The sequence below is a fragment of the Lissotriton vulgaris genome, chromosome 1_1 (genome assembly GCF_964263255.1).
Source record: "Lissotriton vulgaris chromosome 1_1, aLisVul1.2, whole genome shotgun sequence".
Classification (NCBI taxonomy): domain Eukaryota; kingdom Metazoa; phylum Chordata; class Amphibia; order Caudata; family Salamandridae; genus Lissotriton; species Lissotriton vulgaris.
In genome coordinates, this window is record NC_141685.1 from 157,879,076 (window position 1) to 158,023,254 (window position 144,179).

Here is a 144,179-nt window from a genome sequence, read left to right on the forward strand (position 1 = left end):
TTCACAGTTAAAACGTAATCATAATTTTCATGGCTGAAGAATTTTGTGTCCTCAGTTGTTCTATATTAGAGCTTCAGAGGTAAATGTCATGCACTGCAAGAGTTAACCCAGAGAGCTGCAGGTCATATTCTCCTGCTTTCACTTCTGCTTTTCTGCACAGTTCTCTGGCCAATGTCACAGAACAATTAATGATACATAAAATGACAAAAACCACAGCCAGCTCTGAAGAATCTTCATTTTGAGCTTGTTAAATTGTTTTGCGTGAGTTGGGTTTATACGTTTTAGTACTAATCTCTAAAATTAGCTGCAAATACCCTTGCATTGTTCATGGTGTTTATTTTACAGGTAGCATGGTCAGGTGTGCTTAGATTTCTTTAGTTAAAACTTTCTCACAGAATAAAAACCAACAATGTTTCTTTACTTTTAGTCCACTTTGTGCTAGTCTCCCAATGGGTTTCCTGATATTTCATGTTTTTCATAGCTGTAGGGAAATAAACAATAGCAGAGAATAGACACCTTCATTGATGGTGATGGTGGAGTGCTCGCTGATGTTTTTTTAGGTTTGAAGATTGACAAAAGTTTTTTCACGTTCACTGCCATGATTTGGTTTTTCTCCTGTGTGTCTTCGCTGATGAATCCTTAATGTTGATGAGTCACTAAAACTACTTCTACATTCAATGCACTTGAATGGTTTTTCCCCAGTGTGTGCTCCCTGATGCCGTTTTAGGTTTGATAATTGACAAAAGCTCTTCCCACATGCATTGCACTTGAATGGTTTTTCCCCAGTGTGTGTTTTCTGGTGCCGTTTTAGGTTTGATAATAGACTAAAGCTCTTCAGACATTCACTGCACTTGAATGTTTTTTCTCCAGTGTGTGTTTTCTGATGCCGTTTTAGGTTTGATAATAAACTAAAGCTCTTCACACATTCATTGCACTCGAATGTTTTTTCTCCAGTGTGTGTTCGCTGATGCTGTTTTAGGTTTGATAAACATATAAAGCTTTTCACACATTCACTGCACTGGAATGGTTTTTCTCCAGTGTGTGTTCGCTGATGAAGCCTTAATGTTGAATATTGACTAAAACTACTTCCACATTCACTGCAATGGTATGGTTTTTCGCCAGTGTGTGTTCGCTCATGAATCTTTAATGTTGAAGACTCACTAAAACTACTTCCACATTCACTGCACTTGAATGATTTTTCCCCTGTGTGTGTTTTCTGATGCCGTTTTAGGTGTGATAATCGATTAAAGTGCTTCAGACATTCACTGCAAACATATGGTTTTTCTCCATTGTGTGTTCTCTGATGCCATTTTAGGTCTGATAAATATATAAAGGTCTTCCCATAGTCATTGCACTTGAATGGTTTTTCTTCAAGGTGTGTTCGCTGATGTCTATGTAGCTCTGATAAGAAACAAAATCTCTTTACACAATCAATGCACTTGAATGGTTTTTCCCCAGTGTGTGCTCCCTGATGCCGTTTTAGGTTTGATAATTGACAAAAGCTCTTCCCACATTCATTGCACATGAAAGGTTTTTTCCCAGTGTGTGTTCTCTGGTGCCGTTTTAGGTCTGATAAACATATAAAGCTCTTCCCACATTCATTGCACTTGAATGGTTTTTCCCCAGTGTGCGTTTTCTGATGCCGTTTTAGGTTTGATAATAGACTAAAGCTCTTCACACATTCACTGCACTTGAATGTTTTTTCTCCAGTGTGTGTTCGCTGATGCTGTTTTAGGTTTGATATACTTATAAAGCTTTTCACACATTCACTGCACTGGAATGGTTTTTCTCCAGTGTGTGTTCGCTGATGAAGCCTTAATGTTGAATATTGACTAAAACTACTTCCACATTTACTGCAATGGTATGGTTTTTCTCCAGTGTGTGTTCGCTCATGAACCCTTAATGTTGAAGATTCACTAAAACTACTTCCACATTCACTGCACTCGAATGATTTTTCCCCTGTGTGTGTTTTCTGATGCCGTTTTAGGTGTGATAATCGATTAAAGTGCTTCAGACATTCACTGCAAACATATGGTTTTTCTCTATTGTGTGTTCTCTGATGCTGTTTTAGGTTTGATAAACATATAAAGCTCTTTCCACATTCATTGCACTTGAATGATTTTTCCCCTGTGTGTGTTCGCTTATGCCGTTTTAGGCTTGGTAAATATTTAAAGCTCTTCCCACATTCACTGCACTTGAATGGCTTTTGCCCTGTGTGTGTTCGCTGATGATTCATGAGTTTAGATGATTCGGGAAAAACTACTTCCACATTCACTGCAAGTGTATGCTTTTTCTTTCTTGGTTAGTGTCTTTGAGTCGGGTATGTATCTTTCTACATCTCTTGATTGTGCTTTCGGAAGGGCCAACATGACTTGCTTTCCGATTAAACACTAAAGTGAAAAGGTCACCAAATACTCGCCACACTCATAACGTGTGTAAGGCTGCTTTGTGGGTGATTGTGTCTTTAGACTGGATAATGGTTCGGCAAGCTTGCGGGTAAAGATCCATCTTCCTTCTGGTCGGTGCACACTGGGACAGTACTCTGTGTTTCAAATAGCAGAAACCCATTTCTTTTAACTTTCAGTTAACTGTGCTTTTCGCTGGTTGCTGTGGAATGGCCTGAAAGAGTTTACAATACACGCCCAGCACTGAATAGTGGTCTGATATCACTTTAGGAAGCAAAGTACTGCTGTAACCACCTCATGATCAGAGCTGGTATTGGACATGCTTACAGAAGAAGTGGTTGATCAGTGTTGCTTTAATTTTCTAGAGGTCATTTTTTCATCTTGAGGCACGGAGGTGCACAACTGAGACTCGTAGAACCACCGAATTGCCGGTGACGGTACTTCCCAATATCTGTCCGTTTATGTTCAGGTTCGACTGCCTCTGTCAGCACTTATGTTTTCCTGAATACTGGAACTCAATGTTTCGGACTTTGCTTTTGCAGAGTTACAGTACTATCTTCATTATTCTTAAACATTTTGTGCAATCAAGGATTGTTTTCTGTAGGATGTAAAGAGATTTAAATTACTTAAATGGAAAATACCGGAATGTGCATATACAATTTTTAATTGATTGTAAACGTTTCTCATTTATTACTATTGTTGAAACTTATGAAGACATATTTAAGACTCATTCAACCATACAGAGATATTTGCATAAAAGTTCCTTTAACCCTTTGCAGGCATCGGACGACCTCCGGCCATCTGACGTCACGATGGTCGTGTGCGGAGGACGGCCGGGGGCCGTCCTGACCATGCCCAGTTATAAATCACCCGCACCGCGGCAGAATTCCCGCTGCGGTCAACGGGTTAAACATGCCACATCTTATTTATTTCAGCAAAGGTGTTCATAGAGTAACTTAGCAAAAAAGGGCGCTCGCATAGCACACATATACTAGTTACAGCTTTAGGTAGATGCATATGGTCAATGTTTTGTTAAAACAAGAACAGCTCTTAAAGTAAGAGATGACTCAGAAAGACTCAAGACAGCAAAATGGATATCAGGATGTTGTGCCCTACATCAAATCTTATTGTTCATGGAGGTGCCTGGTTTCATTCACTAGTAACTCAATTTTTTGGGAGGATTGCCCTCGCTGGTATCTCAAGGCCTGATTACAGGAGCCTGTTGTGCACTGATTGTGTTTGGGGCCCTTGTGGTCTATCTTGGCCTTGTAGGTCCTGCATCATGTATCGACCTTCTCCCCATGTAAGGACCCTGCCCAATCTAAAATGGTGGTGCCTCTAAGACTCTAGGAATCTAGATATTGACATAGGACTTAGCATGTCCTTCTTATGGACATGAAAGAAGGACTATCATGTTCTATAGCTTCTAAGTATTTCCACGGTGGCGGCCATCTTAGAATGTTGTAGTTTACTAATTCTGCTTAGATTTCCAGACTGGAAGAGGAGGCAAGATGGCGGTCTGTCACTGACCGCAATGCATACACAGCTTCAGAGCTCTCGACATGTCATGCTGTAAGACTACCGACTACCCCCGATGACTAGGCAAACTACGGCTTTGAGTGATCAGTGAGAGCAGTGATAGCAGAATGCTCGAGAGCCGCATGAAACTACCCAGCCTGGCTTTTAATCAAATAACCACTCTCTATACAGTTATCGGCTGGGCCGTCCTAAGACTTGTTCTAAGACCACTCTCGGAAACCCAGACCCAACCTAAGTGCGAAAGCTGCGCCTACCTTGCGAAGACCATCGAGACCAGCAACTGTGGCAACAACACCGTGATGGCCCCAATGATAGCTGCGGCTCCACTGTCAGCCACGGCATGAGCAAGATCGGCAAGGCTGCCCAGCGGGACATGGCTGAGCGGGCAGACCGGCGCGGTGTCAGCAATCCCGAAGGAGCGGCGGAGATAGCGAGAAAGGTGGAGAAGGCTGCCTTAGCGTCTGCTGCTGTAGAATCGCCGAGGCAAGGAGCTGCGACCCGGAAGAATGATGCAAGGAAAGACGCGACCGCCCCAACTGTTGTGGATCTGTTGCGCATAGGCCCTGCATTGCTTCCGGATCTCGAGAGGAAGTGCCAGGCAAAGTCTACCAGTGAGGCAGAGACGCCAGAGGTGATCACTGCAGTAGATGGTCTCACGTTGACGGATGGACCCGGGGGTAAGAATTGGAGGATCGCTGAGAACGATACCCTGGAGGCTTCAGGAGACCACCACGAAGCCACAGCAACCCTAGCAACCCTCGAAGTAAGCAATCCTAGCCCTGAAAATATTATTGTTAGAAACTTTGACACAGCAGTAACTATTGAGGGGGGAGAAACAGGATTAATAGATGCTGGATGTGGGGTGAGCAAGACTATTCTTCAAACAACTCAGGCTGGGGCGGCAAATTTCTCTGTAATGTCGGATACTATCAACCCTCCTGACAAACAAAAGATTGAAAATGTTGAAATACATGTAGAAACAGAGAAAGAAGCTAGCGATTTATTTTCTTTCTCCGATGATGCAGAATTAGAAGCCGGGTGGTCTGACAGCTCTACGTCATACCTAACTGACGAAACTGGCAGTATTTGTGAAGATAAAGTAGAAACCTTTACCATTAAGCCTAAGTCCAAGACAGCTAATAAACAAGGAAAGAAACCACATGTGGGAGCAGAGCTGGCTTGGGACTATACCCCTACTGATCAATTTACCCGCCCCTCCTCTCTAGCAGGTCACGCACCACAGTCAGACCAACCAATACTTACTGGTCCACCACCTACAACTCTCGACACGGTGCTGCAAGCAATAGCAGCCCACCGCGAAGAAACTTCACAGGATGGGTGATGGGCACAAGCAGCCCTACGTAAAGTACAAGGGGTGGTTCGAAAATTAACAAGAACTTGTAGCTCTTTTGGGGACCGACTGACAGAGATGGAATCTAGGATGCTATCGAACGAATCAGAGCTTACTGCAAACCAAGAGCGGGGTGAGTCTCATGTTAATGTTAATAAAATTTGTACAGTGCACGAATGCCCTCAAGCGTCTTGGTGCTAGAATCAGTCTCCTGAATCGGAGCTGGCGGACGTTAGGTGGAAACTTGAGGATTTTGAAAACCGCCATCGCAGGAACAATTAACACATTTTGGGGGTACCAGAAACCGCAGAAGGGGAGGACACCCGCTCTTTCGTGATCAAACTTCTCTGTGACTCTCTGCCTGAACTATCTAGTTGAAATTGGGATTTAGAAATCCAGCAGGCCCACCGTATGCCATTTACTTTGAAAATGCCGGCGAAACCTGGGGCTTACCCCAGAGCTATCCTTGGTTTTTTTTGGCAATTTTTTGCTCCGGCAGGCAATCTTTGAAAAGGCCAGACCTGAAGCCAAGCGCACCTCCAACGGGATCTCCTACTTTGTACGCCGCAACTTCTGCCACTCAACCGTGGAAAGAAGATGGAGCCTGCACCAGTTATTTAAGCCGTTCCAGTATAAGAAGGCACTGGCTTATCTAAACAATCCTGCATGGCTTAAAGTTGTCTATGGGGGCCAGACAAAATTCTTCCTTTCCGAGATCAAAGCAAAGGAATACCTGGATGGATTAAAATAAACTTACTATCCTCAGACACAGCCACTTAGATGTGCATCCTAAAGGGGTGCTGGATTACGTGATTGTAAGGAGGACAATGATACAGTATTGTTATAGGTTTAATTTTTTCACAATTCGGATAGGTAGGGGGATAGATCCTATATATCTTTCAATTTCTATGATTCAATTGTCTAGATCAGTGTCTTTATTTGTACAAGGGAATTAGTTGATAGGTCGGGCTCTGATAACATGTTGCATGTCCATCAATACCAGAATCTTATGGAGTCTGTTTGTCTTATTTCGGGTGTGAATTGGGTGGGGGGTGGGGGCGGAGGAAGGGTGGAGGAAGGGCAGGGGGCTAAAACTTCTTAAAAAAACTAACTCAAGATTTGAAAATGGAAATGGAAACTACTAGTGATACAAACAACAGCTACAACAAAAGAGAACGTAACATGTAAAAAAATAAAAATCGCTAGAATAATGCGAGCACCCATGGAACCTAAACACAAATTTTTATGGGGAGGCTAACTATATGCAGTTGGAATGTGGCTGGACTTCATGATAAGAATAAGCGGGGCGGGTGAGTGAAATGATTAACCAAAACTCTTTTGACATAATATGTCTCCAAGAAACCCAGCTGCCCTGGGGCAAAATAGATTTATTAAAAGTCAGGGGGACAATCTGCTAGCAAGTACTATTCAAACGTCAAACACCTGTGGGGTAGCTATATTAGCTAAAAACTCTATGGGTCAGTCCACACGAAAGGCAGCAGACTCCCAAGGCAGATGGGTTATCATTGAACTGGCTCTGGGCTTAACTCTCTGCTCAGTTTACGGGTCAAACCAGGATGATCCCTCTATTTTTGAGAACCTGGAACTCAAAGTTGCCTCTTGGTCAGGATCACTTATATTTTGCGGCGATTTTAACATCTCGCTCGGGCCCACATTTAATAAACAAAAGAAGCAGAAATATGTAGGTCAAAAACCCAAAGAATGTAATGCTATTAGCTTACTTAGTGACAACTACGACCTGGTTGATATTTGGACCGTTAAAAATCAACTAGACCCAGGTTATACATATTTTTCATATCCCCATAATAAATATGTCAGAATTGACTATATACTTGCAACACGGATTTTATCAAACAGTTTCTAAACATCCCAAGTTAGTCTCAGATCATAATGCTCTTGCTCTCACAATTGACCTAGCCAACTTTGCTAGACAACGTTCCAATTGGACATTTGAAAGGAAACGTTTGGTTAATAGGGACTATATTGAGTACATCAAGAATTGGGCTCCGAGATTTTTTATATCAACCGTTATAGTGCAACTATATGTGTGGTATGGGACTGTTTTAAAGCTGCCGTTAGGGGGGAAACGGTTAGCTATGTAGCCAGAATAAACAAACAACGAGACGTTGAGAACAGCCAAAGGATGGGCGAGCTCGCTAGAATAGCAGAGGGACACATAGCTCAAGGGGTTGATGGGAAAGACTCAATGTGCCAAATTTTACTATTAAAAACGGACTTAAATAATGGGTTGACCCAGAAATCAGCAGAGATATGTAGAGCTCACCAAAAGAAATGTTTATGAAAATGGTGAAAGGGTAGGTAAACAACTGGCCTTGCTTACAAGACAGAAAATCTCTTTTAATGCGATCTCATCCATTAAAGTAGATAATCACGTATATACACAAACAGAAGATATAGTTGAGGTATTTAAACATTACTATAAAAAACTTTACCAGAATGATAGTTCAGTCAACGGAGAGGAAACGAAAAAAAATTATTAAATGAGTTTGTTACAAATACGGGCAGGGGTTTGGAAACAATTACTAAAGAAGAACTAGAGAAAGAAATTACTCTTACAGAGCTACAATTGGCCCTATCCGAACTAGCCTCTTTTAAAGCCGCAGGGCCAGACAAAATTCCCCTAGAATTATACAAAATCCTGGGGGAGTTTATATTGCCTCTCCTACTTTACCTATTTCTTGGTATTCAATGGAATGGCACTTCGCCCGAGTCATGGACAGATACAAACATAATTATTGTCCCTAAAAAAGACAAACCTACCGAGGTACCATCATCATATTGCCCAATCTCACTAATCAATTCCGACTCAAAACTATACGCTAAAATCATGGCTAATTGGCTCGGGAGGGTTGTTGAACATCTGGTCTCACCGTGGCAGCATGGTTTTATCCCCTGAAAAGGCACCACGGACCACACTTGCAGAGCTATCTGACTATTTGACGTCATGTCCGGGACGGGGGGCCAGATGTCAATGATCCTCCTAGATGCCGAATTCAAATTTCAAGAGGTAGTAGACAAGGGTGCCCCTGCTCCCCGATCTTGTTCGCTCTTTACATTAATCCCCTGATTTTGAGATTTTTAGAAAATCAAATAATTAAACCAGTGGTGGTTGGAGTATATGAAATATTAGCCTACGCTGATGACGTCGCAGTCTTAACACCTGATCCGGCTGAATCAATTATAGAAATTGAGGCTATTGCACAAGTATTCGGCTATTACTCTGGATACTCCCTCAATAAGGATAAAACGATCATATTGTGTACTGATAACATCGATTTTACAGTGTTGGACTTGGCCCTTCGGGCAGGTTCACCCCTAAACTTTTTGCTGGAGGGAGGCCTGCTGCTGCTGGGCTCCAGGAGGACCGCCACTGGGGACTGCCTCCCTGCCTGGAGGGCCCTGTAAGCTGGCCCTTGGGCCCAGCCTTTACCCCCCCCCCCTTTTTGCCTGCATCCATGGACTTTGTCCTGAACTTTGCCCTGGACTTTGGGGATTCCTGTCTTCCATCCCTGGGGAGTGCTGGCCTCCCCCTTCTAAAACCAGTGCATTGGCGCCGCTGGAGCCGTGATCCCTGCCTCGAGGGATTCCCCGGCGTGGGGATTCACCCCCCCCCCTTGTCTGCCGATCCGCGGCGCGGGTGTCAACCCGCTCATTTACAGTTTATTTTTTTATATATCCCTGGCGGGTGCCCACCCTGCCAGGGACCTGTTCTTAACTGGGGAGAATACCCCGTGTGTCCGCCGGGACCGCCGCAAATTGGATTACGAGGGGCTGCCGCTCTGCCTGCGGCGACCCTGAAGAGCCTCCGCGAAGACCAAAAGCAGTGTGTGAGGCCGCGGGGTCCCGTGCCAGGGGAGAGCCCCGCCTGTGGCAGAGTCCGGCCGCTGCTTTGAGGAGCCGGGAGGAAGCAAAGGGGGAGAGGGCTTCCCCTACTGCCGCAGAGAAGAGTTGCCGCCTCCCAACCAGCCGGTGAGTGCGGGCGTCCCCGCGGGTCGCTCCTCAGTTACGTGTAGCGCTTCCTCTGTTTCAGAGTCCACGAGGGGCTCCGAGGGGCATTTTTGCTATCTCGAGTCCCCCGAGCGAGACTCCAACGAATCTGGGCATTTCTTTTGTTTCCGAGTCCCCAGAGGGGGGACTCCAACGACTGGGGCATTTTTGTTTCAGAGCCCGAGGCTCCAACGTGGGGCATTGGTGTTCGAGCCCGAGAGGCTCCACCAGTTTGGGGGCATTTCGGGAGGCAGAGCGGCCCAGGCTGGCAGCGGGCCGCTCCCCCTAGTTGGCAGCACTTAATCAGAGCCCACGAGGCTCTAGCATGATTTAGGACCATGTGCATCTCGAGCCCACAAGGCTCCCTTGTTGTTTTGGGCCCCATTGTTTATTTGAGAGCCCCAGAAGAAGAGCCAGGGGGCACTCTGGTGCCAGGCTCAGTTTCCCCAGCTGCCCAGCACTTAGTGGGCAGCTGCTTCGTTTAGTCCTTGCACAATCTTCTTTTGCTGCCTGCGCAGCCGGGCCTGACTTTGCTGGGCACAGGGCGTTTCAGCCCCTGAGAGGTCAAGTTGGCCTGGGGACAGTTTATGTGTTGTGCCCTTGCGTGGGGTACATGTTTTGCCTCAAGTGATTTTTGCACAAATGTGATATTTGCCTACTGTGATTTCTGCGCAAATGTGATACTTACCTAACATGATTTCTGCATCATGTGTAATGCTTTTTGGCCTATACCTCTAAATGTATTTTTATGCCTAGGAGGTTGTTTTACCTAGTATAGTTATACTAGTGAGTTCATGGTGCCCTGCGTGATATATGCCTAAGGTGGTTAGGGTTGCGTAGTGTGCACTTACCTTCTTCCAGTGGTTACTGGTTGTGTGCTACAGTTGCTATTTTGTGCTACAATTATTCTATGTTCTAAGTGTTATTCTTGCGAAGTGCTATTTCTACCAAGTGCTACTGCTACCAAGTGCTTATTCCTAACAGTGGTCCATGAGGCCCTGTCCTGTGTATATAATCCCCTGTAAATTCAGCCCTTGCCAGGTGGCACAGTGTAAATTGTGTGTTTAGTATCTAATGTGTTTGGTATAAAACAAAGGCTATTTTTATATATAACCTTGCGTGGAGTTTCCTTTGTGGTGGGCCTTGGGTGTTGTTGCTGGGTGTGCGCGCAAACGCTTTACACCTTACTCCGGGATAAGCCTGACTGCTCGTGCCAAGCTACCAAGGGGGTGAGCAGGGGTTATCTTGGTGGTGACTTCCTTGCCCTGACTAGAGTGGTGGTCTCTGCCTGACTTTGGCGCAAGCTTCAGCCAACCAGAGATCGCCATTTCTAACACACAGATTCTAGAAAAGCTGAAAAAGCAACATATTTAGGGGTATGCATAAGTCCTGATGTTCAAAGTATCTCCAAAGTTAATTATGAACCTCTAATCAATACCATTAGAAAAGACGTAACCCGAGTTAATAGCTTACACCTGTCAATTGTGGGCAGGGGTAATTTCTTAAAAATGAATGTACTTCCTAGGGTACTCTATCTATTTTGGGCCATCCCCTTGATAATTGAGGATAATCTTATTAAGGCTCTCGAATCCCAGATCTCCAAATTTGTTTGGCAGTACGGCAAAGTTAGGAGATCCTTGAAATATCTTTCCCGCCCACAACATAGAGGTGGCCTAGCGATCCCTAATATGCTGTTGTACTTTTGGGCGGCCTTTCTTCAACAACTGACACCACTTATTAATACCACTCCATCCACCGTGAATGCAGGGGGCTTAGAAATACCCTCTATCTTCGAGCTAGCATTAGGTAAAAAGGCCAATGGTTTCCTGCATCCAATTAGAGCCAAGCTATTTTAAAAATGTAAAATTTAAAGTTATAGTTAGCGCTTGGAAAGTCTGGTCTAAAGTCTCTAAATATATGTTAATCCCTAAGTTTAATCGATACACTCCTCTGTGGCGCTCCTCATTGCTCCCAATGCAGGCAAACGATGACATTGCAAAAAAATGGGAAGGCCTGGGGATTGCCACAGCCTGGGACTTTTTAGGTGATTACATGCATGCAACATTTTCGGACCTTCAAAGAAAATTCAATATATCTAATGCTGATTATTTTAAATGTATTCAAGTTAATACTATAGTAAGCTTAAAATTACCTAGGATTAAATGGGAAAGGGTGCCACTTATAGAAAATATATGTAAAACTACTACCAGAATTGGTATAATATATGCAATGCTTCTTGAAAAATTAGAGGATGACCTAGAGCGCACCGAAGTACTATGGGCTGGTAAATTGGCTAATCCAAAAGTTGATATTGACATGACTTTGGTATTAGCTTCACGCTTATATGTTTTCTTTGTTTTCTCTGTTTCTCTTTCTTTTTTTTAAAATTATTATTATATATGTTCTAATTATATTCTTACTTACGGATTTGTCGTGTATTTTCATGTACTATCTGGAGTTGTTTAATAAAAAATAATAATAATAATTTCCTGACTGGCTCGGTGTACCAAATTTTTAAGTGCATCCTAGGCCACTGTTCATCCTATACCCACTATCCCTCTAATCTGGATTATATCTTCCTAATTGCAAACTCTGGTTTGACCTAATGTATTTCAATTTCCCTTTGTTATATTCTCAGCTGGGCCCTCTCTTCAGGATTTGCTAATTGCCACATAGTAATCACATGCATGTAACGCTGGGAAGCCCAAAACAGAGAGAGTATCTTCTTCTCTCTGGACGTCTTCTGTCATGATACTGCTGTTTAATGGGCTGTCTTTGTAGAACATAGTCATGGAACTTTCCTCCAGCTCCAGCCACCCCATGATTTGCTCAATCCCTTCCTTCCTTCATCTGACCATACCCCCTTCTCCTCCACTCCCCTCAGCTTCCCCGCACGTGAGCATGTAGTACTCCGGTCCCTCCCCTCTTTCCACTCTGGAAATTTGGAGCCCTTAGCCATGGATTCCCTTTCTCGAAGATCACTAGACTCCAAACTACACTATCATATTCACCCATAAACTATCTAAAAGCGTATTCAAGAACTGAAAACCCAGGCTTCTCAAATTTCTCCCAGAAACCCCTATTTCCACCCCCTTTGTCTGCACGAATAAAGGAGCTACCATAAATGACCTTATCTTCTACACTAAAAGACCAGCACAATGAAGGAAAGCCCTTTGCTCTCTGCTCCAGATCACTGAATCCACGAAAACTCCCAAGGTCTCAGACTCTCGGTAACTCCCTCTATTGCTTGCCGAGCAGAGGCCACCATCTCCCTTTATAATAATGGGATTATCCTCATCCAAGCATCTGAACGATGCCTAGAATTACTTGATTACATTTTCCTTACTCATCAACCTTTCTGTGATGAATATGTTTCCTCCCTGACCCAAGCTCATCCTAGCCCTTTAGTCATCCCACGGGTACCTCGTTCTGTATCCTCTCCTCTCCCCACTACTTATATTGCTCCACCCCCTTCCCCTCCACCCTATCCACCTTCATCAGATTACCCAACATCATTCATTTACCATTACCCTGCAGCTTGTTTCAACCAACATTTTTCATCATAATAGCCTGAGCCCTCATCACACCCCTAGAGCAGCGACCACTGAAATACCCTGACTCGATACTAACACCTTCACCTCATCTCTGCCCCTTACCTCTGAACATTTATTTTATTCATTTATTTTTTTATAAAGTATTATAAAGCACGAACATGACCCACGAGGGTATCAGAGCGCTTTACAATATACAGTTATTAAACAGTAGATGGTTGAGGTAGTAAACATACATTCGGTAATCCCCATTCAGTACAAAAGAGGTAGATAGTAGTGTATGGATAGCATAGGTGACTAGTATTCAACAAAGAATGATCCACGAGGGATTCAGAACGTTTCACAAAACACATTTATTAAACATTAGGTGGTTGAAGTGGTAAACACACATTTGGTTTTCGCCTTGAATATAAAACCTGTAGGCAATAATATATGGATCACATAGGTGACTAGAGGTCAAGATAGAATTAAAGTCTTAGGATGTAAATTTGTTCATTAGAAGCATTTTTACGTCTTTTTTGAAGGAGGTAAAGGAAGAGATTCCACGTACCACTGGAGGTAGTGAGTTTAAAACCTTCGGTGCAATCCCTGAGAATGCTCTGCAACCAGTTTTCTTTTTATGGAAGGATTGTGGTTTCAGTAGGGAACTCGCACTTGGCAGTTGTCTGCATCCTCCTGATCGCTCTAGCTTTAGAGCTAAGTAACTGAGGGTATTGCTATGCAGGGCTTTATGGGTCATGCAAGCTATCTTTAGGTGTATTCTTGCCTCGTAGGGCAGCCAGTTCAGAACTTTCAAGGTCGGAGAGATGTAGTTATTTCTTTTAGTTCCTGATACCAGTTTGGCCGCAGTGTTAAGTGATGCCCTCAGCGGGGCCGGCCAGTATTTGGGGAGACCGCATAGAGTGGTGCTTCCATAGTCTAATCTTGGTAGCACTAGGGCTTTTACTGCTATTTTTAAGTCGGTCTGTGGGAGGAAGGGTTTACGTTTCCTTAGTATACTCATCTGGTGATTAGCTCCCTTGGTGGCATTAGTGATTTGCGTCTGCATGTTCAGGTGTTTGTCTGTGGTGACTCCCAGGGATTTCGTGGAGTCAATGATGTGCGGAGCACAGTCATAGGAAGTTTGATGTTTCAACCATAATTCTATCTTGGGTGTGTGATTGGGTGAGGAGATGAGGAGGAATTCCGATTTTTTTTTGGTTAAGCAGGAGGTGGTTGCCAGTGAGCCAACTTTGAGTATTCTTTGGAATAGCGTTGAGGGAGATGAAGTCTTCTGGTGAGGTGATTTTCATATACAGTTAGATATCGTCTGCATACAGGTGATATAGAATGTTCGCCGAGTTTAATGCGTTTGCCAGGGGCTCCATGAGTAGATTATAAAGAATGGGCGAAAGTGCTGAGACCCCGCTGTCAGCACTGATGAATTTGTGACACCCTTTCTGGAAAAACCCTGACACTTGCTATCTCGGAACCCCCTAACATGACAAATGTCCTCATCGATCTGTTTTTTAGGCCCCCGACACCCACTCCCCAATCATGACTCCATCTCTATTCTTGTCATGAGGTAGAAAACCCTGCAGGAAAATCCCCCCCATTCCCGTGCACCCAGCACGCAGCAGATTGTCAGTGTGATTGTGTACTGTAAAATCGTGACTTTCCATTCGCATTGTAACTAAGGATTATGTCTTTCATTTACGATTTTCCTTTTGTTTCAGTTGTTATGTTTTATTGCTCGCTTTTTCTTACATCTCAGTATTAATGAAAAGATCCTAGTTCAAGATAGTAGAAGTGAGCCTTTGCCTATGTACAGCTCGGAGTGCAGGATTCCAGCCTCTGTGCAGGAAAGGGCCTTGTGTTCGAAATCCCAGCGTTGCACGCACGCACGTTGTCTGTGCGCGAAAGGGTGCGGCTGGGTGTGGTTCCCTATTTAAACCGCACCCAACCTTCCAGAAGACGCTTTGCCTTCCGCCCAGCTCCGAGAAGGATCGCGCTTGGAGTCCCGCCTGAGCTCTTCAAAGAAGACGATTAGAAAAGCGGCAAACTACTTTCACAGAGGCATTTTCATTCACAGCAAAGAAAGCTAAGTACAACCTTTGATTCTTTCATCAAGGCGCCCTTCGCAAGAAAGGTCAAGAGTGTTTTCAGGACAAAAGACTTTCTCTGAGAAAAAGACGAAAGATTATTTGGAACTTTTATTTGCAATATAGTGATTAAGAGCAAAACAGTGTTACAAGAAATAGTGTGATATTTAGGTTTCGTGCTGTATGCTAAATCTTGATGTGTTATAGATTGCTTGGAAGAATCATTGTTTTAGTGTTCTGTTTATTTGGAGAATAGTGCAAAACCTCATTTTTGGTTATTATTTTGAAAAGTCAGTGATGTAAAAGAAAGTTAACTTTGGGAATGTTTAGCAATTTGCATCAGTTCCTTTCAGCCTACAAAGAACCCCTAATTGGAAGAAGACTCACAAGAACATATTCTGTAAGTGAATGTCTAGGAGTTTGGCGTTCTTGAATAAGGAATTAGCGGAGTATTATCTAATACAGGAAGCTTATTTCCACAATTCCCTAAAGGTTGTATTTTCCAAGGAAAGGACAGCCCAAGACAAGACTACCAGAGGTACCTGACGCCTTATCCATCACGACAAGACAAGACAAAGAAATATTGGACGAAGACCACAAAACACTGATCGCAGGTAGGCGTTTGACAAACAAGACACTTGCACTAACATCCGTGGGAGGGGTTAAGCTGGGAAGACTAATGTTTTAGACCTAGGGGTAGTTAAGAACAGATCTTAGGAAGACTCTTATGTAATATCTGGGAACTTGTTGATTCGCAGGTCGACAGCAAGAACAAAACAACAACCCAACGTCCACGTCCAGTACCGGCCCTCTTCCCTAACTTCTAGTTTTAGTCTTGCAGTGAATAGTATTTCAGTAGGGTTCCAGTTAGTAGTCAGGGAAGTTGGTCCCTTGCGTCTCTGCAAAATCTTCTACGTCTTCCACGAGGCTTCAACTTCAAGACAAGGTAAGGGACGACATAGCCAGTCTTGACAGAAGGCAAAGCCCACGATAATCATTTTGCCCAGACGCAATGGATCAAGTTACCTTACAAGGTCTAGTAACCATCCTGGAAGATATTAGACAGGAAAATGTAGCCTTACGTAGGGACATGTCTACCCTCCAGGAAGCAATTCAGTCTTCAGCAACCTATCAGAACACCTCTTCGGATTCTGGATACCAGACTCAGATTCAAGTAGTAACGCCTGTTCCAACTCCTTTAGCGCAGCCTGAAAGGTTTTATGGGGACAGTAGCAAGTTCTCTGTATTTTTACAGCAGTGTCATTTACATTTCATAGCTAAAACATCAGCGTTTCCTGATGATTCTTCCAAAGTAGCATTTATGTGGCGACGCAGCTCTTTGGTCAGTCCCTCTAGTTGAAAACGATGACCGTATACTATATAATTCTAAGGATTTTGAACGTGCATTAAAAAAGATGTTCGCTAAACATGTATTTGTTCAATCCACGGATAACGAACTTCTTAGTTTAAAACAAGGATCCTCCGATCTGCTTCATTACATCTCTTTGTTTAATCGGTTGGTATTAGAAGCTGATTGGCTGTATTACAAGAGTTTCAATTTTTTACAGGGGGTTAAAAGACGAGCTGAAGGACATGATTACTCAAATCTTAGAACCTCCTGAAGACATCAGTGAGTTCATAGATCTAGTAGTTAAATTAAACCACCGTTTGTCAGAAAGAAGAGGAGAAAAGGGAAAGTCCGAACACAAATTAGTTTTCTTGAAAGAAAAGTCTTCTAGAGAGGCCGGTCCCAGAGTTGATCCAGCAGAACCGATGCAAATAGGTACCGTTCGAGGTCCTATTTCAAAAGAGGAAAAAGAAAAGAGACGGAGATTGAGTCAATGTCTTTACTGTGGTAAGAAGGGACATTTTGTCAAGGAATGTCCGGCTAGGCCAAATAAGATTAAGACTAAGACCTCTGATATAGCCATCACCCAAGAAGCTTCGGGAAACGAGAGTGCTCGGTAAAGATAGAGGCCAGTTTATCGAGTAAAGATCCCAGTTTGCCCTCAACTCTTCCACCTGTAGGGTGTAAGCATTTCAGTATTTTAGTAGAATTAAGAAGTCCAACTCCAACCTCTAACTCTAGAACAGTTGAAGCATTATTAGATTCGGGAGCTACAGGTAATTTTATTGATACACACTTTTTTCAGAAACTAGGATTTAATTCAATCCTTAAGGAACATCCAGAAATCGTTAGAGCCGTGGATGGCAAAGAGCTGTCATCTGGTCCAATCTGTAGACAAACAGAACAATTAGAAATGGACTGTTCAAAGATTCACAGGGAGAAAATTTATTTCGACATCATAGATGCTCCCCAATTTAAACTAATCCTTGGAATTCCTTGGTTGATCCAACACAACCCCCTTATAGACTGGGTTTCTAAAACTGTGACTTTTAAATCCTCTCATTGTTCACAACATTGTTTTCTGCTAGAAAGAAGGGAAGACGTCATCCAGGGGTTTGACTTTAGAACTGAAGCAGCTCCAAAAGTTTTAGCTTTAGATGGAGTACCTACAGAATACTCAGATCTTCTAAACGTTTTTGACAAAACAAAGGCAAACACATTACCACCACACAGGGACTTTGACTGCAGAATAGATCTAGTACCTGGTGCCACCTTGCCCTGTAGTAGGAAATATGCCCTAACCGAAAAAGAAAATGTACACCTTAGAGAGTATCTTGATGAATACCTTGCAAATGGCTTTATACGACATTCCAAATCGCCTGTGTCATCTTCTCTTTTTTTCATTCCGAAAAAGGGGGGAGAATTGCGCACGTGCATAGATTATAGAGCCCTGAATAACGTAACCATTAAGAACAGGTATCCTCTGCCTCTTATTCCAACACTTTTGGACCAGGTAAAAAAGGCAACCATTTATACGAAATTGGATCTGCGTGGAGCATACCATCTTGTACGAGTACGAAAGGGCGACGAGTGGAAGACGGCCTTTCGCACCAAGTTTGGTCTCTTTGAGTACCAAGTAATGCCTTTCGGACTCTGCAACGCTCCAGCAGCCTTTCAATTTTTTATAAATGAGGTTTTGCACGAGTTCATTGATGTATGCTGTGTAGTTTACATAGATGATATTCTCATATACTCCGACTCAGAAGAAGAACATGTGCAGCAAGTTCGTGCCATTCTCCAAAAACTGCTTTCAAATTCTCTTTACGTAAAACTTGAAAAGAGCCTGTTTCACGTGTCTAAAGTAGATTTTCTTGGCTATGTCATCAGTCCCATGGGAATTGAGATGGATCCTAACAAAGTAAATGCAGTCAGTTCTTGGCCAAGTCCCACTACTGTGAAACAAATTCAAAGCTTTTTAGGATTTGCAAATTTTTATCGCCGATTTATACAAGATTTTTCACAAATAATAACTCCCATTACTAAGTTGTTAAGAAAAGGCGTAAAATTCCTTTGGTCAGCCCCTGCCGAAGAAGCTTTTCAAGAGCTAAAAAAGAGATTCACGTCAGCTCCAGTTTTGTCCCATCCTGATCCTAGTCAACCTTTCATAGTGGAAGCTGACGCTTCACAGTTTGCTTTGGGTGGCAGTTTGTCTCAAAGAGATCTTGATACAGGTCAAATGCATCCAATAGCCTATTATTCCAGGAAATTGTCCGAGGCCGAACAAAATTATGCAATTGCAGATAAAGAGCTATTGGCATTAAAGGCAGTATTTGGAGAATGGCGTCACTATTTGCTTGGAGCTCGTCATCCTGTAACCATTTACACTGATCACAGAAATCTTCAGGCTTTAAAATCTGTGAAAGCTCTTTCCGCAAGACAGTTACGATGGTCATTGATTTTCAATGATTATAATTTTGTAATCACCTATCGACCTGGGAAAGAGAATCTAAAAGCTGATGCCTTATCCCGAATAGGGGATAAAGGACCTGATCAACCAGAAAAAATACTTCCTGTAATCCCAACTTCTTGTTTTCAGGCTAGTTTATCCAATTGTGATATAATTACCGAAATAAAAAAAGCCTTGGAAGAAAAGAATTTCGACCTCTGGAAAAAAGAACATCCTTTTCTTCAAGAAAAAGACAAGTTGTTGTTGGTTCATGATCTTATTTTTGTACCTACCGAAACACTTAGAAAATACATAATTCATCTTCATCACGATACTCCTTTAACTGCTCATCCCAGTATTATGAAAACCTATGAGCTCATCAAGAGAGATTTCTGGTGGCCTTCGATGTTCCAAGACATTCAACAATTTGTGAAGACATGTAGTATCTGTATTCAAAACAAAGTTTCTCATCAAGCCCCTAGTGGTTTTTTGATGCCACTTCCTATTCCTCCTTTGCCGTGGCATACAATATCTTTAGACTTCATTGTTGAACTGCCTGAAACCAAGAAGGGATTTACAACAATTCTAACTGTAGTAGACCAATTCTCTTGAATGGCTCATTTTGTTCCCCTAAAAGGACTTCCCTCTGCTATGGAACTTGCCCATCTAATTATGACACATATCATTCGTTTACATGGCATTCCATCTGTAGTAATTTCGGATAGAGGATCTCAATTTGTATCCCGAGTTTGGCGCAATTTAAGTTCTTTACTTCACATGGAGGTCAAACTATCTTCCAGTTACCACCCTCAGACTGATGGTTTAACAGAGCGAACCAACCAGACCATTGAACAATTCCTTCGTTGCATGCTGCCTGGGGTATCAGAAGAGTGGTCTGATCTGTTAAGTTCTTTAGAATTCGCCTATAACAATTTAGAACATTCCTCAATCAAGATGTCTCCATTCTTTTGTAACTACGGTTTTCACCCCAAAAGTATTCCTAAGCTTATAGACAAGGTTGAGTCAGTACCAGCAGTTTCTGAATATGTTTCTAAACTGTTTGAGATCCAAGAAGAAGCTAGATATAATTTAGCTAAAGCAAAAGAAACTCAAAAAGGTGCAACCGATAAACATAGAACCAAACAACCTGAATACAAGATCGGAGATAAGGTATGGTTGAGTACTAAGAATTTAAAACTTAAGGGAAATAGGAAATTTAACCCTAGATTTATTGGTCCTTTTCCAATAAAGAAGGTACTCAACCCTGTTTGTGTGAAATTAGATCTTCCCCGAAAATATTTGATACATCCAGTATTCCATGTTTCTTTGGTCAAACCTTTCCTTTCCAAGACCCGCCTGATCCAGTCTCCTCCCTCAGTTGAAATTGAGGGTCATCCAGAATTCGAGGTTAAATCAATCCTAGATTCTAAAAGAGTCAGAGGAAACCTTTTCTACCTTATAGATTGGAAAGGATTTGGCCCAGAGGAAAGATCGTGGGAACCTTTGGAGCACCTGAAAAATGCTCCGAAGTTAATTAGAGCTTTTCATCTTCGGCACCCTGACAAACCAAAACCTATAGATAGCTACAGTTCTTGGGGGGATCTAGAGGAGGGAGTACTGTCATGAGGTAGAAACCCCTGCAGGAAAACCCACCCCTTTCCCGTGCACCCAGCACGCAGCAGATTGACAGTGTGATTGTGTACTGTAAAATCGTGACTTTCCATTCGCATTGTAACTAAGGATTATGTCTTTCATTTACGATTTTCCTTTTGTTTCAGTTGTTATGTTTTATTGCTCGCTTTTTCTTACATCTCAGTATTAATGAAAAGATCCTAGTTCAAGATAGTAGAAGTGAGCCTTTGCCTATGTACAGCCCGGAGTGCAGGATTTCAGCCTCTGTGCAGGTAAGGGCCTTGTGTTCGAAATCCCAGCGTTGCACGCACGCACAATGTCTGTGCGCGAAAGGGTGCGGCTGGGTGCGGTTCCCTATTTAAACCGCACCCAACCTTCCAGAAGACGCTTTACCTTCCGCCCAGCTCCGAGGAAGGATCGCGCTTGGAGTCCCGCCTGAGCTCTTCAAAGAAGACGATTAGAAAAGCGGCAAACTACTTTCACAGAGGCATTTTCGTTCACAGCAAAGAAAGCTAAGTACAACCTTTGATTCTTTCATCAAGGCGCCCTTCGCAAGAAAGGTCAAGAGTGTTTTCAGGACAAAAGACTTTCTCTGAGAAAAAGACGAAAGATTATTTGGAACTTTTATTTGCAATATAGTGATTAAGAGCAAAACAGTGTTACAAGAAATAGTGTGATATTTAGGTTTCGTGCTGTATGCTAAATCTTGATGTGTTATAGATTGCTTGGAAGAATCATTGTTTTAGTGTTCTGTTTATTTGGAGAATAGTGCAAAACCTCATTTTTGGTTAATATTTTGAAAAGTCAGTGATGTAAAAGAAAGTTACCTTTGGGAATGTTTAGCAATTTGCATCAGTTCCTTTCAGCCTACAAAGAACCCCTAATTGGAAGAAGACTCACAAGAACATATTCTGTAAGTGAATGTCTAGGAGTTTGGCGTTCTTGAATAAGGAATTAGCGGAGTATTATCTAATACAGGAATCTTATTTGCACAATTCCCTAAAGGTTGTATTTTCCAAAGAAAGGACAGCCCAAGACAAGACTACCAGAGGTACCTGACGCAATATCCATCACGACAAGACAAGACAAAGAAATATTGGACGAAGACCACAAAACACTGATCGCTGGTAGGCGTTTGACAAACAAGACACTTGCACTAACATCAGTGGGAGGGGTTAGGCTGGGAAGACTAATGTTTTAGACCTAGGGGTAGTCAAGAACAGATCTTAGGAAGACTCTTAAGTAATATCTGGGTACTTGTTGATTCGCAGGTCGACAGCAAGAACAAAACAACAACCCAACGTCCACGTCCAGTACCGGCCCTCTTCCCTAACTTCTAGTTTTAGTCTTGCTGTGAATAGTATTTCAGTAAGGTTTCAGTTAGTAGTCAGGGAAGTTGGTCCCTTGCGTCTCTGCAAAATCTTCTACATCTTCCACGAGGCTTCAACTTCAAGACAAGGTAAGGAACGACGTAGCCAGTCTTGACTATTCCCCCCTCCCCTGGTTCTCCCAACTCAGTTTCTCCCTAACACCATAAACCGGAGCAGTCTCACCTGGCCTCCTGGCCCACATCACAACCTCCTGTTCCCACATTACTATTGACTCAAACTCACTGAGATATCTCAGGAGATTCATCAACTTACGGCTGAGGTTTAAAGCCTAATATCCCTCACCTCTGAGCTCGCCAATTGTTGATGTCCCACCAGGCCGATGGGTAAGAATAGACACTCCCTTTAGCAATCCAATAACAATCACGTTAGATGGATGTCACCCTGCACATCCAATGGGATCTCAGCAATCGCGACGTCTCCTCATTTGACCTGGAAGACAATTCCCTACTCCCACGCTTCCACCCGACCCATCAGGATGAAAGATTCTCAATCGGACAATAATATTTACTCCCTCCTCTTTTAGTCAAATCCTCATTGACCAATCCCAGAGCAGTTAACAATTCCATCTTCAAGCAAATTCCCATCACTCAGGCTGCCTCCGCTGTCGCCATACCCCACCTGAAATGTACGCTACTGAATTGCGGATCGGCATCTAAACAGGCAGTCCTGACTGAATCTTGGCTAAATTACTCCTTCACACCAACGCTCGACATTCTAGTACCGCCCAGCTAAGACATCATCAGATTAGATAGACGAAACAGACCTGGTGGAGGTAACCCCTGAACTCACTGCAATAATCTCTCTATGAAGCAAGCACAAAATGTTACTCTAATCTTGTGTGATTATCTAGTCATCGATATCCTGAGTACAGATAGACCTCGATACAAACTGCATGCGTTTTCCCACCCTCCAGGACAAAACCTCCCATACATTGAACAACTTATGGAAATCATCACAACCAACTCCGGTGTATACTGCACCCAAATATTCCTTAGTGACTTCAACCTCTACTGGAATGACCCGATGACCAATCAGTGATTAGCCTAAAAACCTTCCTAGCTGATCTAAACTTGATCCAAATATGCAAAAGTCCTACCCACGACCTGGAAGCGACATTGGATCTAATTATCTCTAAATCTAATTCCATTCAACTTGAATCTATCATTCCATGTGATTAGACAGACCATCACTGCATCACTTTGCTCATCACTGAATCACTGTCCTCAAAAAAGATTCATATAAAAAAACAGACACTGGAAAAGGAACTCTCGAAACATAAACCTGAATGAACTAACATCTATAAGCAATTACATCCTTCCCCCTCCCGAGGACATGTCAGATGTCCAGGACCTTACTGATCATTATACTAATTCAATGACAAACATTCTAGACTCTATGGCACCCCCCCAACTAAAAAGAGTATCCACCAAAGACTCTGAGCCTTGGTACAATGGTAGACTAAACACTGAAAGATGCAATCTAAGATTGAGTGAAGGGTCATGGAGATTCTCCTCCTCGCTCGAACACCTCCAGCACCTGAGATCTCTAAGAATCATTTACAACAAACACATACATAGCTCAAAAGCAAACAGCTTTAGAAAATAGCTAAACAATGCCAGGAATAGGCCTAAAAAACTGTTTGAACTCGTTAAATTGCAATCTAACAGGCAGCCCCAACCTGCTTTCTGGGTTAAATCTGCAGCCTAACTGCGAAGAACTTGCCGCCTTCTTCCTGGGAAAGACGAAAAAAACTGAAAGTGACTGAAAGACTACATTGGATCTCCTCCCGACACCTTCACACGTCAGCGCCCACCCACCCATGTGGCCTGAGCATCCTGCACCCCCCCCAAAAATATTGCACGTGGTGTTCATTCAAATCCTTTGATGAAATAACCATACTACAAATTCTGTCAACTTAGCCCAGGGGCATCAAGGCGCTGCGGATCGGGATCATGATTAGGGGTGTCCATAGATAGAGGGCTCACAGATTCGTATTGGTAAAGCGCCAGGTCTTGAAGGCCTTACGGAATGAGGAATGAGTTTCCAGAATCGAAATTGAAAGAGGAAGGGGCTTCAACAAATTGGCCGCAGCCAGCAAAAAGGACCTCCCCCCCTATCTAGATTTTCTGAATCTACGCACAGTCACCAAATTCTTGCTGGAAGATCTTAACTGCTTACCAGGGACATATCTCTGAAACTGTTTTTAATGCCTTCTGACCCCATATTATAAAAGGTGCACCAAACACAGGGCTTTAAACTCAATTCTCTGACCTAAACGAAGCCAAGGAAGGCTCTTGATGGTAGCTGCAACAGAGTAGAATTTAGGAAGGCCCATTACCAGCCTGGCAGCAGCATTCTGCACAAGTTGGAGTCGGTGTAGGAGACCCTTATTGATCCCTACATAAAGGGCATTGCAGTAATGCAATCTGGACAACACAAGGGCCACCACTGCCTGTTTCCGTGTGGAGGGGGAGAGAAATTGAAATATCTTTCTGAGAGTTCTTATCATTCCAAAGCAGGTGGAGACTTCTATTTATTTGGGGGCCCAAGGAGAGGGAGGTATCAACCATGATGCCTAGATTTTTGGCACTGAAGCCAGGGCGAGGGCAAGATCCAAGCGTATCTGGCCTCCAGGCCCTGGACCAAATCTCCTGATTCTCTCCGAAAAGCAAAATCTGAGTTTTATCCCCATTGAGTCTAAGATAGTTCTCTGCAATCCATGCAGCTACCGCCTGCATGCAGCTTTTAAAAGTTGCTGCTGACACCTACTAAATGTACATAATATTGTACGGCAACGGACCTAAAAGGCTGAAATGCAAAAATGTATAGATCGTAAACTTTTGATAACGATGATTCCAAAGAACATTCTCTTATTTTGTTTTTTAATGACTAAAAATGGTCAAGCTTTTGTTTCCTGTGGCTCACGAGCATCTCTGTGCTGTTTCCCTTTGCCAGACCGGAGCACTGCCTGCAAACACTACCGTCACTGCCCTTGACCCCATCCTACCATCGTTGCAGTCCTCCCGCTGCCGCTATTCCCATCAGTGGCCACCGAGTGGAGGACTGCACTACCCAGGGGGCCGAGCGGCAGGAGCCGCCGAACGTCATCAGCAGGCACTCGCGGCGCTATTAATACAGCGCATTCTCAGCTCCGCGGGATGCGAGCGGGACGCCGGGCGAAGCCCGGGCCAAGGGCGTACCCGTCCTATCCCGTCACAGACGGGGCTGGGGCCGCCCTCTAACAACTTGCACAAAGGTAATCCTCTTATTCCTTTCTAAAGTCACCATACATCGTTACTATTTAAACAAAGGAAATACACATCTTCGGCGTTGGCCAGTCTCTATTTTTGAAAATTGCCCGACCACTAACCCCTCCAATTATTTAACATAAAATGTCACCGAGGGGCTCCAGAAGCAAAGCGCTCAAAAATATGGCCAAATCCGCCGGCCCAATAGACCAATTTATTACTAAAGTTAACCAAACCATTGATCAAACTGTAATGCTGTTAGATCGACGAGTATCTTACGAACCAGAACAAGCAAGACGCTCGTCATTGGGACTATTGGCATTAGCACAAACACCAATTGTTCAACCAGAAAAATTACCCGCCCTGGATACATGTGCGGACATTCACGCCATTCCTAACTCTGTTGATCTGTCAATGTCATCATCACAGCTGGACTCACAATTGACCCAGGGCCTCGAACAAACGCCCAATATCTTTGCGAGTCCACCTTTACAGGAGAATGACCCTACGCAGAGTGAATTAAGGGGGCTAAGGGAGGGAGCAATCCCAAAACATAAGGAAACAAATCAAGACACTGAAGACTCCATAACTCCCGATAAACCACATCATAAGTCACACCCCAAGAAACGTCGAGAGACTAATAAAACTAATGAGCAAAGTCAGGTCAATGATAAATCTAACGAAACAACAGCAGCAACTGGTAGCATTAACCCTCATGTCGTTGTGCTGGACGACAGCACAAATGTAGGCAATCCTAACAACGCCCATAAGGGAAACTCAGTCTCGAACTCAGACAAAAGAAACAAAAAAATTGACCCAAACCATCGTCTGATAAAAGAAATAGCTGATATAATCAAACACCAGCTACAACCCATTCAAAAAAGCCTGGAAGTTATCGAGAACAAGTAGCAGTATTAGTCGCTATTTCAAAAAACCCCGCAAACCCAAGAAATCAAGGGTTGTCAAATTTGGGAGGATCGAAACCTATAATTAGTATTCCAAAGCCTACAAACAGCAATACTAAGCCAGGACAATTATCTAATAATATCACGACCGTAACAAATAGCCCCACCATTAGGAGAGGAGAATCTGTGAACAATTCAATCAACCCACCAGTTACTTCAAAAACTAAAACCCCCAAAAATCTCTTAAGAAAGTTCCAGACCCACAAAATCCTCCCCCAACAAACGCTCCCCCTAGACCACCCTTAACAAATAGTCCTCGCCACGAACAACCGCAGAGGCACAACACTCAGGCAGAACGGATAAAGAAGAGATGGATCAAACCAGTAAACCTCCCACCTGAGGCAGCCCCATTTGTAGCCATATTAACAGGGGTCCCCGAACTAAGCAACGACACAGACGAACCAACTTGGTCTTTATTAAACAAAACACGTCATTGGCTAAATATTAATAGACCAAATCAGCACAATCACGTTACCAGAATCACCACAGTAAGAAGAGCTTCATGGATAGGATACCAACCAAAATCTATCCCGGGTAACTGCGTAATAGTTAATTTTGAAAATCCCCGGGCAGTGGAATACATCTGTTCCTGGGATACAGCAGGCAAGAGCGGAGGCATAAACATCAAACGACTATCCTTTTTCTATCCCCGACATCGCCACTATTCTGAAGGCCCTAACTGGTCCTCAAATTGGTCTTGGAACCAGCCAGAGCACGGACAAAGAGGCTGGAACCAGGGAGAATGGGGATATGGATTTAACCAAAGGGGCAGGACCCAGGGAGATTGGGGGCATGAAAACATAGATCGGGGCGACTGGAACATCAATGGTAGGAGGGCACAACAAAAACCATACAAGGAACCTTGGGGTGGAATACCAACCTTCAGCAGCTATAGCTGTTTAGAGATGGTCGATTGACCACCATCACAAAGGAAGCACACTATGATCAGTCCCTCAAACAACAGAGATCCACTCAAAAAAACACTCAAATATCCCATAAATATCAGTTTTAATAAAGACCCCCCCCACAACAGTCAAACGGCTAAATGGACCAAAGATGATGATGAAACATCAAACCATGGCAGACCCAGAACAAGAGCCGGTCTCTCCCCTCGAGGTCTCCATTGGTTTCCTCTCACCCCCACAAAGTGGCATAGAGATAGGGGAAAGTGTTCCAAAGCTGGCTTCCGTCTCACAGCCAAGTCACTTGGAAGAAATCAGTGCTCAGAGTATGACATCCATCGCAGCAAGCTCCAATTCTGAAATAAGGTTATTATTTTGGAACGTGGCGAGTTTAGCCACTAAACACTCTGAAAAAAGCTTCCTTTGCCTGGCAGACTCAAGCAATGTAATTTGCCTCCAGGAGACTTGGCTTAACGACCCAATCCAACTTTTGGGTTACAAAACATACTTCTCACAAGCTATAAGATCCAACGCAGGTAGGAGTAAAGGAGGCCTAACAATATATATCTCAAACCTCTGGTCTTGTCGCAAAATAACCCCTGTAATTCTAGACCAGAATTTCCAGATTATTAATATACGTGGAACCAGACAAGAGGTCTATACCATTATTAATTTCTACAATAACATGTAAATGTAAATGTAAATGTATAGGCATTTATACAGCGCACTACTTACCCGGAGGGTCCCAAGGCGCTTTGACCGCTGCGAAACCCTTCCTGGCTTCCCTGAGAGATGGTCCCTTAATGGGTATCTCCAGGGTGAGACCAGGCATCCCCGGCGGTTAGTGAAGATGAGGCAAGCTAATGCCCAGAGTTGCCGAGTGTGATCACTGATCAGAGTGGGCACCGAGGCGAGAATTATCGAGTCCGCTGACCCTGGTCCAGAAACCTGCCGCGCCGGGAATCGAACCCTGGTCCCGGGCCGTCCTCTGCTCTCGGGTCTGCCGCCTCTAACCAGTGAGCCACACTACTTCACTATGACTCCATTAGAATTAACCAAGGCCTTAAATGAAATTTCTCACCTAACACACAATCACAAAATGAATCATGCAAAGGATTTCCACACAGTAATCTGGGGAGGAGATTTTAATCTCCATTTATGCAATAAAAGCGACACTCCCAACTGCGGGATTACAGATGAAGATGGGAACTGTCTAACTCACTTTACCCATACCCCAGAGGGTAATAATGTACAGACCACAATGACTGGATTAGACATAGTGTTCGCCAACAAGATAAAAACACCTGAAACTGAATTTGCTCCAACCTTCCATGGCAGAGGCTTCAAAACTTTAATAGACTATATTTTAGTATCCACTAATAAAGCAGCAAACATTAAGACTTTTAAAGTACATAACAACGCACTCAGCGATCACTTCCCTATCAGTATGACATTTCAGGAACCCAAATCACAGAATGGGGAGATAGGGTACACCCAAGCTTGCTATATCAGCATTCATTAACACTGGACAGGCTAAACGGCTTCACATTAAAATGGGGCAAGATAGATCAGGAAGCCGCAATTACGAGAATAGTAAAAACATGTAGAAATGAGATAGGTAGGTGTCTAGATCCCTCTACAACCCCAATCGAGATCCTGACTAATTACACTCACATTGTGGATAATATAAGGAAAGAATTAACCAAGTCCCATACACAAAATAGGACTACCAGAAAGGGATGGTTCAGTATGGAATTTACAAAAGCCTATTCCAACTTAAAGAAGGCGCTCGCCAAAAAAGGAAGAGATAGAGACGAGGTGATAAAATTAAGGAAAGCCTATGCCCTTGCAATCCGAAAAAGAAAAAAGGAGCTACAAGCAAATCTATGGGCTGAATTACAGAAAAGCAGCATTCTAAAAGACAGTACTGCTTTCTGCCAGATAGTGAAATCTCCTTTCCTAACAGAAAAAATTGAGGTGCCCTCACTAGATGTGGCGATAAGTGCAGGGGACTGGGTGCAAAATTTTTCTGTGGTTTTTAGTGCGGACAAACTCCCAGATTCAGAACATCCGGATTTGCTCAGGTCGGTGAAGTATCCACTAGCCCTCCATTTCACACTAGATGAAACGAAGAAGGCCATAAAAACTGCGAAACCAGGAAAAGCACCAGGCCTGGATTCAGTTCCTATGGACCTTTATAAATACATCCCAGACCTCTAGTCCCCATTACTCACCAACGTACTAAAAGCGGAAAAGGAGATCGGTCTGCCTGATTCCTGGTCGACCTCGATACTGGTCCCCATTTTCAAGAAGGGAAATAGGGACAGCCCCTCTTGTTATCGTCCCATCTCCCTCCTGGATTCGATTGGAAAAATGGCAGGGCGCATTCTCCTAGATCGTCTCCAGGAGTGGTCGCTTGATTATGGGGCAATTTCGGATCTACAATATGGGTTTAGGACGGGACTGAGCACGGTGGACCAGGTTCTAAATCTGACCTTATTGGCCGGAAAGTACGTTGACGCAAAAAGTTCCTCCTTACACATGGTATATGTGGACCTCACAGCAGCGTTCGACTGCGTTGAACACTTAAGATTATGGACAATAATGCTCCAAATGGGTATTGATCCACCAATAGTTGATTTCCTTCGCGAATTATACACCGGAGCAACGGGAAGGGTGAGATTTGGGACTGGTGGGCAGCTAACCGATAGTTTTTTAATTGAGAAGGGGGTCAGACAAGGGTGTGTGCTGGCCCCTTTCTTATTTACGCTGTACACCAACGGGTTAGAGGCCACAATGTTAGAGGGTGCAAAAGATCTTCCAGTAGCCGGTTGTCGGCAGATACCAGCCCTATCATACGCCGACGACGCGGTAATTCTAGCCCGAACCCCAGTTCAGCTCCAACGGGTTTTGAATAACTATTGCACATTCATGGCCAGCCCGAGTCTCAGAGTCAACATAAAAAAGACATATGTGATGCACGCCGGCATAAAGAGGAAAAAACCCAAGAACATCTACGTGGATAATTCACCTCTCGAAAGAACTAATACATACCCTTATTTAGGAATCATTATCGATGAGGCATTTAAATGGAAGGAAGCTATTAACTCTCGTAGACTGGCCTTTATAAGAACCATTGGCGCGCTAAAGGCTTTTGCTGTTCAGCTTGGTAAAAGACCCCCGACCGAGATGATAAAAATATACAATGCCAAATGTCTCAGCACTGCAACCTTTGGAGCAGGTGTCTGGGGAGGGGCAAACGTTGATCAGCTTTAAAAAGTTGAAAATTCCTTCCTAAGGTTCCTGCTGGCAGTCCCAAACAGTACCACAACATATGGCTGCCACCTTGAACTTGGTTTGGACTAGGACTCTGATATTATCAAAATCCAACCGATTATGTTGTGGCGAATAATCTGGGCAACGGAGCTATGCCATCTCACAAGAACAATAGTCCTAGATTGCATGAAACCTGAGAACATGAGAAAGATTAGATGGCTGGTCTACGTGAAAACATTTGTCACGGACATTGGACATGCAGGATTTTTTGATGATCCCCTCTCAGTAACAAACCTCTCTAAAAAAGAACTAAAAACACTTTGTTTGTCTCACCTGTCTCAAATACGTCTGATGAGTGAAATAGGAAAACCATCTGTCCAGCAATGCTTATTAATACAATTTGTCCCCACTATCCAACCATATTTACAGTATAACCTAAGTCATTACGGAACATTTTTGTTGACCCGTTTTAGGTTTAATATATTTCACCGCATGATTTCATTTCCTAACCAAAATGACTGGTCTCCTAATCTCCCCGTTTGCCCTTGTGATTCAATGTCTGTGCAATCCACCATTCATGTTCTCTTTTTTTGTAAATTTTATGTGTCATTACGTAGGCGGTGGATAGTACCACTTCTAAAGGCTCTAAAGATCCATCAATGCCGTCCGGCCTATTTGGCTTTACAGTTTTTGGAAAATGAACTGATGGCAAAATCGATTGTACACTATCTCAAACTTTGTGTCAGGCACCGAATGAACCTCTGAAGAGTCGACTGAATTGTCTTTGTGTAAAAAGAAGAACTGGTAAAAAATAGTTTTAAAATTTTTTCTGAAACTAGAATTTAATGTGAATTTTAAATACTTTTTAACACGTTTTTATGAACTTTTATGGTCTTTCAAAAAATGATGGAAAACCGAATAAAGATGATTTGATTTGATTTGACTAAAAATGGAGTATTCACAATGTTCTCCTTTTCTAGTACATGCATTTTATTAATTAATTTTATTTATTACGAGAAGGTGTCTTTATAAAGTGCTCCCAACTCCCCACAATTAAGTCTTGACAGAGCATACCCTGAGGGGATGGCCCCCACCAGGTCAAGTGACTCTCAGTGATGGTAATCATGATTTGAGTGTCATCAGCATAGGATAACACTTCTAGGCCAAAAGATCCTACAACCCTGGCAAGCGGGGCTACATAAAGGTTAAAAGGGTGGGACTCAATGAGGATCCCTGGGGAACTCCGCAGAAAAGCTGTTTAGGAGCAGAAAGGAATTGACCCATCGTAACTCTTTGAGCCTGTTCCGTAAGGAAATATGTAAGCAAATTAAGGGCGGAGCACTCAATCCCTGTTTCCCGGAGCCTCCCAGCCAATCTAAGGTGAGAGATGGAATCGAAGGCTGCCGTTAGGTCCAGAAGGGTCAGTAAGGCGGTGTGACCTGTGTCGACCTGTTGTCGAAAGTTGTTCAAAACAACGGTTAACGCCGTCTCGGTACGGTGCTCGCTTCTGAACCCATGTTGCGAGCCATCGAGCAACTGATGATCCTCCAGATAGGTGCTGAGATGGAAGTTCAGGTTTTTCTCCAAGATTTTAGCTGGGACGGGCAACAGGAAATTGAACTGTAGTTCTTTAGTTCCGCCGGATCCAGAGAGGGCTTCTTTAAGACAGGTTTAAAAACAGCCGTTTTCCAGGCAGTGGGATACTGGCCAGAAGTAATAACGGCATTAAGAACTACGGTCAAAGGAGGAACAATAGCCTCCATTCCTAGTTTTAGGATCTTCAGGGGACAGGGCTCCCTGGGGGAGTCAGATCTAACTCCACTTAACATCCGCTCCGTGTCTTCTTGAAGTATAGGGGGAAAGACGCTCAAGCGGCAATCCTTTGGAGGAGCTACCAGAGAGTCCGAATGACGATCGGCCTTTGACCCTACGACATTGGATATCTCCAGGGAGGAATATATGTCCTTGATTTTGTCATAAAAAAGCATGCCTTTTTATCAAATAGCTCCTGGGAGACCTCGGTGTTGGCAGAGGCCGAGGGGGCTAGGAGGGAATTAATCACAGTGAAGAGTTCCCTGTGGGATTTGATGGATTCTGTCATCTTGGAACAGTAGGTAACCTTTTCCTCATTAATAGCTAGCCTATATTCCTTCTATCGGAGTTTATGCAGGTTCCTCTCGGCTGGGATACGCTCACTGCGCCATATTCTTTCCTGCTGTCGGCATACCTGTCTAAGGTTTCTCAACCTTTCGGTGAATCAGGGCGCCAAAGGGTGTTTTCTGGCCACATAATGCTCCTTAAGAGGGGCAAGAGAGTCCAGAGCCGCCAAGAGCCAGCTGGAAAAATCATCATAGATAGAGTTAACATCCAGGTGGGGGAGACAGCAAATAATTGCTAAGCTTAATTCGAAGATCCTCCTTATTTTTGCGGCTACGGTTTCTCTTCATCTCCACACTGTTCTTAATGTTGGGATCAGGATGAGATTCTGCAATTTGCATAAACAATGGAATGGCGTAATGATGAGACCAAGAGAGTGGGATGGGATCATTCACCTCTATCCTCGGATCGTTAGAGAAGATCCCGTCCAGAATGTGTCCCGCCGTATGAGAGGGGCTCCTAGCCACCTGAAAAAGGCCGAAGGAGTCCATAGCTTCCAGGAAAACCTGTGTTTCAGAGCACAGTTTTCTCCAAATGGAAGATAAAATCACCCAAAAGAGTAACAGTGGATCTAGCCAAATAAGGCTCAATCCGATTGCTGAAGTCCTGATGAAACATTCCTCTGGGTCCGGGAGGCCGGTAGCTGACCACTCCCACAAAACTATCAGTGGGTAGGATCTTCAAGGAGGAATATAGGTCCTGATAGGGATCTGAGGGAGTGGTGAAGGCCTCAGTGAAGCACAAGAAGGTGTCTTTATAAAGTGCTCCCAACCCCCCCAATCAAGTCTGGACAGAGCATACCCTAAGGGGATGGCCTCCACCAGGTCAAGTCTGGACAGAGCATACCCTGAGGGGATGGCCTCCACCAGGTCAAGTCTGGACAGAGCATACCCTGAGGGGATAGCCTCCATCAGGTCAAGTCTGGACAGTGCATACCCTGAGGGGATGGCCTCCATCAGGTCAAGTCTGGACAGTGCATACCCTGAGGGGATGGCCTCCATCAGCTCAAGTCTGGACAGCGCATGCCCTGAGTGGATGGCCTCCACCATGTCAAGTCTGGACAGAGCATACCCTGAGGGGATGGCCTCCATCAGGTCAAGTCTGGACAGAGCATACCCTGAGGGGATGGGCTCTATCAGGTCAAGTCTGGACAGCGCATACCCTGAGGGGATGGTCTCCGTCAGGTCAAGTCTGGACAGTGCATACCCTGAGGGGATGGTCTCCATCAGGTCAAGTCTGGACAGCGCATACCCTGAGGGGATGGCCTCCACCAGGTCAAGTCTGGACAGCGCATACCCTGAGTGGATGGTCTCCACCATGTCAAGTCTGGACAGAGCATACCCTGAGGGGATGGCCTCCATCAGGTCAAGTCTGGACAGAGCATACCCTGAGGGGATGGCCTCCATCAGGTCAAGTCTGGACAGCGCATACCCTGAGGGGATGGCCTCCGCCAGGTCTAGTCTGGACAGAGCATACCCTGAGGGGATGGCCTCCACCAGGTCAAGTCTGGACAGCGCATACCCTGAGTGGATGGTCTCCACCAGGTCAAGTCTGGACAGAGCATACCCTGAGTGGATGGCCTCCACCATGTCAAGTCTGGACAGAGCATACCCTGAGGGGATGTCCTCCATCAGGTCAAGTCTGGACAGAGCATACCCTAAGGGGATGGCCTCCACCAGGTCAAGTCTGGACAGCGCATACCCTGAGTGGATGGCCTCCACCATGTCAAGTCTGGACAGAGCGTACCCTGAGGGGATGGCCTCCGCCAGGTCAAGTCTGGACTGCGCATACCCTGAGTGGATGGCCTCGACCATGTCAAGTCTGGACAGAGCATACCCGGAGGGGATGACCTCCGCCAGGTCAAGTCTGGACAGAGCATACCCTGAGGGGATGGCCTCCATCAGGTCAAGTCTGGACAGAGCATACCCTGAGGGGATGGCCTCCGCCAGGTCAAGTTTGGACAGAGCATACCCTGAGGGGATGGCCTCCACCAGGTCAAGCCTGGACAGCGCATACCCTGAGTGGATGGCCTCCACCAGGTCAAGTCTGGAGAGAGCATACCCTGAGGGGATGGCCTACATCAGGTCAAGTCTGGACAGAGCATACCCTGAGGGGATGACCTCCGCCAGGTCAACGCTGGACAGAGCATACCCTGAGGGGATGACCTCCGCCAGGTCAAGTCTGGACAGAGCATACTCTGAGTGGATGGCCTCCACCATGTCAAGTCTGGACAGAGCATACCCTGAGGGGATAGCCTCCACCATGTCAAGTCTGGATAGAGCATACCCTGAGGGGATGGCCTCCGCCAGGTCATGTCTGGACAGTGCATACCCTGAGTGGATGGCCTCCACCATGTCAAGTCTGGACAGAGCATACCCTGAGTGGATGGCCTCCACCAGGTCAAGTCTGGACAGCGCATACCCTGAGTGGATGGCCTCCGCCAGGTCAAGTCTGGACAGCGCATACCATGAGGGGATGGCCTCCACCAGGTCAAGTCTGGACAGCGCATACCCTGAGGGGATGGCCTCCACCATGTCAAGTCTGGACAGAGCATACCCTGAGGGGATGGCCTCCACCAGGTCACGTCTGGACAGTGCATACCCTGAGGGGATGGCCTCCACCAGGTCAAGTCAGGACAGCGCATACCCTGAGTGGATGGCCTCCACCATGTCAAGCCTGGACAGAGCATACCCTGAGGGGATGGCCTCCACCAGGTCATGTCTGGACAGTGCATACCCTGAGGGGATGGCCTCCATCAGGTCAAGTCTGGGCAGAGCATACCCTGAGGGGATGGCCTCCATCAGGACAAGTCTGGACAGAGCATACCTGAGGGGATGGCCTCTGCCAGGTCAAGTCTGGACAGAGCATACCCTGAGGGGGTGGTCTCCGCCAGGTCAAGTCTGGACAGAGCATACCCTGAGGGGATGGCCTCCACCAGGTCAGTCTGGACAGAGCATACCTTGAGGGGATGGCCTCCACCAGGTCAAGTCTGGACAGTGCATACCCTGAGGGGATGGCCTCCACCAGGTCAAGTCTGGACAGAGCATACCCTGAGGGGATGGCCTCCATCAGGTCAAGTCTGGACAGAGCATACCCGGAGGGGATGGCCTCCACCAGGTCAAGTCTGGACAGAGCATACCCTGAGGGGATGGCCTCCATCAGGTCAAGTCTGGACAGAGCATACCCTGAGGGGATGGGCTCTATCAGGTCAAGTCTGGACAGCGCATACCCTGAGGGGATGGTCTCCGCCAGGTCAAGTCTGGACAGTGCATACCCTGAGGGGATGGTCTCCGCCTGGTCAAGTCTGGACAGCGCATACCATGAGTGGATGGCCTCCACCATGTCACGTCTGGACAGTGCATACCCTGAGGGGATGGCCTCCACCAGGTCAAGTCAGGACAGCGCATACCCTGAGTGGATGGCCTCCACCATGTCAAGCCTGGACAGAGCATACCCTGAGGGGATGGCCTCCACCAGGTCATGTCTGGACAGTGCATACCCTGAGGGGATGGCCTCCATCAGGTCAAGTCTGGACAGAGCATACCCTGAGGGGATGGCCTCCATCAGGACAAGTCTGGACAGAGCATACCTGAGGGGATGGCCTCTGCCAGGTCAAGTCTGGACAGAGCATACCCTGAGGGGGTGGTCTCCGCCAGGTCAAGTCTGGACAGAGCATACCCTGAGGGGATGGCCTCCACCAGGTCAGTCTGGACAGAGCATACCTTGAGGGGATGGCCTCCACCAGGTCAAGTCTGGACAGTGCATACCCTGAGGGGATGGCCTCCACCAGGTCAAGTCTGGACAGAGCATACCCTGAGGGGATGGCCTCCATCAGGTCAAGTCTGGACAGAGCATACCCGGAGGGGATGGCCTCCACCAGGTCAAGTCTGGACAGAGCATACCCTGAGGGGATGCCCTCCATCAGGTCAAGTCTGGACAGAGCATACCCTGAGGGGATGGGCTCTATCAGGTCAAGTCTGGACAGCGCATACCCTGAGGGGATGGTCTCCGCCAGGTCAAGTCTGGACAGTGCATACCCTGAGGGGATGGTCTCCGCCTGGTCAAGTCTGGACAGCGCATACCATGAGTGGATGGCCTCCACCATGTCAAGTCTGGACAGAGCATACCCTGAGGGGATGGCCTCCATCAGGTCAAGTCTTGACAGCGCATACCCTGAGGGGATGGCCTCCACCAGGTCAAGTCTGGACAGCGCATACCCTGAGTGGATGGCCTCCACCATGTCAAGTCTGGACAGAGCATACCCTGAGGGGATGGCCTCCATCAGGTCAAGTCTGGACAGCGCATACCCTGAGGGGATGGCCTCCGCCAGGTCTAGTCTGGACAGAGCATACCCTGAGGGGATGGCCTCCACCAGGTCAAGTCTGGACAGCGCATACCCTGAGTGGATGGCCTCCACCAGGTCAAGCCTGGACAGAGCATACCCTGAGTGGATGGCCTCCACCAGGTCAAGTCTGGACAGAGCATACCCTGAGGGGATGGCCTCCATCAGGTCAAGTCTGGACAGAGCATACCCTGAGGGGATGGCCTCCACCAGGTCAAGTCTGGACAGCGCATACCCTGAGTGGATGGCCTCCACCATGTCAAGTCTGGACAGAGCGTACCCTGAGGGGATGGCCTCCGCCAGGTCAAGTATTTGTATTTGTATTTGTATTTATTTATTTATAAAGCGCTAACATTCATCCTGAAAGGACATCACGGCGCTGAAGAAAGTTGCAAGTGAATTTACATCAGCTCTGATTGAAGATTATTGATCTAGCCTGGGAAAAAGGAATGTTTTCAGTTGTTTCTTAAATGAGACAAAGCAGTCATTTGTTCTAATTTTAGGGGGTAGCTCGTTCCACTTTGTTGCCGCAATGTGAGAGAAGGCCCGCTCTCCCATCCTGACAGTACGAGCTCGGGTGATAACTGCTCTTCCTAACGTCATAGATCATAGGTGTCTAGAAGGTTTATGAAATCTGATCCTGTCGTGTAGGATGGTGGGGCCTGAGCAGTGGAGTACCTTATGAGAAATACACAACAGCTTAAAAATGGCTCGTTGCCGCATTGGGAGCCAATGAAGCTCACGCATGCAACTTTTAGCTGAATCATATTTTGTTTTATTGCAGATGGCTTTGGCAGCGGCATTCTGAACCAACTGTAATTTAGAAAAGAGATAATCTGCCATTCCTACAAACAGAGAGTTACCGTAGTCCAGCCTACTCATCAGTAGTGACTGGACTAAGGTTTTCCTGCAATCCGTTGGCACCCAGGGGAAGACTCGTCTAAGCAACTTCAAAAGTCCAAAGCTCCTTCCACAAGTTATAGAAACATGGGATTTCATGGATAAGTCCCTATCCAGTGTTATTCCTAAGTTTTTTGCTTTAGCAGTGGGATTGGGAGGCAGACCCAAGTCACTTGGCCACCAGCTGTTGTCCCAGGCCTGTGTACCTCTGCCGAACAGTAGGATTTCGGATTTGTCGGCGTTTAGTCTAAGACAGTGGTCCTGCATCCAAGTTGCCAATTCAGTCAAACAGTTCGTCAATCTAGTTTTGGAGTCATCATTTCCATCAATGGTGACCATCAGCTGAGTGTCATCAGCATAGGAGCACATTTCGACACCCCACTTTTTGCCAATGGTTGCCAGGGAGGAGACGAATACATTAAACAAAGTTGGGCTCAATGACGCCCCCTGGGGAACTCCGTATTTTATGAGTCGTGGAGGGGATGTGTAGTCACCCAAGCGTACTGATTGGGTTCGATCCGCTAGGAACGATTGTAGCCATCCTAATGCTTTGCCCAGTATTCCTTTCTCTGCCAGGATGTTCAATAGTTGATTGTGGGGTACGGTATCAAAAGCCGCTGATAGATCAAGGAGTATCAGTGCGACTGTTCTACCCTGATCAACCTTGGTTCTGATACTGTCTGTCACCGCTAAGAGTGTAGTTTCGGTGCTGTTGTTTGTCCGGAACCCTGTCTGTGAGTCATCCAGCAGACCATTTGCTTCCAAAAATGTGGAAAGACTTCTGTTGACTAACTTCTCCAGAACCTTTGATAAGTAAGGTAACTGGGATATTGGTCTGTAATTGGCCGGATTGTTTACGTCTGCTCCAGCCTTCTTTACTAAAGGGGTGACTAGGGCCTGTTTCCATGAATTTGGAAATTCAGCAGAACTAAGGGAGAGATTGAGTACTCTAGTAACTACTGGACATATTACAGGGGTTAACTGGGAGAAAATGTGATGTGGGCAAGGGTCAAGAGGAGAACCCGACTTGACCTCAAGCATGACCTTTTCTACCTCCTCTTCTGAAAAAGGGCCAAAACCGTGGCAGCTGGTATGTGCAACGGTTGGTACATCATGTTCATTGATTTCGGTCAGGTGATTTGGAAAGGAGGCATAGATGGTATCAATTTTTTCACAGAAAAAGTCATTGAGCTTATTACAGTTTTCCTGTGAGGGGGTAAGATGTAGGGAGAGATTGGTTGGGTTGCATAGTTCTTTGACGATTTTGAAAAGTTCTTTTGAGGAATTTTTATTCTCAGATATTCTACGTGTGAAGTATTCCTTTTTCGCCTTTCTGATTGCCCTGTGATAGAGTGTTTGAGCTTTCCTGAAGTTATCTTTGGTCTCATCTGTTTTGGATATTCTCCATTTATGCTCAAAAGAAGTGCAATTTCTTTTTAGAAGTTTAAGCTCAGGTCCGTACCATCTCTCTGATTTTTTTGTTGCCTGGTGTATGACGAGATTGGGTGGTCGAACAATGTTCAAGAGCATTTTTAATATTTTTGTGAAGGAGATCTATCTCCTCATGGATATTGGTGCTTGTGCAAGAGGGGTGTGAGAAATGATTTCTAAATTTATCAATTGTGAAAGATTTCCAATTTCTCGTGCTTACTGTAAATACACTATGTTTTTTGGTCTGGGGGATAGGAAGATTGATACGAAAGGTGATCAAGTAATGATCAGTCCATAACAGTGGTATTAAAGGGTCGATGTCTATAGATTCAATATTAGAGAATATCAAATCTAATGTGTGTCCTGCAATATGAGTTGGTTGATGGACTCTCTGAGATAATTGCAGGATAGCCATGTCTTCCACTAGTAGATTCGTCAGGGAGCTACTACTGTTGTCCAGATGTATATTAAAATCTCCAAGAAGGAGGATATTCTTATTCTTCAAACAGACAGGCATGATTTGTGTAAGTAGTTGTGTACTAAAGTTTAAAGTGCAACCTGGGGGATTATAGATTAAAAAGCCTCCGAATAGTACATTGGTGTTCATGGACACAGTAAATGCCAGGACTTCATATTTTTCAGCCGGCACGATACTCTCTTGCCTGCATGAGAGGTGGTCTCTGAACAATAGAGCTACACCACCACCCTTTTTATCGACTCTATTAACATTCAATATCTTATAATCTGGGGGGAGGGCTGTGACTATATCAGGGATATTGTGGTCATCTAGCCAAGTTTCCGATAAGCATAATAGATCGGGTTGATGTTCATTAAGAAGATCCCAAATATAGGTGGAGTGTTTGGGTAATGATCTTGCGTTCGTGTAGATGCATTTAAGGGGAACTGTAGGTAAATTTAGTTTCACGGGAGTCAGCGTGGGGGTGCTTTCCCATCTACAATTGTAACAGCTAAATGGGCCGTAAGTGTCCATCGGACCCATGTGAGCGCAGTCAGATGTATTTATGGCCGTCGTACCAACCAGATCCAGCAAATCGCGGCGTGTATAAGTAAGGTTCCCGCTAGAGTCCGGCATCCTACTCATAATTTGGGCAGGGGTCATGGCCCCTGTCCCCGGTCGGCCGCGGACGGGCGCAGACGGGCTTGGCTTAGGCGCGGCTTCGGCGCGCATCCGGCGCGCCCGCTGCGCCAGCCCGCTGCGCCGTTTGGCCACATGACACATGATATAGAGGGAAGGGAGAGAAGAGGGCGGGAGGACGGCGCGACTAGAGCGCTGTCCCCGCCTCACTCAATATGGCGCCCACCGCCGCCGAGTATCGGCTGAGAAGCGGCTTGGCAAGTGATAGATAGTTTGTTAGGGTGTCAGAGTGCCTGTAATTTAAATTCCCCTTATTCTAAAAGCCCCCCAGGATAAAATGATGCAATTTTAAAATATTGTAAAAAACGCTCCAATGCTCCGAGTTCTGATCGCAAATAACAACACAGATCACAGTATTACACGTGCAGCTCGCAGCCCAAGTTCCCTCAACTAGGGAGAGCTTCTAGAGGCACCGAGCGCAGGAAAAAGACTGATTAAATAATCTAGGAGGGCGGGAGGACGGCGCGACTAGAGCGCTGTCCCCGCCTCACTCAATATGGCGCCCACCGCCGCCGAGTATCGGCTGAGAAGCGGCTGGGCAAGTGATAGATAGTTTGTTAGGGTGTCAGAGTGCCTGTAATTTAAATTCCCCTTATTCTAAAAGCCCCCCAGGATAAAATGATGCAATTTTAAAATATTGTAAAAAACGCTCCAATGCTCCGAGTTCTGATCGCAAATAACAACACAGATCACAGTATTACACGTGCAGCTCACAGCCTCAGTTCCCTCAACTAGGGAGAGCTTCTAGAGGCACCGAGCGCAGGAAAAAGACTGATTAAATAATCTAGGAGGGCGGGAGGACGGCGCGACTAGAGCGCTGTCCCCGCCTCACTCAATATGGCGCCCACCGCCGCCGAGTATCGGCTGAGAAGCGGCTGGGCAAGTGATAGATAGTTTGTTAGGGTGTCAGAGTGCCTGTAATTTAAATTCCCCTTATTCTAAAAGCCCCCCAGGATAAAATGATGCAATTTTAAAATATTGTAAAAAACGCTCCAATGCTTCGAGTTCTGATCGCAAATAACAACACAGATCACAGTATTACACGTGCAGCTCGCAGCCCCAGTTCCCTCAACTAGGGAGAGCTTCTAGAGGCACCGAGCGCAGGAAAAAGACTGATTAAATAATCTAGGAGGGCGGGAGGACGGCGCGACTAGAGCGCTGTCCCCGCCTCACTCAATATGGCGCCCACCGCCGCCGAGTATCGGCTGAGAAGCGGCTGGGCAAGTGATAGATAGTTTGTTAGGGTGTCAGAGTGCCTGTAATTTAAATTCCCCTTATTCTAAAAGCCCCCCAGGATAAAATGATGCAATTTTAAAATATTGTAAAAAACGCTCCAATGCTCCGAGTTCTGATCGCAAATAACAACACAGATCACAGTATTACACGTGCAGCTCGCAGCCCCAGTTCCCTCAACTAGGGAGAGCTTCTAGAAGACTGGACAGCGCATACCCTGAGTGGATGGCCTCGACCATGTCAAGTCTGGACAGAGCAAACCCTGAGGGGATGACCTCCGCCAGGTCAACGCTGGACAGAGCATACCCTGAGGGGATGACCTCCGCCAGGTCAAGTCTGGACAGAGCATACCCTGAGTGGATGGCCTCCACCATGTCAAGTCTGGACAGAGCATACCCTGAGGGGATGGCCTCCGCCATGTCAAGTCTGGATAGAGCATACCCTGAGGGGATGGCCTCCGCCAGGTCAAGTCTGGACAGTGCATACCCTGAGTGGATGGCCTCCACCATGTCAAGTCTGGACAGAGCATACCCTGAGTGGATGGCCTCCACCAGGTCAAGTCTGGACAGCGCATACCCTGAGTGGATGGCCTCCGCCAGGTAAAGTCTGGACAGCGCATACCATGAGGGGATGGCCTCCACCAGGTCAAGTCTGGACAGCGCATACCCTGAGGGGATGGCCTCCACCATGTCAAGTCTGGACAGTGTTGCGTGTTTATCTAGGTTCCTGATCGATACTGTGACCTTATGCCCCTATTCGGCTATAAATCCATTTATTCCCTATATTGGCATAACCGTTCAAGTGCGATTTTCTGAAAAGTCATCTCTGGCCTCACACGAACAGAGCCACATTCCAGCATGACTCTCTGCCACTTCCTTTGCGACCAATTAGTGCAATGACAGAGCAGTAGTCACTATCTGATATTCCTAGATAACACTCCAAGTTCTTCAACAAGATAAAAACTCAGCAAACCTGGAAATCCCCGCTTGCTATGTTTTGATTAGTAATAGAACTCTAATGAGCAACTGATAACTATCACTTCCTAGTGACATCTTTAATTGACGTCTTATGTCCAGCAAACTTGCGTCAAACCCGGCACCTGTCAGGTATAAATATTACCAACGTTGCCTTAAGCAATGGCCTCTTGCCTGTTGTACGAGCTACTGAAGTCAGCTGCCTGCACGACCCCGTGTTGGTAACTCTAGCACTCTGTCGCTGCAGCCTGCTATCCTGTGGTGGTGAAGCTGCTGATACCATTATCGCCGCTAAAGCGCGACCTATGGTGCAGTACGCTTGAGGAGCCGAGCAGCCGTCCTCTGCGAAGACATCCAGCAGATTCCAGCTGCCCGCGGACGCTGTCCCCCCTCCTTCCTCGACGCGCTGAAGAGAGCCGCTGCCTTTCTCGTTCAGAGAAATCCAGTCCCGGCGTTTCCGGTTTACCCTCGCGGGTGACTGGGATATCGAGAGAGACCCCTGAAGGAGATACCAATCCTCCATCATTCTATTCAGAGGTATGGTGTTGACTAAACCCTTAGACGAGAATTCTTGAAACAAACCTTGGCAAAACCAACTTAACTTAAAGCTACTTACTTACTCCCCTTTCACGTGTTAGGCTTAGGTCAGGCACACTGGGGTAGGCTTAGTTAGAAGCACCAGTTGAGTATGTTAGCCTAATGTATATATGACTGTATATATGTTTTATTACTTTTAAACCATTGTATGGCTAAGAAACCATATCAATGCTTTAACAGTTCTATTTCGCAATACTTATCTTACTGTACGTACTTTTTATAATAACAATTATTGCAATTGTGGCAATACATTTCTCTTGTACGAGAAGAAAGACTGTTCAATAAATGTTAACCCTTTATTGACAAACGCCCGTCTCTCTATTCTCTACATCTCGTGAAAGTAAACTGCACTAGACTGACTGAGTGAAATACATGTCTATTGTTTCACACGACCCTAGAGATTGACTCTTGATCTGAGGAGCAAAGTTGTCATGTTGCACGGTTGTTGGAAAACTGAATCCCTTCTTGTCTGTGCCAGGGAAGCTGATCACTTCCTATGCAGAGAAGAAAGTTTCCAGTGACCTCTGAGCTAGTTGGTAACACAACCCAATTAAGTTTAGCATAGTCAGTGGAGGCCTGGAATATCCGCAGTTCCACGTCGATACTACTGTTTATGTTATTCCAATGCGCAGGGCCTAGTGGGAAACTAGGAACTACACTACATGGCGCCCTAACGTTTGGTAAGGCGATAAACTAACGCAAGACTTGTAGAGTAACTCAGTCGTGCATATTTCACAACCCTTTCTCCCGTAAATACTCCAATAGACGTCTGGAGTGGGTGAAAGGTTAAAATCCGCCCGACCTTAGTAGGAAGAGATTCCTATGTAAAGCTCTGGTTTATTCAACGTTGAAGGATACAGTGTTCCAAAATATTGTGCACCTAATCTTTGTCTCCTTGGAAACCTACTCTGCAAACCTTGCATTTTTACAATGCCAGGAGAAAACGGAACCACTGGGGCCGCAGTAGATGCGACTCAGCAAGGTCCCGAATATACACAGACCCGGATGCTATAATCATCCCGGCACAGTTAAGAAAATCTATAACTTCAAAACTTATAGTAAACGGACTGACACCTCATGGTGGTACAGTAATTTTCGTGATAGAGGCTCACGAGTATCGGCAGACAGAGGTATTCTATTCATGGATAAACTTTCCAGCGGTAAACGCTATAACAAAAGAGTTTCACTATTACAAAATAGAGAAACCTCCGGAAGAGTACGCTCCTTTCGAGGAGATTGAAATTCCACTTAAATTTCAAGAGCACCTGCTCTGGTTTAATGGCGCCCTAAAACACAATGATCACATAACTAGGCTCGGTCCACTAGGTAGACCAGGAGCCACGTGGCCGGTTCTAGCCAGCTACACACCACATCCTGACATTGCAAAAATGTCTAAGGAAGAGCTGTTAGTACAGCTAAACACATTAATAAAAATACATAGGCAATTAGTCCAATATGTAATGCGGACTGCAACAGTCCAGCCAGCTGTTAATGTACCACAGCTGACCCCTCATCAGGGGAACACAAATAAAATTACACCACAGAACATACAGTCATGTCTTGGTAAAACACCCGTAAAACGGGAACAAATTCCTTTCTGGTTAGCCCAGAAAATCACTCAAATAGAGGCAGTATTTCCTGATACTACCCCTATTGAGAAACACAGAATCTTGACCATCTGCCTTCCTATGGGAATCGCACCACACGTGGAGGACTGCGACACTTGGGGTACAGTCTTTGCTTCCATTTACACAAAAACACACGGTGTTCCGTCTATGGCGGTAATACCAGAAGTGCTAAAACAGATTCAAAATGAATTCGGTCCAGAACCCGCTTTAAATCTAGGCATGAAATTACTGAAAGATTTCAAGCAGGTCACGGCTATATTATTAGCCAACGTAAAGGGAGAAGCAGCATCTGTGGCGATTCGCCAGAAGTTGAGGGAAACAGATATAAAAGATCCTGTTGAGCTTGCAAAAATCATAGAAAAATGCTATGAAGAATTAGGTAGAGACAGCTTGGGTGGAAAACCGGTTAAGCCCCAACTGCTCGAAAATCCTGAAAAATTGTTTATTAAAAATAATTTAAACACTCCTAAAAAGAGCTGGGATGGAAATAAACAATCCACTCCCAAGGAAAAAGTTTTCCAGTCCAGAGGAAGGTCTCCTCGACGGAGGGAAAGAACTCCGACTCGAGAACGCCAGTCTCCCCAGCGGGAGCCCTCTGAGAAAAGATATAACCTTAGAAATAGGGATAATCTGAAAAAACCTGATAGATATCAAAGTATTGATACACGTCCCTCTCGATCTCTTCCACAGAATTCGGAAAAAAGAGGACGGTCAGACCCAGGAGAGCACACCAAGTCCAAAGACAAGGAACCTGCTCAAAATAAGAAATCTCAATTTCAGAAAAAGAAGGTAGCCAGTATTAGAGTAATCAACCATGCCGAGAGTACTGAGGACACAGTTGAAAAACGGGGAGTGGGCATTGACAATGTTGGACAGTGCAGCAGAAATCAGTATAGCGCGCAAGATCTTGATGAGTCATCTGGAGACAGTGGACACGAATGAATACATTCAGGTTGAAACTGCCGACGCCAGACTTAGCGAGCCCCATAAAATATACGAAATAACATTGCGTATAGAGGGTGATAAGACTAGGAAAATTAAGGGTCTATTTTGGGATAAGCTCTCAAAAGGCTATGATATTCTGTTAGCTGAAAAAGATTGGCCCCCAGAGTTTGTCAGGGAGTGCCCTCGTGGCGAAGAAGTAATTATGCCAGCCTTCTCGAATCACATACCGATTCACAAAAAATATACATATGCAAGGAAATGGGCAGTAGCCCAGGCACCTGCATTATATAAAAATCATGTAGGATGGGATGAGGATTCACCTCCTCACAAAATCCAATTAAAAAGTGAACCAACTGCCCAACGGCAGTATCCCATAAAGCAAGAAGCTAAAAAACAAGTCAGGGAGATCTTAGATCAACTTGAGTACCAGGGGGTGATTGAAACATGCACCTCTCAAATGAACAATCCTTTGTTTCCTGTCTCCAAGCCAGACAATTCATATCGTCTAGTTTTGGACTACAGACATCTTAATACATGTTGCAAAACTTTTGCAGTACAAAACTCGCATAGTGCAGCCCTAATGAATAACATAGTTAGGAAAAAATATAAAACGACATTAGACATTTCTAATGGCTTCTTTTGTCAAAACATTGCACCAGAAAGCAGATATTTGACCGCTTTCTCTGCATTTGGGTCGCAGAAAAAATTCTGTCGACTCCCACAGGGGTTCAAGAACAGCCCAGGACTATTCTCAGCTAGGGTAACAGAGTTACTACAAATCTATGATGATGAAGCATTATCTTACGTAGATGATATTTATCTCACAGATGACGACTTGGATACTCATTTGAAAAGAGTGAACACCATTATACTTGGGTTCGCAGCAGAGGGTTACAAATTCAACTTTAAAAAGTCCCGAATTGCCCATCTGACAGTACTATTTTTAGGGTACGAATTATCAAGTGAAGGGAAAAGCCTAGCGGACAACTTCTTAGAGAAGTGCGCTGTACTCCAAGCTCCAAAAACGCTGAAGAATTTACAATCCATACTAGGTTTTCTGAATTTCGGAAGAACTTACATACTAAATTACGCAGAGAGGGTTAAACCTCTCTACGAACTAATCAAACCTGATTTTAAACAAATCAATTGGACTCAAAAACACACAGAAATTTTGAGATCACTGCAAACAGACATGTTAGCAAAAACCAAATTAGATACACGTGACAACACGATCGATCTTGTAATCCGAGTCATCCTAGGAAGATGCGGATTCACGTACCTGACCTCTAATGAGGGAGAAAAGGTACCTATTTCAATTAAATCTCACTTGTACACACAAGCAGAAAAAACATTCAGTCACACAGAAAGAACTGTGAAAGCAGTGCAAATCGCATTAGCAAATGAACGAGAACTAGCACACGGCAAACGGATTAATATCCTTACAGCGGAATCCGCCTTCGAGGCGCTATTCAGCCCAATAAACCTGCCTACAGTGTCACTGGATCCGAAATGGATACAGTGCATAGATTCTCTAGGAGCGGAAGATGTGAAATACTATTTCGCCCCGCAATTTGAAGAGCTGAGTGATTTAGAATATGAAGAAGAATATCCTCTGCCAATCGAAATTCTGCCTCTCCCACAATACGCCTGTATAATCTATACAGATAGCTTTGTACAGCATTTCAACGTAGAGAGAAAATCCTACGATGCAGCATGTGCGATCATTAAAGGTTGTTGGCTGTGCGCTAAATTCAGACCGAAAGTAACAAAAACTGAATCTGTAAGAAACTGTTCGGTTCAGAGAACTGAAATCAGATCTTTAAAGATGGCGCTCGAAAATGCAGAACGTGAATTCCCGACACTTATCGTGTGCGATTCTCATTTTTGCGTCAACTCTTACAATAACAAACTGCAGAGTTGGATCGAAAACGACTACAAAGATGACACAGGTGCCACAATAAAGCATAAATTGCTCTGGAACAAGGTAGCTCTTTTACACAAAGAACTACAACAGACTCACGTGATTCACGCACAGAGTCTTCGACGTGATGGCGTTCACGTTGCAGGGAATTCATTGGCTGATACAGCCAAAGCGGAAGCAACTAAACCGGCTTCCGTAGACACAAAAAAGCGTACAGATAAATACATAGACGGGGAAACCATGCTGGCAGTAAAAACGACCGTAAAAGGCGACTGTGCAGCACTACCCGTAAACTATCCACTCAATTATGCATACATAATCGATGCAAACTCCGTTCCTTTTGCTCGAATCCCTGGAGTGGGGGACAGAGTAATTCCAAACATGAACAGGAGAATATTTTTAGTAGCAGACGCACACATGGGTTTGGGTCTAAGGCACAGAGAGATCAAGGAATCACTGACTGAATTACAATCAGTATTCTGGTGGCCGGGAATGAGTGTAGAACACCAAATATATGCAAACAACTGTGAAAACTGTAATAGGGATCGCAGTAGCGAACCTTGCTACCGGCTACCAGTCAGAAAGAGCGTAACGCTGCCTACACCCCATCCTGCGTCCTATTAACAGTAAAGACGAAAAGCACTTAAAAAATGAGGCCCCCAGCGCTCGGCTGACGCTAGAACGGTTATAAAAGATTTGCGAGTCAATATCAGCATATACGCAATTACCACGTTCCATTCTGACCAGGGTCCTGCTTTCAGCTCTCGAGCCTATAAGGAGGCCATGGCCAGCATGGGAATTGGGTTGCGGTATTCTTGTCCGTCATACCCCGGAAGGGAACAGTGTGGTAGAAAGAAAAAACCGTGACATAAAGCAATCTATAACAGCGAAGGTATTAGGTTCAGGCGCTGGGTGGGTCAAACATTTAATAAGTGTCTAGACTAGTCTTAACAACATGCCAAGAAATTCTCTAAAAGGTTTCAGCCCATACGAACTATTGTTCGGAATTAGAATGCGCGTTCAGGGCCTCGATAGTCAGATGTCAGTGGTACAAGAAGAAACAACGCACTTTGATGTAAAAGATCGTTTGGCTGTTTTACAGGAACTGAATGAAACAAGAAAATCATTAAGCAACATAAAGTTAAAGCAACAGCCAAGTACCACTGACGAGGCACCACCCGCAACAGCCCCAGCAAGGCCTGTCTGGATTCCAAAGATTGGGGATCTAGTCAGAGAAAAGATCGCGGTTAAGAAGGAATGTGGGCCTTCTTACAGAAAAACAGTACCTGTCTTAGCAGTCACCGGAACAAGATCAGTTGTGCTACCGCCCCTTGCTGGTAAAAAGGAGAACAGAATCGTGTCTATCGATCTGGTAAAACCACAAGCATGTGGCCTATAATCAACAGTAGGCCCAGTGGACTCCCAAGAAACAACAGAATACCCAAACTTGCAACAATCCAAGAGGTTCAAACTGAAAGACTAATCACATTCGATCAGCCTGCAGTGCACAATGAAGGACTATGCAATAATGCCATGGAACTCGTGCCTCTTGAAACACAGATTGAAACAGTTCGTCAAGAAACAACACCAGTCTACAATGATGTGGCATCAGAAAGTGCTACCGAGAGACAGATTGAAAGAACAATCCCATCAATTGACAGAACTGCCTCTGGTTATTTCATCAACTTCGACGACTTCTCTGAAGATTTAAATGACCCCGAAGTGATGCCAGAAACAAAAAAGTATTTTAAAGAAAATACAACAGGACTCCTTCAACAAATCAAAGAACTATATCTGGATTCACCGTTGATTGAGCATTGGATTATCTCAGGGGTATTCATACTCCTACTATGCCTAATTTTAGTTTTAATTTTAGGAAAGTTTATTACAATTGAATGGACACAGCAAGTCAGAACATCAACCTAGTCCTGAAACCACACAGATCATCCCACGTGAAGAAAAGAGAACTGTCAACAGTAAATGTCACAGCAATTCCAATACCTGGTGAAGTAGTATGGGAGAAAACAGACTATGAGATATATGGTCCGGTCGAAATCCTGAAGTATCCTCATCAACTAAAGGTTTCCTTAAGTGACTTTGTGACACCAAGTACATTCTCTGATGATTGGGACTTTAACAGTATTAATGACATGATGTCTGATTTAGTAATGTCAGCTAGATTCACAGATCATGATTATTTACAAGGTTCATCTAGTTATGAGCAGTTATTCTGTTACACCCATTATGGGGATCATTACTTGCATAAATCTGCACAGCCTAGAAATGTTTTTATGTATAATCAATGGGAACATTGTGCTACACCACCTAAAAGCAGTTCTAAAGCATTTTTGGAGAAATTCAAATACTTCTCAGGGTTTAACACCAGTGATGCAGAAACGTTTTATTACAAACTGTTAGATAAAACAGGAATGAAAACGATGCTGACAAATTCTAAATTGATATATTCAGAAGCATTTTATGACAAAATGATGACATTTGGTTTTGATTATTGGAAAAATAATATTGAAACAAAAACAATTTGGGGTACAAAAGATTGGCAGGTGCAAGGCATTGAAGCCCTATTTAGAACCTGCATGATACCAGAACAAATGTTATTTTTAAATGACACAATACACCAAACATCTTGTCTTGGCCTAGCTAAGATCAAAGACCTTAAAACACCGTCTATTCCGAAGCCAATACCTGAGAATACAACCACAGATATTGAGTTAGACGTGTCACAAATTTTACATTTCAACAGAACACATCCTGATTGGAAAAAGTGGTTAATCTGGCCTACAGACACAAATAGCTGTCAAGATAGGTTCCTGAATAAAACACAGGGGTTAAAAATGACCAGATTAGACCCTAGATACTCCCAGAGACAACATCCAGGGATTATAACAACATACAGTGTAGGGAAACTCTGCCTAGAATGGCTAACTTTATCCACACTGGCTGAAATTAAGCAACACTTGTCTTTACTAAAAGAGGGTGCTGATTTGCGCGATTTCATTCTTGGACCACGCAAACAGCGTCAAAAGCGTTTCATAGCGACCAGTATCTATGCTGCTTACAACGAGGCTTGGAAAGTAAAGCAAATTGAAACTGCTGAGAAAATACGAGAAATTGATCATATTAATTTGGAGAAATCACTTTCTGTGGTAGACAATGGGTTAACGACTCTGTCTTCCAGAATATATTCGTTGGACAATATTGTATCCTCTGCCTTTGATGTGATAGACAGAGATTTGCTAATGTTACAACATGGCCAGTCTCAATTACGCTCTATTATAGAATTAGGCTGGACGCTGCAAAATCTTCGTTCAGGCTATGTGCCTTGGCGTTTAATCAACACAACGTCATTATTGTCCATTTTTAACCTTACTGATAAACAGATCAGTTTGGCACAGAAAGGAGCAGACTATACAATCCTGAGCATCGAAAAACTCGAGAGATTACCATTGACAATGTCAGAGAGTCCTGTCATTGAATGGATAATACACGGAATTATCACCATTCCGATAACAACTTTCCGATTTAAAAAGTGCCTTGAGTACATACCTGCTGGCCAATATGAACAATTGGGTAAAGGATATGTAAAATCCGAATGGAAATTACCATACACTCATTCTTGCTATAGTGACAGTGACAAAAATGTATTTCTTAGTGGTGACAACTGTAAACACTCACTAAGCGGTTTACTTTTGTGTCAGGGTATTAATTTACACGGAGCATGTGATGGAAATTCAAACAACCTTTCATGCCACCAGCTAGTCACACCTGCAACTCAGATAGAGCCCTTCTTTATGCAACTCGCAAACGGGAGTTACATTCTTAGAACGGATCACAGATGTTGTGGCCTGACGCCAGGGAAAAGTTATCTAGTACAAGTTACGTCCATGGTCAAATGTTGTATGCAAGCATTGTTCCCGAGCGGGCCTCCAGACATAGTGACTCCCCTCTGGCCTCGTCTGAATCTCTATTCTATACGAATTGATACATTAAGCAAAATGAAATCTGTACTTTTACAGACAACAGTGCCTATAACGTCATCTAAAGAGACGTATGATCTTCTAGTTGCAAGGACGGCTACTGAGGTTCATGACCTTTTATCAACAAATTGCCCCGTGCATTTCGTAGAAATGTTCAGCCAACTCCTTAACATGTCTAGTGCAACAAGCATCCCAGGCATATTTAAGACAGTCTTTACGGGACTGCTAACACCCTTCCAGGCAATTTTGGGAATCTTTCCTAATTTTGTGCACTCCATTTTTGGCGGCATACCATTATTTTTGGGACTCGTCGCAGGGATTCTATTTTTGACCCTCCTGCTACGTTATGGCAAGCCTCGGCTCAGACATAGCTCCCATGGGAATGGAAGAGACAATCCTAGCAATGCGCTACAGGGACAGGATAACTAACGTCCTCGGATTGGCCAGGCTGAGAGATCTAAACATGACCTGGTTCCTTTCATTCAGACCGATATGGCAAAATTGCATTTTACCTGTGCTACGGTGTATGCTTTGCGGCGATGAATGCGTGTTGGACATCTGTCTTTCACTTCCATCAGCAGTACCAATGGACGTCGATACTTTGCTCAGTCCAATAACGGCTCACGCATTGTGTTGTCCCCAGCGGCTACCAATCCTGATGACGGCATTCGTGGAGACTCCTGTGCTACAGCCAAGTGGTAACAGTGGAGCGAGTGACAAAAGCAACATCATCCAGGTACAACGTTCTGTGAGCATTGCTGGTCCTGCCTTCGATGACAGCAATCATTCTCACACCTGCCAAGTTACAGCGCTATCTAATTTGGTTGAACTATCACCTGAATTTGTAGACCAATTCTTTGAGAGCCTGTCTGATACGATGTTCTCACCCACAGAGAAACAATAACTTTTAAGAAGCTTTCCGACACACAGCGTTCCCATGAACTCTGAATTCGGCCTTCAGTTTTGATCAACAAAAAACTGCCAAGAGCTTTGGAAATCTATTTTCTTTGAATTGGACAATCTTTCTAATATTGACCCTTTTTGGCACGAACAATTCTTTGCTTAACGTAAAAAATATTCTTAGAGAACAGAAGCTTCACACTTCTATTTCTAAACACATCTAGAGACATAACAATACTACACCAGCCTCTAGCACACATGTTATTACAATGCATTTTTATGTGATGATTTATCTCGCCTTTTCTTCTGTCAGAGATACTTCATGTGTAATTCTTTTTGCATAATCGTTCATTGATTTCATATGCAATAATTTTTTGAATGATTACTATGCTTTAAAAAACGTACAGTACCTAAATTCCATGTATTACAAGTACGCCCTATTCGAATGCATTTATGTATTTTGGGGTGGGCAATGTTACACATGCATCTAATTGCTTTAGTTTTAGTAATTTTGATGGACATTAACCCGTGGAGTGGGTGTTGCGTGTTTATCTAGGTTCCTGATCGATACTGTGACCTTATGCCCCTATTCGGCTATAAATCCATTTATTCCCTATATTGGCATAACCGTTCAAGTGCGATTTTCTGAAAAGTCATCTCTGGCCTCACACGAACAGAGCCACATTCCAGCATGACTCTCTGCCACTTCCTTTGCGACCAATTAGTGCAATGACAGAGCAGTAGTCACTATCTGATATTCCTAGATAACACTCCGAGTTCTTCAACAAGATAAAAACTCAGCAAACCTGGAAATCCCCGCTTGCTATGTTTTGATTAGTAATAGAACTCTAATGAGCAACTGATAACTGTCACTTCCTAGTGACATCTTTAATTGACGTCTTATGTCCAGCAAACTTGCGTCAAACCCGGCACCTGTCAGGTATAAATATTACCAACGTTGCCTTAAGCAATGCGAGTTCGTTGCCTGTTGCTGATGCAAGCTGCCTGCATGACCCTGTGTTGGTAAATCTAGCACTCTGTCGCTGCAGCCTGCTATCCTGTGGTGGTGAAGCTGCTGATTACCATTATCGCCGCTACAGCGCGAATTATGGTGCAGTACGCTTAAGGAGCTGAACAGCCGTCCTCTGCGAAGACATCCAGCAGATTCCAGCTGCCCGCGGACGACCCTGAGGGGATGACCTCCGCCAGGTCAAGTCTGGACAGAGCATACCCTGAGGGGATAGCCTCCATCAGGTCAAGTCTGGACAGAGCATACCCTGAGGGGATGGCCTCCATCAGGTCAAGTCTGGACAGTGCATACCCTGAGGGGATGGCCTCCACCAGGTCACGTCTGGACAGCGCATACCCTGAGGGGATGGCCTCCACCAGGTCACGTCTGGACAGTGCATACCCTGAGGGGATGGCCTCCACCAGGTCAAGTCAGGACAGCGCATACCCTGAGTGGATGGCCTCCACCATGTCAAGCCTGGACAGAGCATACCCTGAGGGGATGGCCTCCACCAGGTCACGTCTGGACAGTGCATACCCTGAGGGGATGGCCTCCACCAGGTCACGTCTGGACAGTGCATACCCTGAGGGGATGGCCTCCACCAGGTCAAGTCAGGACAGCGCATACCCTGAGTGGATGGCCTCCACCATGTCAAGCCTGGACAGAGCATACCCTGAGGGGATGGCCTCCACCAGGTCATGTCTGGACAGTGCATACCCTGAGGGGATGGCCTCCATCAGGTCAAGTCTGGACAGAGCATACCCTGAGGGGATGGCCTCCACCAGGTCAAGTCTGGACAGCGCATACCCTGAGTGGATGGCCTCCGCCATGTCAAGCCTGGACAGAGCATACCCTGAGGGGATGGCCTCCACCAGGTCATGTCTGGACAGTGCATACCCTGAGGGGATGGCCTCCATCAGGTCAAGTCTGGAGAGAGCATACCCTGAGGGGATGGCCTCCATCAGGTCAAGTCTGGACAGAGCATACCCTGAGTGGATGGCCTCCACCATGTCAAGCCTGGACAGAGCATACCCTGAGGGGATGGCCTCCACCAGGTCATGTCTGGACAGTGCATACCCTGAGGGGATGGCCTCCATCAGGTCAAGTCTGGACAGAGCATACCCTGAGGGGATGGCCTCCATCAGGACAAGTCTGGACAGAGCATACCCTGAGGGGATGGCCTCTGCCAGGTCAAGCCTGGACAGAGCATACCCTGAGGGGGTGGTCTCCGCCAGGTCAAGTCTGGACAGAGCATACCCTGAGGGGATGGCCTCCACCAGGTCAGTCTGGACAGAGCATACCTTGAGGGGATGGCCTCCACCAGGTCAAGTCTGGACAGTGCATACCCTGAGGGGATGGCCTCCACCAGGTCAAGTCTGGACAGAGCATACCCTGAGGGGATGGCCTCCATCAGGTCAAGTCTGGACAGAGCATACCCGGAGGGGATGGCCTCCACCAGGTCAAGTCTGGACAGAGCATACCCGGAGGGGATGGCCTCCACCAGGTCAAGTCTGGACAGAGCATACCCTGAGGGGATGGCCTCCATCAGGTCAAGTCTGGACAGCGCATACCCTGAGTGGATGGCCTCCACCAGGTCAAGTCTGGACAGAGCATACCCTGAGGGGATGGCCTCCATCAGGTCAAGCCTGGACAGAGCATACCCTGAGGGGATGGCCTCCATCAGGTCAAGTCTGGACAGCGCATACCCTGAGGGGATGACCTCCGCCAGGTCAAGTCTGGACAGAGCATACCCTGAGGGGATGGCCTCCACCAGGTCAAGTCTGGACAGAGCATACCCTGAGGGGATGGCCTCCACCAGGTCAAGTCTGGACAGCGCATACCCTGAGTGGATGGCCTCCACCATGTCAAGTCTGGACAGCGCATACCCTGAGTGGATGGCCTCCACCATGTCAAGTCTGGACAGAGCATACCCTGAGGGGATGGCCTCCATCAGGTCAAGTCTGGACAGAGCATACCCTGAGGGGATGGCCTCCATCAGGTCAAGTCTGGACAGAGCATACCCTGAGGGGATGGCCTCCGCCAGGTCAAGTCTGGACAGAGCATAACCCGAGGGGATGGCCTCCGCCAGGTCAAGTCTGGACAGAGCATACCCTGAGGGGATGGCCTCCATCAGGTCAAGTCTGGACAGAGCATACCCGGAGGGGATGGCCTCCACCAGGTCAAGTCTGGACAGAGCATACCCGGAGGGGATGGCCTCCACAAGGTCAAGTCTGGACAGAGCATACCCTGAGGGGATGGCCTCCACCAGGTCAAGATGGACAGCGCATACCCTGAGTGGATGGCCTCTGCCAGGTCAAGTCTGGAGAGAGCATACCCTGAGGGGATGACCTCCGCCAGGTCAAGCCTGGACAGAGCATACCCTGAGGGGGTGGTCTCCGCCAGGTCAAGTCTGGACAGAGCATACCCTGAGGGGATGGCCTCCACCAGGTCAGTCTGGACAGAGCATACCTTGAGGGGATGGCCTCCACCAGGTCAAGTCTGGACAGTGCATACCCTGAGGGGATGGCCTCCACCAGGTCAAGTCTGGACAGAGCATACCCTGAGGGGATGGCCTCCATCAGGTCAAGTCTGGACAGAGCATACCCGGAGGGGATGGCCTCCACCAGGTCAAGTCTGGACAGAGCATACCCGGAGGGGATGGCCTCCACCAGGTCAAGTCTGGACAGAGCATACCCTGAGGGGATGGCCTCCATCAGGTCAAGTCTGGACAGCGCATACCCTGAGTGGATGGCCTCCACCAGGTCAAGTCTGGACAGAGCATACCCTGAGGGGATGGCCTCCATCAGGTCAAGCCTGGACAGAGCATACCCTGAGGGGATGGCCTCCATCAGGTCAAGTCTGGACAGCGCATACCCTGAGGGGATGACCTCCGCCAGGTCAAGTCTGGACAGAGCATACCCTGAGGGGATGGCCTCCACCAGGTCAAGTCTGGACAGAGCATACCCTGAGGGGATGGCCTCCACCAGGTCAAGTCTGGACAGCGCATACCCTGAGTGGATGGCCTCCACCATGTCAAGTCTGGACAGCGCATACCCTGAGTGGATGGCCTCCACCATGTCAAGTCTGGACAGAGCATACCCTGAGGGGATGGCCTCCATCAGGTCAAGTCTGGACAGAGCATACCCTGAGGGGATGGCCTCCATCAGGTCAAGTCTGGACAGAGCATACCCTGAGGGGATGGCCTCCGCCAGGTCAAGTCTGGACAGAGCATAACCCGAGGGGATGGCCTCCGCCAGGTCAAGTCTGGACAGAGCATACCCTGAGGGGATGGCCTCCATCAGGTCAAGTCTGGACAGAGCATACCCGGAGGGGATGGCCTCCACCAGGTCAAGTCTGGACAGAGCATACCCGGAGGGGATGGCCTCCACAAGGTCAAGTCTGGACAGAGCATACCCTGAGGGGATGGCCTCCACCAGGTCAAGATGGACAGCGCATACCCTGAGTGGATGGCCTCTGCCAGGTCAAGTCTGGAGAGAGCATACCCTGAGGGGATGACCTCCGCCAGGTCAAGTCTGGACAGAGCATACCCTGAGGGGATGGCCTCCATCAGGTCAAGTCTGAACAGAGCATACCCGGAGGGGATGGCCTCCATCCACCAGGTCAAGTCTGGAGAGAGCATACCCTGAGGGGATGGCCTCCGCCAGGTCAAGTCTGGACAGCGCATACCCTGAGTGAATGCCCTCCACCAGGTCAAGTCTGGACAGAGCATACCCTGAGGGGATGGCCTCCACCAGGTCAAGTCTGGACAGCGCATACCCTGAGTGGATGGCCTCCGCCAGGTCAAGTCTGGAGAGAGCATACCCTGAGGGGATGACCTCCGCCAGGTCAAGTCTGGACAGAGCATACCCTGAGGGGATAGCCTCTGCCAGGTCAAGTCTGGACAGCGCATACCCTGAGTGAATGGCCTCCGCCAGGTCAAGTCTGGACAGAGCATACCCTGAGGGGATGGCCTCCACCAGGTCAAGTCTGGAGAGAGCATACCCTGAGGGGATGGCCTCCACCAGGTCAAGCTCGGACAGAGCATACCCTGAGGGGATGGCCTCCATCTGGTCAGGTCTGGACAGAACATACCCTGAGGGGATGGCCTCCACCATGTCAGGCTCTGAGCAATCTCTGGCCCAGGTTTAAGCAAAAAATACCCAATCAGGCCTACGGGAGGAGACACAATCATTAAATTCTGCCCTATGTTTAATCAGAGATCAGGACATACCCCGAAAAGAACTGTTTCATGGGTAAGGGTAGGGACACGTATTCCCTTGGGTTTTCTTAGCTCCTGCAAATGCAATGACTGTCTTACAGTTAACACACTCATATAGGCCAATGCTCACAGTTCATCGACCTGCAGTGCACATCCTTCTATCCTTCTCTCCTTGAAGCTCCAAGAGCTGTCCTCTCGGGTAAACAAGGGGCTTAACAGGGTCTACAATAAAAAGGACAGCGTCCCTGGCACAAGGCTTAAACTTGGCACAGACGGGCATAGACAGGCGTGCCTTTGGCGCGCCTGCTGCGTGCGTTCGCTGCGCGTCCGGCCCGGCATTCAGATTAAATAGCTGGGCCAGTCAGGAACAACTAGAGCGCTGGCCATCGATCTCAGTCAGGAAGTGGAGAAGAGAAGCAAGAGTGAAACACTTACTTTCCTCCACACAATTGGCGAGCCGTGGTGGACCAGGGAAGGAGCGAAGACCCCCACAAGCCCCCAACCCCCCTCCCCGAGATGAAGAAAAAAAGCAGAAGAGTGCCTAAAATAGTTTTTAAAATATTGCCCCATTAGAACGCACACAATGATTCAATAACATTTTAAAATCACAGTCACTTTCTAAACGCAGTAGCAGCGCAACAGCGTGGCAACTCTAATCAGGGTGAACCATCATCATGTGGTGTAGAGGAGACAAATGTGATAATAGTTAAGGAACTACTGGGCAAAACTGACCTAAAAAGGAACTGGGCCTGCACTGCACCCCCCCAACATGTTCCAGGAGGAATGTGGCTCCATCAGGTGATTATCAGAAGTTTGATAACAACAAGAATAGTGCACAGAGGGAGTCAAAAGGGAAGAGACAAAAAAAATAGAGATGAAGAAAGGGAATAGAGAAAGAGGAAACAGGGGAAACGGAAACATAGAGTTATAGGAATCCTCACCTGACAATTATTTTTTTTGTTCCCCCAAGGGTGGCAGCCACGCTGCACTGCCTGTCATCCCAGAATACCTTGAAAGGAAGTAAAGAAACAATTTTGCATCAGGCGACAATCCCACTCCATCACATTTTACAAATAACCGTCCTGGATTTACAAAACAACCGAGCCCAGGGAGAACCAGAGTCGGACTTCAGCCTCCTTTAACAGCTAATGCTGTGAATGTTCAACAATTAACCGCCGTGGTCCTGCATGCGGCTGTTAACTGTTCAAGTTTCACAGCAACAGCTTTGAAACAAAGGTTTCAGAGTACCGGAGGTGTTTCAATCCCCTCGGTCTCTGTGACACCGTTGTTTTATTAATTAACACATTCTGTCCTCATGGGGCAAACAGTGTAATGACCTTATAGTCAGCCATAGCAGGCAATACTGCCCATTAAAGGATCGCTCCCTTGATAAAGGCCATTGCCTTTGGAGCTACAAAAAGCTTCAAAGTTATATTAAAGATTTCAATTAATTACTGAAGACATAAACATGGTTATTCAGTCAGAGAAATAATTATCATAATATTTGCAGGAGGATCACATAAAGGTAACCTCTAAAGTATATCAAAAGCCAGACTCAGAAATAACTCTCGATGTAAAGTCAATAGACAGACCACCACAACAAATGTGTGCTAAGAAATAAGAAAACATTTTTTTATATTATCAAACAGCAAACTGGCATAGAACCTGCTTAGTTAAAAACCAAGGAAAAGTTCTTACGTTTTTAGACAGAGGGAACACATTATTGACATGGTTCACGATGAGGTAAAAATGACAGCAATCAATGAATGTTCATGAAAACATGGCACAACAAAATGTAATTTAATAAACCACACCCACAAAATGAATAATTAATTGTGACTCTTCCCCAAAAAGCCACAAGTCATTTTCCAATGTTATTCCCTAACATAATAACTGTATCTTAATCACAGTTTAAGTTTCTGGCCATTCATTTATGACCCAATTTGTACGGGAACATTTGCTGGCAGCTTATTAGTTGTTTATAAGAAATGCCTACAACTTGGACTCCTTTCCCAAGAGGGGTGGGTTGGGAGCTCCTGTCAATCTGACTGTGGAACGGGAGGCACATTTATTGATTAAAAGTGATGCTGAATTCCCATTTACTTCTTCTACAAAAGGGCCACTCTGGGTGACCTCTAGGACTGCACCAAGCATGCAATCCTTCTCCCGTCTCAGGCACCGTCGTTGTGTCTGATTCAGTCCCGTAGAAACTCCTAGTGTAGATGCAAGTTGTGGAAAATCCTTATTAATCACTAATGGATTTTGTTGAAATTCTGAATCTGTTGAGAATTTGGCATTCTATTCTGCATTGGGTTGTAGGACCATCGGGACTGAAGGCATGTTCCAATATATCTGCCTTTGATTCTGCATGCTCGGCACAGAGGCCAGTTGGGCTGGGACCATTGACTGAGACATCCCATCCTGTACCATCTGATTCATGTTCCAGTTTCCCAGGTTCCTGCAAACATCGCACAGATCATGTCTTATTCTGCACATTATTAGTGTTTGAAGTATTTAAATTGCCACTGTTAGTAAAACCTCCATCTCTTTCTATGTCCCTACCCGTAATCTTCGATCTCAAGGTCAGGCCCTTGCTGTTGTCCCCAGATTTAGGCTCAGCAGGATGGGCGGCCGTTCTTTCAGGGTGAGAGCCGCGTCAATCTGGAACACCCTCCCAGTTGAAATTCGGCTGATAGAGGACTTGCTGTCGTTTCGTAGAGCCATAAAAACCTTCCTATTTTAGCTTCCCTGTTTTAGTACTTTTCTGTAGTATTATCTCCATGTTGTGTTATGACTGCTTCGTGTCTCTGCGCCGGGATGCTCCTTCGCTGGAGTCGCTGTGCGCACTATAAATTGTTATAACATTAACATTAACATTAACTATACCCTAAGCGGTGCCGCACTCGCCATAACGGGCTTCAAGAGTTTCCCCGGGAAGTGGGGACCGATTGTTTAGTGCTGGGAAACATATTGGTCACTCGGGGCTGGTTTTGCTGTGGTGCTGCTATATCCCCCCCCCAGCAACAAAAGAGGCAGGGAGCTGGTCCGTCAAAATTGTCAGGCCTGGTTTGGGTTCCCGGTCTGGCACTGACCCAGAGGAACACCATTTCCTCCTTCCACATACTGAACATCATTACCCCAACGCCGTGCATATCCAAATTCACACCAGCAACGAACCCAGAATGCAATCCGTGAGAACCACTTTCGTCACCCGTTTTGTCTGAGCCATCATTATTATTATTATTATTTTGATCTTCTTCTGCTTAGTAATAAAATTGTCACTAGAGTACTTTGGTTACAACAAAGTCTCATCCAGAATGTTGGTCTGCAGCGCCTCACATTAAGCACTAACCTCTGGATGCAACGCTAAATGAGGCGTCCTCTTTTACCCGGTCTTTGACTTTGCAATATTGTCTGCAAATCTGCATTAATCTCTTGTAATATATAATAAAATATTTTGAGGTGCTTCACTCTGTGGCTCTTCAATTGGCCAGTTTACAAACAACTTACACTCATTCCACAAATCTCTTGGGACAACAATTAATAAACTTAAACTCAACTCTCGACCACCCTGCCTGGACGAACATGCCTCATCTCCACTGCATCCCTCCTGGACAGGCCCCACCTTCTATGAACCACCCAAACACAGGACAGGCCTCTGCACCCCTGGACAGGCCTCTCCCCCTCTGCACCCCTGGACACCTCACATCCTCTGCACCCCTGACAGGCCTCACATCCTCTACACCCCTGGACAGGCCTCACCTCCTCTCACACCTGGACAGGCTTCACTTTCTCTACACCCCTGGACATGCCTCACCTCCTCTGCCCACCTGGACCGGCCTCATCTCCTTTGCACCCATGAATAGGCCTCACCTCCTCTGCACTCCTGGACAGGCCTAACCTCATCTGCACCTCTAGACAGGCCTCTCCCCCTCTGCACCCCTGGACACAGGCCTCACCTCCTCTGCACCCCTGGACAGGCTTCACCTCCTCTAACCCCCTGAACAGACCTTTCCTCCTCTGCACCTCCTGGACAGGCCTCTCCTCCACTGCACCCCTGGACAGGCCTCACCTCCTCTGCAACCCTGGACAGGCCTCACCTCCTCTGCTCCCCCTGGACAGGCCTCTCCTCCTCTGCACTCCTCTAGACAGGCCTCACCTCCTCTGCACCCCTGGACAGGCCTCACCTCCTTTGCTCCCCCTGGACCGGCCTCTCCTCCTCTGCACCCCTAGACAGGCCTCTCCTACTCTGCACCCCTCTAGACAGGCCTCACCTCCTCTGCACCCCTGGACAGGCCTCTCCTCCTCTGCACCCCTATACAGGCCTCTCCTCCTCTGCACCCCTCTAGACAAGCCTCACCTCCTCTACACCCCTGGACAGGCCTCTCCTCCTCTGCCCCCTGGACAGGCCTCACCTCCTCTGCACCCCTGGACAGGCCTCTCCTCCTCTTCCTCCCTGGACAGTCCTCACCTCCTCTGCACCCTGGACAGGCCTCACCTCCTCTTCCCACCTGGACCGGCCTCATCTCCTTTGCACCCATGAATAGGCCTCACCTCCTCTGCACTCCTGGACAGGCCTAACCTCATCTGCACCTCTAGACAGGCCTCTCCCCCTCTGCACCCCTGGACACAGGCCTCACCTCCTCTGCACCCCTGGACAGGCTTCACCTCCTCTAACCCCCTGAACAGACCTTTCCTCCTCTGCACCTCCTGGACAGGCCTCTCCTCCTCTGCACCCCTGGACAGGCCTCACCTCCTCTGCAACCCTGGACAGGCCTCACCTCCTCTGCTCCCCCTGGACAGGCCTCTCCTCCTCTGCACTCCTCTAGACAGGCCTCACCTCCTCTGCACCCCTGGACAGGCCTCACCTCCTTTGCTCCCCCTGGACCGGCCTCTCCTCCTCTGCACCCCTAGACAGGCCTCTCCTACTCTGCACCCCTCTAGACAGGCCTCACCTCCTCTGCACCCCTGGACAGGCCTCTCCTCCTCTGCACCCCTAGACAGGCCTCTCCTGCTCTGCACCCCTCTAGACAGGCCTCACCTCCTCTACACCCCTGGACAGGCCTCTCCTCCTCTGCCCCCTGGACAGGCCTCACCTCCTCTGCACCCCTGGACAGGCCTCACCTCCTCTGCACCCTGGACAGGCCTCACCTCCTCTGCTCCCCTGGACAGGCCTCTCCTCCTCTGCACCCCTGGACAGGCCTCTCCTCCTCTGCCCCCATGGACAGGCCTCACCTCCTCTGCACCCCTGGACAGGCCTCTCCTCCTCTGCACCCCTCTAGACAGTCCTCACCTCCTCTGCACCCCCTGGACAGGCCTTTCCTTCTCTGCCCCCCAGACTGGCCTCACCTCCTCTGCACCCATGGACAGGCCTCTCCTCTTCTGCTCCCTGGACAGGCCGCGCCTCCTCTGCACCCCTGGACAGGCCTCTCCTCCTCTGCACCCCCTGGACAGGCCTCTCCTCCAACGCTCCCCTGGACAGGCCTCTCCTCCTCTGCCCCCTGGACAGGCCTCAGCTCCTCTGCACCCCTGGACAGGTCTCGCCTCCTCTGCACCCCTGGACAGGCCTCAACTCCTCTGCACCCCTGGACAGGTCTCGCCTCCTCTGCACCCCTAGACAGGCCTCGCCTCCTCTGCACCCCTGGACAGGCCGCGCCTCCTCTGCACCCCTGGACAGGCCTCTCCTCCTCTGCACCCTCTGGACAGGCCTCTCCTCCAACACTCCCCTGGACACGCCTCTCCTCCTCTGCCCCCTGGACAGGCCTCAGCTCCTCTGCACCCCTGGACAGGTCTTGCCTCCTCTGCACCCCTGGAGAGGCCTCAACTCCTCTGCACCCCTGGACAGGCCTCTCCTCTTCTGCTCCCTGGACAGGCCGCGCCTCCTCTGCACCCCTGGACAGGCCTCTCCTGCTCTGCACCCCCTGGACAGGCCTCTCCTCCAACGCTCCCCTGGACAGGCCTCTCCTCCTCTGCCCCCTGGACAGGCCTCAGCTCCTCTGCACCCCTGGACAGGTCTCGCCTCCTCTGCACCCCTGGAGAGGCCTTTCCTCCTCTGCACCCTGGAGAGGCCTCACCTCCTCTGCACCCTGGACAGGCCTCACCTCCTCTGCACCCCTGGAGAGGCCTCTCCTCCTCTGCACTCCTGGACAGGTCTCGCCTCCTCTGCACCCCTGGAGAGGCCTCTCCTCCTCTGCCCCCTGGACAGGCCTCAGCTCCTCTGCACCCCTGGACAGGTCTCGCCTCTTCTGCACCCCTGGACAGGCCTCGCCTCCTCTGCACCCCTGGACAGGTCTCACCTCCTCTGCACCCCTGGAGAGGCCTCAACTCCTCTGCACCCCTGGACAGGTCTCGCCTCCTCTGCACCCCTGGACAGGCCTCGCCTCCTCTGCACCCCTGGACAGGTCTCACCTCCTCTGCACCCCTGGACAGGTCTCACCTCCTCTGCACCCCTGGAGAGGCCTCAACTCCTCTGCACCCCTGGACAGGTCTCGCCTCCTCTGCACCCCTCGGACAGGCCTCACCTCCTCTGCACCCCTCGGACAGGCCTCACCTCCTTTGCTCCCCCTGGACCGGCCTCTCCTCCTCTGCACCCCTAGACAGGCCTCTCCTACTCTGCACCCCTCTAGACAGGCCTCACCTCCTCTGCACCCCTGGACAGGCCTCTCCTCCTCTGCACCCCTAGACAGGCCTCTCCTCCTCTGCACCCCTCTAGACAGGCCTCACCTCCTCTACACCCCTGGACAGGCCTCTCCTCCTCTGCCCCCTGGACAGGCCTCACCTCCTCTGCACCCCTGGACAGGCCTCTCCTCCTCTTCCTCCCTGGACAGTCCTCACCTCCTCTGCACCCTGGACAGGCCTCACCTCCTCTTCCCACCTGGACCGGCCTCATCTCCTTTGCACCCATGAATAGGCCTCACCTCCTCTGCACTCCTGGACAGGCCTAACCTCATCTGCACCTCTAGACAGGCCTCTCCCCCTCTGCACCCCTGGACACAGGCCTCACCTCCTCTGCACCCCTGGACAGGCTTCACCTCCTCTAACCCCCTGAACAGACCTTTCCTCCTCTGCACCTCCTGGACAGGCCTCTCCTCCTCTGCACCCCTGGACAGGCCTCACCTCCTCTGCAACCCTGGACAGGCCTCACCTCCTCTGCTCCCCCTGGACAGGCCTCTCCTCCTCTGCACTCCTCTAGACAGGCCTCACCTCCTCTGCACCCCTGGACAGGCCTCACCTCCTTTGCTCCCCCTGGACCGGCCTCTCCTCCTCTGCACCCCTAGACAGGCCTCTCCTACTCTGCACCCCTCTAGACAGGCCTCACCTCCTCTGCACCCCTGGACAGGCCTCTCCTCCTCTGCACCCCTAGACAGGCCTCTCCTGCTCTGCACCCCTCTAGACAGGCCTCACCTCCTCTACACCCCTGGACAGGCCTCTCCTCCTCTGCCCCCTGGACAGGCCTCACCTCCTCTGCACCCCTGGACAGGCCTCTCCTCCTCTTCCTCCCTGGACAGTCCTCACCTCCTCTGCACCCTGGACAGGCCTCAACTCCTCTGCTCCCCTGGACAGGCCTCATCTCCGCTGCACCCCTGGACAGGCCTCTCCTCCTCTGCACCCCTCTAGACAGTCCTCACTTCCTCTGCACCCTGGACAGGCCTCACCTCCTCTGCTCCCCTGGACAGGCCTCTCCTCCTCTGCACCCCTGGACAGGCCTCTCCTCCTCTGCCCCCATGGACAGGCCTCACCTCCTCTGCACCCCTGGACAGGCCTCTCCTCCTCTGCACCCCTCTAGACAGTCCTCACCTCCTCTGCACCCCCTGGACAGGCCTCTCCTTCTCTGCCCCCCGGACAGGCCTCACCTCCTCTGCACCCCTGGACAGGCCTCTCCTCTTCTGCTCCCTGGACAGGCCGCGCCTCCTCTGCACCCCTGGACAGGCCTCTCCTCCTCTGCACCCCCTGGACAGGCCTCTCCTCCAACGCTCCCCTGGACAGGCCTCTCCTCCTCTGCCCCCTGGACAGGCCTCAGCTCCTCTGCACCCCTGGACAGGTCTCGCCTCCTCTGCACCCCTGGACAGGCCTCAACTCCTCTGCACCCCTGGACAGGTCTCGCCTCCTCTGCACCCCTGGACAGGCCTCGCCTCCTCTGCACCCCTGGACAGGCCGCGCCTCCTCTGCACCTCTGGACAGGCCTCTCCTCCTCTGCACCCCCTGGACAGGCCTCTCCTCCAACGCTCCCCTGGACAGGCCTCTCCTCCTCTGCCCCCTGGACAGGCCTCAGCTCCTCTGCACTCCTGGACAGGTCTCGCCTCCTCTGCACCCCTGGAGAGGACTCAACTCCTCTGCACCCCTGGACAGGCCTCTCCTCTTCTGCTCCCTGGACAGGCCGCGCCTCCTCTGCACCCCTGGACAGGCCTCTCCTCCTCTGCACCCCCTGGACAGGCCTCTCCTCCAACGCTCCCCTGGACAGGCCTCTCCTCCTCTGCCCCCTGGACAGGCCTCAGCTCCTCTGCACCCCTGGACAGGTCTCGCCTCCTCTGCACCCCTGGACAGGCCTCAACTCCTCTGCACCCCTGGACAGGTCTCGCCTCCTCTGCACCCCTGGACAGGCCTCGCCTCCTCTGCACCCCTGGACAGGCCGCGCCTCCTCTGCACCCCTGGACAGGCCTCTCCTCCTCTGCACCCCCTGGACAGGCCTCTCCTCCAACGCTCCCCTGGACAGGCCTCTCCTCCTCTGCCCCCTGGACAGGCCTCAGCTCCTCTGCACCCCTGGACAGGTCTCGCCTCCTCTGCACCCCTGGAGAGGCCTCAACTCCTCTGCACCCCTGGACAGGCCTCTCCTCTTCTGCTCCCTGGACAGGCCGCGCCTCCTCTGCACCCCTGGACAGGCCTCTCCTCCTCTGCACCCCCTGGACAGGCCTCTCCTCCAACGCTCCCCTGGACAGGCCTCTCCTCCTCTGCCCCCTGGACAGGCCTCAGCTCCTCTGCACCCCTGGACAGGTCTCGCCTCCTCTGCACCCCTGGAGAGGCCTCTCCTCCTCTGCACCCTGGACAGGCCTCACCTCCTCTGCACCCCTGGACAGGCCTCTCCTCCTCTGCACCCTGGACAGGCCTCACCTCCTCTGCACCCCTGGACTGGCCTCACCTCCTCTGCACCCCTGGAGAGGCCTCTCCTCCTCTGCACCCCTGGACAGGCCTCACCTCCTCTGCTCCCCTGGACTGGCCTCTCCTCCTCTGCACTCCTGGACAGGTCTCGCCTCCTCTGCACCCCTGGAGAGGCCTCTCCTCCTCTGCCCCCTGGACAGACCTCACCTCCTCTGCACCCCTGGAGAGGCCTCTCCTCCTCTGCCCCCTGGACAGGCCTCAGCTCCTCTGCACCCCTGGAGAGGCCTCAACTCCTCTGCACCCCTAGACAGGCCTCTCCTGCTCTGCACCCCTCGGACAGGCCTCACCTCCTCTACACCCCTGGACAGGCCTCTCCTCCTCTGCCCCCTGGACAGGCCTTACCTCCTCTGCACCCCTGGACAGGCCTCTCCTCCTCTTCCTCCCTGGACAGTCCTCACCTCCTCTGCACCCTGGACAGGCCTCACCTCCTCTGCTCCCCTGGACAGGCCTCATCTCCTCTGCACCCCTGGACAGGCCTCTCCTCCTCTGCACCCCTCTAGACAGTCCTCACCTCCTCTGCACCCTGGACAGGCCTCACCTCCTCTGCTCCCCTGGACAGGCCTCTCCTCCTCTGCACCCCTGGACAGGCCTCTCCTCCTCTGCCCCCATGGACAGGCCTCACCTCCTCTGCACCCCTGGACAGGCCTCTCCTCCTCTGCACCCCTCTAGACAGTCCTCACCTCCTCTGCACCCCCTGGACAGGCCTCTCCTTCTCTGCCCCCCGGACAGGCCTCACCTCCTCTGCACCCCTGGACAGGCCTCCCTCTTCTGCTCCCTGGACAGGCCGCGCCTCCTCTGCACCCCTGGACAGGCCTCTCCTCCTCTGCACCCCCTGGACAGGCCTCTCCTCCAACGCTCCCCTGGACAGGCCTCTCCTGCTCTGCCCCCTGGACAGGCCTCAGCTCCTCTGCACCCCTGGACAGGTCTCGCCTCCTCTGCACCCCTGGACAGGCCTCAACTCCTCTGCACCCCTGGACAGGTCTCACCTCCTCTGCACCCCTGGACAGGCCTCGCCTCCTCTGCACCCCTGGACAGGCCGCGCCTCCTCTGCACCCCTGGACAGGCCTCTCCTCCTCTGCACCCCCTGGACAGGCCTCTCCTCCAACGCTCCCCTGGACAGGCCTCTCCTCCTCTGCCCCCTGGACAACAGGCCTCAACTCCTCTGCACCCCTGGACAGGTCTCACCTCCTCTGCACCCCTGGACAGGCCTCGCCTCCTCTGCACCCCTGGACAGGCCGCGCCTCCTCTGCACCCCTGGACAGGCCTCTCCTCCTCTGCACCCCCTGGACAGGCCTCTCATCCAACGCTCCCCTGGACAGGCCTCTCCTCCTCTGCCCCCTGGACAGGCCTCAGCTCCTCTGCACCCCTGGACAGGTCTCGCCTCCTCTGCACCCCTGGAGAGGCCTCAACTCCTCTGCACCCCTGGACAGGCCTCTCCTCTTCTGCTCCCTGGACAGGCCGCGCCTCCTCTGCACCCCTGGACAGGCCTCTCCTCCTCTGCACCCCCTGGACAGGCCTCTCCTCCAACGCTCCCCTGGACAGGCCTCTCCTCCTCTGCCCCCTGGACAGGCCTCAGCTCCTCTGCACCCCTGGACAGGTCTCGCCTCCTCTGCACCCCTGGACAGGCCTCAACTCCTCTGCACCCCTGGACAGGTCTCGCCTCCTCTGCACCCCTGGACAGGCCTCGCCTCCTCTGCACCCCTGGACAGGCCGCGCCTCCTCTGCACCCCTGGACAGGCCTCTCCTCCTCTGCACCCCCTGGACAGGCCTCTCCTACAACGCTCCCCTGGACAGGCCTCTCCTCCTCTGCCCCCTGGACAGGCCTCAGCTCCTCTGCACCCCTGGACAGGTCTCGCCTCCTCTGCACCCCTGGAGAGGCCTCAACTCCTCTGCACCCCTGGACAGGCCTCTCCTCTTCTGCTCCCTGGACAGGCCGCGCCTCCTCTGCACCCCTGGACAGGCCTCTCCTCCTCTGCACCCCCTGGACAGGCCTCTCCTCCAACGCTCCCCTGGACAGGCCTCTCCTCCTCTGCCCCCTGGACAGGCCTCAGCTCCTCTGCACCCCTGGACAGGCCTCTCCTCCTCTGCACCCTGGACAGGCCTCACCTCCTCTGCACCCCTGGACTGGCCTCACCTCCTCTGCACCTCTGGAGAGGCCTCTCATCCTCTGCCCCTTGGACAGGCCTCACCTCCTCTGCACCCCTGGAGAGGCCTCAACTCCTCTGCACCCCTGGACAGGTCTCGCCTCCTCTGCACCCCTGGAGAGGCCTCTCCTCCTCTGCACCCTGGACAGGCCTCACCTCCTCTGCACCCCTGGACAGGCCTCTCCTCCTCTGCACCCTGGACAGGCCTCACCTCCTCTGCACCCCTGGACTGGCCTCACCTCCTCTGCACCCCTGGAGAGGCCTCTCCTCCTCTGCACCCCTGGACAGGCCTCACCTCCTCTGCTCCCCTGGACTGGCCTCTCCTCCTCTGCACTCCTGGACAGGTCTCGCCTCCTCTGCACCCCTGGAGAGGCCTCTCCTCCTCTGCCCCCTGGACAGACCTCACCTCCTCTGCACCCCTGGAGAGGCCTCTCCTCCTCTGCCCCCTGGACAGGCCTCACCTCCTCTGCACCCCTGGACAGGCCTCTCCTCCTCTTCCTCCCTGGACAGTCCTCACCTCCTCTGCACCCTGGACAGGCCTCACCTCCTCTGCTCCCCTGGACAGGCCTCATCTCCTCTGCACCCCTGGACAGGCCTCTCCTCCTCTGCACCCCTCTAGACAGTCCTCACCTCCTCTGCACCCCTGGAGAGGCCTCAACTCCTCTGCACCCCTAGACAGGCCTCTCCTGCTCTGCACCCCTCGGACAGGCCTCACCTCCTCTACACCCCTGGACAGGCCTCTCCTCCTCTGCCCCCTGGACAGGCCTTACCTCCTCTGCACCCCTGGACAGGCCTCTCCTCCTCTTCCTCCCTGGACAGTCCTCACCTCCTCTGCACCCTGGACAGGCCTCACCTCCTCTGCTCCCCTGGACAGGCCTCATCTCCTCTGCACCCCTGGACAGGCCTCTCCTCCTCTGCACCCCTCTAGACAGTCCTCACCTCCTCTGCACCCTGGACAGGCCTCACCTCCTCTGCTCCCCTGGACAGGCCTCTCCTCCTCTGCACCCCTGGACAGGCCTCTCCTCCTCTGCCCCCATGGACAGGCCTCACCTCCTCTACACCCCTGGACAGGCCTCTCCTCCTCTGCACCCCTCTAGACAGTCCTCACCTCCTCTGCACCCCCTGGACAGGCCTCTCCTTCTCTGCCCCCCGGACAGGCCTCACCTCCTCTGCACCCCTGGACAGGCCTCCCTCTTCTGCTCCCTGGACAGGCCGCGCCTCCTCTGCACCCCTGGACAGGCCTCTCCTCCTCTGCACCCCCTGGACAGGCCTCTCCTCCAACGCTCCCCTGGACAGGCCTCTCCTGCTCTGCCCCCTGGACAGGCCTCAGCTCCTCTGCACCCCTGGACAGGTCTCGCCTCCTCTGCACCCCTGGACAGGCCTCAACTCCTCTGCACCCCTGGACAGGTCTCACCTCCTCTGCACCCCTGGACAGGCCTCGCCTCCTCTGCACCCCTGGACAGGCCGCGCCTCCTCTGCACCCCTGGACAGGCCTCTCCTCCTCTGCACCCCCTGGACAGGCCTCTCCTCCAACGCTCCCCTGGACAGGCCTCTCCTCCTCTGCCCCCTGGACAACAGGCCTCAACTCCTCTGCACCCCTGGACAGGTCTCACCTCCTCTGCACCCCTGGACAGGCCTCGCCTCCTCTGCACCCCTGGACAGGCCGCGCCTCCTCTGCACCCCTGGACAGGCCTCTCCTCCTCTGCACCCCCTGGACAGGCCTCTCATCCAACGCTCCCCTGGACAGGCCTCTCCTCCTCTGCCCCCTGGACAGGCCTCAGCTCCTCTGCACCCCTGGACAGGTCTCGCCTCCTCTGCACCCCTGGAGAGGCCTCAACTCCTCTGCACCCCTGGACAGGCCTCTCCTCTTCTGCTCCCTGGACAGGCCGCGCCTCCTCTGCACCCCTGGACAGGCCTCTCCTCCTCTGCACCCCCTGGACGGGCCTCTCCTCCAACGCTCCCCTGGACAGGCCTCTCCTCCTCTGCCCCCTGGACAGGCCTCAGCTCCTCTGCACCCCTGGACAGGTCTCGCCTCCTCTGCACCCCTGGACAGGCCTCAACTCCTCTGCACCCCTGGACAGGTCTCGCCTCCTCTGCACCCCTGGACAGGCCTCGCCTCCTCTGCACCCCTGGACAGGCCGCGCCTCCTCTGCACCCCTGGACAGGCCTCTCCTCCTCTGCACCCCCTGGACAGGCCTCTCCTACAACGCTCCCCTGGACAGGCCTCTCCTCCTCTGCCCCCTGGACAGGCCTCAGCTCCTCTGCACCCCTGGACAGGTCTCGCCTCCTCTGCACCCCTGGAGAGGCCTCAACTCCTCTGCACCCCTGGACAGGCCTCTCCTCTTCTGCTCCCTGGACAGGCCGCGCCTCCTCTGCACCCCTGGACAGGCCTCTCCTCCTCTGCACCCCCTGGACAGGCCTCTCCTCCAACGCTCCCCTGGACAGGCCTCTCCTCCTCTGCCCCCTGGACAGGCCTCAGCTCCTCTGCACCCCTGGACAGGCCTCTCCTCCTCTGCACCCTGGACAGGCCTCACCTCCTCTGCACCCCTGGACTGGCCTCACCTCCTCTGCACCCCTGGAGAGGCCTCTCCTCCTCTGCACCCCTGGACAGGCCTCACCTCCTCTGCTCCCCTGGACTGGCCTCTCCTCCTCTGCACTCCTGGACAGGTCTCGCCTCCTCTGCACCCCTAGAGAGGCCTCTCCTCCTCTGCCCCCTGGACAGACCGCACCTCCTCTGCACCCCTGGAGAGGCCTCTCATCCTCTGCCCCCTGGACAGGCCTCACCTCCTCCGCACCCCTGGAGAGGCCTCAACTCCTCTGCACCCCTGGACAGGTCTCGCCTCCTCTGCACCCCTGGAGAGGCCTCTCCTCCTCTGCACCCTGGACAGGCCTCACCTCCTCTGCACCCCTGGACAGGCCTCTCCTCCTCTGCACCCTGGACAGGCCTCACCTCCTCTGCACCCCTGGACTGGCCTCACCTCCTCTGCACCCCTGGAGAGGCCTCTCCTCCTCTGCACCCCTGGACAGGCCTCACCTCCTCTGCTCCCCTGGACTGGCCTCTCCTCCTCTGCACTCCTGGACAGGTCTCGCCTCCTCTGCACCCCTGGAGAGGCCTCTCCTCCTCTGCCCCCTGGACAGACCTCACCTCCTCTGCACCCCTGGAGAGGCCTCTCCTCCTCTGCCCCCTGGACAGGCCTCACCTCCTCTGCACCCCTGGACAGGCCTCTCCTCCTCTTCCTCCCTGGACAGTCCTCACCTCCTCTGCACCCTGGACAGGCCTCACCTCCTCTGCTCCCCTGGACAGGCCTCATCTCCTCTGCACCCCTGGACAGGCCTCTCCTCCTCTGCACCCCTCTAGACAGTCCTCACCTCCTCTGCACCCTGGACAGGCCTCACCTCCTCTGCTCCCCTGGACAGGCCTCTCCTCCTCTGCACCCCTGGACAGGCCTCTCCTCCTCTGCCCCCATGGACAGGCCTCACCTCCTCTGCACCCCTGGACAGGCCTCTCCTCCTCTGCACCCCTCTAGACAGTCCTCACCTCCTCTGCACCCCCTGGACAGGCCTCTCCTTCTCTGCCCCCCGGACAGGCCTCACCTCCTCTGCACCCCTGGACAGGCCTCCCTCTTCTGCTCCCTGGACAGGCCGCGCCTCCTCTGCACCCCTGGACAGGCCTCTCCTCCTCTGCACCCCCTGGACAGGCCTCTCCTCCAACGCTCCCCTGGACAGGCCTCTCCTCCTCTGCCCCCTGGACAGGCCTCAGCTCCTCTGCACCCCTGGACAGGTCTCGCCTCCTCTGCACCCCTGGACAGGCCTCAACTCCTCTGCACCCCTGGACAGGTCTCACCTCCTCTGCACCCCTGGACAGGCCTCGCCTCCTCTGCACCCCTGGACAGGCTGCGCCTCCTCTGCACCCCTGGACAGGCCTCTCCTCCTCTGCACCCCCTGGACAGGCCTCTCCTCCAACGCTCCCCTGGACAGGCCTCTCCTCCTCTGCCCCCTGGACAGGCCTCAGCTCCTCTGCACCCCTGGACAGGTCTCGCCTCCTCTGCACCCCTGGAGAGGCCTCAACTCCTCTGCACCCCTGGACAGGCCTCTCCTCTTCTGCTCCCTGGACAGGCCGCTCCTCCTCTGCACCCCTGGACAGGCCTCTCCTCCTCTGCACCCCCTGGACAGGCCTCTCCTCCAACGCTCCCCTGGACAGGCCTCTCCTCCTCTGCCCCCTGGACAGGCCTCAGCTCCTCTGCACCCCTGGACAGGTCTCGCCTCCTCTGCACCCCTGGACAGGCCTCAACTCCTCTGCACCCCTGGACAGGTCTCGCCTCCTCTGCACCCCTGGACAGGCCTCGCCTCCTCTGCACCCCTGGACAGGCCGCGCCTCCTCTGCACCCCTGGACAGGCCTCTCCTCCTCTGCACCCCCTGGACAGGCCTCTCCTCCAACGCTCCCCTGGACAGGCCTCTCCTCCTCTGCCCCCTGGACAGGCCTCAGCTCCTCTGCACCCCTGGACAGGTCTCGCCTCCTCTGCACCCCTGGAGAGGCCTCAACTCCTCTGCACCCCTGGACAGGCCTCTCCTCTTCTGCTCCCTGGACAGGCCGCGCCTCCTCTGCACCCCTGGACAGGCCTCTCCTCCTCTGCACCCCCTGGACAGGCCTCTCCTCCAACGCTCCCCTGGACAGGCCTCTCCTCCTCTGCCCCCTGGACAGGCCTCAGCTCCTCTGCACCCCTGGACAGGCCTCTCCTCCTCTGCACCCTGGACAGGCCTCACCTCCTCTGCACCCCTGGACTGGCCTCACCTCCTCTGCACCCCTGGACAGGCCTCACCTCCTCTGCTCCCCTGGACTGGCCTCTCCTCCTCTGCACTCCTGGACAGGTCTCGCCTCCTCTGCACCCCTGGAGAGGCCTCTCCTCCTCTGCCCCCTGGACAGACCTCACCTCCTCTGCACCCCTGGAGAGGCCTCTCCTCCTCTGCCCCCTGGACAGGCCTCACCTCCTCTGCACCCCTGGAGAGGCCTCAACTCCTCTGCCCCCCTGGACAGGCCTCTCCTCCTCTGCCCCCTGGACAGGCCTCACCTCCTCTGCACCCCTGGAGAGGCCTCAACTCCTCTGCACCCCTGGACAGGTCTCGCCTCCTCTGCACCCCTGGAGAGGCCTCTCCTCCTCTGCACCCTGGACAGGCCTCACCTCCTCTGCACGCCTGGACAGGCCTCTCCTCCTCTGCACCCTGGACAGGCCTCACCTCCTCTGCACCCCTGGACTGGCCTCACCTCCTCTGCACCCCTGGAGAGGCCTCTCCTCCTCTGCACCCCTGGAGAGGCCTCTCCTCCTCTGCACCCCTGGACAGGCCTCACCTCCTCTGCTCCCCTGGACTGGCCTCTCCTCCTCTGCCCCTGGACAGGCCTCGCCTCCTCTGCACCCCTGGACTGGCCTCTCCTCCTCTGCCCCTGGACAGGCCTCGCCTCCTCTGCACCGCTGGACAGGCCTGACTCCTCTGCACCCCTGGACAGGCCTGACTCCTCTGCACCCCTGGACAGGCCTCTCCTCCTCTGCACCCCTGGAGAGGCCTCTCCTCCTCTGCACCCCTGGACAGGCCTCACCTCCTCTGCTCCCCTGGACTGGCCTCTCCTCCTCTGCACCCCTGGACAGGCCTCACCTTCTCTGCAACCCTGGACAGGCCTCAGCTCCTCTGCACCCCTGGACAGGCCTCACCTCCTCTGCCACCCCTGGACAGGCCTCACCTCCTCTGCTCCCCTGGACTGGCCTCTCCTCCTCTGCCCCTGGACAGGCCTCACCTCCTCTGCACCCCTGGACAGGCCTCAGCTCCTCTGCACCCCTGGACAGGCCTCACCTCCTCTGCTCCCCTGGACTGGCCTCTCCTCCTCTGCCCCTGGACAGGCCTCTCCTCCTCTGCCCCCTGGACAGGCCTCAGCTCCTCTGCACCCCTGGACAGGCCTGACTCCTCTGCACCCCTGGACAGGCCTCGCCTCCTCTGCACCCCTGGACAGGCCTCTCCTCCTCTGCACCCCTGGAGAGGCCTCTCCTCCTCTGCACCCCTGGACAGGCCTCTCCTCCTCTGCACCCCTGGACAGGCCTCTCCTCCTCTGCCCCTGGACAGGCCTCTCCTCCTCTGCACCCCTGGACAGGCCTCTCCTCCTCTGCACCCCTGGAGAGGCCTCTCCTCCTCTGCACCCCTGGACAGGCCTCTCCTCCTCTGCACCCCTGGAGAGGCCTCTCCTCCTCTGCACCCCTGGAGAGGCCTCTCCTCCTCTGCACCCCTGGACAGGCCTCACCTCCTCTGCTCCCCTGGACTGGCCTCTCCTCCTCTGCACCCCTGGACAGGCCTCACCTCCTCTGCTCCCCTGTACAGGCCTCTCCTCCTCTGCCCCTGGACAGGCCTCTCCTCCTCTGCACCCCTGGAGAGGCCTCTCCTCCGCTGCACCCCTGGACAGGCCTCACCTCCTCTGCTCCCCTGGACTGGCCTCTCCTCCTCTGCACCCCTGGAGAGGCCTCTCCTCCTCTGCACCCCTGGACAGGCCTCACCTCCTCTGCTCCCCTGGACTGGCCTCTCCTCTTCTCCACCCCTGGACAGGCCTCTCCTCCTCTGCACCCCTGGAGAGGCCTCTCCTCCTCTGCACCCCTGGACAGGCATCACCTCCTCTGCACCCCTGGACAGGCCTCTCCTCCTCTGCACCCATGGACAGGCCTCACCTCCTCTGCACCCCTGGACAGGCCTCTCCTCCTCTGCCCCCATGGACAGGCCTCACCTCCTCTGCACCCCTGGACAGGCCTCTCCTCCTCTGCACCCCTGGACAGGCCTCTCCTCCTCTGCTCCCCTGGACAGGCCTCACCTCCTCTGCACCCCTGGACAGGCCTCTCCTCCCCTCCTCCCCACTCAGGCTCAGCAGCAAGTGAGTTGGCAGCTCTCCTACCTGAGCAGAAACCTGTCCAGGCTCTCTCCTCCTCCTGAGGTCTGTGAGGGTCTGAAGATGGAGGTAACTGCCCACCAGACAGGGCTCCTTCCTCCTCTGCAGCAGGCTGAACACACCAGGAGAGGCCGGAACTTGGAAATGATTTAACCACCGCTGCAGGTGCTTTATCTGCTACCGCTGACCCGGAAGAGGAAACCCTTCTCCTTTTCATGCAATGTACAGCTCAGTGGGTTTCATAAGCAGGCGAGGAGCGCCCTCTGGTGGCCGCTGACGGAACCGCCGCCTCCAGGCATCAGGAGTGAATACATTTCACACAAACAAGCACTTATACCTGTAAAGACCTGGGATTTCAGATGTCTCAGACGTGAATGTTTTTAAGGGTCAGACAGTTCAAGTACAGGGCCTCACACTTTGCTGCTGTAAAAAAGCATTAATAGCTTCACTTCAGATGAGCATCTTCCAAACACTGTAAAACCTTCCTAGCTGATCTAAACTTGATCCAAATATGCAAAAGTCCTACCCAGAACCTGGAAGCGACATTGGATCTAATTACCTCTAAAGCTAATTCCATTCAACTCGAATCTATCATTCCATGTGATTAGACAGACCATCACTGCATCACTTTGCTCATCACTGAATCACTGTCCTCAAAAAAGGTTCACATAAAAAAACAGACCCTGGAAAAGGAACCCTCGAAACATAAACCTGAATGAACTGACATATATCAGCAATGATATCCTTCCACCTCCCGAAGACACGTCAGATGTCCAGGACCTTACTGATCATTACACTAATTCAATGACAAACATTCTAGACTCTATGGTACCCCTCCAACTAAAAAGAGTATCCACCAAAGACTCCGAGCCTTGGTACAATGGTAGACTAAACACTGAAAGATGCAATCTAAGATTGAGTGAAGGGTCCTGGAGATTCTCCTCCTCGCTCGAACACCTCCAGCACCTGAGATCTCTGAGAATCATTTACAACAAACACATACATAGCTTAAAAGCAAACGTCTTTAGGAAATAGCTAAACAATGCCAGGAATAGGCCTAAAAAACTGTTTGAACTCGTTAAATTGCAATCTAACATGCAGCCCCAACCTGCTTTCTGGGTCTAATCTGCAGCCTAACTGCGAAGAACTTGCCGCCTTCTTCCTGGGAAAGACGAAAAAATTGAAAGTGACTTAAAGACTTCATTGGATCACCTGCCGGCGCCTTCACTCGTCAGCCCCCACCCACCCATGTGGCCTGAGCATCCTGCACACCCGCCCAAAAATATTCCCACGTGGTGTTCATTCAAATCCTTTCATCAAATGACCATACTACAAATTCTGTCAACTTAGCCCAGGGGCATCAAGGCGCTCCGGATAGGGATCATGATTAGGGGGGTCCATAGATAGAGGGCTTACAGATTCGTATTGGTAAAGAGCTAGGTCTTCAAGGCCTTACGGAATGAGGAATGAGTTTCCAGAATCGAAATTGGAAGAGGAAAAGAGTTTAACAAATTGGCCTCTGCCAGCGAAAAGGACACCCCCATCCCCCATCTCCCCATCTAGCCCATCTAGATTTTCTGAATCTAGGCACAGTCACCGAATTCTTGTTGGAAGATCTTAACTGCTTACCAGGGCCATATCTCCAAAACAGTTTTTTAATGCCTTCTGATCCCATATTATAAAAGGCCTTGTGCACTTAACACAGGGCTTTAAACTCAACTCTCCGACCCAAAGGAAGCCAAGGAAGGCTCTTGATGGAAGCCGCAACAGAGTGGAATTTAGGAAGGCCCATCACCAGCCTGGCAGCAGCGTTCTGCACAAGATGGAGTCGGTGTAGGAGACCCTTATTTATCCCTACATAAAGTGCATTTCAGTAATCCAATCTGGATAACACAAGGGCCACCTGTTAGACAGGACCTGGAGGGTCGGCCGAGGACAAGGGGAGAGGTCTCCGGGGAGAGCCGTCTCCAGCGATCGTACAGACAAGTAACTTCCCCCCCACAGAATAGGCACCACACAATGATAAGATTTAACGTTCTTTATAAGTAATCTTGAAGTACGGTAGAATGGTATAAGGAGGTCTGGACTCATGGGTCCCCTCGATTCTAGTCTCTTGGATGGGAAAGGGGTAGCGGGACAGTCTTATTACCAATCTGGTAGTTACGATGAGATGATGGGTAGCTCACAATCCTCGAGCTCGGCGTTCTTGGAGGACGGGTTGCGGCAGCGCCAGCAGATCCCGGAGTGGTCGAAGGTGGCAACGGTCTGCGGCAGCGCCAGCAGGTCCCGACGAAGGTGGTAGTTACAACGGGTCGCGGCAGCGCCAGCAGGTCCCAACGAAGATGGTAGTTACAACGGGTCGCGGCAGCGCCAGCAGGTCCCACGAAGATGGTAGATTGCAGAGGGCCGCGGCAGCGCCAGCGGCAGGACGACAGTTCACAAGGCAGGGCTACGACAGCGCCAGTAGTCTGTCAAGGATGAGTTCTTCACTGTGTCTCTCGACTCCAGGATACAACTGCCTTCCTGCTCTGGAGCTGCCCCAGTTATAGGTCTGGCGCTCTTTGATGTCCGGACCCTCGCACTTGGAGGTCGGGAGGTCCGGGATGAGGGAGTCCAGACACCCAGCAGGGGGGTGGAGCCAGCGCCCGGGGAGGCTGGGGGCGATCGGCACCTGGGGGGGAGAGCCATCGACACTTCTTCCTCCCATTGACTTGCCAAGTGGTCCGTTCACCTCCTGGTGGATGGTGGTGCCGGGCTGTCGGGGCCTGGCCAGGCCCAGGATTGGGGTCGAGCTGAGGCCACGCGGCCTCGTGGTGCAGTGTCTAAGATGGCGGCCGGACCGGGCAATGGTGCTGATGGTGGCCCGGGCCGGTAATACCGAGATGTCCGGGAGCAGGGGTCCCGTAGGGGACGGTTTGCGAGTTGCTTCTGTGGGTAGCACCTGGAGAGCCGGTGCCCGGGCCCTGTCGTGCGGGGAGGGAGCGAGCCCTTCATGTGGCCTGTCCAACATGCGTCCCCCCCAGCTGAAGGCGGGGAGAGTCACCCATCGTCTTGGGGACTTTCCTCGTCGAGGCGGAAAAAGCGTGACAGGCCATCCGCGTTGGCGTGATCCTGGCCAGGGCGGTGCTCCACAGTGAAGTCCATCCCCTGCAGGGAGACGGACCATCGCAACAGCTTGGGATTCTCCCCCCGCATCTGCATTAACCATTGCAGGGGGCGATGATCTGTTTGCACCCGAAAGTGGGTGCCGAAGAGGTAGGGCCGGAGCTTCTTGAGGGCCCACACTACTGCGAAGGCCTCCCTCTCGATGGTGCTCCAGCGCTGTTCCCGGTCCAGTAGGCGTCTGCTGATGAAGACCACTGGTTGGTCGACCCCCTCGGGATTCAGTTGGGAGAGGACGGCCCCAATGCCATGGTCGGAGGCATCAGTCTGGACGATGAACTCTCGGCTGTAGTCGGGAGCCTGGAGCACGGGGGTGGTGCACATGGCGGCCTTCAGCTTCTCGAAGGCCGCTTGACAGTCAGGAGTCCAGTTGACTCTTTTTGGCTGGTTCTTGGATGTAAGTGCCGTGAGGGGCCTCACAATGCTGCCATAGTCCTTCACAAACCGCCGGTAGTATCCGGTGAGCCCCAAGAAGGCTCGGACCTCGGTTTGGGTGATGGGGGGTTGCCAGGACTGGATGGCAGCGATCTTGAGCTGGAGGGGGGCCACCAGACCGCTCCCCACTTGGTGTCCGAGGTAGGTCACGGACCCCTGGCCAATCTGGCATTTGCTGGCCTTGATTGTGAGGCCGGCCTGTTGGAGGGCCTGCAGGACCTCTCGGAGGTGGTTGAGGTGGTCTGACCAGTGGAGGCTGTACACTGCGATATCGTCCAGGTAGGCGGCGCTGAAGTCTTCAAGGCCCGCCAATACCTGGTTCACCAGACGCTGGAAAGTGGCTGGAGCATTTTTCATGCCGAATGGCATCACTTTGAATTGGTAGTGGCCATCTGGGGTGGAGAAAGCGGATCGTTCTTGGGCCCTGGGGGTGAGGCCGATCTGCCAGTACCCCGCTGTCAGGTCGAAGATGCTGAGGTAGCGGGCAGCCCCCATGCGGTCGATCAGTTCATCTGCTCGGGGAATGGGGTGAGCATCGGTTTGGGTGACAGCGTTCAGACCCCGATAGTCAACTCAGAATCGGAGCTCAGGGGTGGTGCCGGGGGTAGCAGCTTTGGGGACCAGTACGACTGGGCTGGCCCAGGGGCTGTCCGAGGGTTCGATGACTCCGAGGGTGAGCATCTTGGAGACTTCGGCTTGGATGCAGGCACGTACCCGATCTGGCACGCGGTACGCCCGATGTCTGACGGGGGGACTGTCCCCCGTGTCCACGTCGTGTAGGCACCAGGGGGTGACCCCAGGGGTGAGGGAAAAGAGAGCTGCGAACTGCAGCAGGAGCGCCCAACAGTCTTGGCGCTGCTCTGAGGTCAGGGCATCTGACAGCCGGACCCCGTCTACCGAACCATCCTTTTCACGTGTCCTCAGTAGGTCAGGGAGGGGCTCTGGGTCTTCTTCTGTTCCACTGTCTGTAGCCAACAATAGGCTGAGCTCCGAGCGCACAAAGTGGGGCTTGAGTCTGTTGGCGTGGAGGACCCGGAGGGGGTTCCGGGAAGATTCCATGTCGATGAGATAGGTGACGGGGCTCTTGCGCTCGACCACCTTGAAGGGCCCCGTCCACTTATCTTGCAGGGCACAAGGTTCGGTGGGGGACATCACCCATACTTGCTGGCCAGGTACGAATTCTATGGAGGAGGCGTTCTGATCGTACCATTTCTTCATGTCCTCCTGACTGGCTTCAAGATTGGCTTTGGCGATTTCTCGGAACCGCCTGGTCTGATTGCGGAGGGTCAGGAGGTACTTGTAGACGTCTGGAGGGGTTTTCAGGGGGGCCATCTCCCAACCTTCCTTGACTAGGCTGAGGGGCCCTCGAACAGGGTGCCCGTACAAGAGTTCGAAGGGGCTGAAGCCGAGGGACTTCTGAGGGACTTCTCGGTAGGCGAAGAGGAGGCACGGGAGAAGCACATCCCACTGGCGGCGGAGGGGCTCTTCTAACCCCATAATCATTCCCTTGAGTGTACGGTTGAACCGCTCAACCAGTCCGTTCCCCTGTGGGTGATAGGGGGTTGTGAATCGGTAGGTGACCCCGCACTGCTGCCAGAGGGATTTCATGTATTTCGAAATGAAGTTCGTGCCTCTGTCGCTGACGACTTCCCGGGGGAAGCCCACTCGGGAGAAGATCCCCATTAAGGCTCGGCCGACCACCGGTGCGGTCACAGTTCGAAGGGGGATGGCCTCGGGATAGCGGGTGGCATGGTCCACCAGTACCAGGATAAAACGATGTCCTTGTGCTGTTCGGGGGTCCAGGGGCCCCACAATGTCTATTCCCACTTTTTCGAACGGGGTGGTAACCACTGGAAAGGGCTGCAGGGGTGCCTTGAGTTTGCGGCCGCTCTTCCCGCTGGCCTGACAAGTGGGACAAGACCGGCAGTGGTTGAGCACGTCATTTCTCATTTTGGGCCAGTAAAAGTGGGTCACCAGGCGGTTGTAGGTTTTGTCCTGACCCAAGTGTCCGGCCAGGGGGACATCGTGGTCCAAGTTCAGCAGGAAGTCTCTAAAACGGAGGGGCACCACTAACACTCGACTGGCCCCCAACTCGGCGATTCTCTGTTCACTGTACAATAGATCATTGTCCCAATAGATCCAGTGGGCCCCGGCGGTATCTCCCGTGCTCTGGGCGAGGGCTTGTTGTCGTAGTCCCTCGAGGGAGGGACATGTCTTCTGTTCTTGACGGAATTGCTCCTGTGTGGGTCCCCCTTCTTGACGCCACTGAGCCAGGTCTGGGAAATCCTGGTGCTGAACGAGTTCTTCTTGGGTTTGTTCTGGGGGATCGACGGTGTTGGCGTCCTCCACTGGAGCGATCGGGGGAGGAGGTGCTGGCCATTCAGGTTCTTCTGGTCGGGGGATGGGGCGGGCTGCCATGGACCGGGTGGTTACGCACGCCCAGTCCGGAAGGCCCAACATCCCCAGGTGTTCTCTTCTTTCTACGGCGGCCCATGGGGAACTCTCGAGATCGTTCCCCAGGAGACAGTCCACGGGGGCATCATCGCGGACCGTTACCTTCAGCATGCCGGATACTCCTCCCCACTCGAAGGGGACGCAGGCCATCCGACACATGCTCTCTGAATTGTCGGCTGTCCGGACGGGGCAGAGAATGTTCGGTATTATTTGCTCGGGGGTCACCAGGTGACAGCGGACGGCCGTCACACTGGCCCCTGTGTCACGTAGGGCTTCGGCCTTGCGCCCATTGATGCTCACCCATTGACTATACTTTCTGGTGTTGGCGGGTAGGGGAGCCCCCGGGACCATGTCTCTCCCCCCCAGGCACGCCAGGACCATGGCGGCCGGCTCCCACTCTTGTTGCTCGTGTTCGTACTCTTCCTGGTCCTCGGAGATTTGCTCTTCTCCGAGGGCGGCGGCCGCTACCTGTCGGGGCCTCGGAGTCTGGTTCTGTGGACAGTTCGGGTCATTGGCGTAGTGACCGACTCGCTGGCATCGGTGACACGTGACATTGGCTCTGAACCCCGGGCGCATCGGGGGGTTGCCCCTGTTGGCCGGGGGCGGGGTGCTGGTGGCGGGAGCGGCCGGGACGGTGTCTTTCCCCCGGCCCTGGCCTCCTCCTCCTCCTCCTCGGGGGCAGTGATGGCCTTGGTTGTTCCTGTTCTGCTCGTTCGGGCAACCCCGGCCCACTCGGGTGCTCTCCCATCGGTCAGCCTCGGCGGCGAGCTGCCGGGGATCAGTCATTTTACTGTCGAGGAGGTGCTGCCTGAGTTCGACAAAGCAGTTATTGGAGAGGTGCTCCCACACAACAAGGTTGAAAAGCTGCTCGTAGGTCGTTACGTTGCTCCCCTTGATCCACCCCTCGAGGGCTCGGCTGAAATAGTTCACATATTCCACCCAAGTTGTACCCGGGATTCAGGTGCAGTCGCGGAAGCTCTGGCGGTACATTTCGGGTGTCAGCCCATATCGAGTGAGGAGGGCGGCCTTCATGTGATCATAGGACGTCATTTGGTGATCTGGGAGCTGTAACAGGGCATCACGGCCTTCGTTGACGAACCTCCCCCATAGACCGGCTCCCCAGTCACTTCGATCGATCCGGTGAGAGGACATGGCGATCTCATAGGCCTTGAACCACTGCTGTATGTCGTTGTTTCGGTAGAACTCTCGGACGACATCTTTGGGAATGTGGACCTTTGATTCTGAAGTTCCTGGGGTGCGTGGTCGCTCGGTCACCCCCAGGTCCTTGCCTTGCTTACGTAGTTCTATTTTGGCTAGTTTGCGCTCGTGTTCATATGCCAGTCTTTTTTCTTCAAGCTCTCTTTGTCTTTGTTTTTCCTCCCGCTCTTCTCGGAGCCGTAAGTGTTCTAGGTTCAATTTTTGTTCCGCTAGTTTTAGTTCTCCATCCATTTTGAGCCGTGCCAACTCTAATTCATGCAGTCTGGTTTTCTCTCGCTCTTGGATCTCTTCCCGGGAGAGACCCGCTCTCCTTTCCTCGGAAGGAGCAGGGTTAGTTTCTGGGGCTTCGCTGAGTTGGTCCCGGGGACCAGCGGTGTTTACCTCTGCCCAGGATTCTAGGGCGTGTTTAAAGTCATCTTTTGTGCTCAGACCGGTGGTAGCAATGCCCAGTTCTATACAAAATTGTTTTAACTCTCAATGGTTGTACTCCTCCAGCTTGTCCATTTGGAATTTCTCTGTAGACCCGCTCTCTTGGGCCGGCATTGTGGTTTAGTCGTGGGGTGAGTTGCTTTCTGTACGATTACGCGTTGGTTCGGATCGCACCGCTGGCCACCAATGTTAGACGGGACCTGGAGGGTCGGCCGAGGACAAGGGGAGAGGTCTCCGGGGAGAGCCGTCTCCAGCGATCGTACAGACAAGTAACTTCCCCCCCACAGAATAGGCACCACACAAGGATAAGATTTAACGTTCTTTATAAGTAATCTTGAAGTACGGTAGAATGGTACAAGGAGGTCTGGACTCAGGGGTCCCCTCGATTCTAGTCTCTTGGATGGGAAAGGGGTAGCGGGACAGTCTTATTACCAATCTGGTAGTTACGATGAGATGATGGGTAGCTCACAATCCTCGAGCTCGGCGTTCTTGGAGGACGGGTTGCGGCAGCGCCAGCAGATCCCGGAGTGGTCGAAGATGGCAACGGTCCGCGGCAGCGCCAGCAGGTCCCGACGAAGGTGGTAATTACAACGGGTCGCGGCAGCGCCAGCAGGTCCCACGAAGATGGTAGATTGCAGAGGGCCGCGGCAGCGCCAGCGGCAGGACGACAGTTCACAAGGCAGGGCTACGGCAGCGCCAGTAGTCCGTCAAGGATGAGTTCTTCACGGTGTCTCTCGACTCCAGGATACAACTGCCTTCCTGCTCTGGAGCTGCCCCAGTTATAGGTCTGGCGCTCTTTGATGTCCGGACCCTCGCACTTGGAGGTCGGGAGGTCCGGGATGAGGGAGTCCAGACACCCAGCAGGGGGGTGGAGCCAGCGCCCGGGGAGGCTGGGGGCGATCGGCACCTGGCGGGGGAGAGCCATCAACACTTCTTCCTCCCATTGACTTGCCAAGTGGTCCGTTCACCTCCTGGTGGATGGTGGTGCCGGGCTGTCGGGGCCTGGCCAGGCAATGGTGCTGATGGTGGCCCGGGCCGGTAATACCGAGATGTCCGGGAGCAGGGGTCCCATAGGGGACGGTTTGCGAGTTGCTTCTGTGGGTAGCACCTGGAGAGCCGGTGCCCGGGCCCTGTCGTGCGGGGAGGGAGCGAGCCCTTCATGTGGCCTGTCCAACACCACCACTGCCTGTTTCCGCGTGGGGGGGGAGAGAAATTGACATATCTTTCTGAGGGTTCTTATCATTCCGAAGCAGGTGGAGTCTTCTATTTATTTGGGGGCCCAAGGAGAGGGAGGTATCAACTATGATGTCTTGATTTCTGGCACTGAGGCCAGGGGGAGGGCAAGATCCAAGCGTATCTGGCCTCCAGGCCCTGGACCAAATCTCCTGATTGACTCCGAAAAATAAAATCTCAGTTTTATCCCCATTGAGTCTTAGATAGTTCTCTGCCATCCATGCAGCTACCGCCTGCATGCAGCTTTTAACATTTGCTACTGAAGCTTCAACACTCTCAGTGATGATAATCATGATTTGAGTGTCATCAGCATAGGATAACACTTCTAGGCCAAAAGATCTTTCAACCCTGGCAAGCGGGGCTACATAAAGGTTAAAAGGGTGGGGCTCAATGAGGATCCCTGGGGAACTCCGCAGAACAGCTGTTTAGGAGCAGAAAGGAATTGACCCATCAAAATCTTTGAGCCTGTTCCGTAAGGAAAGATGTAAGCAAATTAAGGGCGGAGCCCTCAATCCCTATTTCCCGGAGCCTCCCAGCCAATCTAAGGGGAGAGATAGTATCGAAGGCTACCGTTAGGTACAGAAGGGTCAGTAAGGTGGTGTAACCTGCGTCGACCTGTTGTCGAATGTTGTTAAAAACAACGGTTAACGCCGTCTCGGTACTGTGCTCACTTCTGAACCCATGTTGCGAGCCATCGTGCAACTGATGATCCTCCAGATAGGTGCTAAGATGGAGGTTCAGGTGTTTCTCCAAGATTTTAGCTGGGACGGGCAACAGGAATTGAACTGTAGTTCTTTAGTTCCGCTGGATCCAGAGAAGGCTTCTTTCAGAGAGGTTTAACCACAGCCGTTTTCCAGGCAGTGGGATACTGGCCAGAAGTAATAACGACATTAAGAACTATGGTCAAAGATGGAACAATAGCCTCCATTCTTAGTTTCAGGATCTTCAGGGGACAGGGCTCCATAGGGGAGCCAGTCTAACTCCACTTATCATCCGCTCCTTGTCTTCTTGAAGTATAGAGGGAAAGGTGCTCAAACGGCAATCCTTTGGAGGAGCTACCAGAGAATCCGAAGGACAATCGGCCTTTGACCTTCCGACATTGGATATCTCCAGGGAGGAATATATGTCCTTGATTTTGTCATAAAAAAGCATGCCTTTTTATCACGTAGCTCCTGGGAGACCTCGGTGTTGGCAGAGGCCAAGGGGGCTAGGAGGGAGTTCCCTCTGGGATTTGATGGATTCTGTCATCTTGGAGCAATAGATAACCTTTTCCTCATTAATAGCTAGCCTATATTTCTTCAATCTGAGTTTATGCAGGTCCCTTTCGGCTGGGATACGCTTACTGCGCCATATTCTTTCCTGCTGTCGGCATACCTGCCTAAGGTTTCTCAACCTTTCGGTGAACCAGGGTGCCGAAGGGCGTTTTCTGGCCACATAATGCTCCTTAAGAGGGGCAAGAGAGTCCATAGCCGTGAAGATCCGGTTAGAAAAATCATCATAAATTGAGTTAACATCCAGGTGGGGGAGACAGAAATAATTGCTAAGCTTAATTAGAAGACCCTCCTTATTTATGTGGCTAAGGTTTCTCTTCATCTCTACCCTGTTCTTAAAATTAGGATCTGGGTGGGATTCTGCAAATCCCAGAAAAAATGGAATGGGATTATTCACCTCTATCCTAGGATCATTCGAAAAGATCCCGTCCAGAATGTGTCCTGCCGTATGAGAGGGGATCCTCACCAGTTGAGTAAGGACGCAGGAGTCCATAGTTTCCAGAGCTCAGTGTTTTATCCAAATGGAAGTTAAAATCACCCAAAAGAGTGACATTGGATCTAGCCAAATAAGGCTCAATTCAATTGCTGAAGTTCTGATTAAACATTCCTCTGGGTAGGGGAACAAAACTACCAATGGGTAGGATCTTCAAGGAGAAGAATAGGGCCTGATAGGGATCTGAGGAAGAGGTGAGGACCTCAGTGAAGCACGAGAAGGTGTCTTTATAAAGTAGTCCCAACCCCCCTCCGCCCCCCCCATCCTTCCTTCCCTATCAAGTCTGGACAGAGCATACCCTGAAGGGATGGTGTAATGGGCTGAATAACCTGAAGAACACCGGTCACAGTGGAAATAAAATAGGCGTTTATTGTCACAAGCAGTGTAGAAAAGACAACGACCCCAGCCACAGCTGACTGCACGCTCTTCAAACTCATCTCCTCGCCTCAGCGCTCACCCTGGAACCTTCACAGCTGTGACATTCTAAATGACGTCACTAGCGATGTGTTCCAAGGTGATTGCAGGGGTCAAGGTGCAATGGTGTGGCAAGACTTCCCCCCCGGGGAGGAAGATACCACACCTCCCCCTCCTCTACACAATGCAAGAATACAACAGGCAATAGAAAATAGGTGAATATAGTTGCAAACTACTCGGTAACATATTGCTCCAGGTACTTCGGGTGATTAACCACCCTGTGGCTAGCCTTGAGGAAAGGGTAGGATTCCCCAGTACACCCCCTCTCGGGCAGGTCACCCCTCATCAGGGAATTGTCCTCTCTCTCAGCTCTATTGTCCTTGTCCTCTTGAGAGGTATGATAACTTACAACTCTTCCTAGGTTCCAAATTTTCCCCTCCTGTGTTTTAACAGCATTTTTGAACAACTTCACAATTTTTGTGGGCCTAGTGAATTTGGACCAGTTTGCCCTGCCTGTCGGTGCTTTGATTTTAAACACATCTCCTACCTTGAACCCTGCCTCTTTGACGGAGTGTAGTTTGTCAAACCTGATCTTCCTGTCCAACATAGCTTTACGTTCCCTGTCCTGCCTTAATGTCTCTCTGGAGTGTCCCGTCCACCCTTTGTGCCACTCCATCCACCCCGGTGCTAACTTCGTGTTGGGTCTTCTTGCCCGGAGTAGTTCAAAGGGCGTGACACCAGTTGTCTGATGGGGGATCAGCCGGTCGGACTCGAAGCGTTGCCCTACCTCCTCCTTCCAATTTAACCCACTGGCCCTAGCTAACTGGATGCTCTCCTTGAGGGTTTTGTTGAACCGCTTGACCATCCCATTGGTCTCAGGGTGGTACAGTGTGCAGCGCTTGTGTTTGATCCCATTTTTCTCGAGGAATTCTTTCATCTCCTTTGAGCAGAGTTGCACTCCATTGTCGGTCAACAGGCTGCTATGTAGACCTTCCCTGAGGAATAGTTCTTGCAGAAATTCGATGACCACCTTAGTAGTCATCTCAGACACCATCTTCACCTCTGGCCACCTTGAATAGAGATCCATAAGCACCAAAATGTAAGGGGTGCGAAGCTCACCCGACAGAGGGCCTACAATGTCCAATGCCACCTCCACCCAAGGACCCACCGGGGGTGGCCTACACTGCATGGGAGGTGTGTGCTGCTTCAACACTTTGTCGCTGGTTGAACACGGTATGCAGTCTCTTATTTTCCTCTCGATTTCATTATCCATGTTGGGCCACCAGTAGTCTGCCCTCATCCTCTGTTTAGTCTTTGTGATCCCCAGGTGTCCTTCATGGGCCAAATCGACTAGGCACTCTCTCAGTGTTCCAGGTGGAATTAATCTTGTGCCCCGGAACAGACCCTAATCTTTGATTGACAATTCGATCCTGACCATCCAGAACGGACGTAGCGTCTCACTCTGTTTGTCTTTGTCTTTCCACGTTTCTTTGACCCTTTCACACACCTCCTTCAAAAGCTCATCACTTCTCAGGGCCTCCTTCCAGCTTTCCTCTCCGACGGCCCCCTGGGTGATTACACACACTTTTTCAGCTTGCATCTCGTCTTTGTCGTCATCATCTACCTCGCCTACATCCACTTCCTCTTTCGTTTCTCCTTTGAGACGTGAGAGACAGTTGGCTGCAAGATTCCTTGTTCCTGGCACATATTCGACATTGAAGGTGTACTCCTGCAGGTTTACGACCCAGCGCCTGATTCTACTCGAAATCGCGTCAAGCCCTTTCCTGTTGAACATTTCGACTAACGGCTTGTGGTCTGTTCTCAGATTGAACTCGGTTTCCCAGAGAAAGTCTCGGAATTTGTTCATTGCCCAGTGTACTGCTAGTGCCTCCTTCTCTATCACCGAGTAGTTTACCTCAGCCTTACGAAGGGATCTTGACGCGAAAGCTATAGTTTCTTCTCCACGCTCTCCCACCTGCATGAGAACTGCTCCGAGGCCTTTTGAGCTCACGTCCGTTGTCAATACCGTCTTCCTCTTCGGTATGAATGATTTGAGGCTTGGAGCTTCAGCTAGTGCTTTTTTACGTCTTCAAATTCTTTCTAGGACTCTTCGCTCCAACTGAACCTTACGCCCTTCTTTGGCAAAAGGCGTATAGCATAAGTTCTGCCAGCAAAATTCTGTACAAACTTGCTGTAGAACTCCAGCAGTCCCATAAATGATTTTATCTCTTCTTTGATCTTGGGAGGATTATTGGCTGGTTATGGTGTTTTGGAGTTTAGCCTTGGGGCGAATTCCCTCTGCTGTCACCTTGTGCCCTAAGAAGACTATCTCTCCACAGCCAATTCTGCACTTTTCTTTCTTCACTGTGAGACCCTGCTCTCTGAATCTCTCCAGTACTTGCCTCAATCTGGTCTCATGTTGCTTGTTGTTTACGCCAAAGATAAGCATGTCGTCCTGATAGCACAAGACCCCTGGGATGCCCCTAAGGATACTGCTCATGATTCTCTGAAATACCGCTGCATCCGAGACTAGGTCGAACGGCATTCATTTGAATTTGTAGGCTCCCATCAGTGTGACAAACACCGTTAGTTCTTGCGAGACTTCATGAAGCTTAACCTGAAAGTAGGCCAAGGTCAAGTCAAGCGTTGAAAATAGTTTTGCTCCCGCCAACATGCTCATCATTTGCAAGATATTTGGGAGTGGGAACTTGTCAACAATGACCTCTTTGTTTAGAGCCCTGAGGTCGATGCATAGTCGGACTGATCCATCTTTTTTTCTTGCTGAGACGATGGGCGCCAGCCATTCTGTAGCCTCCACCAGTTCGATGACCCCTAGGTTGCACAGTTTCTTCAATTCTTCCCTCACGGCCTCCTGAATAGCTATGGGAAGGTTTCTGACTCTTGCTACGACTGGCGCTGCATTCTCCTTCAATTTTATCCTGTGGGAATAGTTTTTTAGGCATTCTAGTTCCCCACTGAACACTTCTTTAAAGTCTTCTTATATCTTCCCCAACATCTCACCTAGTTCCTGCACTAATATCTGCGTTCTGTTAGGGTCGAGATATATGCCTAATTCTTTTTCGGCTTGCCACCCCAGTATGTTGTCACCCTCTTTGGATACGTAAATCTTTACGACTGTCAGTCTGTCCTTGTAGCCTACAGTGCCCCAAAAGTATCCTTTCATGTTGATGGGTTGTCCCCCGTAGCCTCCCGGCCTTACATCCATTTTCATTAATGTAAGCTTCCCTCTAGCCATTTTCTCAAATTCTTTTGCGTTTATTATCGTTATCTTGGAACATGAGTCAAACATCGCCTCTACTCCTGTCTCTTCCACCCATATTGTGTCTTTGAGCTTGCTAACCTGTTCGCTTTGTACTTGCAGGACAATTTCATCACACACCTGTGTGGTCTTGTCTTTACCTTGCCTCCTGTAAATAGGACTGCTCCTGCAGCATTGCCTGAAGTGACCTTTTTTACCGCACTTGCTACATGTAGATTTCAAAGCAGGACAATCTTTGTCACTTGCCATATTCCCTTGCTTACCAAACCTGTAGCAGTTTTCTCTAAAACTCCAACCCCCTTTTGTCTCCCTCTGCTCTGTCTTCTGATCCTTTACTGCCAACACACAGTCACTTCCCGCTGTCACTTCACTCACTTTGACCTTACTTTTGCTGTCTTGCTTAAATTCACTAACACATTACATCATGTGCTCTCCTTGTTTAGCCACAATGATTACCTCACCTAGAGGCGGGTCATCTTTTAACCACAACTCTTCTCAAACCCGCTCAATCCTGCACGTCAACACAAACTGGTCCCTGATCCTCTCCCCACATGCTCCCCCAAACGTGCATGGAGCTGCCAGCTTGCGTAAATCTGAGACAAATTCCTCTATGGTTTCCCCCTCTTTTTGCCCTCTTTTGCCAAAATGGCATTGCTCCATGATGGTGCTCGGTTTGGGAAGGTAATGTAAGTCAAACTTTTTTAGACTTATTTCAAATTCATTTAATCCCCTTGCTTTGTTAGCACTTAATTCCGGAAGGTGTTCTAACACTTCCTGCCCTTCCGCTCCCTGTAGTGCATTAACAAAGTTACCTTCCTTTCTAGGCCTAAGTTTGGTCCACACACAACAGCATAGTTCTGGAAGACCTTCTTCCATTTTCTCCACTTAAGTGTGGGTTCCCCTGGACTGTTTAAAAAGAAAGGGGGGGCGTGACATTTTGCATGGTTTATACTTGGCTGGCAGGGTACTCCTTTTGCGACTACAATTACTATAGGTTGGATTCTACCTGGGTAGTGTATTGGTACGGTGTACGGAATCACAATGCTAGTATACAAACAAAACAAAAAAACACTAGGGTGTAACCCTGAATCCTCCTTCTCCTTAAACCAGTTATTTACACAAGGTGACAGATTTAACTAAATTCTTCCTGGGGCCCACTAGATGGCGCTGTCCCATACTCAACACTTTGTCTGAAAGGGTCTTTCTCACAATAATTCTGTATTCCTCTTCTCTACCGCAGTTCTAGAACCCCTCAGACAACAGGACTTGCTGGGGACCAGTGAAGCGACCTCCCCAGCCACCACAGGCTACATTCACTGAATGTGAGGTGTACTGTTTTTAGATTCGCCTCCAGCTGCCTCACAACCGCACCACAATTCTAATGCGCTTGCTACTAGGGCGAAGTCCCACGCAGGCTCTTGCCAGGCACCCTGCCCTGCCGCGACGTCCTGGAGGTGTTTCACAGAATCCACACAGTCTCTGCGAACCTTTACGACTCCTAAGATGTCGGTCCCCGCTGTCAGCTCTTCACTCTCATCAGCGCGCACTGTCACTGTCCTCACACCTCGCGGCTGCAAAGGGCTGCCTCACCAGATGGGTCTCCGGCCATCCGCTCACCAAATGCCATTGCCTCAGTTAGTTTCCCGCTGCGTACTGCCTCACGAGTGGAGCACTGACGTCCGCTACTCCTTCACCCAACGCTGGAAGGAAACAAACCCTCTGTGGCCTGCGGTGGCACTCACCGGGGCACGCAGGAGATGGCTGGGCTTTGACCAGGTCTTTACCCACAGTGCACCACCGGTCACTCGTTTGGATTTTGTCTCCGCACTTCGCGCCAGACTGCAGCTCCACGGACCCAGCAAAGGTAGTCAGGACCTCCGACACTCGACAGCGACGTCCCAGGGCACCAGCACTAACGTTTCATCTCCCGGTGAGTTTACAAAACTGGTATACGTATTGAGAGTGCCAGGTGCTACTTAGTTTTTCCTGCCGATGGTTCAGCCTCGTGTTTTACTTATTTGCGTGTTGGGGTCGCGCCTTTCTTTCCATTTTCGCCCGTAGTCCCGTCCTCGTCGCCAGTGTAGTGGGCTGAATAATCTGAAGGACACCGGTCACAGTTGAAATAAAATAGGCGTTTATTGTCACAAGCAGTGTAGAAAAGACAACGACCCCAGCCACAGCTGACTGCACGCTCTTCAAACTCGTCTTCTCGTCTCGGTGCTCACCCTGGAACCTTCACAGCTGTGACATTCTAAATGACGTCACTAGCGGTGCGTTCCAAGGTGATTGCAGGGGCGAAGGTGCAATGGTGTAGCAAGACTTCCCCCCCCAGGAAGGAAGATACCACAGATGGGCTCCGCCAGAACAGGACCTGAACACTCTCTGGCACAGGTTTCAGTGATAAATACCCAATCAGGCCTACAGAAGGAGACAAAATCATTACATTTTGCGGTAAATGTAATCTTAGATCTGGCGTTCAGTCACTTTCTAAACGCAGTAGCAGCGCAACAGCATGGCACCTCTAATCAGGGTGAACCACTATCCGCTGCATGTCCTGCCCGGCATGCAGATTAAATAGCTGGAAAGGTCAGGAACAACTAGAGCGCTGCACATCGATCTGGGACAGGAAGTGGAGTAGAGCAGCAAGAGTGAAACACTCATTTCCCTCCGCACAATTGGCGAGACGTGGTGGACCGGAAAAGGAGCACCACAAGACCTCCTCCCCCCCCCCCGAAATGAAGAAAAAAGCGGAAGAGTGCCTGGACAGAATGCAGTAATCCCACAAAAGTAAGCAATTAAAATAGTTTTTAAAGATATTCCCCCATTAGAATGCACACAATGATTCAATTTTTTTTAAAATCACAGTCACTTTCTAAACTCAGTAGCAGCGCAACAGCGTGGCACCTCTAATCAGGGTGAACCATTATCACATGGTGTAGAAGAGGAGACAAATGTGATAATAGTTAAGGGACTGCTGGGCTAAACTGACCTACAAAGGAACCAGACCTGCACTACACCCCCAACATGTACCAGGAAGAATGTGGCTCCATCAGGTGATTATTAGAAGTTTGAAAACAACAAGAATAGTGCACAGAGGGAGCCAAATGTTGAAGTGAAGAGACAAAAAAACAGAGATCAAGAAAGGGAATAGAGAAAGAAGAAACAGGGGAAAAAGAAACATAGAGTTATAGGAATCCCTACCTGACAATTCTTTTATTTTTTGTTCCCCCAAGGTTGGCAGACACGCTGCACTGCCTGGTCATCCCAGAAAACCTTGAAAGGAAGTAAAGAAATAATTTTGCATCAGACGACAATCACACTTCATCACATTTTAAAAATAACCGTCCAGAACTTCCAAAACAAAAGAATCTCTTGTTCTCTGGAGGCCATTGTGAAGCAACTATGGTTAATGAATAAATAGTTTGTTGGTTCAGCAAGAACCATGATCCCTTAATGGAAAAGGTCTCTGTGAATATGGAGTGCACCCACAGTCTCAGAGAACAGACCCTAACAACCCAGTCCATGTCTTCATAACCCCCATCTTTCCATTTACAGCTCATGAAACTTGCAAATCAAAACAATCTTATTTGCAAAGGTATGTTAAAGTCCTTGTACATAATTCTGCCCACACTTCATAAATCAGTCAACCACACTCTTAGATTCATAGAAAAAATGCTCTCGGAGAAACTGCAATTCAAGTTCACGCTGATGCAGAGTTTGAATGCTGAGCAATGGAAGCAGCAAGGCATCAATGTGTTGGCATTTTTATCAATAAATCATCTAAAGGGATGATGTGGAGGGTCAGTGTCTTATGAGCCATATAGGATGGTGACCCAAGGACTAGAAGTTGGAATAAATCCTTTCCAAGACAAAGCTTAGAACACCGGAATGTTGAGATCCATTGAAGACAACGGAGTAGCAGCAGCCTCTAAAACCTCATATAGGCCCGCTGCTCTCAACATTACAATGTCCTTATACACTGCCTCTTCCTTGCTATTTCCTCTGCCTCTCCTAAATATATGGATTGGGCAGGAGAAGGCAGAAGATAGAGCCTGCAGCAGGGCACACAGGAGCCTCCACCCTTCCTCCTCCCGAAGCTAGCAGTGTCACTGGCGTCTCAGAGGGAAGAGGGGGGGGGTTCTGCTCATCTCCTGCATCTCTCGACTCACCTGAATGATGAAAAGCAGTTTAGCCGAGCCCAGGGAGAACCATCGGCCGACTTCAGCCTCCTTTCACAGCTATTGTTGTGAATGTTCAACAATTAACCACTGTGGTCCTGCTTGCGGCTGTTAACTGCACTTCCAATCAATCCAGAATTCTTTCCTGTAAAATCCCAAGCCTCTTGATTTTTCGTGGAATTTAAATCTGGAATTAAATACTCTTATGTAAAGCCTGCAAACAAATTAACTCTTGAGCCGCCGAATGTAATATAGAGTCTACTCATTGTGTTTGAATACCAACACCATCCGGTGTATAGTAAATTACACAAGTCATTTTACAAGGTAATTCCCTAACATAATAACCAACTCCTAATCACAGTTTAAGTTTGTGGCCATTCATCATTGACCCAATTTGTACGGGAACATTTGCTGGCAGCTTATTAGTTGTTCATTAGAAATGCCTACAACTTGGACTCCTTTCCCAAGAGGGGTGGGTTGGGGGCTCCCGTCAGTCTGACTGTGGAACGGGTAGCACATTTATTGATTAAAAGAGATGCCGGATTCCCATTTACTTCTTCTACAAAAGAGCCACTCTGGGTGACCTCTAGGACTGCACCAAGCATGTAATCCTTCTCCCGTCCCAGGCACCGTCATTGTGTCTGATTCAGTCCAGTAGAAACTCCAAGTGTAGATGCAAGTTGTGGAAAATCCTTATTAATCACTAAAGGATTTTGTTGAAATCCTAAATTTGGTAAGAATTTGACATTGTATTCTGCACTGGGCTGTGGGACTATCGGGACTGAAGGCATGTTCCAATATATCTGCCTTTGATTCTGCATGCTCGGCACAGAGGCCAGTTGGGCTGGGACCATCGGGACTGAAGGCATGTTCCAATGTATCTGCCTTTGATTCTGCATGCTCGGCACAGAGGCCAGTTGGGCTGGGACCATCGGGACTGAAGGCATGTTCCAATATATCTGCCTTTGATTCTGCAGGCTCGGCACAGAGGCCAGTTGGGCTGGGACCATCGGGACTGAAGGCATGTTCCAATATATCTGCCTTTGATTCTGCATGCTCAGCACAGAGGCCAGTTGGGCTGGGACCATTGGCTGTGACATCCCATTCTGGCCATCTGATTCATGTTCCAGTTTCCCAGTTTGCTGCAAGCATGGCAAGGGGCGTGTCTTATTCTGCACATTATTACTATTTTAGGTATTTCTATTGTCATGGTTAGTAATACCAATACCTTGAGAAAAAACATTTCTGGATGCAACGCTAAAAGAAAGGCAGACACTAAACCACTTTCGTCCGGTCTTCGACTTTGCTATATTGTGTAAATCAGCACTAACTTGTCCCGCTCTCATTATTTTTGATCAATAGACTTGCTTAAACCTTTGTCTTTAAATTAAATGATTAACTCTTTATACTTTTGCAAAGAATCTTGGGTTATTTTGGGGCGCTTCACTCTGTGGCTCTTCAACTGGCCAGTTTACAACCAAATTTAACTCATTACAGAAATCTCTTCGGACAATAGTTTTAAAGACCAGATTCAAACCCATCCACAGCACCTTCAAACCAGTTACAATCTTCTTCACCTCCGAGCACCACTCTTCTGGTTCCTTCTAAGCTTGTGGAAATTTGTTGAGAATGTAAAAAGATCAGCTCTGGACCACGGCACATACACATACGCTCCTCCACGCACTTCTAAAAGGAAATTGTTTTTCAAACAACTGTTTCCATCTCTGAACCACATTCGTCAGCAACCCCTATTTCTATATTTTTCCTTTGTGATTTTCTCCCCTTCGTTGTCCATTTCTTTTTTATTTCTTCACATCATCCCAATCTCTTATTGTATTTATTAGTTCTCTCAGATGTGTTCTTAATGGTATAATTGTCACACTTCATATTGCTGAATTCACATTATGCTCTTTTGATAAATCCTCAAGTTTCTCATAAGTGTCACATGCACATTTTGATGTTTCCAAATTCAAATATTTCAATTCTTATCATACCACATTGTCATCTCTGAGACAATCGTAACATTTATAATATCTTCTAATTAAATTTTTAATCCTAAAATATCAATCTCTTTAGTTTGCTGAACTGGGGTAACTGAGCTAAGTCCTGCTTCAACTATCCTTACGTTTCTCTCACCTGCTCCTTTCTCCACCGTTTGCATTTCCATACGAGCCTCATTATGTAGTGGCGGTCTCTCTCAACCAACAAATCATTTAGAAGTTCTTCTTCTTCATAACCCCGCTCCTTCTCTCCCATCTCTTTTTTTGTCATCCTTGTTGTTGTTCATTTCTTATCAGCATTTATTTTCCTTTTGTCTAAGTCATCAGTAATCAAAGTAAAATCACCCGCTGTTTCTGTAACCTCCCCCCTCCATGTTTTTTCTCGTAAACTCAACCTTGTATCCAGCCAATGGTTAACGGTCTTTTTAACCTGACCTTGTTATGTTGCTTCTCATTCGCTACATAATCCCACTGTTAGAAATTGGGGGTTTGGTTGACTGGGGTGTGAGCCCTGTTCAAGCAGCAACCACAATCATAGTCAGAGTAGGGGGCGCTTTCCCTCGCCAGTTATGTTGCAAGTGGATTAACTTTGTAGAGATTTGAAGAATGTAATGTTCTCCCCTTGCTGTCACCCTTATGTGCATCAATACAGCGTAGTGAACCCGATTACAAAACCTCACATTGAGTAAAGTCTATGAAGGATACATCACCATTTGTGTCTATAAGGCACAGTGCACAGTGAGGACTCGAGGGAACTGCTTGGATGACTCCTGCAGGTCTGTAGTGCGGGGTACGGAATCACTCATAATACTGGTTTTTACAAGCGTTGTGCCCAGGATCAATGAGCCATGAGCTTTAGAAGCATGCGGTCCCTTTTATTGTAATTGTAGGTGGCGGTACACGTTAGTGGCCGTTATCTGGATCTACCTTGTATCTGGGCCAGGAAGCTGCATGGGGTCTGTGGAGGAAGGCGGTCTGTTGCGATATAATGACCAGTGGCTGGGATTAGGACCTCAACATCCCTGGAAATGGCAGGACACCCCCTTTAAGCCTAATGATGTCCATGGGATTATAGGAAATGACATCACATTACAATGGACCTAGTGTCGCTACAGTCAGAGATGACATCAGGCAAACTACAAGAGAAGACATAGATAAAAGACTTGCGAGGAATGCCTCAATGGCACTTCCTTTACCAAGGTGCGCACGTAGTGAAGTGTTGGGAGCTCCAGTGGCTGTGGTAAGGCAGGAAAGGTACGATATGGCTTTTTATCCTCCATTACACAGCCGGGCAAGGACCAGGCAACACAGCTGCTCTCCCTTCAGTGACATGGAAGAGAGGGCAGTACAGCTGTGTTCATATCTCTTCCACTCCCTTGAAAGGCCTGATATGGACCAGGATGCATTGATTGCTCTATCACTCTTGCATGGCCTGGTATGGACCAGGATGCTGAGCCTGGGACTAGGGAGGAGCAGGGCACTGAGCCATGGCCTGGAGGGGCCAGAGCACTGAGCTGGGGCCTGGGGGACCAGGGCACTGAGCCATGGCCTGGGGGGGCCAGGGCACTGAGCCTTGGCCTGGGGGGGCCAGGGCACTGAGCCATGGCCTGGAGGGGCCAGAGCACTGAGCTGGGGCCTGGGGGGACCAGGGCACTGAGCCATGGCCTGGGGGGGCCAGAGCACTGAGCCGGCGCCTGGGGGGGGACCAGGGCACTGAGCAGGGGCTTGAGTACGTCCAGGAAGCTGAGCTGGTGCCAGGGGATGACCAAGGCATTAAGCCAGGGCATGGGATGTACCAGAGAATGAGTCTGGGTCTGGGGAAGACGAGGGCATGTGCCAGGGCCTGGGGAGGAACAGGATAAGAACCGGGGCTGGTGAGGGGCCAGCATGTGAGCCAGGTCTGGGGAGGACCAGAGAAGATCAGAGCATAAGCTGGGACCTGGAAATGACCAGGGCTTGAGCTGCGGCCTGGTGAAGACTGGGACATTAGCAGGGGCCTGGTGGGGACCCGTATGAGTGCCGGGCCCTGGTTGGGAGCAGGGTGTGAGCCAGGGCCTAATGATGCGCTGTGTGTGAGGTGAGGCCTGGTGGGGACCAGGATGTGAGTCGGGACCTGGTGAGGACCAGAATGTGAGCGGGGGCCTCCTGAAGACCAGCGAATGAGCCCGGTGAGGAGTAGAGCATGTCCCGTGGCCGGGTGTGGCCGAGGATGTGATCAGGGCTCTGGTGGGGACCAGGATGGGAGCTGGGGCCTGCTGAGCACCAGGCTACAGACCCCGCTCTCGCTCACCTGGGGTGAAGAACCATTCTGGGACGAGAGAGTTCTGCTGCATAAGAGTGCCAGAGGAAGGGGGAAGAGTTGTAAACCATGATCTTCAAAAGAAGGAGGGGACAGGCAGAAGAGAATATGGAGATGAGCCATCCTGGAGGGTGGTTTAGCCAGCTCATGTCTCTCTGCAGGGACTTCAGCCAAATTGAATTTTGGAGAAATAGTGCTTTCTGGGAAAACCATTGTGCCACACTTTGGAGGAAATGGTCATGCACTGGGGTGTTGCCCTGTACCTCATTGGACAAGAGCGCCCTCCTGTACGACCCCAAAGAACACTGAATATGTATCTGAGAGGGGTAGAGCCTCTCAGCTCTGCTGCTTGAAAATGAAAACAGAAGAAGGACTGCCAAGCTGAACACTTGATTTGCTCCATCAGGCCTGGCATTCTGGCTGACTGCGCTTGCTGCATTATCTGAACTACAGCCCTTTAAATGTACCTTGTTTCAAGAAGAATAAAGAGTGGGCTCCGTGCAAGCTACAGGTTAACAGAGCTCACCTGCATCAACTCCCCCAAGAGCCCCCTGCCTGGGTGAATCCAGTTGACTTTTAAGGGTGTTGTCCAGGTGCATTATGGGAATTGTGATCCTAGCCTTTCAAGGACCATTTTGGCAATTCTAGGCCCCTGGATTGTGTTTTAGGCACTTTGGACCATCAAGAGTAACTTCAGAAAGAAGTTTCAGATGTTTGGAAAAGTTTGGTGAACTTTTGTGAGAAAGGGAGACGGGACTCTCACAGAAAGACAATCTGGCGAACCTCACTGAATCTGGTCTGCTGGAGGAGGTTGCACGACGTCTGGTGAGAAATCCTCCAGAAAAGGTTCCTAGTGTAAATATAAAATCTTGGCCGGGGCGTCCCACTTAGTGTATCCAACCAGGGATTGATCTCGTCAGCCTCAAACTTTGACCTTGTCCCGGTCAGAGGCGACCAAATGTACATAAGTAGCTCTATTGGTTTCTGAGCAGTAGAAAGTATTTAATCTTTAAAAAATCACATCTCTGGCAACCTAAATTAGATTTTTAGTTTTTTATAAATGGATGTTGGATTTTTATTGTGGGTTGTGTCTCAATTATTTACTGGATTGGTGTTTTTAAATGCGTTACATACCTGTCTTTGAAGTTAAGCCTGCCTGCTCACAGCCAAGCACCCCTGGACAGGCCTCACCTGCTCTGCACCTCTGGACAGGCATCACCTCCACTGCACCCCTGGACAGGCCTCACCTCCTCTGCACCCCTTGACAGGCCTCACCTCCTCTGCACCCCTGGACAGGCCTCACCTCCTCTGCAACTCCTTGAACAGCCCTCACCTCCTTTGCAGCCCCCGGACATCCTCACCATCTTTTCACATCTTCAGGACAGGCTCCTCCTCCTCTGAACTCCCAGTACAAGAAACACATCCCTTCCTCCCCACCCACTGAACAGGCCGCATCTGCTTTGCACCCCCCTGGATCGGAAAGGCCTCACCTCCTCTCCACTCATCCTGGACAGGCCTCATGTCCTCTGCACCCTTCCCACACCAGGGAATCCAGAAGGATGGAGAGCCACCCCTCCTCTGGATACCCCAGGAACCAGGATACCTACACCAGGGAAGCCAGAAGGATGGAGAGCCACCCCTCCTCTGGATACCCCAGGAACCAGGATACCTGCACCAGGGAAGCCAGAAGGATGGAGAGCCACCCCTCCTCTGGATACCCTAGGAACCAGGATACCCACACCAGGGAAGCCAGAAGGATGGAGAGCCACCCCTCCTCTGGATACCCCAGGAACCAGGATACCCACACCAGGGAAGCCAGAAGGATGGAGAGCTACCCCTCCTCTGGATACCCCAGGAACCAGGATACCTACGCCAGGGAAGCCAGAAGGATGGAGAGCCACCCCTCCTCTGGATACCCCAGGAACCAGGTACCCACACCAGGGAAGCCTGAAGGATGGAGAGCCACCCCTCCTCTGGATACCTTGGGAACCAGGATACCTGCACCAGGGAAGCCAGAAGGATGGAGAGCCACCCCTCCTCTGGATACCCCAGGAACCAGGATACCCACACCAGGGAAGCCAGAAGGATGGAGAGCCACCCCTCCTCTGGATACCCCAGGAACCAGGATACCTACACCAGGGAAGCCAGAAGGATGGAGAGCCACCCCTCCTCTGGATACCCCAGGAACCAGGATACCCGCACCAGGGAAGCCAGAAGGATGGAGAGCCACCCCTCCTCCGGAAACCTTAGGAACCAGGATACCTACACCAGGGAAGCCAGAAGGATGGAGAGCCACCCCTCCTCTGGATACCCCAGGAACCAGGATATTTGCACCAGGGAAGCCAGAAGGATGGAGAGCCACCCCTCCTCTGGATACCCCAGGAACCAGGATACCTACACCAGGGAAGCCAGAAGGATGGAGAGCCACCCCTCCTCTGGATACCCCAGGAACCAGGATACCCACACCAGGGAAGCCAGAAGGATGGAGAGCCACCCCTCCTCTGGATACCTTAGGAACCAGGATACCCACACCAGGGAAGCCAGAAGGATGGAGAGCCACCCCTCCTCTGGATACCCCAGGAACCAGGATACCTACACCAGGGAAGCAAGAAGGATGGAGAGCCACCCCTCCTCTGGATACCTTAGGAACCAGGTAACCTACACCAGGGAAGTAGGTATATATAGTTAGGATTTTTTCTCTATGGGACTTTTGAAAATTCTATGTCTAATAACTTTGGCGTTTGTGGACGGAATTGGCTGAAATTTTCAGGAAAATTGCACATTTTGTTTCTGAGCAGCCCCTTAAAAAATTTGGGGGGGTTTCGTCAAGGGGGGGCCGAGAAATAAGGGGGGTCCCAAAACGCGTTTTTAACATTGAGTTTTCCATAGGGCGTTTGGCCTCACTTTTAGCTCGAACGGCTGAATGGATTTGCACGAAACTTGGCAAAATTGTAGGGACTGTTAGCCCGATGTGCCTTTGCTGGATCTCAATATATGTGCTCCAGTGGATTTTGAGAAATTAACGTTTTAAAAAACAGATATATCTGTGACAGCGTCCCGGGTAGCGCTGCGGTTCGCGAACTTTTCGCGTAACGGAGCTTTGCGAAGCGTAGCTGATTGGCTCTCCGGTGTCAACATTCTAAACAGTCTGGAGCGGCCGCCATCTTGTCTCTCGGTAGGATCGAGAGACAAGAGAAGGAGAAAAACGAAGGGGGAATTTAATGAAAGGGGGCAAGGTAGACCCCTCATGACCCCCTAGGAATGATGTTGGAGTTATTAAAGGGTCCCGTGGGGCAATTAAAAAAAATTTGATTTTTCGCGGTAGAAGCGCTTTCCGGTTCGCGAACCGGTAGCGAAACGGGAATTCGCCATTTTGTGTTTCGGTTTAATTAAATTACAAGATGGAGGAAAAACAATGTGAGAAATGGGTATAAGGGGGTACGGGAGACGTATCCTGACCCCCTATGTTTTCTGAGGGTGGCTGAGGATGCTCATATATGTTGATACATGTCTTCCAGCGGCTGCGCGTGAGCGTTTATTTTTTTTTTTTTGCTGTGTGACGTCTGTTAACGTTCGATTCGAAGGAAATCAGGAAGTGTTGGCCGCCATTTTGACACTGCGAGGAAATATATTGTTAAAAATAATTGTTATAAATTAATTCGTATTGATAAACATTGTCTGCGCCATCTTGCTTTTTTTCCAATGCCACACTTTTGTCGTGCACGGCAGCCATTTTAGATGCCTTGACCAGACCCACTCTCTGCATGCCGCCGATCCTCAGCATGGCTCCCCACCCTCGCAAGCATCTCCCCCACGCACTGGTCACCCCCGCTCTCTGTCTTATGCATGGGCCATAAACCTCCCCCCATCTGCGCTGCTCTTCCCTGAGAATCACACCCTGTGCCCGCCCGACACCTCCCTTTCACCCTATTCACTACCGCACCCTCTGACATTCCTCTTCCTTTGTGTCTGATTGTCCAGGCCGGTCCCAGGCTATCACCTAGCCCTGCGGATGTAGTTTATGGCCTCAACTGTAAAGAATCACCACTCTTCAAAGGAGTTATAGTACATCAAGGCCCCCACCCGATGAGATCCGTCACACCACACGCGTTCCTACTATCTGATACCGATCCTGTATTGTGATTGGGGAGGGGATTCACACTGTGAGGGTGTGTGGGACCGAGCCTGAAGCGGAAGATTCCAGGGATGCCTTTTTGTACATCAAAGTCTTCACAATTATGTGTCACATTAAAAATATATAGCACTCCAACAAAGTAGTAGGATTATAACACTTTAATAACTTATAAATATATACAACGCACCAAAAACAGTAAACACGTTAAAAAAAATGTTTTAAACAGTAGCGGTCTGTTGTGCGAATAGTCCGAAGGCAGCACAACGCGCTGAGATCTGGACGGCACCCAGGTGATGTCCTTTACTTGCCGCACTGGTTTTGGCATCCTACAATGCTGCTCCGAAACACGGCGTGGGGCACCCCGGGGGGGGGGGGGGGGAGGCGGCGTGAACGGGCCTCCCCAGATGGAGGCTCGTCTGCTGTAGTGGGGTGCCCCTTTAGCGTTTGACTTGCCATTCAGCGGTTTTCCGCCCGCTTTTGCTGCACTGTGCCTCGTCAGTAGCGGTCTGTTGTGCGAATAGTCCGAGGCAGCACAACGCGCTGAGATCTGGACGGCACCCAGGTGATGTCCTTTACTTGCCGCACTGGTTTTGGCATCCTACAATGCTGCTCCGAAAAACGGCGTGGGGCGCCCGGGGGGGGGGGGGGGGGGGGGCGAGGCATTGTGAACGGGGGTCCCCAGGTGGAGGCTCGTCTGCTGTAGTGGGGCGCCCCTTTACCGTTTCACTTGCCATTCAGCGGTTTTCCGCCCGCTTTTGCTGCACTGTGCCTCATCCGCCATTCAGCTGTTTACCGCCCGCTCTTGCGGCTACAGCGTCTCGCTCACCATCTAGTTGAATTGCGCCCACTCTTGCGGTGCAGCGATAGGCGGCTGCCACAGGACTCTTAAAATGGCGGCCGGCTCTTCGGATTTGGGCCTGGTCCACTAAAATGGCCCTGGGACACCTTGGAACTCGGACGCTTGTCTGCTAGGGCTTGGGCCCCATTCTCGAAAGCGTCCCCTCAGCCTTGAAGATTCTACAAAAGTCTTGGGGTCCCCCGACTCCCGCAGGCTTCCGGTGGGGAGCGGCTGCCATGATTGCTTGCGGAATGGCCACGATGGAGCTGTGAAATGGTGGTGCTCTCATGCTGATGCCAGCTTCAGTCTGAAACATCCAGAAACACTGTAGACTATCAATTCGATGAGTTCAGGTGGAGCCCCAACGTGACCCGGTAGGGAAGAACTTGCCCTCCCCTTTTTTGAGTGATGGTTCTTGTTGCCTGTCCCCTCTGTTGTCATCTAACGGAACCTTTTTTGATTGCCGAGTGAGAAAAAAAAAGGTGGGGCTTTCATCGTTTGGGAAAAAGAAATGTTTTAATCCAATGAAAAGTGTTATTTTTAGGTCATATGATCAAGCCTTCCATCATTAGGAAACCAAAAGTAAAATGAACCAATGAAAAGTTTTATAAACAAGTCACATGACCTGTTATGCGGCTTTGGGCTATAAAAAGCGTACAAAATCCGTTGGCCCATGAGGCGGCGTCAGTAGCGGACCGATGTGCGAATAGGCCGAAGGCAGCACAACGCGCTGAGATCCGGATGGCACCGAGGTGGTGTCCAGCAAGTTGCACTGGTGTGGCCATCCTACAATGCTGCGCCGAAAGACGGCGTGGGGTGCCCGGGGGGAGGCGGCACGAACGGCCCTCTTCCGCCTCCCCAGGTGGAGGCACCTCATCTGCAGTGCGGCGCTCCTTAGCGTTTCACACGCCGTCCAGCAGAGTTGCGTTCGTACTTGCTGCTACAGTAGGCCGAAGGCAGCACAACGCGCCGAGATCCGGATGGCACCGAGGTGGTGTCCAGCAAGTTGCCGCACTGGTATGGCCATCTTACAATGCTGCGCCGAAAGACGGCGTGTCCAGCTGAGTTGGGGTTACTTTTTCTGCTACAGTACGCCGAAGGCAGCACAACGCGCCGAGATCCGGATGGCACCGAGGTGGTGTCCAGCAAGTTTCACTGGTGTGGCCATCCTACAATGCTGCGCCGAAAGACGGCATGGGGTGCCCGGGGGGGGGGGGAGGCAGCGCAAACGGGCCTCTCCCTCCTCCCCAGGTGGAGGCACCTCATCTGCAGTGGGGCACCTCTTAGCGTTTGACTCGCCTTCCAGCTGAGTTCCGCCCGCTTTTGCGGTACAGTGACTCACCCGCCATCTAGCTGAATTGCGGCTACTCTTGTGGTGCAGCGATAGCCGGCTGCAACAGGACTCTCAAAATGGTGGCCAGCTCTTTGGATTTGGGCCTGGTCCACTAAAATGGCTCTGGGACACCTTGGAACTCGGACGCTTGCCTGCTAGGGCATGGGCCCCATTCACGAAAGCGTCTCCTCTTTTGACTGATGGTTCTTGTTGCCCATCTCTTCTGTTGTCATTTAACGGAACCTTTTTGGACTGCCGAAAGGGGTTCTGGTCCGACCGCTGGTTGGTGGAGACATTTTGACTATATTTTTGTAGGAAAAGTTTGGGGCCCCTGCCTTAAAGGATGAACCCTGGCAAGGTAAAGTATTTTTGGAAAAGGCAAGAACACACCGGGTTATGTGTACTAATTATTTCTGAGTATATTAGACATGTATGTAATAATTCATTTTCCACTCAAAAAGATCTATTTGATGTTATTTATTTTTTATGCATCTTTGATATTCTTTTCTCTTTATGTTTCTCTTTTTCTATCTCCTTATTTTATCTTTTTTATATCTATTTTGATTATTTAGTTTACAAAAGACATTTACACATACAAAACATTAAGATAGTTTCACATAAAATCCGAATTATATAAAAAACATCATTCCTGTTTGAAACTTCATATAAACGCAGAATTAATTCTGCGTTTATATGAAGTTTCTAAATAGATAGAGAATTAATTCTGCGTTTATATGAAGTTTCAAACAGGAATGATGTTTTTTATATAATTCGGATTTTATGTGAAACTATCTTAATGTTTTGTATGTGTAAATGTCTTTTGTAAACTAAATAATCAAAATAGATATAAAAAAGATAAAATAAGGAGATAGAAAAAGAGAAACATAAAGAGAAAAGAATATCAAAGATGCATAAAAAATAAATAACATCAAATAGATCTTTTTGAGTGGAAAATGAATTATTACATACATGTCTAATATACTCAGAAATAACTAGTACACATAACCCGGTGTGTTCTTGCCTTTTCCAAAAAGACATTTTGACTATATCCTGGACCTGCCCTGCCTCGCCCAAAATGGCGCCGGTATAAATGGGGCTCGTAACTCCTTGTTGTGTACTGGTTGCCCAACCTTGATATCACGAGATACGTATGCAGTTTTGAAGCACATGGCGGGCGGGGACGAGAATTGATTGAACATTTGGACATCCCTATTGATATTAAGTTCTGATGTGTTATTGATTACTGTACTATTGAAAGTTCGAATTAACGTCAACCATGGTACTTGGCCGCAAATGTATATCTAGATAATTTTATTGTAACTGGCCCTGTCGTACTTTAATTATAAAATGTACATCCACCGATTCCGCAAATGTTAGACACCTTAGTTCTTGCAACCTAATGGGTCGCCCGTTACGTTGTTCTACAGTGTAAATGTCCCCTCATCATATACGATTCCAGTTTGCTCCGTGGCCGGCCCACGTGGTTATAGGCCCGTATTTGTATACTGACATTTTCACAATAAAGGTTTTTAAAATAAAACATGGTAGTAGTACTTACATTGGTAAAGTTTTGAATAATAGCCACTGTTTTCGAATCAGTAAAAGGCAAGTGAAATAAAGCAGTCCAATTACATGACGGATAAAAGGTATAATACGCAGGAACGCAGTAAAGATAAATGGTCAAGGGCTGTTGTGTTTTCTACTCCTGCAACATAAAGTGATCGATAAGAATCTGATATTCAGGCCTATCAGCGACTAAGACAGCAGGCCGAGCCTCTTTTGCTCAACGGCTCCCTCATGGGACTGTCAGAAGCAGTACCTGAATAATCCATATTTCCGTGGGAGCGAGTGGCCAAGTCTTCTACGATGCTAATTTCCAAATTCCCAAACACCCCTGCACCCGGATTGCTCCAAGCCCAGGAATGGAAGGGAAAGGGGAAGTGGATAACAAACAACAAAGAGAGGCTTCCACACTGGTGTCTTCGTCACTACCTCTGGGATGAGTAGCTGGGGGAACACCTGCAACAGTTAACAGAACATTACTAACGTTCTAACCTTTAAGGGGAAACACACTCTCACTCCCTCAACTCTCTTCACTCATACCTGGTTGGTGTGTGGAATTTGCCGCTCTCTTTCTGAGTCCAAATAATGTTCATATGGAAGGTTGAAGACTCTTAGTTGCTTGTGTTGTGTGACGGAAAGTGGTGATGTGACGAATAGAGGTGGTAGACAACAGTATTACCATATGCATATAATATATACTCTCATTTACTTGTTGAATCACAGAAGCTGACTGAAACTCTCAAAAGTCTTTACAGAAGCTCTGAATGTGTCATAGACACTTACAGTTCTTATCGGAAACCAGGCTTCACTTCAGACAAGGAAAACTCTGACGCTGAAGAAACCCCAACTGGCACAGGACAAGGATAGCGCCACCAAGGTCTTAGAGAATAGAATGTTCTTACCGCGATTATGAGGAAACGCGGAAGAATTACTTGCCCACTGGAATGGTACTCTGGCAGGGAACGCTGACAAGGACAAAGTCCGCACCGCCGAACACTGGCATGCGGCGACTTGGCTTTCGCTCCGGAATGCAGGAATCCAACTTGAATGGAACGAAACACGCTCCCAAAGTTCTGAAATAAAGTCTCTGTGGATACTGACTGGGAAATGGGCAAAACTAGGAAAATACGAGGTGATTTGACGGGAGCCAAAATCAGGGCGTCGAACTGCTTGAATAGAACAGTTGAAGTGCGCCACATAGAACGTGCGAGATAAGGAAATGGCGGACTGCTGGGAAAGACTAGATAGCTAACCTTATCAAATGGTGGCACAATCTAGAGGCGTACTAAGCCTCAATCTGACAGTGGTCATGGACTAATTTCTGGATAGAGCCCCAGAGTGGAAACGGTTGCCAAGCAGGAAATCTTCTCTTAGCCGCAGGGACAGACATAGGTCTCTTAATGGAGCCCGGCGTGGTCCTGACAGTACCCCCCACCAAAGCACCCTCCCTGGGTTTTTGAGGATGAATCTTATGGAATTCAGTGACCAGTCTTGGAGCATGAACGTTACTGCTAGGTTCCCATGACCTTTCCTCTGGGCCATAACCCTTCCAGTCCACTAAGTAAAAGATTTTCCCTCTTTTAAGCTTGGAGTCTAGGATTCTTTTGACCTCAAATTCTTCAGAACTCTGAACTTGAATTGGGGCTGGTGGTTGGACACGCCTGAAGTTTGGTGGGCTTCTTTTAATCAGCGACACATGAAACGTTGGGTGGATCTTCAAGGACTTCGGGAGAGCCACCCTGACACTCACCGGATTAACCATTCGAACCACAGGGTAGGGACCCACAAACCTAGGTTGGAACTTTCGATTCCCTCTCAACCGCATGTGTCGAGTGGAAATCCACACCTTTTCTCCAGATTCATACATGGGACTCTCCTTTCTTTTCTTATCTGCCTGCACCTTGTAAGCATCCTTTGCCTTCTTGAGGTTGGAAGAGGCTACCTGATAGGATTTCTGTAACTCTTGTATCACCTCCCCCCTGCTGCAGGAACCTCAACATCCACCTGACCCACTAGCATATTGGGATGCCGACCTGAGTTCAAGAAGAATGGAGAAAACCCAGTAGAAGAATGGACTGCATTGTTGTATGCGAACTCTGCTGTGCTCAATAAAGAGGGCCATTCCCCCTCCTGATCCATCAAATATAGCCGGAGATATTGTTCTAAGTCCTGGTTCACTCGTTCCGTCTGTCCATCCGTTTCTGGGTGGAAACTGGCGGACAAACGAGAGTCGACTCCCAGACCCTTAAGAAAGGCCTTCCAAAATCGGGAAACAAATTGAGGTCCCCGATCTGAAATAACCACTTTAGGAACCCCATTCAGTTTGACAATGTGTTCTACGAATAGTGTAGCTAACTGAGATGCTGTGGAGAGTGCCTTCAAAGGGACGAAATGGCTCATTTTTGTAAACAGATCCACCACCACCCAAATGACTGAATAACCCTGGCTAGTAGGCAGGTCAACTATGAAGTCCATGGAGACTGTGTGCCAGGGGGACGGAGCTACTGGTAAAGGCATTAAAAGGCCTTGCGGGGATTGCCTCAAACTCTTGCCCTTAACACACGGCTCACAAGTGGCGATGTACTGCCTCACCTGAGCATCCATGCCTGGCCAGAGGAAGGTTCTCTTGATTAACTCCAAAGTCTTCTTGGCTCCTCTATGACCTGCTAATGGGTGGTCATGAAAATGCTGAATGACTTCATTTTGCAACTCCTCACTGGGAACAAACATTTTTTCTTGCCAAAAGGGTTTCTCATTTCTCACACTGCGATCTGGACCTTCCGATTCCCAATTAGAAAATTCAGTTTTAGCAAATTCTTCCTTAACTCGAGCCTCCAAATCATCTTCGACTGCAATGGCTACAATCTTTTCCTCTGGAATGATAAATCCTTCCACTTTGGTTTTGGCTTCTTCTCCCATACTCAAACGTGAAAGGGCGTCAGCTTTTCCATTGGAGGATCCGGGCTTGTAAGTTAAAACGAAATCATAGTCTGCAAAAAAGAGTGACCATCGCAGTTGCCTGGGAGTTAGCGTGCGAGCTGATTTGAGAAATTGCAAATTTCGATGATCAGTGAAGACTGTGACCACATGTTTCGCTCCCAACAAATAGTGTCTCCACACTTTGAATGCCTCCTTGACTGCCAAAAGCTCTTTATCCGCGATGAAGTAGTTGATCTCTGCAGGAGTAAGTTTTCGAGAATGGTATGCCACCGGGTAAAGTTGACCGGTGTCCTTCTGGCGTTGAGACAGGATTCCTCCTATGGCCAAATTGGATGCGTCAGCTTCGATGAAGAAGGGTTCATACAAGTTAGGATGTTGCAGCACTGGAGCTGTCACAAATGCTTCCTTTAGCTGCTGAAAGGCCTCCTCCGATTCACGCTCCAAGATGAATCGTACATTTTTCTTTAGTAGACGGGTAATTGGGCTCACCTTCTCCGAGAAATTCAGAATGAAACGCCTATAAAAATTGGCGAATCCCAAAAAGCTTTGAATCTCCTTCACCGACCTAGGCGCAGGCCATGACTTGATTGCCTGCAACTTAGAGTCATCCATGGGGACAAAACAAAACCCAAGAATTCCACTCTGGAGGAATGAAAGACACACTTCTCTAGCTTAACAAACAGATGGTTCTCCAGCAGACGTTTCAAGATAGCTCGTACATGATGAACGTGTTCCTCTAGGCTGTTGGAATAAATAAGGATGTCATCGATGTAAACCACCGCAAAGCGGTCCAAACACTCTCGAAGCACGTCATTAACAAAATGCTGGAAAGCAGCGGGGGCGTTACAAAGCCCAAAGGGCATCACTTGGTATTCATACAAACCAAACCTGGTTCGGAAGGCAGTTTTCCACTCCTCTCCTTCGGCCATGCGCACCAAATGATATGCCCCTCGTAAATCCAATTTAGTATACACACAAGCATTCCTGACCTGATCTAGAAGTTCCGAAATGAGGGGCAGTGGATAACGATTCTTTTTGGTGGCCAAGTTCAAAGCCCGATAATCAATGCAGGTTCTCAAGGTCCCATCCTTCTTAGGAATGAAGAAGAGGGGCGAAGACACTGGAGACTGGGAGGGGCGGATAAAACCATTGGCTAAGTTTTGTTCTATATAGTCCTTCAAATGGAGGTTCTCAGGTTCCGACAGAGCATAGATTCTGCTGCAGGGTAAGGAAACCCGAGGCTCCCATTCTATCCGGCAGTCATATTCTCGATGAGGTGGCAATTTTTTAGCTTCTTTCTCATTGAATACCTCTTTCAGATCCTGATATTCTTCTGGAATCTCTGGAGCCTCCAAAGCGCACACCATTTGAACTTGATTGGCCAAGTTTTGTGACAACGTGGAGTTTGTGTTCCCTGGCGTGGATTGGAAACAATGCTCTAGACAAAAGCTTGAGTTCATTTCAACTGAACGTCGAGACCAATCTATCCTGGGATTATGCTCGGTGAGCCAAGGCAAACCCAGTATTAGTTGGAACTGAGGGGCATCGATGAGATTGAATCGAATGAAACTCCGATGCTCTCCTGGTCCCACTACGGTCATCAGTTCTGTATCATAAGCGATTGGCCCCGAAGACAAATTGGTGCCATCCACTGCTCGCACTGGTTCTGGTCTTAACTTCTTTTCAAATTGTATTCCTAAAGATTTGGCAAACTGGATGTCGCAGAAATTCCCAGTAGCCCCCGAATCTACCATCACGGAAACTTCCTCCATCTGAGTCTTTCCAAATACAATTTTGCATGGCAAATTCAGATGCGGGGCTGCGGATTGCAGGGTATTAGCTAAAAGTTGTGGCTTGGGAGTTGGCTCTTCACTCGCTCCCAGCAGTGCAACTCCATCTACTGGTGGAGCCGATCTTTTACCCATGTGCTGGCCTTTGATCTCTTCGGACATTCCTTGACAAAATGGCCTGACTGACCACAATACATACACAACCGACCTTGACGTCTCTTTTCTCTTTCCTCCTGGGTAAGAGGACCTCGAATCGTTCCCACCTGCATAGGTTCTTCCTGACTTTGGCCTTCATGGTTCTTAGCTACCTCCGGCCGAGACCGATCAAATCGTGGTGGGAGAGTACGGACATCCTTTCGACGTTCACTTCGCCTTTCCTCCAGCCGCTGATCTATCTGCAATACTAAATCTATGAGTTCCGATACATCTGTGGGTCTTTTGGGAATCTGGGCCAGTCCGTCCTTCAACTCATTCTATAAACCTCGGTAGAAAATGGCCGCCCTCTTAGACTCGGGCCAACTAGTTTCAACAATCAGGGGGCGCTAGAGGGCGCACTGCGGAATGGCCGCACTGTCGTGAGGCTCCCACTGCCCGGAGCTATTATCCGTCTAGGTATCCTGATTACCATCGCTGCGCCCTGAACTGACCCCACGGTTCGGTTGGGATATCGACTGTCCACCCACGGTCCAACTCCTGAGCCATTCGAAGGTTGCTGGCCGAAGTTACGAGGGCCCCAAGTTTCTCCGACTCGCGCTCTGGAAGTCTGATGCCCTCTTGCCCGGCGTCACTGTTCATGCCAGTCCGGGGCTCTGCACGTGGGGTGTAGGCCTAGCTCCGCCCTTCTCCGCCAGGCTCGATCGCTGGTCGGGCGAGACGCTTGGTTCTTCCTTGTGGTCGGACTTATCTCTCGGCTCACCCATCTGCCTGTCCAGATACCATCGCCCACGGAGGCGCAACGGCTTTGCTACTTGGATTCTGAGGGCTTGCCCTCTTGGGCTTGGGACGAAGACGGCCATTGCTCGTCGTTGGGAGTGGCGGGGCGTGCTGGCCTGCTCGTGCCCCCACGATTCGAGCTGCTTTCTGCTTGGCCGGGTTCCTTGTCCGACCTGTATCCTGACTCCCATTTGCCTCGTTCCCCTACTGTGCCACCGTTATGGGGAAGCCGGACACTAAACAGTCCAAATTGTCCTTTGACTCTGGAGGGGCCAGGCGTGGGGCGCGTTTGCTCCAGGAAGCTGGGCCTTCGCGGTCCCCCCCCCGAATGTCGCTGAGAGTGTCCCGCACCCACCTCCACCGGACTTCGCCCAAATGATGCAGGAGATGAGGCAGGGGTTCGCCACTATAGTGGACAAAGTGGACAAGATATCGTCGCGCATGGATGCGGTCGTTCAGAAATTGGACGTGCATGAGGAGCGCTTGACGGCGGCGGAACAGCGCATTTCGGACCACGATGACACGGCGGCTACCCATACCACCCAACTGGCGAGAATGGACAATATCTTGCGTGTCATTGCCGCCAAGAACGAAGAGTTGGAAGCGAGGAGTAGGCGCAACAACGTGCGCATTGTAGGAGTACCGGAGTCCACGAATGTGGGCAAAATGGAGACTTATGTGGAGAGGCTACTGGTGGGCGCCATTGGGACGGAAGTTTTCTCGTCCCAGTTCATCGTCGAGAGAGCGCATCGGACATTGGGACCTCGTCCGGCCTCTGGGGCTGCACCGCGTCCCATCATTGCGCGCCTCTTGAATTATCGTGATCGAGACGCTGCTCTTCAGGCTGCCCGCACTAACAGGGCTCTCTCCTTCGAAGGGGTGTCTTTCACCATGTACCCCGACTTCACGCCGATGGTGCAGGACCAGCGTCGGAAGTTCTTGGGGGTGAAAAGGAAGCTTCGGGACCTTCAAGTGGACTACGCCTTGCTTTATCCGGCTAAACTTAGAGTGACGCATCAGGCTAAACAACACTTTTTCACCAACCCACAGCATGCTGAGGATTTTGCGAAGCGCCTCCAGCGCGAACGCGCTGCTGCGGATCGTGGTGACGATCGAGATCCGGAGGGTGAACATTCGGCGGCTGAGGAGGAGGTCGCCTGATTCTGGTGACTCTGGACTTTGTCTATTTTCTTCCCGGTTTTTGGAGTATTGTGGACGTGTATCTTTTGCATTGAGACCTGCTGGCCTCCTTCTCAGTATTTGCGGCCTAGCTATTGTCCGTTTTTGATTTTTTTTTGCTGATGCGTGGGTCGTGTTTGTATTGTGATGTGTGAGTGCGTTTTGCTGTTCGTGTGGGGTTGGGGTGGCACCGCAGGATGGTGTTATGGGATGTCGCGCTCTGGGCACCCACCCCCCCGCGCTGCGCCTGGGGCCGCCTGATACTCGTTGGCGCGGGCACTGGCGTGGCGTGAGGGAGTGGTATTGTGCACCTCTGGAAGGTTCCCCGGAGGGTGTGCCCCATGTTTACCTTTTGTTTGGATTCTAGTCCTCTGTTGGTTGACTGGATGTGTGTTGAGGGATGGGGGGGGGGGTGTACGTGGCCTGATAGTTGGGGTGGTGTCAGGTGGGTGGATGGGGGGGGGGGTGAAGCTGTCCATGTCTGTTTGCCTGGGACTTCTGGTTCGCTTTGATAGTTGCTACTGTTGTTTGAGTGCACGGAAATGTCGTGGCGCCTGCTGTCCAGGCTGTTCCACCTTCCTATCTTGCGGAACTGGTTCTGGGATCCGTGCTCCCGTCCATTTTGGGCCCGTGTGCGACGGCCGCCATTTTAGGCTGCCACGTGCCGGGGCGCACTCTGCGAGCGTAGCACGTGAGCGAGTTGTGGGCCATGTGGGATGGCTTGGCGGCGCGTGGCGCGTAGTCTGTCCTGAGTGCTTGCTGCATGGATGGGTCGGTTGGGGGGGAGTTGTTGTGGTTTTGTTTGGTTGTTTCGGAGATGACTGGGAAATGTGTGGAGTGTACGTGGGGGTCTGTCCGTGCTCTGGGGCGCGGACCTATCGTTGGCTGTTGCTGGTAGTTGGATGCCCTGTATTTGGTAATAGGGTCCCGTGGGGCCCTTACACTATGTGATGTCGACTGCTGTTGTAGATCAGATCTCGATTTTGTCTTGGAATGTACGGGGCCTTAATGATGCCAGGAAGTGTCGCAGTGTGATCCAGTATTTGGACAGGCATGCTATTCATGTTGCTTTTCTCCAGGAGACGCATCTGCGCCCCGCTCCCTCCCCCACTTTCGGTGGAAGGTGGGCTGCGGCCAGGGGGTTTGCTTCATATTCTTCTTATGCCCGTGGGGTTGTCATCCTTGTTAAAAGGTCGCTTGCATTTCAGGAACTTGGATCTATGGGGGACCCTGAGGGGCGCTATGTGCTGCTGTGGGGACGGCTTGGGCAGAACACTATACTGTTTGTTAATTGCTATGCTCCCAATGTTGATACGCCTATCTTTTTTGTCACTCTGTGGGGGCATGTCCTTGCAGTGGATGCTACTCACATTGTGTGGGGGGGTGATTTTAATTTTGCATTTCAGGCCCAGTTGGACAGATCGGAGGGTAGCCCTCAGTACAATGTACAGGCTAGGGATGTGCTGCGGGGGATAGTGGAGGAGGCTGGGATGGTTGACAGCTGGAGGTACACCCACCCTGCCACTACGGAGGGCACTCATTACACCACACATGCTCGCTCGTGGGCAAGACTGGACTATGTATTTCTCTCTAGAGGGTTGATGGCTGGCCTAAGGGGGGCTACACATTTGGCTCGGACGTATTCAGATCACTGTCCGGTGAAGGTTGATTTGTCCGTCCCCGGGTTACACAGGCCGCGCCCGCCTTGGCGCTTGTTTCCGACTGCTTTGCTTGACCCGGAGTTCAAGGAGGAACTCGGTGCGGAGGTGGAGGCGTTCTTCCCTAGAAACAAGGGCTCTGTGGAAAGCATTGAGGTCATTTGGGAGGCATTCAAGGTCACGATCCGGGGTGTCACTATTTCTAAAAGTTGTGGAGTACTCCGTCTGATTGTTCGGACCCTCGAGAGGTTGGAGGCTGATCTGCGAGACTTGGAGCGCAGGATGCAGGTGAATTCGGACCCCGCTCTTTTGGCACAGTTCCGCACTAAGCTCTCCGAGTACGAGGAGGAGGCTGCTCGAGAGGCTAAGCATAGGGGGAAATACTGGACGTCAAGGCGTTACTGCGAGGGGGAGCGACCCGGTAAGGTCCTCGCTGCCCTTACTAGACATCCTAGGCATGGGTCGGACGTTTTGGAACTGGTGTCTCCGGATGGCACTCGCTGTCGAGACACTTCGGAGATTCAGCGCACTTTTATTGATCACTATGCACACCTTTACACGACACAGCAGACGGGTGAGACTCGATACGGTGGCTTCCTCGATGATTTGGCGCTTTGCTGGCTATCGGATGGTCATCGGGAGTTCTTAGGCAGGCCCCTAGAGGAGGAGGAGGTCAGGAATGCCATCATGTCTCTTTCTAATGGGAAGGCCGCCGGGTTGGATGGCCTTCCTGCTGAATTTTATAAGTGTTATGTTGACATCATGGCCCCTGTGCTCCGTGAGGTGTTTGAGGAGTCTCTGGAGGAGGGACGCCTACCGGGCTCCATGTGGGAGGTCGCCATCACGTCGCTGCTCAAGCCGGGTAAGGATCCACTGGATGTGGGCTCCTACAGGCCCCTCTCATTACTCAACTGCGATGTTAAAATTCTCGCGAAGGACTTGGCGGTGAGATTAGCCGAACTCATGCCCGTTATCGTGTTGCCAGATCAGTCGGGATTTGTGCCCGGCCGCGCTACCTCTCACAATCTTCGCACTTTGTTTTCGCTTGTGTCGACCATTGACCCCACTGTCCCGGTTGCCGCTATCTTTCTTGATGCCACTAAGGCGTTTGACTCTGTCGAGTGGGGCTACCTTATTGATGTTCTTTGTCGGATGGGTTTCCCCAGGATTTTCATCTCTTGGGTTAAACTTTTATATACTGATCCGATGGCGAGGGTAGTAGTGAATGGGGTGCTGTCCCCCTCGTTCCCTCTCACGAGAGGGACCCGACAGGGTTGCCCCCTCTCACCCCTCTTGTTTGCTATCGCCATTGAGCCGCTAGCCTGTAGGATACGTCAGTTTCATCAGCAGAGTGCCTTTAATTGTCTTCAGCGGCAGGTCGGCTTTTCTTTATACGCCGATGATGTCACACTCTATGTCAAGGACCCTGAGAACAACCTTAATTCGCTCCTGCGGGAGCTGGTCGCTTTTGGAGGTGTCTCCGGGGTTCATATCAACTGGCGGAAATCTCAATTTTTCCCCCTCACAGCTGCGGTGGCCAGGTTTCCCCTTGACTACCCTCTGGAATGGTGTGACTCGGAATTGCGATATCTCGGTATTGTCATATCCTTGGACAGGGGAGACGCGGTTCGGCTCAACTATGGTGTGGCCATTTCTAAACTGGCGGATGATGTCACCAGGTGGATGTCTTTGCCTCTCTCCATGGCCGGTAGGGCGTCTCTTATCAAGATGGTAGTTCTGCCCCGCTTTCTTTATCTCTTTCAAAACCTCCCATATCATCCTGGTGCTTATTTCTTTCGTAGACTTCGTTCCGAGCTTCTGCGGTTGTTCTGGGGGGGCAAGCAGCCACGGGTGGCCTGGGCTACCCTTATGTTGCCTTATGCTGATGGCGGTTTCGACGTCCCTGACTTTGAACTTTATTATCTCAGCGCTCAGGCGCATTATGCCTATCACTGGATGCGCCCCACGCCGTTCATGCCCCAGATTGCTGCGGAGCATTGGGTCGCCCACCCGCTCCCACTGGAGGGGATGGTTTTGGGCAAGGTGTCAGATGTGGAAACGCCCCGCACGACGGTGACGTGCACGGTGGATGCTTGGAAGCGGATGGCTCATTTGCTAGGTGTTTCCTTTCTCTACTCGCCGGCCTTGCCTCTGTCTTATCATCCGGACCTGTCGCTGTTGTTGGAGACGGGGTTTCAGCGAATGTGCAAGCGGCTAGGTATCCTCACGTGGGGCGACTTGTTTCATAACGGTGCCTTCCGTACGCAGGCTCATTTCTTCGGTTCGGCTGCCTGCTCCCCTCTGGACCTGTTTTACTTTGTCCGCCTGCGGCAGGGCATGCGTGCTCTGCTACCGGACTACCCTTCGGAGCCTGGGGTTACCCTCCCCCTCCACGTGCTGCTGGTTTCAGATGGGCGACACCTGGTGTCGAAGTTATATGGGGCTATTCGCCGACAGCGATCGGTCCCGACCAATCGGGTGCGCGAGCAGTGGGTTGCCGAATTGGGTGCTCCTATTACAGACGAGCAGTGGAAATATTGTTGTGGGCTCACGGCTAATGTCTCTTCTAGTTGTCGCCTTAAAATTATCCATTACAAATTTGTACAGAGGTACTACTATACCCCGGCGAGGAAACTGCGGTTTCGTTTGGCGGAGGATGACAGGTGTGCTAGGTGCCGGGCGGAAGGTGCTGACTTTTTGCATTTGGCTTGGAGCTGTGCGGGGGTTTTGGACTATTGGACTCAGGTTCATGAAGCCCTGCAGGTTATGGCGGAGGACGGGGTGGCGTTTGACCCCTTAGTGATGTTGCTTGGCTTCTCTAAGGATGTACCTGCCTCCCACCGTAGGTTTGTTGACGTGGCCCTGTTGCTGGCCAAGCGTAGGATTGCTTGTTGCTGGGGTCGTGGTAGGGTGCCGCGCTTTCAAGACTGGGTGACCGACCTCATTTATTGTCAGGATCAGTATAATATCTATTCTGACTTGATGCCTGTTCGATGCAGACCAAAGGACTTTTGGAGTCCGCTCCAGGTGTACCTCCTGACCAGGGCTGCGCGGGACTCTGATTCTGAACCTGAGGACCGTGAGGGGATAGGTTGATGACAACGTGATGGGCTGGGATTTTACGCGACACCTGCCGTTCTTCCGATATCAGGGGGGGGGCTGACTGTCTCCTTTACCTGCGAGCTATTGGGGGGTGGGAGTCTCCCTTCGGACTGGCATTTTATCGGGACTCCAGATTGTATCCCTATGCGGCACCCTTATTTCCTGTGTTCCTCATACTTGTGTCCCCTCTGGCTCACGTGTTCTCCACTAATGTACTGTATTCATATTGCATTGTCTTATTGGCTCGCCTGCCCATGCTGGATCATTGTCTTTTAATGTCTATTGCACATTTCGTTGTTGCTCCTTGTATTGACCGATGCCCTGCCCTGTACTTCCTCGTGTATCCATGTTTATTTTTTGTATGCCTTCTAGGCACTGGCGTACCAATGTAATGGCCGAATGTGATTGTATGTTTTGTATGTGCACTTCCCTTGTACCTGCTTGTCTCCAAATAAAGGTTTAAAAAAAAAAAAAAAACTAGTTTCAACAATCAATTTATTAAATTGTGCCAAATAGGCCACCAAGTCTCGATTCCCTTGCTTCAATTCTAATAGTTCATTGTCGGTGGTCTGTGAGACATTTCTTCGGTCAAAGATTCGCAAGAACTCGGCCTTGAATTCTTCAAATTTATACAACACTGGATCGTTGCTTGCCACCAAGGGCAAAGACCACGCTGCAGCATCTCCGCTCAGGTAGGACAGCACAAACGCCACTTTAGACTGATCCTCCTTAAACAAAATGGGCTTACAAAGGAAGTGTAACGAACACTGAGTCAGGAAAATTTGGGCCTTGTGGGGGTCTCCTTGAAATCTCTCGGGAGGGGCCAATGGAATTGTAGGGGACATTGCGTGCACAACCTGTGTGATAAACTCCGTAGAGGAGGAGGAAGAAGGCGCGGAACCAAAGGCAGATGACTTAATACTCCCAAAGTTGGGGAGCGGGCTCTCTGCAAGCTCATCTAATCTCTGACGCAAATAACTAGCCTCCTGATTAGATTTCCTAACTTCCTCCCTGGTCTCACTCAACTGTTTCTGTAATCCCTCTAACACTGAAGCCAAGGCTTTGACATCCAATCCTTCTGCCATCTCACCCAGACGGAAGATAATTGAGGCACTTCAATCTGTCAGAAGCAGTACCTGAATAATCCAGATTTCCGTGGGAGCGAGTGGCCAAGTCTTCTACGATGCTAATTTCCAAATTCCCAAACACCCCTGCACCCGGATTGCTCCAAGCCCAGGAATGGAAGGGAAAGGGGAAGTGGATAACAAACAACAAAGAGAGGCTTCCACACTGGTGTCTTCGTCACTACCTCTGGGATGAGTAGCTGGGGAACACCTGCAACAGTTAACAGAACATTACTAACGTTCTAACCTTTAAGGGGAAACACACTCTCACTCCCTCAACTCTCTTCACTCATACCTGGTTGGTGTGTGGAATTTGCCGCTCTCTTTCTGAGTCCAAATAATGTTCATATGGAAGGTTGAAGACTCTTAGTTGCTTGTGTTGTGTGACGGAAAGTGGTGATGTGACGAATAGAGGTGGTAGACAACAGTATACTAGGTAACCCCCCTCCTACTTCTCTGTCTTTGAACTGGCCCTCAAGTCTCGGTGCTCCTCCTCTCCCAAAGGACCAGATAAAGAGTTTGGGAATCTGGCTGGATAGTGCACTGGATCTTTCGGTTCAAGCCACTAAAACAGCCTCTGTATGCATGGGGCTGATGAAAATGCTCAGGAAAGTGCTCCCCTTACTTCCATTCCAGGCCAGAAGGGTCATGGTACAGGCCCTGATACTCTCTCGCCTGGATTATGGAAATGTTTTATATCTAGGGGCTCCGGCAACAGTGACCAAAAAACTTCAAGTCACCCAAAACTGTGCCGCGCGCTTACTGTTTAATATCCCTCGATGGCAGTCAGCGAGAACCGCCCTAAAAGAGCTTCATTGGCTCCCAGTGGCTGCCAGAACTCTGTTTAAGGCCATGTGCATTTTGCACAAATCTTTTCATCAAACTGGCCCGGCAGTGCTGCAACCCTTAGTACTGCCTTATGTGCCGCCTAGAACTCTTCGTTCGGCTTCTCTGTATCTGGCAACTACGGCAAAAATCAAGAAAGCACGCTGGGGTGGCCGCTCATTTACTTGCTCAGCGGCGAAGGCATGGAATTCCCTGCCTCTACACCTTAGACAAATTGACAACCTGATGTCATTTAGGAGAGACCTAAAAACCTATCTGTTCTCAAAAGCGTACTAGTTCTCCCTGCAGCCGCACACAGTAATCAGTCACCAGCGCTACGAGGCCTCCGGGTAGTCTGCGCTATATAAATGGAATTTTTCATTTCATTTCATTATTACCATATGCATATAATATATACTCTCATTTACTTGTTGAATCACAGAAGCTGACTGAAACTCTCAAAAGTCTTTACAGAAGCTCTGAATGTGTCATAGACATTTACAGTTCTTATCGGAAACCAGGCTTCACTTCAGACAAGGAAAACTCTGACGCTGAAGAAACCCCAATTGGCACAGGACAAGGATAGCGCCACCAAGGTCTTAGAGAATAGAATGTTCTTACCGCGATTATGAGGAAACGCGGAAGAATTACTTGCCCACTGGAATGGTACTCTGGCAGGGAACGCTGACAAGGACAAAGTCCGCACCGCCGAACACTGGCACGCGGCGACTTGGCTTTCGCTCCGGAATGCAGGAATCCAACTTGAATGGAACGAAACACGCTCCCAAAGTTCCGAAATAAAGTCTCTGTGGATACTGACTGGGAAAAGGGCAAAACTAGGAAAATACGTGGTGATTTGACGGGAGCCAAAATCAGGGCGTCGAACTGCTTGAATAGAACAGTTGAAGTGCGCCACATAGAACGTGCGAGATAAGGAAATGGCGGACTGCTGGGAAAGACTAGAACGCTAACCTTATCAAATGGTGGCACAATCTAGAGGCGTACTAAGCCTCAATCTGACAGTGGTCATGGACTAATTTCTGGATGGAGCCCCAGAGTGGAAACGGTTGCCAAGCCGGAAATCTTCTCTTAGCCGCAGGGACAGACAGCTTTCTCTTAATGGAGCCCGGCGTGGTCCTGACAGGGACGAAGAAACGCCCTTTTTCTCGAAAAAGGAATATATTTTACTTGCAGGACAGTTGTAAATTTTCCAGGAAAATACATTAGCCTGGAACATTATAACATATATGTTTAAGAAAAAATAATGTTCAAAAGCAATGAAAAGCGTTATTTTTAGGTCATATGACCAAGCCTTTCATCATTAGAATAACAAAAGTAAAATGAACCAATGAAAAGTTTTATTAACAAGTCACATGACCTGTTATGCTTACGTTACGCGCTGCGCGCCGCGCTCTGGATCGCTTCCGGGAAGCTGCGCCTCGCGCACCGGAGTACTTCCGGGTGCGCTAACGCGGCGCGTCATAAGACGCATTACGCAACAACGCAGGTCCAGAATATAGTCAAAATGTCTCCACCAACCAGCGGTCGGAACACAACCCCCTTCAGTAGTCCAAAAAGTTCTGTTAAATGACAACAGAAGGGACAGGCAACAAGAACCTTCAGTCAAAGAGGGGAGGGCAAGTTCCTCTCTACCTGTTCACGTTGGGGCTCCACCGGAACTGCTCGAATTTGGGCGGGGTGGGTGGCAGAGCCGAGCTGTCTTGCAGCCATCATGGCGTCGAGCTCAGTTCATCTCACTAGTTTCGTATTTCTCATGAGGGGTTGTTCCTAATGTTTCTATTTTAGCGAGGTCAAAAAGAGATCCCATTAGTGGCCTACTGATTTTGCTCGATTCCTTTTGTTTTTTTAAACGATTTTTCACTATCTGCAAAGACTAAACAGAGTATTGCGACTCTGTGCTTGTTTGTGAATAGAGAATAAACCAAAGAGAACCAATTCTAAAACAGTAAATGCTTGGATAACAATCAATCAAATGGATAGAGAAGCAGGCACGACGGATTACAACGGGGGCAAAGGCCTGCGTTACCTACCCTTCACTATCTGCAAAGAGAGAATACTCCTAAAAGAAAAAAAGGGGGGGGCAGCGTTCAAAGCACATCAGCGTGCATAGACACCAAAATGTTTTTACCTACCACGTACTTGACATTTTAAAGCTTTTCATATTTGCTATTAAAAAACCATTGAAATTTACTGAAAAAAACCATAGGTTATAGACCATATATAGTTAGGAATTAGCATTTACAAAACCTTAATTTACTCGCACAAAACCATTGAAATTCGCATATATAGTTAGTTGCACTAACTATATATCGCGCTCCCGCAATCCACTGCTGATGATGTCACATATTACATCATTCATGACATGGTCAGTGACATCACTGATGACATCACTGATGACATCTCAAATGACATCATTGATGACATCACTGATGACAACACCCAGTGACTGTATGTTTCTGTAAAGTTAAAATATGTCTTACATATTGAAGAATGAGTGGATGTATAAGTGTCTGGATGAAGGATTTAGTAGGTGCATGACTGACTGTATGAGTGAGTGATTTAATGTGTCTCACTGAGTGCATGGGTTAGTGACTAAACTGTCTTAATTTGTGCATCATTATGTCTGTTGTTCTGTAAACTGCTGAATGTGTTAATCAGTAGCTATATGAGTAACTATATGGGATATTCATTGGTTGCCCAAGTATTTGTATGGGAGACTGAGTATGTGTGTGAGTGGCTGGGAGGTGTATGACTCTGTGCATAGATGTGTGAGCAGTTGATTCACTAGATGTATGGGTTCAAAAGTGCATGTGGAAACAGCTGCATGGGCGGTTGACTGTGTGCATGAGTGTATTGGTGAATGAATGGATATCTCAGTGATACATGTCAAAGTAAGTACATATGTAAAACACAGTACATGTGAGAGTTGACATATATAACTGTGCATAAGAGCCAGTGAATGTGTGAGTGGCTGTATGGATCATTGAGAACTTGTATCAGGGATTGTATAAGAGAGTAAATATGTGTTAGTATATGTTTGAATAAGTAAGGTGTGTATAACTGTATAGATGAGGAAATGGAGGTGTGATTGATTCTTTGCATAACTGACTAGGTGTGTGAGTAACTCCATGGATAAGTGACAGTCTGTGAGTGTCTGTTTACACTGATTGTATCTAAGGTTATATTAGAGTCGGAAGAGGTTCATCGTATTATCACATGAATGATATCATCAGTGATGTGATCAGTAATGTCAAATGAGATGTCATCAGTGATGTCATCAGTGATGTCATTTGAGATGTCATCAGTGATGTCATTTGAGATGTCATCAGTGATGTCATCAGTGATGTCACTGACCATGTCATGAATGATGTAATATGTGACATCATCAGCAGTGGATTGCGGGTGCGCGATATATAGTTAGTGCAACTAACTATATATGCGAATATCAATGGTTTTGTGCGAGTAAATTAAGGTTTTGTAAATGCTAATTCCTAACTATATATGGTCTATAACCTATGTTTTTTTCAGTGAATATATATATATATGTATACATATATATATATATATATATACATATATATATAACAGGGGGTTTAGTTCTATGAACTGTGTTCCATGCTGGAATAAAGAATACACTTACGAACTTTGCTGGATGGCTTAATTCATTGGTGAATATTGTCTGGAGGACGAGTGCATTTACACGTTTGTCAGCGTGTGGTGAAGGAGAATACAAACAGGGTGCCTTTGACCCTGGTTTGCACCGCAGTCCGAGGGTCCCGGTTTCTCAAAGGATGTGAACTGGTACTATGTATATATATATATATATATATATATATTACCTACTGGCGGTCGCCAGTAGGTATATATAGTTAGGATTTTTTCCCTATGGGATTTCTGAAAATTCTATGTCTAATAACTTTGGCGTTTGTGGACGGAATCGGCTGAAATTTTCAGGAAAATGGCACATTTTGTTTCTGAGCAGCTCCTGGAAATTTGGGGGGGTTTCGTCAAGGGGGGGCTGAGAAAAAAGGGGGGTCCCAAAACGCGTTTTTAACATTGAGTTTTCCATAGGGCGGTTGGACTCACTTTTAGCTCGAACGGCTGAATGGATTTGCACGAAACTTGGCAAAATTGTAGGGACTGTTAGCCCGATGTGCCTTTGCTAGGTCTCAATATATGTGCTTCAGTGGATTTTGAGAAATTAACGTTTAAATCAAGATATATATCTGTAACAGCGCTCCGGGCAGCGCTCCGGTTCGCGAACTTTTCGCGTATCGGAACTTTGCGAAGCGAAGCTGATTGGCTCTCCGGTGTCTGTCAACATTCTAAACAGTCCGGTGCGGCCGCCATCTTGTCTCTCGGTAGGATCGAGAGACAAGAGGAGGCCAAAACAAAGGGGGAAATGAAGGAAAGGGGGCAAGGTAGACCCCTTCTGACCCCCTAGGATTGATGAGGGGGATATTATAGAGCCACGCCGGGCCCAAAAAAAAAAAAAAAAAAATCCGATTTTTTCGCCGTAGAGACGCGTCTTGGTTCGCGAACCGGGCAGCTAACCGGGCAGCTAACCGGGAAGCTAACCGTCAGTGTAACCCAAAAAAAAAAAAAAAATCAAATTTTTTCGCCGTAGAGACGCGTCTTGGTACGCGAACCGGGCAGCTAACCGGGCAGCTAACCGGGAAGCTAACCGGCAGTGTAACCCCAAAAAAAAAAAAAAATCAGATTTTTTCGCCGTAGAGACGCGTCTTGGTACGCGAACCGGGCAGCTAACCGGGCAGCTAACCGGGAAGCTAACCGGCAGTGTAACGGGAGTCTGAGGAGTAGCTGATTGGCTGTCAATATTGTAAACAGTCCGGAGCGGCCGCCATCTTGTCTCTCGGTAGGATCGAGAGACAAGAGGAGGCCAAAACAAAGGGGGAGATGAAGGAAAGAGGGCAAGGTAGACCCCTTCTGACCCCCTAGGATTGATGAGGGGGATATTATAAAGCCACGTGGGGCCAAAAAAAAACAAACAAAAAAATCCGATTTTTTCGCCGTAGAGACGCGTCTTGGTACGCGAAATGGGCAGCTAACCGGGCAGCTACCGGGAAGCTAATCGGCAGTGTAACGGGAGTCTGAGGAGAAGCTGATTGGCTGTTATCATTGTAAACAGTCTGGAGCGGCCGCTGTTAGACGGACCGGGAGGGTCGGCCGAGATTACGGGGAGAGGTCTCCAGGGAGAGCCGTCTCCAACGACTGTACAGATAAGTAACTTCCCCCCCCACAGACGGACACCACACAAGATTGAAGGTTAACGAGACTTTATAGGCAATTCTGAGGTTACGTTGATATGATACAAGGAGGTCTGGACTCAGGGGTCCCCTCGGTTCTGATCTCGGGTTGAGGAAAAAGGGGTAGCGGGACAGTCTTAGTTGCCAATGAGTTAAATAGCTCTCAATCCTCGAGCTCGGTGTGTTTGCTGATCGGGCCGTGGAGGAGCCAAGCCGGTCCCGAGATGGACGAAGGATGATCGACGGGCCGTGGAGAAGCCAAGCAGGTCCCGGGATGGATGACGGATGGTCGACGGGCCGTGGAGAAGCCAAGCAGGTCCCGATGCAGATGACGGTTACAACGGTCCGCGGCCTCGCCAGCAGATCCGGACGACGATGAAGGATGAAGGTTACGACGGCTGTGGCAGCGCCAACAGGCAGGACGATGGTGCACAGGACAGAGCTACGGCAGCGCCAGTAGTCCGTCCAGGGTGAGTTCCTCTTTACGTCTCTCGACTCCAAGATACAACTGCCTTCCTGCTCTGGAGCTGCCCCAGTTATAGGGCTGGCGGGCTTTGATGTCCGGACCCTCGCACTTGGAGGTCGGGAGGTCCGGGATGAGGGAGTCCAGACACCCAGCGGGGGGGTGGAGCCAGCGCCCGGGGAGGCGATGGGCGAGCGGCACTGGCCGGGGGAGAGCCATCGACACCTCTTTCTCCCATTGACCTGCCAAGTAGCTCGCTCACCTCCTGGGTGGAGGGTGGTGCCGGAATGTCTGAGGCCGGGCTAGGCCCAGGGTTGAGGTCGATCGGGGGCCAGGCGGCCTCGTGATGAAGTGTCCAAGATGGCGGCCCAGGCTGAGCGCATGGGTCGGCAGTGGATCGGGCCCATGAGGTGATCATGTTCGAGGGCAGGTGTCCCTGAGGGGACGTAGGACGTACAATGGTGGTGTGTGGTGCTTGTATGACTGGGCTCGGGCCTGGTCGAGCCGGGGGAGAGCGGCCCGTCATGTGGCCTGTCCAACATGCGTCCCCCCCAGCTGAAGGCGGGGAGAGTTACCCATCCTCTTGGGGACTCTCTTCGTCGAGGCGGAAAAACCGGGACAGGCCATCCGCGTTGGCGTGGTCGGACCCAGGCCGGTGTTCAACCGTGAAGTCCATACCTTGCAAGGAGATGGACCAGCGTAGCAGTTTTGGGTTTTCCCCCCGCATATGCATCAACCACTGCAGGGGTCGGTGGTCAGTCTGTACCCGAAAGTGGGTGCCAAAAAGGTAGGGCCGGAGCTTCTTGAGGGCCCATACCACAGCGAAGGCTTCCCTTTCTATGGTGCTCCAGCGTTGTTCCCGGGGTAGGAGTCTCCGGCTGATGAAGGCCACCGGTTGATCAAGGCCTTCGGTGTTCACTTGGGACAGGACTGCCCCAATGCCCTGGTCGGAGGCGTCCGTCTGGACGATGAACTCCCGGCTGTAGTCTGGGGCCTGGAGCACAGGAGCGGAACACATGGCGGCCTTTAACTGTTCGAATGCCGCTTGACACTCTGGGGTCCAGTTCACTTTCTTGGGCTGATTTTTTGATGTGAGTTCGGTGAGAGGCCCCACGATGGTACCATAGTCTTTCACGAACCTTCGGTAGTAGCCCGTGAGGCCCAGGAAGGCTCGCACCTCAGTTTGAGTGATAGGGGGTTGCCAGTTCTGGATGGCGGCAATCTTCAGCTGTAGAGGGGCCACTAGGCCGCTTCCCACCTGGTGTCCGAGGTAGGTCACCGACCCTTGTCCAATTTGACATTTGCTGGCCTTGATCGTGAGGCCAGCTCGCTGAAGGGCTTGTAGTACTGCTTGGAGGTGGTGGAGGTGCTCGGTCCAATGGTGGCTGTACACAGCGATGTCGTCCAGGTAGGCGGCGCTGAACTCTTCGAGCCCCGCCAGGACCTGGTTGACGAGCCGTTGGAAAGTCGCTGGGGCATTTTTCATGCCGAAGGGCATGACCTTAAAATGATAGTGGCCATCGGGGGTGGAGAAGGCAGAACGTTCTTGTGCTCGGGATGTGAGGCCGATCTGCCAATAACCTGCCGTCAGGTCGAAGATGCTGAGGTAGCGGGCAGCGCCCATTCGGTCGACCAGTTCATCTGCCCGGGGGATGGGGTGTGCGTCCGTTCTGGTGACGTCATTCAGGCCCCGGTAGTCGACACAGAACCGGAGTTCTGGTGTGGTTCCGGGGGCGGCCGCTTTGGGGACCAGTACGACCGGGCTGGCCCATGGACTGTCTGAGGGCTCGATGACCCCGAGCGTGAGCATCTTAGCTACTTCCGCCTGGATGCAGGCCCGTACCCGATCAGGTACGCGGTAGGCCCGGTGGCGGATAGGAGGGTTGTCTCCGGTGTCCACATCGTGCACACACCAGGAAGTGACACCTGGGGTGAGGGAGAACAGACTGGCAAATCGTGATAGGAGGGCTTGGCACTCGTGGCGTTGTTCTCTGGTGAGGGACTCCGAGAGTCGGACCCCATCCACGGAGCCGTCTTGCTCCTGGGTCCGCAAGAGGTCAGGGAGAGGTTCGGAGTCGTCTTCAACCCCATTGTCTGTGGCCATCAAGAGACTGAGTTCTGTTCGCGCAAAGTGGGGTTTCAGTCTGTTGGTGTGGAGGACTCGGAGCGGATTCCGGGCGGACTCCATATCGATCAGATAGGTGGCAGGACCCTTGCGCTCGATTACCTTGAAGGGTCCCGTCCATTTGTCTTGGAGAGCGCACGGTTCTGTGGGGGACATTACCCAGACCTGTTGCCCCGGCTCGAATTCAATAGATGAGGCGTTCTGGTCATACCATTTCTTCATGTCCTCTTGACTTGTCTCTAGGTTGGCTTTTGCTAGGTCTCTGAACCTTCGGGACTGGTTGCGGAGGGTGAGGAGGTACCGGAAGACATCGGGCGGACTCTTGGCCGGAGGCATCTCCCAGCCTTCTTTGATCAGGCTGAGTGGCCCCCGTACTGGGTGCCCATAGAGCAGCTCGAATGGGCTGAAGCCTAGGGACTTCTGTGGGACCTCCCGGTAGGCGAAGAGGAGGCACGGCAGCAGCACATCCCACTGGCGACGGAGGGGCTCTTCCAATCCCCCGATCATCCCTTTTAGCGTGCGATTGAACCGCTCAACAAGTCCGTTTCCTTGGGGGTGATAGGGGGTCGTGAAGCGGTTGTAGGTTTTATCTTGTCCCAGGTGCCCTGCCAGGGGGACATCGTGGGCCAGATTTAGCAGGAAGTCTCTAAAGCGGAGGGGCACCACTAGTACTCGGTTGGCCCCTAGCTCGGCGATTCGTTGCTCGCTGTACAATAGGTCATTGTCCCAGTAGACCCAATGAGTTCCGGAGGTATCCCCTGCGCTTTGGGCGAGCGCTTGTTGTCGGAGTCCCTCAAGGGAGGGACAAGTCTCCTGCTCCTGACGAAATTGTTCTTGTGTGGGTCCCCCTTCTTGAGCCCACTGGTCAAGATTAGCAAGGTCGGAAGGTTGGGCAAGTTCGAGGGGGATACCATGGTCGGGGGTCTCGGCGGGGGCGACCGGGGGCGGTGGCGCCGGCCATTCTGGTTCTTCGGGGTGAGGGTTGGCACGGGCGGCCATGGACCGGGTGGTGACGCACGCCCAGTCTGGGACGCCCAACATCCCCAAGTGTTCTTTTCGCTCCACGGCTGCCCACGGGGAGCTTTCCAGGTCATTTCCGAGGAGGCAGTCCACGGGGGCGTCGTCTCGGACCGTTACCTTCAGCATGCCGGAGACCCCTCCCCACTCAAAGGGGACGCAGGCCATCCGACACAGACTCTCTGAGTTGTCGGCGGATCGTACAGGGCAGAGAATGTTCGGTAGATATTGTTCTGGGGTCACCAGATGACAGCGGACGGCTGTCACACTGGCCCCGGTGTCTCGAAGGGCTTCGGCCCGTTGTCCATTGATGCTCACCCATTGGCTGTACTTCTGGGTGTTAGCGGGTAGGGGGACCCGCGGGACCATGTCTCTTCCCCCTAAGCACGCGAGAGTCATGGCTGCTGGCTCCCACTCTTGATACTCTTGCTCGTCTGTTTCTTGTTCCTCGGAGATCTGTTCTTCCCCTAGTGCCGCGGCGGCCACCTGGCGGGGTCTTGGACTCTGATACTGCGGGCAGCTTGGGTCGTTTGCATAGTGGCCGACTCGTTGGCATCGGTGACATGTAACATTGGCTCTGTATCCCGGTCGCGCCGGGGTGCTGCCCCGGTTGGCCGGGGGGGTGGTGCTGGTAGTGGGGGCGGCCGGAGTGTTGTCTCTTCCTCGTCCTTGGCCCCCTCCTCCTCCTCTGGGTCGGGGGTGACCATTGTTGTTCCTGTTCTGCTCGTAGGACCCATTCCGGCCCACTCTGGTGATCTCCCACCGGTCAGCTTCGGCTGCGAGCTGCCGGGGATCGGTTAACTTGCTGTCGAGGAGGTGTTGGCGTAGTTCAATGAAGCAATTGTTGGACAGATGCTCCCATACCATCAGATTGAACAGCTGCTCGTAGGTCGTGACGTTGTTCCCTCTGATCCAGCCTTCGAAGGCTCTGCTAAAGTACGTTACATAGTCCACCCAAGTTGTACCTGGAATGCGTGTGCAGTCTCGGAACCGCTGACGGTACATCTCGGGCGTGAGGCCATAGCGGGTGAGGAGGGCCGCTTTCATATGGTCGTAGGAGGTCATCTGGTGGTCTGGGAGCTGTAACAGAGTATCGCGGCCCTCATTAAGGAATTTGCCCCATAGGCCGGCTCCCCAGTCGGCTCTATCGATCCGGTGCGCAGTCATCGCGATTTCATAGGCCTTAAACCATTGCTGGATGTCGTCTTCTCGAAAATATTCTCGGACCACATCCTTGGGGATGTGCACTTTTTTCTCCGTGGTCCCTGGGGTGGACGGTCGGTCAGGCACCCCTAACTCTTTATTCTGTTTGCGCAGGTTGATCTCGGCTAGGTTCCGCTCGTGCTCGTACGTTAGTCTTTTTTCCTCGAGCTCCCTTTGCCTCTGTTTCTCCTCTCTTTCTTCTCGGAGGCGAAGGTGCTCTAAGTTTATTTTTTGCTCGGCCAATTTGAGTTCTATGTCCATCTTGAGTCGGGCCATTTCGAGTTCGTGTAGTCGGGCTTTTTCTCTTTCTTGGATCTCGTCTTGCGAGAGACTGGTTCTTTGCCCCTCAGGGCCCGTGCTGGTATTTTTCGCGGTGCTTTGCTCAGGGGCTTCGACATCCCCGGTCTCTGCCCAAGATTCCAGGGCATGCTTGAAATCGTCCTTGGTACTTAGTCCGGTGGTAGCGATACCTAGTTCGATGCAGAACTGCTTTAGTTCACGATGGCTGTATTCCTCGAGTTTTTCCATTTGGAACTTCTCAGTTGATCCGCTCTCTTTAGTTGACATTGTTGTTCGTTGTGGGGTGAGCTACTCTCTGTACGTTATGCGGTGATTCGGATCGCGCCGCTGGCCACCAATGTTAGACGGACCGGGAGGGTCGGCCGAGATTACGGGGAGAGGTCTCCAGGGAGAGCCGTCTCCAACGACTGTACAGATAAGTAACTTCCCCCCCCACAGACGGACACCACACAAGATTGAAGGTTAACGAGACTTTATAGGCAATTCTGAGGTTACGTTGATATGATACAAGGAGGTCTGGACTCAGGGGTCCCCTCGGTTCTGATCTCGGGTTGAGGAAAAAGGGGTAGCGGGACAGTCTTAGTTGCCAATGAGTTAAATAGCTCTCAATCCTCGAGCTCGGTGTGTTTGCTGATCGGGCCGTGGAGGAGCCAAGCCGGTCCCGAGATGGACGAAGGATGATCGACGGGCCGTGGAGAAGCCAAGCAGGTCCCGGGATGGATGACGGATGGTCGACGGGCCGTGGAGAAGCCAAGCAGGTCCCGATGCAGATGACGGTTACAACGGTCCGCGGCCTCGCCAGCAGATCCGGACGACGATGAAGGATGAAGGTTACGACGGCTGTGGCAGCGCCAACAGGCAGGACGATGGTGCACAGGACAGAGCTACGGCAGCGCCAGTAGTCCGTCCAGGGTGAGTTCCTCTTTACGTCTCTCGACTCCAAGATACAACTGCCTTCCTGCTCTGGAGCTGCCCCAGTTATAGGGCTGGCGGGCTTTGATGTCCGGACCCTCGCACTTGGAGGTCGGGAGGTCCGGGATGAGGGAGTCCAGACACCCAGCGGGGGGGTGGAGCCAGCGCCCGGGGAGGCGATGGGCGAGCGGCACTGGCCGGGGGAGAGCCATCGACACCTCTTTCTCCCATTGACCTGCCAAGTAGCTCGCTCACCTCCTGGGTGGAGGGTGGTGCCGGAATGTCTGAGGCCGGGCTAGGCCCAGGGTTGAGGTCGATCGGGGGCCAGGCGGCCTCGTGATGAAGTGTCCAAGATGGCGGCCCAGGCTGAGCGCATGGGTCGGCAGTGGATCGGGCCCATGAGGTGATCATGTTCGAGGGCAGGTGTCCCTGAGGGGACGTAGGACGTACAATGGTGGTGTGTGGTGCTTGTATGACTGGGCTCGGGCCTGGTCGAGCCGGGGGAGAGCGGCCCGTCATGTGGCCTGTCCAACAGCCGCCATCTTGTCTCTCTGTGGGATCGAGAGACAAGAGGTGGAAAAAAAAAGGTGTAAATGAATGAAAGGGGTAAGGCAGACCCCTCCTGAACCCCTAGGATTGATGAGGGGGCTATTAAAGTTCCCTGGGGGGTGAAAAAAAAAAATTTGCGATTTTTCGCGGTAAACTAGCTAACCGGCAGCGTAACGGCAGTCCGACATATTGTGTTTTTTGAACGTTTGTGATATGTGCACGTGTGGATTTTGTCTAATTAAGGTTAAAAAAATATATATATATCTTTAAGCGTGTTCTGGCGCGCTTACGTTTTGGGTTTGGTTTGCGCTGCAGAGACGATACGTCACGGTTATGCGATGCATCATGAGGCGTCTCACGGGCTACGTGATACGTCACTTAATAAAGAATATATTTTACAGCTATAGATATTAGCTTTTAAAAAACCAATGAAATTCACAGAAAAAACCATAGGTTATAGACCATATATAGTTAGGAATTTGCATTTACAAAACCTTGAAAATTCACTGAAAAAACCATAGGTTATAGACCATATATAGTTAGGGATTAGCATTTAAAAAACCTTATTTTATTTGCACAAAACCATTGAAATTCCATATATAGTTAGTTGCACTAACTATATATCGCGGACCCGCAATCCACTGCTAATGATGTCACATATTACATCATTCATGACATGGTCAGTGACATCACTGATGACATCACTGATGACATCTCAAATGACATCACTGATGACATCACTGATGACATCATCCAGTGACTGTCTGTTTCTGTAAAGTTAAAATATGTCTTACATATTGAAGAATGAGTGGATGTATAAGTGTCTGGATGAAGGATTTAGTAGGTGCATGACTGACTGTATGAGAGAGTGATTAAATGTGTCTCACTGAGTGCATGGGTTAGTGACTAAACTGTCTTAATTTGTGCATCATTATATCTGTTGTTCTATGAACTGCTGCATGTGTTGATCAGTAGCTATATGAGTAACTGTATGGGTTATTGATTGGTTGGCCAAGTATTTGTATGGGAGAGTGAGTGTGTGTGTGTGGGGGTGGCTGGGAGGTGTGTGACTCTGTGCATACATGTGTGAACAGTTGATTCACTAGATCTATGGGTTCAAAACTGCATGTGGAAACAGCTGTATGGGTGGTTGACTGTGTACGAGAGTATTGGTGAGTGAATGGATATCTCAGTGCTACATGTCAAAGTAAGTACATATGTAAAACACAGTACATGTGAGAGTTCACATATATGAATTACTGTGCATAAGAGCCAGTGAATGTGTGAGTGGCTGTATGGATCATTGTGAACTTGTATCAGAGATTGTATAAAAGAGTAAATATGTGTTAGTATATGTTCGAATAAGTAAGGTGTGTATAACTGTATAGTTTAGGAAATGGAGGTGTGATTGATTCTTTGCATGACTGACTAGGTGTGTGAGTAACTCCATGGATGAGTGACAGTCTGTGAGTGTCTGTTTACACTAAGTGTATCTAAGGTTATATCAGAGTCTGAAGAGGTTCATCGTATAATCACATGAATGATGTCATCAGTGATGTGATCAGTAATGTCAAATGAGATGTCATCAGTGATGTCATCAGTGATGTCATTTGAGATGTCATCAGTGATGTCATCAGTGATGTCACTGACCATGTCATGAATGATGTAATATGTGACATCATTAGCAGTGGATTGCGGGTCCGCGATATATAGTTAGTGCAACTAACTATATATGGAATTTCAATGGTTTTGTGCAAATAAAATAAGGTTTTTTAAATGCTAATCCCTAACTATATATGGTCTATAACCTATGGTTTTTTCAGTGAATTTTCAAGGTTTTGTAAATGCAAATTCCTAACTATATATGGTCTATAACCTATGGTTTTTTCTGTGAATATATATATATATATGTATATATATATATATACATATATATATATGTGTATATATATATATATATATATATATATATATATATATATATATATATATATATATATATATATATATATATATATATATATATATATATATATATTCCAACCAAGTTTTTGGCGCTGAGCTGTGTTGGCCCCTTGCAGCGGCGGGCTTTGGACGGGATCGCCAATCCCAAAATACTCCAACTTTTCGTTCACCTTTCAAAGAACGACGTCCAAGCCTCAGCTGTATGTCAAAACTGGATTTATTTCACATCCCACTCAGAGTGGGATGTAAAATAAATCCAGTTTTGACATACAGCTGAGGCTTGGACGTCGTTCTTTGAAAGGTGAACGAAAAGTTGGAATATATATATATATATATATATTCACTGACAAAACCACAGGTTTCACACCAGTTATAGTTAGGAATTAGCATTTAGGAATTAGCATTTAAAAAACCTATTAAATTCACTGAAAAAACCATATGTCTCTGGACCCACTCCATCGGGTCCAGAGACAAAGGAGATGGTCCCAAACATACAACACCAGTTTGGGCAATACAAAATCAGTTGTATATTTTGTGGAAAAACAATTACCTATGGTGAGCAAAGCATAAAACTCACCAACCGTGCTGGTGACAACCACAATTGCCCCAAAAAACCTTATTTTTTCCTGATTTTTTATTGCTCCAGTTGAGCCGTTTACAATTCCCTGTTTTTTGTGTCTCCCCATAAAAATAACAAAAAAAATATAAAATTGTTCATAAAGCCAAAAAAAGTATAAAATGTTCAAAAAACAATAAAAAAGTATAAAACAACAAAAAGAAGGAAAAAACAGTTCTTTTTAGAACTACCTCCAATTTATAAAAAAAGCTAAACATTTTTAAAACTCTGTCATTCTTTTTTCCCTATGGTACGCTCCCCGGTACGCTCCCCGGTGCGCGTACCGGGCGCTCCCCTGGCGCAAATTGAAAAGAAAAAAATATATATTTTTTGCCCCGCGGGGCCCTTTTATGGCCCCCACATCAAACCTAGGGGGTCTACTCTGCCTCCTTTTGGTCATTTCCCCCTTTTGTTTTTGCCACCTCTTGTGTCTCGATCCTACCAAGACAAAAGATGGCCCGGACTGTTTGGACTGTTGACAGACACCCGAGAGCCAATCAGCTTTCCGCGCGCAAACTCGCCAAGCGCGCTGGTACGCGCCCCGGTGCGCGTACCGGGGCGCGCTTATAGATATATATATTTTTTTTAACCTAAATTACTCAAAATCCACTGGAGCACATATCTTGAGACTTAGCAAAGGCACATCGGGCTACCAGTCCCTACAATTTTGCCAAGTTTGGTGGAAATCCATTCAGCCGTTCGGGCTAAAAGTGAGTTCAACCGCCCTATGGAAATTAACATCGGGAAAACACGTTTTGGGACCCCCTTTTATCTTGGCCCCCGCTTGACGAATCCCCCCCAAACTTTGAGGGAAGGAGCGGAGTGCCGCGAGGCAAATTTGAGGAAATTTTCAGGCAGATTCCTCAACCGGCGCCAAAGTTATTCCCAATAGAATGTTACGAATTCCCTATACAAAATAATCCTAACTATAACTACCTACTGGCGACCGCCAGTAGGTAATATATATAAAATACTTATTTAAATATTGAAGCAAACCACATTCACTGGATGATGTGATCAGTGATGTCATTTGAGATCTCATTTGAGATGTCATCAGTGATGTCAACAGTGATGTCACTGACCATGTCATGAATGATGTAATATATGATATCATCAGCAGTGGATTGCGGGTGCATGAGTTATAGTTAGTATAACGGGGGAATTTCAATGGTTTTGTAAGAATGAAATGTCCAACTAACTATAACACCCCTGAAACCTTTCAGTGAATTTCTGAGGTTTTAAATGCTTATTCCTAACTATAACATGTCTGAAACCTATGTTTTTTTCAGTGAAAATATATATTACCTACTGGCGATCGCCAGTAGTTAGATATAGTTAGGACCTAGTTTCCATAGGAAATCCGCAACATTCTATTTGGAATAACGTTGGCGCCGGTGGACGAATACACGTGATATTCTCCAAGAAAATGGCCTGTCTGCTCCGCTGCTTCCCTGAAAGTTTGGGGGTGATTCGTCAAGTGGGGGCCGAGAAAAAAGGGGGGTCCCAAAACGTGTTTTCTCCATGCAATTTTCCATAGGACCTTTAGCCAGGGCTTCAGCCCGAACAGCTGAACGGAATTACACCAAATTTGGCAAAAGTTAGAGTTTGATTCGCAGATTGGGCTTTTTCTTAAATGGTGTAAATCCGTTCAGTAGTTCCTGAGAAAATCAAAAGTAAAATCATAGTGATATCTAGAGACGAAGTACTGTACTCTGTACTGTGCTCTGTAGTGTACTCTGTACCTTCCCGAGCACGAGCTGCATGCTGATTGGATGTCAACTGTCTGTCAACACTCCAAACCAGGAAGTGTTGGCAGCCATCTTGTGCCTCGGTAGAACTGAGGCACAAGAAAGCAGTGAAACAAACGTGCAAAACACGCAAAGGATATATATTACCGACTGGCGGTCGCCAGTAGGTAGATATAGTTAGGACCTAGTTTCCATAGGAAATACGCAACATTCTATTTGGAATAACTTTGGCACCGGTGGATGAATACACGCGAAACTCTCCAAGAAAATGGCCTGCTCCGCTCCTTCCCATAAAGTTTGGGGGTGATTCATCAAGTGGGGGCCGAGAAAAAAGGGGGGGTCCCAAAACATGTTTTCCCCATGCAATTTTCCATAGGACGTTTAGCCAGGGCTACAGCCCGAACGGCTGAATGGAATTACCCCAAATTCGGCAAAAAGGTAGCGTTCGGTTCGCAGATTGTGCTTTTTGTTAAATGGTGTAAATCCGTTCAGTAGTTCCTGAGAAAATCAAAAGTAAAATCATAGTGATATCTAGAGACGAAGTACCGTACTCTGTACTGTACTCTGTACTGTACTCTGTACCTTCCCAAGCACGAGCTGCATGCTGATTGGATGTCAACTGTCTGTCAACACTCCAAACCAGGAAGTGTTGGCAGCCATCTTGTGCCTCGGTAGAACTGAGGCCCAAGAAAGCAGTGAAACAAACGTGCAAAACACGCAAAGGGGGCAGGGTAGAAACACCCTGACCCCCTAAGCCTGCTTAGGGGGTCCCACAAGGACCCCCGAGGCCCCCAAAACATTTTTGGTGCAAAATATCATGGGATCAAAATTCAGATTGAGTCGCAATTGCAGACAATGCAGTGTTGATGGCAACAGATATACTGAATACTTTTGACTATGTGAGTGTACTGGAACTGATGGAGCGTTTATGATATAATCTTTTTGTGCATTATTTCAGATCTGAAAAGTAATTCTAGTCGTAGTTACAGTAACTTGATTTTCCTTCCACAGGCTAACATTGACTGATTTCGCTTGGAAATGTTTCTAAGTGTGGAGTTTTGGAACTTTAAGAAATTCCTCTAAAATCAGCCGAACTACGAATTCCGATTTACTCACCTGTTATCAGGAGAGACCTCAGTGCTGCATCTTTGAGCCCCGTACTGATCCTGAAAAGTAATTCTAACCATACTTACCAGTAACTTGAATTTCCTTCCATAGGAATCCATTGTCTGGTTTTCACCAGAAAAGTTTCTGTGTCTATTTTCACAAACTAAAAATATTCCTAAAAAATCGCCTGTATGACTTAAAGACATTCTTTCAACTGTTTACAGGAGATGCACCAGTGCTGGAACCAGGATCCACCAATGAGTAAGAAAAAGTAATGTTAACACTACTTACCTGCTAAGTGAATTTCCTCCTATAGGATAACATTGGTGATTCTGTGTGAAAAAATGTCTAAGTGTCAACTTTTAAAATACAATAATATTCCTTAAAAATCACTACTGTAACTGAAACACTTTTACTTAACCGTTTACAGGAGATGTCCAAGGACTGAATCTAGGATCCAGTCCTGTGGTTAGAAAAGTAATCCATAAAGTTACATTTAACTAGAAAAACACATTGAGGCCAATGTTGCTTTGAGTTTGAAATTGTGTTGCCCATTGCAACAACTGTAACTACTGTACTTAAAAGTCTATTGCCTATCTGCAAAGTATTTAAACTAAAGTAATTCATTCTGAGAAAGCATATTTTGTAATGTAATGTATAATGTAATTACAATGTAATTTAAAAAATAAAACATCTAAAAATAAATAGTTTAAAAAATTTAGTAATTCAGTATCAAACAAAATATAACAATTAATACATTTAAAAATTGTAATTTACAAAACCTTCGAAATTCACTGAAAAAACCAAAGGTTTCAGGTCTGATATAGTTAGGAATTAGAATTTAAAAAACCTTTGAAATTCACTGAAAAAACCATAGGTTTCAGGCCTGATATAGTTATGAATTAGCATTTAAAAAACCTTAGCAATTCACTGAAAAAACTGTAGGTTTTAGGGGTCTTATAGTTAGCTGGACATTTCACTCGTACAAAACCATTGAAATTCCTCCGATATAGTTAGTTGTACTAACTATATCTCGCGCGCCCGCAATCCACTGCTGATGATGTCACATATTACATCATTCATGACATGGTCAGTGACGTCATTGATGACATCTCAAATGACATCACTGATGACATCATCCACGTGACGATACAGCTCATCAAACACTAGTATAACCTTTCATCACTCACTGTCCCATATTTGAATCCATTGACACACCAATACAAGTTTCTAAAAACCCACTCAGTGATTCCTAGATCTATACACAAATCTAATCACTTAGCTACAGATTCACTCATACATGCAGTCAATGATCAATAGAACATTATCAAATATACTTATATACCTATATCGACAATACACAGCAGCGCACATCCTATTCACTTATACTAAGTGTGTTATAAAATCACTATTAAAAGTATACAGTTATCCATATAGTCACGCATACAATTACTGAGCCTTATGTATACTTTTTTATATACAACAACTTACACATACATTGCCTTTTAGTTTTCTACTTTGTCGGATGTGTACCATTAAGAGAGATATTTGCTCATCACTACACCCATAAAGATATTCACTCACCCAAACAACTGTTATAACGTGTAGTCTTAACGTCATATACCTACTAAATCAACTATTCACACATCTTTGGGCAGTCACACACCTCCCACCGAACCCCATACACATTCACTCTCCCATACAAATACTCAGTTAACTAATCAATAACTAATATCGACTTTCAAATAGCTAGTAACCAACTGGAGAAGTAGTTTTTACAACAACTGACAATGTGATACAGATGTTCACACAGCTTAGTCACTATCCAATATATTTAGAGTCACTTTAAATTAGGCAAGTAAACAGTCAATCACACTGCTACTAAATCCTCCATCCAGATATTTATATTTATATATCCACTCATTCTTCAATGCAAATTGCTTTATATCGTGGAGACGGCCTCGCTACTCCACGACTCGCAATTTGGCTTTCGTCCCCGTCACTCGACGGAGTCTGCTCTCCTCGTGGCGGTGGAGGCACTCAGACAGGGAGTAGACGAGGGCCAGACGATGGCATTGATCCACTTAGACTTAAGTGCAGCATTCGACACTGTAGCACATTCCACCTTGCTACAGTGTCTGAATGGAGGTGGGGTGACAGGAGCTGCACTTGGATGGATTAAGTCCTTCCTCTCTGAGAGGTGCTTCCAAGTCAGACTAGGGGAGTGCTACTCTAGGGAGATTGAGCTGGGCCAGGGCGTTCCTCAGGGTTCGTCCCTGAGCCCAACTCTATTTAACATCTACGTCTCCCCCCTAGCGGCCATTGTGGAGGGTCATGGCCTTCGCCTGGTGTCCTACGCCGATGACACGCAGTTGGTCATCTCCCTTTCGCGCGCGCCCGGTCTTGCGGCAGACATCTTCAGGAACTGCATGAATGATCTTGCTGCCTGGATGTCTGCCAACTGTTTAAAGTTGAACAGGAGCAAGACCGAGGTGCTCGTGGTGGGGGCTGTACCGTCGGCATGGTCGTCGGCGTGGTGGCCACCCTGTTTGGGGGAAGCTCCCGCTCCCTGCCGTGAGGCCAGGAATTTGGGCGTGTGGCTCGACAGGGACCTCACCTTTGGCCCACATGTCGGTCGGGTGGCGGGGGTATGCTTCAGTGTTCTGAGAGCCCTCAGGAAAGTCTTAGATCTGCTTCCTATTTCTGCTCGTCAGACGCTGGTGCATGCCCTGGTCACCTCCCGACTTGATTACGGGAACCTACTCTATCTGGGGGCCACAGGCAGGGTCATTGGTCGTCTGCAGGTTCTTCAAAACGTGGCAGCGCGGCTGGTCCTCAGACTCCCCAGGAGGGCATCCGCCAAGCCAGCCCTGCGAGCGCTCCATTGGCTCCCTATTGAGAGGAGAGTGCAGTTTAAAGCCCTTGCCACTTGCCACCGTATTTTGAATGGCAAGGCACCTCTCCCGCTCCAGAGCCTAATAGCCTACTATGAGCCTACACGCAGCCTCCGGTCCTCGCAGACCGGGCTGTTAAAAGTACCTAGAATATCTAAAGCTCGCATGGGAGGCAGATCCTTCAGATACCTTGCCCCCAAATGCTGGAATAACCTGCCACTGGAACTTCGGCTGGAATCTTCCGAAATCCAGTTTAGAAAAAAACTTAAAACTTATCTGTTTCTGTAGATAGCTTGGTTGGGAGGAGGGGGGACAGTCACTCCACTTGTCACAGCGCGGGGACACGCCGGTGGCGTAACCAGGCGCTTAATAAATGTCCAATAATAATAATAATAATATAATACATATTTAAATAACGAAGCAAACCTCATTCACTGGATGATGTCATCAGTGATGTCATTTGAGATGTCATCAGTGATGTAACTGACCATGTCATGAATGATGTAATATGTGACATCATCAGCAGTGGATTGCGGGCGCGCAAGATATAGTTAGTCGGAGGAAGTTCAATGGTTTTGTACCAGTGAAATGTCCAGCTGACTATAACACCCCTAAAACCTACAGTTGTTTCAGTGAATTTCTAAGGTTTTTTAAATGCTAATTCCTAACTATATCAGGCCTGAAACCTATGGTTTTTTCCGTGAATATGAATATATATATTTCTTTTCTCAAGCATAGTCCACTGAAGTCATGTCAGCTGACAAACAGGAGCACACCGCAAGTCCATACAAGAATGTGTTTATTCCATAAATGAGAATCCCCCTCCAAGAATTTGACAGACGAGTTTCACAGGGAGGTTGCCGGGTACAATGTTATTCGAGCTTCATGTTTAAATATAATTCACATGCTTAGTGTCAAAATTATAATTTTGAGGTTTGTGCTCCCTGTGTTGCTTTATGGGTGACTAAATGCATTGAACACGGTTCTTATACTATGAATGTGCTACATGTTAAGATGGCCGACTTAGTAACAATGTATTGAAACACTTACTAGCCTTCTTTCATGTTCACTATTGTTTTAAACTTTCACGTGCACTTCACTCTAAATTGGTGGAACTTTATCAAAGTCATTGACATTGACAAAGCCTGAGTGGCGAAACGAGTCTGTCAAATGCTTGGAGGGGGATTCTCATTTATGAAATAAACACATGCTTGTATGGACTTGCGGTCTGCTCCTGTTTACTTCTTTGTCAAGGGGCAGGCAGCAAGAAACGGTGAGAGCTACACACGTCATTTCCCCATCTATGTATGCTCTCTCCAGTGAGGCATACTGAACATTAACTGATAAAGCAGGAAAAAACAAACACAGCACGAAAACGGACCCTAATGTGGGGAATTAATTGGAACTACACTGACCAGTATGCCTCACTGGAGAGAGCATACATAGATGGGGAAATGACGTGTGTAGCTCTCACCGTTTCTTGCTGCCTGCCCCTTGACAAAGAAGTAAGTGTACTTCGAAACGCGTTGGGACATTTCATTTAACCTACCTGGTGGAGCTGCTGTTTGAAATAAAAGGATTTGTTAATCCATCGAGTGCAGAGTGGCGTCCTCATTGCAGAGGCATTCTTGTTGAATATATATATATATATATATATTCAAGCTCCTTATACACCGATGGCACGAGTCACTCACAAGCGGGTGCTGTTGTGCGGCGGTGCCCCGCGTCACAAATAATTGCTCCAATTCCTCTAGGATACCCAGCCGGGTCAGAAGAAAATACAGCGCTCAGGGGGTTATCAACAATCAACAAAGGATTTATTCACAGAACAAACGCGTTTCGGGAATGAATCCCTTCGTCAGTGTTCACATCTGAACGTGCTGCGTGGCACCATTATCTGTATTCGCTGGGGTCATCGAAACAAACAACGGGCATCGTCAAAATTTGCGTTTGCTCGCCATCTTTAAATGTGCATTTCATTTTGCCTTTACAATGGTTGTTTCAGTAAAAGTGTTCCAGCATCTAATCACGCCGTGTATTGGCTAACACAATGAATATAGTCAGTGTCACAGCAATAATGACGACTTATAGATATTATTTGCCTGGACATCACTATTCTGAGGAATAGACGCTACGAAACTATAGCGTCTCCATCGATGTACGTGTATCGTAAATTGAATTAATAATCTATGTAGAATCTTGCCGTGTATCAGCAATTGCAGCCAAATGGCCGCAAAGAAAAAATCTCAGAAAGGTATTCGTGAACAGGCAAATCTTAACATGCCTCAAACATTTCTAGTACCCAACGTGATTCAAAAATAGGTGAATTTTCAATTAAAACCCCTATTACAGTTTATATACGTTATGTTTCCAAGCTGTTAAACATTTTTTTCTTTTATAATTCATTGAATTTCTTAACATTCATAGTTCTCAGACACTGTTATTTTATAATTATCCCAGGTGTGATGACAATTCCTCTCCCATATTCAGACTACCCGGTGCCCTGCTCTCCAGATCAATTATGTATCGAGATTCTAACCTTCTGAGTGTCTGCAATTTGTTGCCTCCCCTCGGGTTCTCAACAACACAGTCTAGGCAAAAATATCTCAGAAGATCCCTGTTGCTGTTGTGCTTGATCGCAAAATGGCGGGCCACCGGATAGGTAAGGTCTCTGTTCACGATGGCCCGCATATGCTCCAACACTCTTAACTTTACAGGATTGATCGTACTGCCAATATATTTCAATTGGCAAGAGCACATTAGACAGTAAACTGCATGATCTGTGTGGCAAGACATGAATTTGTTAATTCTCTTACCCCCTTTACAGCCTTTCACATCATATGTCAAGGTTCTCTTACTAGCTATGCAAGCTTTGCATTTCCCACATGGGAAAAATCCCATGACATCTTTCAGTGTACCCTGTTTTTCTCTAAAGGCTTTAAATGGCTATGAACCATGTGGTCACGTAACGATCTGGCCTTATTAAAAGTTATAAGAGGAACAGCAGGTATGTCGGATCCCACAATTTGGTCAGTTTTTAGAATATGCCAATGTTTGGTCATTATGGATCTCAACCTGAAAGAGTTGGCTGAATAGGGTGTGATCATGCAAAATTTGCCATCAACAATGGGACGGGTCTTTTTTGCAAAGAGGGAACTTCGGGGTAATTTTCTCACTCTACTCAGAGCGTCCTGCAAGAGGTTAAGGCTGTAACCTCTATTTGAGAATCTTTCAACACTGTCACTGGCTGCCTGTTCAGAATCCTCATCTTGAGTACAATTGCGCTTAAGTCTTAAAAATTCCCCATAGGGGATGCTGTTTATGAGTCTACGGGGGTGACTACTGGAGGCGTGCAATACGCTATTGCCTGCCGTTGGTTTTCGATAGAGTTGGGTGCAGATATTACCATCCCTCACACTCACTTGAAGGTCCAAATAATTGACCCTTTCATTGCTCACCTCTCCCATAAATCTCAAATTGCAATCATTCTCATTGAAAACTCGTATGTATTCATTTGCCTCTGCTATTGACCCATCCCAGACAAGGAACAGGTCATCAACGTACCTGCTCCATGCCACCACTTTGTTGTTCCATGTGGCATTCCTGGGGGCCCAGGCTACCTGCTCCTCCCACCAGCCAACGAATAAATTCGCATAGCTGGGGGCGAAGCAGGAGCCCATCGCCATGCCAGAGAGTTGTCTGAATATGTCATCCAAAAACAGAAAGATGTTATTGTAGAAGCAAAATTTGATGAGTTCTAATAACATCTTATTGTGCATTGCATATTTTAGTTGTCTTTTATTCAGGAAATATTCTATGGCAGAGAGACCTTGTTCATGCTCGATGCATTTGTAGAGACTTGTTATGTCTAAAGTGACGAGTACATACGAAGAAAATCTGAGAGCCTGAGCCTCT

At 49.5% G+C, this 144,179-nt stretch overlaps 1 protein-coding gene across 1 annotated transcript; it reads right to left on the minus strand.

Moving 5' to 3' along the window:
* Nucleotides 1–335: 335 nt before the first annotated feature.
* Nucleotides 336–58,582, minus strand: LOC147737940 (uncharacterized). Its single transcript, XM_086948995.1, has 2 exons — nt 58,513–58,582; nt 336–3,003 (listed from the first exon to the last, which is right to left on the minus strand). Exon 2 carries the CDS (start codon nt 2,234–2,236, stop codon nt 557–559), a length of 1,680 nt encoding a protein of 559 aa, XP_086805121.1. The 5' UTR covers nt 2,237–3,003; nt 58,513–58,582; the 3' UTR covers nt 336–556.
* Between the last annotated feature and the right edge of the window lie 85,597 nt (nt 58,583–144,179).

What these genes read in the sequence shown, in the direction of transcription:
- LOC147737940 (XM_086948995.1), bottom strand. Translation starts at nt 2,236, where the DNA reads ATGAATCATCAGCGAACACACACAGGGCAAAAGCCATTCAAGTGCAGT.